The sequence below is a fragment of the Toxorhynchites rutilus genome, chromosome 2 (genome assembly GCF_029784135.1).
Source record: "Toxorhynchites rutilus septentrionalis strain SRP chromosome 2, ASM2978413v1, whole genome shotgun sequence".
NCBI classification, from domain to species: domain Eukaryota; kingdom Metazoa; phylum Arthropoda; class Insecta; order Diptera; family Culicidae; genus Toxorhynchites; species Toxorhynchites rutilus.
The window spans coordinates 2,472,982-2,594,877 of NC_073745.1; the positions used below are offsets into that span (position 1 = coordinate 2,472,982).

The 121,896-nt window shown below is 39.7% G+C and overlaps 11 protein-coding genes across 16 annotated transcripts; 5 read left to right on the forward strand and 6 right to left on the reverse strand.

Annotated features, from left to right (window-relative positions):
- The first annotated feature begins 7,409 nt into the window (after window positions 1–7,409).
- Window positions 7,410–8,569, forward strand: LOC129764751 (haloacid dehalogenase-like hydrolase domain-containing protein 2). Its single transcript, XM_055764205.1, has 3 exons — window positions 7,410–7,621; window positions 7,675–8,194; window positions 8,247–8,569. Exons 1-3 carry the CDS (start codon window positions 7,422–7,424, stop codon window positions 8,415–8,417), a joined length of 891 nt encoding a protein of 296 aa, XP_055620180.1. The 5' UTR covers window positions 7,410–7,421; the 3' UTR covers window positions 8,418–8,569.
- On the reverse strand, window positions 8,447–10,276 carry LOC129764749 (histone acetyltransferase KAT8). Its single transcript, XM_055764202.1, has 2 exons — window positions 9,963–10,276; window positions 8,447–9,901 (listed from the first exon to the last, which is right to left on the reverse strand). The coding sequence occupies exons 1-2, from the start codon at window positions 10,113–10,115 to the stop codon at window positions 8,564–8,566; spliced, it is 1,491 nt and encodes a 496-aa protein (XP_055620177.1). The 5' UTR covers window positions 10,116–10,276; the 3' UTR covers window positions 8,447–8,563.
- A 14,772-nt stretch (window positions 10,277–25,048) lies between these two features.
- LOC129764750 (leucine-rich repeat-containing protein 39) lies at window positions 25,049–28,468 on the reverse strand. Of its 2 annotated transcripts, XR_008741212.1 has the most exons (5): window positions 27,894–28,468; window positions 27,503–27,839; window positions 27,141–27,440; window positions 25,600–27,085; window positions 25,049–25,497 (listed from the first exon to the last, which is right to left on the reverse strand). XR_008741212.1 is itself a non-coding variant. In XM_055764204.1 (4 exons), exons 1-4 carry the CDS (start codon window positions 28,228–28,230, stop codon window positions 26,968–26,970), a joined length of 1,092 nt encoding a protein of 363 aa, XP_055620179.1. In that variant the 5' UTR covers window positions 28,231–28,468; the 3' UTR covers window positions 25,049–26,967. The 2 variants fall into 2 exon arrangements, 1 of the variants encoding a protein (XP_055620179.1); XM_055764204.1 differs by having other exon boundaries at window positions 25,049–27,085.
- Window positions 28,469–28,728: 260 nt separating this feature from the next.
- Window positions 28,729–44,993, reverse strand: LOC129764748 (uncharacterized). The gene is made up of 7 exons (XM_055764201.1): window positions 44,866–44,993; window positions 43,725–44,544; window positions 42,479–42,871; window positions 42,121–42,423; window positions 41,548–42,054; window positions 41,394–41,491; window positions 28,729–30,716 (listed from the first exon to the last, which is right to left on the reverse strand). The coding sequence occupies exons 2-7, from the start codon at window positions 43,816–43,818 to the stop codon at window positions 28,974–28,976; spliced, it is 3,138 nt and encodes a 1,045-aa protein (XP_055620176.1). The 5' UTR covers window positions 43,819–44,544; window positions 44,866–44,993; the 3' UTR covers window positions 28,729–28,973.
- Window positions 44,994–54,689: 9,696 nt separating this feature from the next.
- LOC129769557 (probable prefoldin subunit 6) lies at window positions 54,690–55,467 on the forward strand. The gene is made up of 3 exons (XM_055771900.1): window positions 54,690–54,893; window positions 54,948–55,048; window positions 55,110–55,467. The coding sequence occupies exons 1-3, from the start codon at window positions 54,821–54,823 to the stop codon at window positions 55,317–55,319; spliced, it is 384 nt and encodes a 127-aa protein (XP_055627875.1). The 5' UTR covers window positions 54,690–54,820; the 3' UTR covers window positions 55,320–55,467.
- Window positions 55,468–62,134: 6,667 nt separating this feature from the next.
- Window positions 62,135–64,841, forward strand: LOC129769952 (GATOR complex protein NPRL3). 2 transcript variants are annotated; one of them, XM_055772490.1, is made up of 3 exons: window positions 62,135–62,527; window positions 62,588–63,764; window positions 63,830–64,841. In XM_055772490.1, exons 1-3 carry the CDS (start codon window positions 62,329–62,331, stop codon window positions 64,320–64,322), a joined length of 1,869 nt encoding a protein of 622 aa, XP_055628465.1. In that variant the 5' UTR covers window positions 62,135–62,328; the 3' UTR covers window positions 64,323–64,841. The 2 variants fall into 2 exon arrangements, with proteins under 2 accessions (XP_055628465.1, XP_055628464.1); XM_055772489.1 differs by having other exon boundaries at window positions 62,140–62,527; window positions 63,821–64,841.
- On the reverse strand, window positions 64,334–66,359 carry LOC129769953 (uncharacterized). The gene is made up of 4 exons (XM_055772492.1): window positions 65,836–66,359; window positions 65,469–65,597; window positions 64,875–65,400; window positions 64,334–64,815 (listed from the first exon to the last, which is right to left on the reverse strand). The coding sequence occupies exons 1-4, from the start codon at window positions 65,847–65,849 to the stop codon at window positions 64,450–64,452; spliced, it is 1,035 nt and encodes a 344-aa protein (XP_055628467.1). The 5' UTR covers window positions 65,850–66,359; the 3' UTR covers window positions 64,334–64,449.
- A 9,950-nt stretch (window positions 66,360–76,309) lies between these two features.
- Window positions 76,310–93,811, forward strand: LOC129764886 (uncharacterized). 4 transcript variants are annotated; one of them, XM_055764448.1, is made up of 7 exons: window positions 76,311–76,543; window positions 80,339–80,552; window positions 80,626–82,810; window positions 82,879–83,649; window positions 83,704–90,995; window positions 91,058–91,206; window positions 91,280–93,811. In XM_055764448.1, exons 3-6 carry the CDS (start codon window positions 80,673–80,675, stop codon window positions 91,060–91,062), a joined length of 10,206 nt encoding a protein of 3,401 aa, XP_055620423.1. In that variant the 5' UTR covers window positions 76,311–76,543; window positions 80,339–80,552; window positions 80,626–80,672; the 3' UTR covers window positions 91,063–91,206; window positions 91,280–93,811. The 4 variants fall into 4 exon arrangements, with proteins under 4 accessions (XP_055620426.1, XP_055620423.1, XP_055620425.1 ...); XM_055764450.1 differs by having other exon boundaries at window positions 76,312–76,543; window positions 83,728–90,995; XM_055764449.1 differs by lacking the exon at window positions 76,311–76,543 and adding an exon at window positions 79,459–80,221.
- A 5,829-nt stretch (window positions 93,812–99,640) lies between these two features.
- LOC129771965 (uncharacterized protein K02A2.6-like) lies at window positions 99,641–101,119 on the reverse strand. Its single transcript, XM_055776138.1, has one exon. It carries the CDS (start codon window positions 101,117–101,119, stop codon window positions 99,641–99,643), a length of 1,479 nt encoding a protein of 492 aa, XP_055632113.1.
- A 1,397-nt stretch (window positions 101,120–102,516) lies between these two features.
- LOC129771967 (uncharacterized protein K02A2.6-like) lies at window positions 102,517–104,013 on the reverse strand. The gene has a single exon (XM_055776142.1). The coding sequence runs from the start codon at window positions 104,011–104,013 to the stop codon at window positions 102,517–102,519; it is 1,497 nt and encodes a 498-aa protein (XP_055632117.1).
- Window positions 104,014–108,547: 4,534 nt separating this feature from the next.
- On the forward strand, window positions 108,548–112,558 carry LOC129771968 (uncharacterized protein K02A2.6-like). The gene has a single exon (XM_055776143.1). It carries the CDS (start codon window positions 108,548–108,550, stop codon window positions 112,556–112,558), a length of 4,011 nt encoding a protein of 1,336 aa, XP_055632118.1.
- The last annotated feature ends 9,338 nt before the right edge of the window (window positions 112,559–121,896 follow it).

Consider the following 121,896-nt stretch of genomic DNA (forward strand, 5'->3'; position numbering starts at 1 on the left):
AATGCATGACATAATTGACTAAAGCATCGTCTTCTATGTTTCAAATAAACCGGGCAATCGGTGGAATACAGGAATAAATAATCAGAATCAATTTCATCACGAAATAATAAATTCATGATAAAAACTGTGCTACGGTGGTAAATACGTAAGTACCATTTTTGTTGTCATAATTTTTTTTACATTTTCATTCAAATTTTTTATGTTAAAGTTACCTGCTTAATTCTAAATTCCATAACCCATGCTCATTTCTGCATGATCTCTTGGCCTTGAAGAACAATACGGAAAGGAAAGAAGACGGCAAGTCAATTGTGCCTATACTAATTTCAAAAAAATACACGGCGAAGTCTTCAACGTCTTTTTCGAATGTCCTCATTACAATTTCTCACTTTACTTCGTAACTGCGTAACAAGAGCTTCGACAAAACACATAATCTGATTTGTCGGAATTTTTCCTTCTTCATTCGGGTAAATGTTGCAATAATAAAATTTGTTGCATTCGGGTAAATGTCGCATTCAGGTTTCGCGACGTTTCATGCAATTCTAAGACATTTGGCATTTTTTTCGAAAACCCCGATTTCCTCTAATTTTTCGATTTTCAAAAAACTCAAATTTTGACCGCTTTGCGCCACTCTCCCTGAAGTCCGATTGAGCTGAAATTCATCATAGGGTGTTTTTTCGTGGTGGTTAACATTTTGTATAGGGTAACTTTTTGAAATTTTAGGGTCGATTTTTTCCCATACATTCCATTCTATGTCAAACCGATATATTTTTGCCAAAAGTGGTAATTTTGTTCTTTATCGCAAAACATTAGATCCGTATTTTTTTATATTTTCGCTAGGGTGACCATTTCCATTCTTCCATTATTTGTTTTTGAGAGGCTTTAAACTTTACAATTCATTCGCCTCTAGAGACCTTTCCCATTTTAGGGTGGTCCGAAAAATCAACGTTTTTCCTTTTTTCCCTAATATGACTTTCTTTAAAAATTCGTAATTATTGAACCATTGAACCGATTTAGATGATCGGTATATCGAATTAAAGCCAATGTTTTTATGAAAAAACATTGAACTTGCAAAAGCAATGGATTTCATTTTCGTAATTATTGATTGTAGTCGTTTTTTAATGTTTTCATGGCTATGGACTAGAGGCGCTATATTTTTTTATATTTTTTCTGGAAAGAGGATTTTTTACATAACATATCTCGATTTCTGAAACCGAGATATGTTATGTAAAATGCTATTGCTATTTTTTCGTTTTTGGGATATGATTTTTCAAAGTTAACCGGTGGTTCGAAAGATCATTATTCCCCCTTTATTCAAAAACTAGCTGACCCGGCAAACTTCGTCCCGCCCAAAATTAGTTTTTTGTTATCAATACCTTCAAACATTCACGTTTTCTTACTATGAGCAAGTTCATGGGTCCAATCGCAGAATTGTTCATTGACTGATCTTTTATTCGACCCCGTTGAATTCACCTTTTACTATAAAATTCCTAGTATTTCTAACAAAACTCATCATTATAATATCAGATTATTTTCAGACATAATTCTCGCTCAAGATTTTTCAACCACTTGCAAATAACATGTTTCTCCGTTACATGGAATGTTTTATACAGAAAATATATTCCTTCCTCGAGCTCTGCTCTTATCAACACATCCGACGATCCTATTTTTGGTATAGATAGAAGAAGATATAGGAGTGCGTTTCATCATATTAAAATCCATTTCCAGTTTCGAACAAAGATCAATTTCGCTAGCGCAAACATCAAATGGACTAACAGCACTTGTCACTATGTAATTGTAGAACATATGGGAATTTAATTTTCCGAATTTTCCCTTTTTCCTCCAGTTTTCCGAAAATTTTCAATTGTCATGTTTGGTTGAAATATGTGTAATATTTTTTTGGAAGAGGAAGGAGTATCTAACCGTAAAAACAGTTATTACACCCTAAAACCTCCACATGCCAAACTTGGTTTCATTTGCTTAATTAATTCTCGAGTAATGCAGAAATTTGTGTTTCATTTGAACGGCAATCCCACCTAAGAGAGGGATAGGAGTATCTAACCACCATAGAATCATTTGTTGCACCCTAAAACCTACAATTGCAAAATTTGGTTCCATTTGCATGATTAATTCCCAAGTAATGCAGAAATTTGTGTTTCATTTGTATGGTAGCCCCCCCTTAGAGAGGAGGGTGGAGAGTCTAACTACCATAGAAACATTTATTGCATCCTAAAACCTCAATATGCCTAATTTGGTTCCATTTGCTTGAATAATTCTCGAGTAATGCAGAAATTTGTGTTTCATTTGTATGGCAGCACCCCCTTAGAGAGGGGGGTGGAGAGTCTAACCACCTTAGAAACATTTATTGCACCCTGAAACCTCAATATGCCTGATTTGGTTTCATTTACTTGATTAACTCCCGAGTAATGTGGAAATTTATGTTTCATTTGTATGGCAGCCCCTCCTTAGAGAGGGGGAAGGGGTCTCAAACTATCACGAAAATCTTCCCCGGGCCCAAAAACCCCTACATACCAATTTTCATGTTGATCGGTTCAGTAGTTTCCGAGTCCATAAAAATCAGACAGACAGACAGACAGAAATCCATTTTTATATATATATATATATAGATGACTTTTCGCGAAAACTCATAACATTCGAATATCTGAACCGACTTAAGGTGGAAACAGAATGCCGCGCTATGCGTCGCGTTGCGACAATTGTGCTTTGACACTTCATTTTAAATATGAGTGTTTCAATTTAGTCGAACACAATAATGGGTTGCGTCATTAGCATCGTTGTACTAAACGCTAACTTTTATTCTAAACTGCTTGCGCCGAATTCGCGATGACAGTGGTATGGTGTCGACGTCTGGTGGCAACTTCAAATTAGGGCCATAATTTGGGTCCCGAACTCGTTAGTGTAATCTCTATCAGATTAGAAGACACGAAGCCGGTTTTTAAATTCTAAAATTTGAATGAAAATTTTCACATCATGTTATTTGATTACTTGAAACACGTGTTTCTGACTTTCATTCAACCATATGGCTAAACAATTCCAACATTGTTGCTGAATTTTTTCATCATAATATAGAGTTGTCTTCATAAATAATTTTCATATGAGACTTTTTCAGCACCTGCAAACAAAAATGTTTTTCATTTAAATAGAATACCAGTTTGATATGGAAAAGCTAATTTCATTCATAATTTAATTTTGAAAACATGTTCATTCCGACTGCGAATCAGCTATTCTTTCACGCTCTCCTAAACTAGTAAACGAAGCTCAATATGTCGGATATGTCAATGTGTTGTTTTTAAAAACATTCAACTGATCCCTGGACACAACAAGATTTTCATACGACTTTTATTATTTTTTTTGTTTACATGACAAGTGGTGACGCGAATGCTAGATTGTGACTGCAAATCAACAGACTGCGTCGGGCGAATATTTTAGTACAAAACGCAAGCAATGACAGCTGATGAGAAGCAACGCACAACGCGGCATTCTGTTTCCACCTTTAGATGATCGACATATCAAATTGAAGCCAATAAGCTAACCTTCTTTAAAAAATATTGCACTTGCGGGAAGATTTGATTGTTAAAACATGTTAAATTTGCAAAATATGGCACCTCTGATATCGACATATGTTATGTAAAAAATCCTCAGCTTTCCAGAAAAAATATGCAGCGCTCTCTATCTTTAACCGAGAAAACTATGAAAAACTAACTCAATCTATAATTGTAAAAACGAAAACACAAATATTTTGCAAAGGCGTATTTTTAATGAAAGGCTAGCTCGTTAGCTTCAATTTGATTTGTCGATCATCTGAATCTACTCAGTGGTTTCAAAGTTTTGAAAAAAGTCATTTTTGGGAAAAAGTGGAAAGATAGATTTTTCGGACCACCCTAAAATGGAAATTAGCACCCTAATAAAGAAATAAAAAATACGGGTCTAATGTTTTGGAACAAAACACCACTTTTGAACAAAATTACCACTTTTGACGAAAATCTGACAACCGATATACCGGTTTGGCATGGAATGGCTGTATTTTACTATTATAGATACCGAGCAAGTCATTAGCATCACCCGAGTGATAGCTTTCGATGCAATTTTCAGAATTTTCCGAGTTGAAAAAGTCGCTACAATCGCTATCACTATCACACCGAGCAAAATTTCGTATTTTGTAAATCAAGATAACCTCTTACCGAGCTATAGAGGCGAATGAACTGAAAAGTTTAAAACCTCTATAATTCATCACGTTCGTTCTTACCGAGCTCGAATTTCATGTGTTGCAATTGTATATATTTAAGCGTCTCAGGAATATTTTTCAAAGGATATCAGAGACACAAACCAAAACAACATAATTCTCTGAAGATATGCAACAGGCAAACCGAACAGCTCGAAAAATTCAGACAATTGCACCGATAGTTTTCAATAGATCGATATTGTCGTTTTGCCTGGTGTCTATAATAGTAAAATAACGAGCAAAATTCGGTACTTTCGTATTAGCGTCACCGGAGCAGAAATACAATAGATAGCACTATTATTGTTCGCACTGGCATTCAAATATTATTTGTATTGTTGTTGGCTTGTTGTATGCAGTGTTTTGTCATTTTTTAGTGCTACGAAAATGCGTATTTGGGATTTGGGGTACTTAAGTATAAACGCCACCGGAGCGCAATTTTCATTATGAATTGGTTTTTCTTAATTAAATTTATTCTGAGGTCAACGTAATGGGGACGTAGACCCCATCAATCGAGGATAAGGAAGTGACACAATCCGAGTCGGCCGCCGACCCGCCGTCGGAAGCGGCGGCCTTTTGCAAACAAACCTGTGTTCCATCGGTTGCGTTACTCGTTTATGGGTATTAGACAGCTGTATGGCCCCGCCATTTTTTTGGTGCCAACATCTCAAACGCCAAAAGTATTTGTTTTCTTTAAAACAGCGATCCGCGTTGACGGCATTGAGCTTCGTTTACGAGTTTAGGGGAGCGTCAAAGAATGGCTGATTTTCAGTTGGAATGAACGTTTCCAAAATACAAAATTATGAATGAAAATTGGCTTTTCTATATCAACTTAGTACTCTATTCAAATTAAAAACATTTTTGTTTGCAGGTGGGTAAAAAGTCTCATAAGAAAATTGTTTATGAAGACAACTTTATTTTATAATGAAAACAATCAGTAACAATGTTGGAATTGTATAGCCATATGGTTGAATGAAAGCCAGAAATACGTGTTTCAAGTAATTAAATAAAATGATGCGAAAATTTTCATTCAAATTTCAAAATTTAAAAACCGACTTCGTGTCTTCTAATCTGATAGAGATTACACTAACGAGTTTTGGCCCCAATTTTGGCCCTAGTTTGAAGTCGCCACCAGACGTCGACGCCTTGCCACTGTCTTCGCGAATTACCAATTTACCACCATCTGACATATCGTGATGTCTATGATGAACTTTTTCAGCAGAGTGATAGTGAGATGCGCGGTGACGGTAGATAGAGTGAGATAGCGATAATCGTGCCATACGGCTGGTATTAGAGATAAGAAATTGCGTTACTTAGGGGGGAGGGGGTCCAAAATCTGGATTTTTAGCGTTACGTAATTTGTGCACGACGCCTTATTGAGTTTGCATATTATTGAGTTTGCATATATTGAGTTGCATATATTTAAGTGTTGCTGAAACGTTTCCCGAAAGGAAACATCAGGAACGCAAACCAAAAAAATATAATGCTCTGAAGATATGCAACAAGCAAACCAACCAACTCGAAATATTCTGACAGTTTCTATCGACTTGCTCGGTATCAGGGATGCCAGATGATTTTTCCAAATGTCTTCACATGGTACGAAAAAATGTCTTCAAATGGCTTCACAATCATATCGGAGGATACTAAAATTCATAACTTACTTTTGAACAAAGTTTGATAACGTATTCAATGTTTATTATAATTGGTATTGTTATTTCATAAAATTTACCCTGAGGTTTTGAAGTTTATTTCAATAAATGTGAAGAAAGAATATATTGCGTAACTGCGAACTAAATTTTATGAGTTTAGAAATGATAATTGGCTTGATTGATTGAGTGAATATAGCCCCAGTTCATCTACAAAAATGGAACTGTGAAAACTCAATTTGTTTATTTCAGCTTTAAAGTTTTGGTTGTAACTCAACTCATATCCATAAAACTACTTATTGAAACGGTATGTAACCGGGAAACCTTCGATTTGTAAAGCGATCGTTTGAAAGATTAACCTAGAATCTATTGTATAGTATAGACCGCTTGAAGATCTCCAGAAGTAAAAGCCGCTTTATTGTTGAATTCATTCTATTGCTTTGAAAAAGGAATAACCCCGATTCAAAAGTCTCCGTTGATTACTAAGAATAATAGTAAACAAGTGACACTGATTAAGAAAGCGAGCAAATGTAACTGAGACAAAAGCCCAACTTCTTTTGCCGATATTTTCGGCCAATAGTTAGAATTTCATGGAAATAAGGCGTCATGCACAAATTACGTAACGCTAAAAATCCGGATTTTGGAACCCCTACGTAACGCAATTTACTATCTCTAATACACAGAATGTAACGCAACCTCGCCCCCCCCTTATCGCGTTACGTAATTTGTGCACGGACTCTAATATATCGAAAACCCACGTACGTTATAATACTGAAATATTTTCATATATTTCATAATGTCTTCTAAAGGTCTTCACAGTAAGTCAAATGTCTTCGAACCTGGCATCTCTGCTCGGTATGCATAATAGTTAAAGCTAACGAAATTCTGATCGACTCGATATCTATTATAGGGCCCTAAATTTACATTACGAACAGCTGAAACAATTCCTTTCAACAAGAGGGTTTCATTCTATAATGGACTGATAGCAACTAACTTCGTTGAACAAACTTCGATTTATCATGCCGCTGGTTGCCATTTTTAAATGGCTCATTGTTGTTAGATGAGATTGTAGAAGCAATCCTTGATTTAACAATGGAGCTGGTTGCAATCAAGATGCTATTGTCGATAGCAAGAGAAATTCCGGTACATTGAAAACCTGGAAATGCAATTAGGCGTCGTGCACAAATTACGTAACGCGATAAAGGGGGGTCGATGTTGCGTTACTTTCTGTGTATTAGAGATAGGAAATTGCGTTACGTAGGGGGGGGGGTCCAAAATCCGGATTTTTAACGTTACGTAATTTGTGCACGACGCCTTATCAAATTAAAAAGAAAATAATTTGAATCACTCGTGTGAGACCTAGAATGCATTTTGAATGGTAATATTTTTTCATATCAAATTTCACTTTCTTAACAAACGGGTTTTTCCCCTCATTGTTTATACAAAGCTCTAATAGTAGTCAGTAATAATTAAAGTGAACAGCAAACCCAACATTCCCCTATAATATAACAACTCCTTTGGAGCAATCGGCTGTCAAAATGCTGCGAATATCAGCTGTAAACACATCAGTCTCTATTTTTTTCCAATTATTCAAACACTATCCTCGAAATTCAGTAAAGTGTCGAAAAAATATGACATCGCAGCAGATGGCTCCGATTAAAGTTGCTCTAATTGATCTGAGTGGAACATTACACATAGAGGATCAACCGACGGAAGGGGCTGTGGATGCGCTTAAAAAGTTGCCTTATAATAAATAATTGCCAAATATTCTGTATTTCATAAATATTACAGACTTCGAAACCTAGGAGTAATGGTTAAATTTGTCACCAACACGACGAAGGAGAGTGTGTCCTCGCTACACGCTAGGCTAATAAAAATTGGATTTCAACTGGAACAATCTGAGATCTTCAGCTCACTCACTGCGGCATCTAATTACGTCCAAAGCAAGGAACTGCATCCGTACTACATAGTAACTGACGATGCTCGGAAAGATTTTCCACCGAACGATACATCAGAGCAGCACAACGCTGTGGTTATTGGTTTAGCCCCGGAGAAATTTTCTTATGAATACATCAATGAGGCCTTCAGGATATTACACCAAAGCAAAGGAACAGCATCGCTGATAGCCATTCACGAGGGCAAGTTCTATAAAACCACGGAAGGGATTTCGGTTGGCCCTGGGTGTTTTGTGAAGGGGTTAGAGTACAGTAGCGGCATTAAAAGTATATGTATTGGGAAACCCAACGAGTATTTCTTCAGATCGGCTTTACCACCAAATATAAAGGCTGAGGATTGCATCATGATTGGTGATGTGAGTAGGTTCATTCTTTTCATTTTGAACACTCATTGACTTGTGATTCAAGGATCCAAATGATGACTGCCTAGGAGCAATGGCAATTGGTATGCGAGGTTTCCTCGTCGAAACTGGTAAATATCAACCGGAACTTTACGAAAAAGACAATCTCCCCAAGGTAAGCGGTATATTCAAGAACTTTAGTGCCGTAGTTGATCACATAGCCCATGCACGCAACTAACCGCAATGGAAGTTCTTCCAATTTCTATTAGATTCATAAAATATTGTATATGCTTCAATTATGTATTTACAAATGTAAAATCCGATGATCAGATATAATGTGCCGAAATGGAACAAATAAAAAAAGAAACAATCTTGTGACTAACTTTAAGCCTTTTTCACCTGTTTAACTGGGACTGTCCGTTTTTGTGGGTTCCATTTGAGATACGCTGGATCAATCATCAATTTCGGTTTTTTAAACTGCGGTAATTGTAGGTGCTCTAGAACTGCTTTCGCGGTAACGCAAATTACATGCTGCCCTTTCCAATACTTTACCATTTTCATTGTCTGCAACGTGTAGATAATATCGTCCGGGATGATACCAGAAAGTTCACTTAGTTCCTTTATCGTTGTTGTACGGTAATCCTTCATCAGTTCTAATAGAGTATACGCCCAATAGCTTCTGTAACTGAGCCGTCCGAGATCAGACAAAGGCTTTTCTGGACTTCCAATTACGCCCTCGCGACGAGAAAGCTCATAGCTGAATGCGATTAGTAGCTTCCCGTAGCCTTTACGCTGGTATGGTGGGAGAATCAAAATACACGCTACATTGTTACCTTCGGGCGACTCCTTTTCTTTGGAAAAGTACCCAACGATGTGTTGACCTTCTTTGTCGATTTCACATAGCACGTAGAAAAAGAAAGGGTCAACATCGTAATACAGGGTTTTATGATCCAAGAATAATTTGGCCATAAGACAAAGTGTTTGACAATAGAACCGATGTTCCTTACCATCAATTTCAAAAACGGAAACAGTCCCTTTTCGATAAATTTCATTACCTGGCGGTTGGCGCCTGGTGCAAGTTGCCTTATGGTGGCGGAGTGTTTTTGCCAGGCGCATATATCGTAAACAATACTCGCATACGTATAAAGTGCCAACTTTACCGTATTCTTCAGGATATGGCGAAAAATACCAGGTATCGATTTCATATTTACCGAATCTGAGCTTGTCAATGTACTTAACCTTGGTGATAGCTTCATGTTCTTTTTCCAGAGCAGCAGTTGTTGGATCCATATCGGCGTATGTCTTCTGCACATGATTGATTTCGTCGTGGCGTCTTTTTTGATTGCGCGTAATCTTCCTGTCCGGATCACCATCCACAACCATATCCACATCTCCATTAGGTTTTCCGACTTTAGGGGAATCTTTAGCGGTTCCAGTTGAGCTGACTAGTGGACTCTTGCCATTGTAGTCATGTGCGAGAGGAGTACCGGAACTCTTTTTGTCTGCATCAGTAACTGCAGTTGAAATGCGATCCCTGGCAACCCATTGATCTAATCTTCTATTTAGTCCTTCGTAATGGATGTAGTATTCAAGCTGTTTAGGGTCGAATGGATTCTGTCTGCTTTGAATTATTTGAGCCGGATGCCAAGAACTATCTTGTCGTTGAACCAGGTATTCTGCGCCGACTACAAGTTTGTCATCACCTTCGTCAACTTTACCAGACTGTAAAAATGAATGTTTGCTAGTGAATTGCGACTGTATTCAAGCAATTGCAAAATCTCACCTCGAGTGGCGTTATGATGGACGACTCCTTGTTTACGCTAGATCCTGTCGAGGCTGTTTTTGCTAGATATTTATTTTGCTCATTTTCTGATTCTTTTTCTAGCTGTTCGCCGACTTTAAATTGCTTATGAGTAAGCATTTCGTTGGTTTTCATCGCAGAATAACCTCGAATATTCGGGTGATACCCTTCGTCAACGGAAAATGTTCAGTTTATAGATAAAATATTTTGCGAACAGCTAGAATAATAAACATAAACACCTTTTTGTTGATTGACAGAAATGTTGGCAGAACCGGTAAACTATACGCAACAGCCAGAGCAATTGCGTTGCAGGGATGCCAGAAGATTTTTTCAAATATATCATTACCGCACATGGCTGCACAATCATATATAATTATAATTGCAAAGAATCATAGCTTAATTTTCAAACAATATTGCATCAATCACAACTCGAAAGGAATAGGAAAGATAAAAGCATTGGTTGATTTACTTTCTTTTCATGTTTTTGCTCAAATTCTATGGAAAAAAAGGCGCAAAAGACTTCACGTGCTTTCAAATGGTTCCAAAGAACGTCAAGTGAGAACATATCTTCACACCAGGCATCCCTGTCCCAAGTTTTTATTCAAGCGTAAACTTTATACTGTTATACTATCTTTAAATGTTATACAGTTATATGTTTTTCTATTAAGGTACGCTTACATAAATGGCACTTGAACTATTTTATTGGCGAAATACACGTATCTGAATGCTCGTGCTCCTGAATGCTTGATGACACATCCGGCATACGTCTTCAACTTCTTGATGCTAGACAGACCACCCCTGCGGTTTGCTATTCTGCATGGCTATCACGTCAGCTTCAAACAACCGCGTTGAGGGGCATTGAGCTGCGTATTCGCGTTGACGGCGGAATGGTGTCGACCTAGGTAGTGCGGACTGAATCAAAACGGCTGTCAAAAAAGATCCAATTGAAATGTCAAAAGAGATCCAACGATTTGGAGTGTTATTTTTCTTATGATAATCAACACTACAGAAGAGGTATTGTTATCAAAGGCAAACATAATTAAACTTATAAAATGAACGAACTTCATTTTTCCGTCAATTGTTTAATTGGCCATTGCATCTCTGAAAGAGAATCTCATATTGCAAGGTATCAGGACCTGACCGATCATCAACAAACTACGAATAACACTTAGTTCACTCCAAGATTTCAACGTGGGAGCGAAATTCGACATTGGCGAATTTGATACGTACATACATAGCAAAAGTGAAATGTTTTGGGTACTATTTTTTCTAACGTCGGTGAAAACAGTTTTGCTAGTGAAGCTGGCCGAATGAAATCCGCGTAATTATGATCCGCTAGTACTGGTTATGAATATAACGGTAAAGCAATCTGCGCTTCGTGGTTTCTTTTCCGGTTGAAATGTAACGATGTATCTCTATCAAAATTGTACAGTCACAAGCACACTGAAGAGAGAACAGATGCATGCGATGCAATCCCTCGACGCCAGACCCTAAAGTGCAATCCACAGCTCTCTTGCAAAAAGAAACGAACATGCTCCGCCAACGGATTGGATGATAGTTTTTGCTGTACAAGGACAGCACACCAGTTCGATTAAAGACAGCAGAGTGTACGCAACAGCAGCAAATTTGAAGCAGAATTTAAGAAGAAATTGAAGTGCTTGTATAATTTATAACTCTGTATAATTTCATGTATATTTCTATAGTATTAAGTAAAATACAATGTACATAGTTATAGTTTAGGCGTGTGTTGTGTTTTGTCTCCGATGAAACGAGTCCCTCAATCTGCCACAGTGATGTGAAGTTTCATGCGAATGGAAAATCCCCGCTGCATCACTTCAATGAAGGCAGTCTGCATCGCGCCCACGGGGGGAATTTGGTTTCTCAACGTTTGGCAATCCGCATAAAGGCTGCTTTGGTATCGCGCAGCGGGATTAACTAGCAATTTTTACAGTCCACTGCATTAAGACGCTATAAAAATAATCCTGAAAATGTGTATGAAAGGTTTGCTACAGTTTTGGTTTTCAATAATTCAAACATCGTACTTACTCCACAGATACGCGAATCCTCATTCGGAACTAGTTTGTCGTCTCCGCAAAAATCGACCCAGTGCGTCTGTAAATACGTTTCCGAAAGAATACGATAAAAGCTAACGCGAACATTTTCACTCGTATTCGGGCAGTCTTTCACTGAGCAACGCATTTTTAATGTCCACTTTCCCTGATATAATATTTCTTCGAATGAAATAAAAACAAACGAAGTCACAGTCACCACAGTCATGTTTACTCCTGCGATTTGAAAACATTCGATGAAAAGTGGAACGAAGAGTTGCCAGATGATTTTAAAAAAAAGTCTGTAAAAATATGTGAAAGTCTGTTAAAAATGTGGAAATTTCTGTAAAAGTGTGCGGATCTGTAGAAATATCTTTTAACGTTATTTTTTCCAGATTCATTGATACTTTGTACATCGCGATGCACGTGAGATTGTCTTTTGTATATTATGGTATATTTTGTATATGTACATCTTTTATATATACAGCCATTCCATGCCAAACCGATATAGTAGTTCTCACATTTCGATGAAAAGTGGTAGTTTTGTTCTTTATCGCGAAACATTAGACCCTTTTTTCCACCATTTCCATTTTAGGGTGGTCCGAAAAATAATTTTTCCCCAGTTTTTCCCAAAACTGACTTTTTTCAAAAATTTATAAATTTTGAATCACTGAACCGATTTAGATTATCGACATATCTAATTGAAGCCAATGAGCTAGCTTTTCATTAAAATATAATATATTGAAATTGCAATGAAAAAAAGGATTTTGTTTTCGTAATTATCGATTGTAGTTTTTTTTATTATTTTTATGGTTTTAGACTATTTTTTTATACTTTTCTTGAAAGCTGCGGATGTTATACATTACATATCTAGATTTCAGGGATGCTATTTTTTTTTGTTTTTGAGATATGATTTTTTGAAGTTAACCGGTGGTCCGAAAAATCATTTTTCCCCTTGAGAACCACTTTATTGGCATGAAATGGCTGTATATACAGTAGTTTACAATTAATGCGAAATTTAGCAAATTGGACAGACCTGTAATGCGACACGTTTAATTGGACATTTTTGTAAACATCAAGTTTGGGGCCTAAACTATGGTCAGCTGACCCGGCGAACTTCGTCCCGGGTCAGCTAGTATATGTAGTATATGTCATATCATTATTGTTTTGATATAAATTCTATAGAACGAATTTCAAAACTTTTTCTCATCATAACATTGTTCTGTGGGCAGAATACTCCAAATACAATAAAATGAAGACAGCTCAAAAGGGACCTTTCCTTCATCGGATTTTGGGATAAGCAACACATTTAGCCTTCCATTTTTATTTATATAGATAGATAAAAGATACAGGAATGCGTTGTTTTGCCTGAAAATCCATTTCCACTTTCGAACAAAGATCAACTTCGCTAGCGCAAATATTGAATGGACTAAAAACGCTTATCATGATGTAATTTACGGTCATATGGAAATTCATTTTTACGAATTTTCCGACATTCCTTCTGAGTTTTCCGGAAACTTTCCGATTTTGCTCTCCACTATATTGATCTACGGGAAGAGACGAATACAACAAAATAAAGAAGGCTAAAATCAGATCATCCCTTCCTCGAGGCCCGCTTACGAACAGATTTGGCCTTCCATTTTCATTTATATAGATAGATATAGGCTAACAGTGCGAGATTAAAGGGATGCTCAAGGACTGGGATAAAACGGTCTCCGTTTTCGCTCGGATGTAGTCAATCTTAATATTACTCAAAGATGTTCAATTAACCCTTTCATTACGGCAGTGTGCTCCTCCGAAGTGCTACCCCTGTACGGAGTATTGCGCCGAAAAGTATGCACGTCGCGCTAGTGTGATCGAAGAGCAGTATGAATTTCATGCCGTCTAAAGACGACGCTCGTACACACAGCTCGTCGCGCGGATGTCGTCTATAGACGACGCTCGTAACGAAACGGTTAAGGCTTTGAGAATCAACTCATTGTCGTTTGCTCAAAAGATACCCCTCTAGGAGAGTCATTTTTAAGGAAATTAGCGACGCACATGTTGCACCGTACGTTTGCTAAAAATGATTCGCTTGGCGGCGGCAGCGCTAATTCGGTTTACTTGGTTTGTCATCGGCTGTTCTTGATATTCTCGGGAAATTACAATCTGTTAAGTTGTACCAATCGCATCGATAGTTCTCATAAGTTCTCGACTCTGTTCCCTCACTGTCATGAAATTTTGAAGCATAGTATAAATACATTTAATGCAATTTTTCATTCATCGTGAGGAATCGTATTGTCTGTTTCGTCTGCAATGAGTTCAGGGCAAAAGCACTTATGAAATCATGAAAAACGCTGACGTATACAACTTATTGTTACCAAACCAAACACCAACAGAATGCAAAAGATACTGAAGTACTGTCGTCGGTCACTGAGCGATACTATGCTCACAACATCACTGCAATGCGACCTATTTTGCGCACGTAATCACTGTGGTGACAAGGGCAGTTAGGCGCTAGTTTGCGCACATAACCACTGTGGTTACGCCGGACTAAATAAAAACTAAATATAAACACACGCCATAACTAATATAAAAACTTATGTATTAAAACTATGGAAAAATGTAATACGATCAGTCAAATATCTTTGATGTGATAAATAGAGCCTCTCATTTTTTAAAAACCTGTGAAATATTGTTGTATCCAAAAAGTCTGCAACAAAAATAAAAAGTATTTTACAGATATGTCTGTAAATTCACAAACATATCTGTTAATCTGGCATCTCTGGTGGTCTGAGAATTTATTGCAAGAAACCGCTTGAAAAAATCCATAAATTTGCTTGAAAATGAAGTGGATTGAGTCCGCACCACTTAGGTGTCGACATTTGGATACGACATTAGTTTGTATGAGACCAACTATTCTCTATCAGATTAGTCTGCCATAAGGCAGTTTTAAATTGCTAAAATTTGTATTAATTTTTTTTTCTTGGCATTATTGACCTAGAAGTACGTTGTCCTGACCCTAATTTAAACTATTTTGTATGAATTTTCAGGTATTATCACCAAAACATATCATTATAATATAAAATTATCCTTAGACACAATTTTTGTACGAGATTTTTTTACTACTCTTCTTACTTTTTTACTTCAAAAGTGATTTTCATTTACATAGAGTTCTAATTTGATTTGGGAAAAATAATTTTCATTCATAATTTTTATTTTGAAAGTGTGTTCATTTTCTCTGCAAACCCATATTGTCATGCCTACTCCCCCATTTCGTAATACGAAGCTCAATGCCGTCAACGCGGATTATGCCAGCGCTATACGATGCTACGAACAACCCCGAATGTTGGACGCTCGATGGCTTCGTACAAACTAATGTCGTATCCAAATGTCGACACCATCCCACCGTCAACGCGAATTGAACGACGCGTATGCTACAGATTAGAGGTGGTTTTGTCAGTTTTGGCAACATTTAGAGCCCCTGCTCCTGTGCTCCTGTGCTCCCGTGGCCGAGTGGTTAGCGTCATAACTAACATGCCGGGTGTTCGGGTTCGATTCCCGTTCTGGTCGGGGGAATTTTTCGTCAAATAAATTTCCTCCGACTTGCACTGTGATCACGCGTATTCTAGAGCTTGCCACTCAGAATGCATTCAAGGCGTGTTATTTGGCATAGAAATCTCAACTAAGTACTAATAAAAATGACGCAAGTAATACTACGTTGAGACGGCGAAGTTCCTCTAGGAACGTTAGTGCCATTGAAGAAGAAGAAGTAGAGCCCCCGCAGACTGCAGACTGACTTGTCGGTCGATAGTAGAGATGGGCAAATCAGCTCATCATGGTGAGCGGCTCAGAGCCGTTCAGCGCATACAAGTGAGCTGTTCATTTGGAACAGCTCTTGAGCTCAGTTGAATTTTGCAGTTGTCCACACAATTGCATATGAAACGTAATCACCATGGGACATTGCATAGTGTGCATTTTCTTAATAGACGGAAAGCAAAAAATAAACGAATTTAATTTGTAACTGTACAAAAACTAGAACTGATATGAATTCTAATAATATAATATACAACAAATACTGAATGCTGAAATCCAACATAGAAGATGCTTAGGATATGCTGAACTTAAACAACAGAAAAACCAGCAGTAGCCAAATAAAATGCCTCCAGGAATATTGACCGAGACAAGGTTTTTTGAAAAAACCATCGAGATTTTTTTTTTGCATCCGAGGATATAAAATTAATCCACTAATAGGTGCAACGAGAAATAATTATTCGCGATCACAAAGGTAACAAAAGGACCAGCATCAATCATCAACATTCATGCCGGGTGGTTTTCTGAATTGTTTTGATTCAGCACGCGGAAATAAATGTATGTGTTTCCACAGTAATGTTTAAATAACAATGTAATATATCAAATTTATTTACAAGCATATAATAATGTTTATTATTTTATTTGGCCATATAAGAAAAATTTAATGAAGTAACGAACGATTGAATATCTTCAAAACAAAAACCTTTTTTCCTATCTGGCATCTCTGCTAAAGCTAAAGTACGAAGAGGAATACACGAAAACAAACTGACGTCATGCCATGAAGCGCGGGAGACGAAAAATCCTTTCGCGTCTCGCAATTCACTCTCTGCAGCTATTCGCGTTGACGGCGGAATGGTGTCGACATCTCGATACGACATTAGTTTGTATGAGGCCAACTATTCTCTATCAGATTAGTCGGTCCTGAGGCAGTTTTAAATTGCTAAAATTTGTATGAAATTTTTTTCTTTGCGTTATTTACCTTTGAAAAATTTCTCTATTGAAAGAAAAATTTTAACGCTTTCGCGTGAGTTCTGTTACAATACTAAAAAATTTATTCAAAAGTTTCACAATATATACATGGTTCCTTAAACTAAGATTGACGAGGAACATCTCCTCTCTCTCTCTTGAAAACCGATAACATATCGGTTTCGTTTAGATCATCTACCTTCCTTGTCCCTTCTTCTAGCGTATGGTAACGTGCAGTCTGAGACGGCTGCACTACCCTAAGAAAATACCTTAAGTTTATAGCACCTCGTCGGTGCGCCTATCTTATTCTTGGATTTCCCCTTTCCATCCTTCGCTCTAAATAACATCCTTTTATTTTATTACACCCTGCTGGTGTATCTGGCTGAGCGCAGCTAGGGATGGAAAAGGGTAATAAAAATGCATCCTAAATGATGCATGCATTAAATTGTTTACCGGACGCTATTTAAATATTCGTCCATTCTGAATTTATGACCGGCAATAATTTCGAACTACAAGCGTTTTCTAGCCTAACAAAACACTTGAGCTCTTACATCTTTTAATTGCCTTACATTGGTCCTTTCTAAACGTTTCTATACCTCGCTTGGAGGTCTTTTCTAAATATAATCTCAAATATTGCTTATCTTATGGATCTGTAACTCGATCCGCGATAAGCCTCAGCTGTCCGTAACATTCCGGACTCCGTAAATCTACTACATAGATTTACTCAATTATAGACAACTATCACGGTTTAAAATAATAGGAATATTTCTTGATTCTTCCTGAACTCTATTTAGCCGTATCATGTCTAATAACGAAGGCGGATCATCATTTCTTCTATTATTTTGTCTATTACTTCTTCTCTTTAATTTTATGTATACGTAAATTCCTACTATTATAATCATTGAAATAACAGTTATGGTACCTCCAAATGTATATACGTGTTTCTTTTTTATAAAATCGTCTTCAGGTATTACTGTATCCTTTATATCTACCTTTTCATATGGATTTCTACTCGAGATAGTTGTATTCAAATTTTCATTTATGTTTGGTTTTTCTAGTACATATGGTAGTTTCTGAATAGGTTTAAAAAATATTCTAGCTTCCCCGTTATGTCCAGATATTTGGGCATAACGAATAGTTTTTTCTGTTAGGATCTTACAATCTGGGAACAGTTCTATGATCGCGTTCTTATAAGGCGGTGACATGGCTACATTATTACAATGGATTATTATCTTGCTAGGGTCGCTCGTTGTGTACAATATAGAGTTGATCTTATTCAATTTTGTTAACATGGTGTATGGTTCTTCCATCATCTTTGTTGAGCATTTTTGTTTTATCGTTTCATGAAGTAATGCTCCAGCTATGCAATCTGGAACTCTGGTTAATTCTGGCTGATTTACCACATAATGACTTTCATTAAGCTTTATTAAATTTCCATCTGGGTAAAAAAATTCATGTTTATTATTAATTGCTATTACATGGTGATCTATTTTTATAACACTTCCATTTTCAGGAATAGGGATTACATTGAATACTTCGAAGTTTTCCTTATTAATAATTACATTTTCCATTATTATATTTACTGTTCCATTTTCAATTTTAATGTTGTATTTAACTGCAAGTGGGTCTCTAAGGATTGAGTATCCTTCTGGTAATTGCTTCTTTATATTTTGAATTGCCTTTTGCATTTCATTTTCGGCTAAAGGGTGAGTCTTAATTATCCTGTATTTTCGAGTTATGCCATCAATCAATTGCAAAGCTAACGTTGTGGTCTCAAAACATTTTCTTGCGAATATATTAGTTCTTTCTTCGGAATACTTTCCCTTCAAAGATAACATTCCTTCATTTAGTCTACGAATTCTTACGCTTAATTCATCTCCCATATTTTTGCTTCTTTGATTCAATAGTCTCATGGTTTGTGAGATATCATGAAGTTTTTGCTCTTCGTGAATACGCAAAGACTGTACTTCGTCTTCCACATCATTACTCCCAAATAACAGGTCTTTCAAAAACCCAAGTATTCCACGACTCCTTTTTGATCGTGATAAAAAATTTATTTCTTGTTTTGCATTGTTACATTGTCGTTCTATCGACATTACAAGTTCTGTCAAAGCGCTGTCTTGAGTTACATTCCCCATGAACTTCAAGGTTCTTTCTAAGTTCGAATGAATAGAGTCTAGCATAGAAATATCGTCGTTAGGAATTAAGTTGGATACAATATTTGTCCTCCAAATTCCTCGCTTTACTATACATGACCCAACATGATCAAACATTAAACCCCCTTCCTCAATAGGCTGGATGTTGACGGCATTTGTCAAATTTACCAGTACTAGAATTGCCATTGCGGTTACGATAGCCTTTTGTATCGTGCCGGTATATGGTCTTATTTTACCTATGACTTTCTTTTTTGTTTGTGGCTTCGGTTTCAATTTTGACGCCAGCTCTTTTACATGCTCGATGTTAACCGTTTTTCTTACTCCCCATTTTTTCTTTAGTGCTGGGTTTAATTGTTCATCCCATGTTATTCCACTTTTCCAGAGCTCCTGCATTAGAATTCGAGATTGAATTGTTATATGTGATAATAAACCAAGTGGATCGTAAACACTCATGCTTTGTGAAAGCAGTTTTCGTTTCGTAAACTCCTGTGTAACAGGAATATCCACCTTGTAGCGAATAAAATCCTTTTTTGTATCCCAATACACTCCGAGTACTTTTTCATATGATTCCTCAAATTTTCCTAATAAGTCTTCTTTAACTTCCGTTCTATTTTCTTCCGGGATTTGTCCCAATAGCTCATTACTGTTGGATATAAAATTTCTGATATTGAAGTGCCCATATTTGTGAATGGTAATAACTTCGTTCACAATTTTTGAGGCATTTTCTAAATCGTCGAAACTATCTAGGTAGTCATCCACGTAATGGTTGTTTTGAATGGCCTCTACTGCCTGAAGATGACTTTCTCTGAATTTCTCAGCATTTGTGTTTTTAACAAACTGTGCGCATGCGGGCGAGCAGGTAGCTCCAAAGGTCATCACTTGCATCACATACACGTCGGGATCTTCGTCAAAGTTTTCCCTAAATAAAAACCTTTGGGCATTTTGATCTTCCTTTCTTATTTTAACTTGATGAAACATTTCTTTGATGTCTCCAGTTATCGCAAATTTTCCTTCTCTAAATCGTATTAACACTCCAAATAGCGACGTCGTTGCATCCGGGCCTTGTAATAAATTCGTGTTTAGGGACTCTCCCTTAACCTTAGCAGCGGCATCAAAAACAAGCCGTGGCTTTATGGGCTGTTTATTTAGGTTCACAACTGTAAAGTGCGGTAAGTAAAATATTTTTGGATCACGTTGCTGCTGTTCTGTGGGAGTGAGTTTTCTAGCGTATCCCTTGGTTTCATATTCCTTTATTTTCTCAACATACCATTTACGTAGACATTGATTTTTACGCATTTTTGATTCTTGACCACGTAGTCTGTTCATGGCTGATTGATAGCTATGCGGAAATTGTACATCCTCCTGTTTCCAAAGCAGCCCAATTTCATAACTTCCTTCTTCATATTTCAAAGTGGAATTCATGATATCAATCGATCTTTTTTCATCGTTAGACATCAAGGTTTTTACAGGTACTTTTATCCCGAAATCTTCTAGGCTAAAATAATTTTCCATCATTTTATTGAAATAATCTGATGAATCAATTTCGTCGTTCATCAGCACGTGTCCTTTCAATTTTTTATGTTCGTTAGTTTGCCCGAACAAAACCCATCCGAGTTTAGTGTTCTGTGCGACTGGTTCATTAAATTTACCTGATCGCGTCTCCCTACCGCTTATCAAAAACGAATGCGGTAAACCTAACAGTATTTTTGGCATAGCATTTTCATATCCTTCGAGAGTTATATCTTCTAAGTGATTGTATTCTCGTCGTAATTCATGAATATTCATTGACTGTGAGGGAAGAGATAATTCCGACACAGTCCTCAAATTATGTATGTTATAACGTTGATTATTGCATCCTTGTATACTTAGGGAAATTTCTTCACTATCTAGTTCTTGCTGAGTTTCGCCATTAGTCCAAACCAGCGTTAAGGGGTTGTTACGCCCTTGTGTTCCAAGTTTATTTTTAATATCAGCGTGAATCAAACTTACTGATGACCCAGGGTCTAAAAATGCGAAAGTTTTAATTTCCTTTTTTCCGCAGCCCAATGTAACTGGAAGGATTTGATACAGTATTTTGTTCTCTTTATTTACATGACAATTAACGCTTTCTGTATTATTAAGGTTAGCATCTCTCTGAGTTGCTCTATGCAGTAATGCGTGGTGTCTAAGTTTGCATCCATCGATTCCACAAGGCTTTGCGATCCTGCAATCTTTTGCCATGTGGTTTGTATAATTACAACATGCTAAACATAGCCTGTGTTTAAAAATAAAATCACTCCTTTGTTGAACGTTCATATTTTTAAAAATTGAACATTCTGATGTCTTATGCTCGTTTCGGCATGCGAAACACTTTGGTAGGCGCTTCGGCCTATATTTTTGTTCCTTTACAGCATGTGTATTCAAATATCCGCTCTTATGAGGTTTTTCTTTCCTCTCCGACTGTAGCATCGTGGCCAACTCTTCTTGAGGTTTTAACCAATTATAAAGGTCCTCTAGCGTCGGTATAAATGGATCAATTATATCTCTTGTTTTCTTTGTATCAGCTACAAACTTGATCCATTGATGATGCAAGTCGTTTGGAAGTTTTAAAACTAAATCACGAATCAATCTAGGATCATTGAGATATTCATCGTGTTTTAGTATTTTTATATTTGTCACGAAACAATCAAGCGATGTTACAAAATCAATCATTGTTTGGGGTGATCCAAAATGTGGATTCCTCGCATTTAGCATTTCCTTCAATAAATTCGAATAAATGGTTTCGGGATTTCCGAACCGTAGATTTAGTTTTTCCATTATTTTTGGAACATTAGCTTTATCGATTAAAAGAGCGCTCACTAATTTCAGCGCGTCTCTTTTGAGATATTTCTGTAAACGATTTATATTTTCTAAATCGGAAAAGTTTCCTTGAAGGGTAGTTTCTTCGAACGTTATTTTAAATCTAGGCCATATCTTATATGACCCATCAAAATAGGGGAGGTCTAAGAGAGATTGCCGGTGTAACAGTCTATTTGAATCAGGGGTTTCTTCTCTACCCTCGTTCTTAATTTTAAGAGTTTCTACTAGAGCCCGCATAGATTCTCTATGGATATTCATCATCTCTTCTATTGGTGTTGGTTGTGTTTTTTGAAGTCTTAACAATTCGTTCTCTATGGTCTTGCATTTGGGGCATATCCATCTTTCTGTTTGTTTAGGTTTTTTATTTAGGCCTGCGCATGTCAAATGGAACCATCGGTCACATTCATCGCACGCGACTAAATCGTCCCTAGAATCAGGCTCATTGCACAAGCGGCAATTGCCATTCTTATTCCTAATGAATTGATAAGACATGACTAAACTAAAATGGAAAAATCACACCTTTTTTGTTGATCCGGTCCTATCTCCGTCTTTCCGTGTTGGTGCTTGGGCGATTCTCTCCTTGTCCTGGGAGGCCTTCTGGCTCGGATGTTGTTGTCACCTCTGGTGGTGCTACTGCTGGTGCTGCTGCGTCTACTGCTGCTTAAGGTTTTTGCTGGTTAATTCACTTATATTTGTCTCCGTTTGAAAGGAACACTTTTGGCATCCACTGCCGGTTTCTTAATCAATTCACAATGTTTATTTCGGTTGAAAGAAACACTTTTGGCATCCACTGCCGATTGAAGAGTTCGCAAATTATCTTTGAAAAAGACTTTTTATTCGCGATTAACACTGTTGGCATCCACTGCCGATAAATTTTCGCGAATTATCACTTCTCGCATCCACTGCTGAGAAGAGTTCGCGAGTTAACTTTGAAAAAGACTTTTTATTCGCGATTAACACTGTTGGCATCCACTGCCGATAAATTTTCGCGAATTATCACTTCTCGCATCCACTGCCGAGAAGAGTTTCACTTTTGGCATCCACTGCTATTTGAAGAGTTCGCGAATTAACTTTGAAAAAGACTTTTTATTCGCGATTAACACTGTTGGCATCCACTGCCGATAAATTTTCGCGAATTATCACTTCTCGCATCCACTGCCGAGAAGAGTTTCACTTTTGGCATCCACTGCTATTTGAAGAGTTCGCGAATTAACTTTGAAAAAGACTTTTTATTCGCGATTAACACTGTTGGCATCCACTGCCGATGAATAGTTCGCGAATTAACTTTGAAAAAGACTTTTTATTCGCGATTAACACTGTTGGCATCCACTGCCGATGAATAGTTCGCGAATTAACTTTGAAAAAGACTTTTTATTCGCGATTAACACTGTTGGCATCCACTGCCGATAAATTTTCGCGAATTATCACTTCTCGCATCCACTGTCGAGAAGAGTTCGCGAGTTTCACTTTTTTCCACTTTGGAAATCTTCACTGCTCCTCTCTGGAGCCACCATGAAAAATTTCTCTATTGAAAGAAAAATTTTAACGCTTTCGCGTGAGTTCTGTTACAATACTAAAAAATTTATTCAAAAGTTTCACAATATATACATGGTTCCTTAAACTAAGATTGACGAGGAACATCTCCTCTCTCTCTCTTGAAAACCGATAACATATCGGTTTCGTTTAGATCATCTACCTTCCTTGTCCCTTCTTCTAGCGTATGGTAACGTGCAGTCTGAGACGGCTGCACTACCCTAAGAAAATACCTTAAGTTTATAGCACCTCGTCGGTGCGCCTATCTTATTCTTGGATTTCCCCTTTCCATCCTTCGCTCTAAATAACATCCTTTTATTTTATTACACCCTGCTGGTGTATCTGGCTGAGCGCAGCTAGGGATGGAAAAGGGTAATAAAAATGCATCCTAAATGATGCATGCATTAAATTGTTTACCGGACGCTATTTAAATATTCGTCCATTCTGAATTTATGACCGGCAATAATTTCGAACTACAAGCGTTTTCTAGCCTAACAAAACACTTGAGCTCTTACATCTTTTAATTGCCTTACATTGGTCCTTTCTAAACGTTTCTATACCTCGCTTGGAGGTCTTTTCTAAATATAATCTCAAATATTGCTTATCTTATGGATCTGTAACTCGATCCGCGATAAGCCTCAGCTGTCCGTAACAACCTTCTAGAATCACGTTGTTCTGACCCTAATTTAAACTATTTTCTATGAATTTTCAGATATTCTCTCCAAAACTTACCATTACAACATAAAATTATCTTTAGACACAATTTTTGTATGATATTTTTTCACTACTTGCAAGCAAAAGTGATTTTAATTTACATGGAGTACTAATTTGATTTGTAAAAAATAATTTTCATTCATAATTTTATTTTTAAAAGTGTGTTCATTTCTTCTGCAAACCCATATTGTCATGCCTACTCCCCCATTTCGTAATACAAAGCACAATGCCGTCAACACGGATTGCGCTCCACAGCTATGCAGCTCAACAGCTCAACAGCTCAGCAGCTCAATAGCTCAACAGCTCAACAGCTCAACAGCTCAACTGCTCATCAGCTCAACAGCTCAACAGCTCAACAGCTCAACAGCTCAGCAGCTCATCAGCTCAACAGCTCAACATCTCATCAGCTCCAGCTCCGTAATGAGCTTATGAGCTGCGTTTTTTTGATTGCGAACCGATCCGAAACCGCTCATTATGATGAAGCGATTCGAATGAACAGCTCACGAGCGGATGGCACATCTCTAGTCGATAGTTCGATCGTCTTCTTAATCAGTACGGAGAGGTATGCATGTACCCAAATTACACCGATTCAGTTGGATCGGTTTTTGCATCAGTAAACCGATCCGACCAAACTGTCGACTGAAAAAAAGTCTGTAGTGTGCGAGGGCTCTTAATGTTCTGGCTGTAACTTTTTTGTAACCTAGATATTCGATGTCGATATATCTAGGTAGGTTTATATTAGAGTGCCAATGAAGATGGTCATCTCGAATTTTCAAATGGAACTTTCTTAAAAATGATGATTCCCATGAAAAACTACCATGTGCAAAATATCAGCTCAATCGGACTTCGTTTACTTGTGTCGCACAGCCGTCAAAGTTAGAGTTCTTAGTAAATCGAAAAAAACGTTTTTTGAAAAGTGATTGATTCTTCTTTATACGCCTTTTCGCTTTGCGGCCGAGTTTCGTGGAACGTATCTAGGCCGTAAGGCGAGGTATAGGTGTATCAGGTTTGAGGCGTCTTAGCCTGCATCAGATTTATTTGCCTAAAAAGAATCATATACCACGAATATAGATCACGTACAGAAAAATAATTTCTGTGGGGACTTGAGTGTTCGAAATTATTTAAATGAAAATATCCATTATTGGTGGGACGAAGTTCGCCGGGTCAGCTATTCTATAATAAATCGAAATGGACGTCATCATAGAAAGATTATCAACAAATGATATATGAATTTTGAATGAACTCCGAAAGTCCTCGACTGGAGGCCAAATGAAGCTATTCTCAACGATCTCATTTTGTATTGAACCAACGAAATGTGAAGCGTAATAAATGTGAAACTATCCAAACAACAGTTTTTGCTGCACCGTCAACTGCTTGATCTATATTTATTGTCATTAATATAAACGTACGCGGAATAGTACCATTAAAGCCATTTGCATGAGACCAAATAACGATAAATACAGCTCAATCCTATCCGAAAGTTGGTATGTGAAAATAAAAAAAATTCTTATATAATTATTTGCATTACAATAACAGAATGTTCAACTATAAATTAATATGATCATAAATTACCATGATGAAAAAACTAACGTGAATATTAAAACAAGAACATGTGATATATATATTCTTTACTTTTATATAAGCCTTCATCTGAATTGGATGTGTTGTTTCTGAATCGATTACACTAATAGCGAATTCGTTTTTAAAACTGAGTCAGTGCCACACTGACTCTGTAATAAAAAAACGTTTTCAGTTTCACGAATGCGGTGGTTTGTTGGTGTGCGTTGTATAGTCTGATTTGTTTATATTTGCGACGGCAAATGTACAGTGTCGACGTCTGATGGAGATATTAGTGCTTGGGAGGTAAAGTATTCTCTATAAGATCAGAAGAGCCAAGTGCAGTGTAAAAATATAAAAGTTTGAATGAAAATTTTTACTTCATATTGTTTGATTACCTAACACATGTAGTCCTGACACTCACTTAACCATTTGTCGATGCATTTCCTGTTTGTTCCACAAATAATTACTATTATAATATAAAATCATCATTAGACACAGTTTTCGTTCAATGTTCGGAATATCGGAAAAAACCCTCTTATTTCATCACATAAAATAAATATTCGATACGTTAAAGTAAATTTTCATTCCTAATTTTGATTTTGAGAGCATGTTTATTCCTCCTGAATATCCATAATAATTTTCGCCTCCCAATGAAAGCACACGGAGCTTAATGCCGTCTACACGAATATATTCTTCAAAATCAGAATCCAAATTGGATTACGATTCAAATAATACAAAAGCAAGAGCAGCAGGTTTTCCATTTTCATAGTCTCTATTTTTAGATTTTCCAAAACAATACTCGGAACTTGACAGTTCAGTATATTTGTATTGGTGAACCCGAGTGCCAACCCGTGAAACATCTCAGTGCGAAACTAACAGCTTTCGGGGCGACCCAGCAAACATTAAGTCGTATGAATAGCTATAATTGGAGGCGATATACATACAACCAAGACACATTTGTATGATATATGATGCAGATAACTAGCATATACACACAAAAGTGGAGGCGATATACGTATATGCCATATTTTGTACGCATATAAAGCCGTATATAACGATATGCGATGCTTTTTGGACTGATATGCGATTTGATACGACAACGTTACCACTCAATCCATCGATGACATGGAAAATCGTGTTTTTGCATTTTATGCGATTTTAGATATATATGATCGATATTTTGATTGATATTTTATGCGATTGTGATTTGATACGAAATTATATGTGACTTATCATGTGCAAAGTTATACGATTTAATGTTTGCTGGGGAACTAGTGCGACACTGAGTGCGAAACTGAGTGAATAAAAAAACGTTTTGACAGCAGTTAGTGCGGCACTGGGGTTGAAACTGAACAAAAACGAATTCGCTATAACATTATATCAAACTAATGTCCAACTTAATTCATCGTAGACATCACAATTGTACTGGAACCACCGATCTGCACATAGTTTCGAACAGAAAACAATACTGAACATCATCATGCGTGCGTATTTTCGCCTGGAAAAACGAATATCTTGAAGAAATGTAATTAGTTTGTTTTCGAATTTCATACCTTTTCACTAATCCCAGCACACATTCACTGAAAATGTCTTTCGAACATGGAACACTGCCACATACGCTAATTGGCCCTTCTCGCAATCTCCGGTATAAATCCATGGGTAACCAATGTTCTAAGCAATTAGATTCGCCTAATTTTATGTTATGTCCCATCCTTAAGCACAATTCAACCAACGTATTCGGTAATTGAGTTGTTTTCCGACGATCGAGGATCTTCGATAACTCAATTGGGAAAATCAAGTTATGGGGAGATGCTTCACAGTTCACACGTTGGACATACAACGATTTCGAAACCCTGGGGAAATTCATTCGTTTACTTGTCTAACATCAAACTGAGTACAGTTGCACGAACATTACCTATTGCGCTCAACGATGTTGAATGTTTCGTAATTAGGTTGCATGAATTTCTCCAGCACTATTGGGTAGTGTGTAACGGTGTAATTATTGAACAGCTTCAAGTGTTCCAGAGAATTCACGTTCACTACAAACGGAAGTAGCACTAGGTTGCACCGTTCCGAGGACAAATATATCAATTGAGGCAGCGTGAACACTTTTGTAGGTATACGAGATAAAAGATAATTGTCATCCAGCACTAACTCCTTCAAATTGATGCAACGTGATAACTCGATAGGAATCTCAAAAAGCCTGTTTTTCGAAAGTTCAAGGATTTCTAATTTGTGCAGGAATCCAATTTCTGCAAAACAATCAAATCCATAAAAAAATTGGCGCTGGTTTTAGAGTTACATACCCCTAGGCAAACACAACAGCTTGTTCTCATTGAGCTTTAGACGAGTCAAGTTGCACAACATACCCATTGCATTGGGTAGTTTCTCAATTGCATTCTGAGATAGATCCAAATCTTCTAGCTGAAACATCAGTGAGATTTGCTCTGGAATATCAGTTATGAGATTTCCAGCCAGACAAATGAAACGTAGGTTTTTCATCTCCTCAAAAAACCATCGTGGAATGAAAGGAATGAAATTTTCCTTTAAATACAACTCCACAATCGAGACACAGTACGTTCGCAATTCTTCTGGTATTTGCCGGAAATCACGATAGCTCCAGTGTAACACTCCATAATCCATCTCTAGTCCAATCCTTCCGACAAAATATCACAAACTCACTGAGACCAAACGCCTGCGTATCATATTTTTGGCAAATAGTCATCGTAACGGTTCAAGGGTGTTTGTAGAATGCGCGCGCGGATAAAATTCACACACCCTCGAGTTTGATCAATGTAGGAATATCGATTAAAAAAATAAACACAAGGCAAGCTTAGACTAAGCAACGGCTTCCCTCACATATCTCACAGTAGCTTCTCACACTCACTCTAGATTTGGTTCAATATTTTTAGAAAAGTAGTCAAAAACATCATCGAACAACAATCGCCAAGCCGAACACACAAACGGACGGAGCTATTTTTAAAACAATGTTTTGGAAGAGCGAAGACCGAAGTGAACGAGTGAAATGCGATCTCACATATTCTATAATAATCTATGAAACTAAATTAAAAAACCTCCCGTCACGTGATGACTACGATTTTTGCAATATAATTTTGAATGTCAGTTAAAAGAAAATCGGTCTCAAGGTTAATGCCTTATGCTCTGAAGATACTTTATTTAAAGTAAAACAATAAATTTTTCTTAACATGTCTATTTATTCAGATTCACAAATAAATTCAAATGAATGCCACGTAAACATACAAACAGAAAATTTAAGTACATGACAAATGAGAAGATCGTTAATTCTACATGTATGAGCGATGAAAGTTTTGTTCGGTTGTTTGCGCTTTTTTAAAATGATAATCATGTTTTATTGGCGCACGTCTTTACATAATAATACAACGTTTTTGCTTATGATTAGAATGGTCAACATTCAATCGATGATGACCATTAGCAGTCTGCTTGGCAAGAGGATCTTTCTGGGATTCTGTCTTTGGGTTGCAGTCGTTAAGGCTGATTTGATGCTTCCTCAGTTGAATGTCACTCATATAATCACTGTCGACGTCTTCAGCTTCATCACCGCTACTGCTACTGTAGGAATCTGAGGACAGTAGGAAGGAATCATGTAAGCTCATTAAATTGAACTGATGGATTCGCTGAAGCAAAGTGGGATCTTCTGGAATAATGAACATTTCTTCCAGCTTCTTGCTGTTTAATGTTTCTGAAAGCCATTTTGTAACAGCATCCGTCATGTGCATGCTATTGATTTTATAGGAACTAAATGATAGTTTACGCTCTTTCTCATCGGACGTTGCTGGGATGAACGCAGCAGGACTTTGGAGACCAGAATCGAAATTCTCAGAACATTCCTCTCCTGAAAAATGGTCACATTTCGAATCATTCTCTTCTTCACATATCTCTTCATCGCAATTAGATATCAAGCCAGGCGTTGGATACATGATATTCAAAATAGGCGAGCTGCAATTCCCTTCTGATTCCTCTCCATTCATATCATTGATCATAGTAGATGAGCCCTCAGAATGACCACTCTCCGCCAACTCCAAAGGCACTTCATTTTCGTGGCATTTTTCTGGATCAACCGGTATAGTTTTTATACTGCTCACTTCCACAGCTCTTTGTTGTGGGGAATGCGAATTTATACTTGTACAGTTTACAGCAGCATCCGCCATGGACAAACAAACTTCTTCCGTTTGAACGCTGCAAACCTGTTGGCTTTGGCATTCTGTTCCTAGGACATTCTCTGTATTGCTATCGATATTTTTCACTTCCTGGAAAGAATCAATCGACTTATGCTCAAACTCTGTTTCAGCCTCTGGCTGAACAATTTCAATGGTTTCCTTTTGGTACGAATCTGACTCATCTGTATCAATGGTATTTTCGTTGTTCTCATCTACAGTAGAAGTGATTGAAAATTCAGGCTCGATCAATTCAAAGCCTTTCTGCTGTTGAGAAAAAATGTTCTTTTTCTGTTTTCTCCCCTTCCCTTTGGCAGTCTTTTTTCCCTTCCTACTAGCGATATTCTTTTGGTCAGTGCTTACTTCTTGTTGTGCTTGTGCAACCAATACGTTCTCCTGTTTCGTCGTTTCGTAAGAACGTTCCTCATTGAAACACGATTCGGGAATCTCTTTAATGGAAGCCATCTTTGTCATTGATGTGGTGTCGATGAAGCGCAGTTCACGGTCCTCTTCCGCTATGATTTCCTTTCCATTACGCATGGTTTTCCATGCATTTTCCTCACTTCTTCGCACCTCACACTCTGACTGTCTGCAAGCAGCTTCTTTTGTAAGATCAATGTTTTGCATTGCGAACGCCAACGTTGATTCAATCAAGTTCTTCTTCCGCGATTTCGGCAACGACATTTTTAATTTCATTATTGGCATTTGAGGGGCCTGATTAATTTGAGATCTATCGTCCGGTTTGCGCGCTTCCGGTGATCTTTCCAGTAGAGTTGCAGAACTTTCATTGCTTGGTACGTTTTTCGTCAGTTCATTCGGTGGGATTTCAGAAGTTGTACGAGTTTCAGCATTATACTTTACACCGGCGTCGATAGCGGACACTTCGGCAGATGGAGCCAATTCTGGTTCCAGAATACTGGAGAGGGCCGTGTTCTGGAAAACAAAAGTAATATAGAACGAAAAATTAGTAACGAACATCCTTTGTACGCTGAAAAAAGACTGAAATATTGTGATAAAATCACGTTAAGCCTAATGATGTACCGTTATAATTGAAGTGTATTTCCAAATTTTCAAATACTACTGCATATTGCTTTAGTGTAAAGCAAATACTCAATTTCAAAAGCACTCGACAACTTTATCAACATCGCCGCCGCCAAGGCACCAGAAAGAAAAGTGAAAAAAAAACATCGAAGGACCAATCCTATTAAGACTTGAAACATTCATAATTTGTAATCACAGTTCATTACATAGCAGCGGTTCTAATAGGCGCATCTGAAATCTTTTGACAGGAAATTGTTTGGAAAACCTGTATCTTTAAACGGTAGAAATTTCACGTTGATCCGTTTTGTTTTAAAAAAGGATGAAAACCGGGAGATGAAATTTGATTTTGGACACCCACATTAAAAATCTAAAATCACGAAAAGCTGAAAGTGTCTAAATCGACCATGTATAATGTGTTAAAACGTTTCCGTGAACTTACAACTGTTGTTCAGATAGAGACGCGTCGAAGTTGAACTTACGATCAAAAGCTAAGAATTAAGGTATTAACCCATTAATGACCAAGTTGTAAAAATTATTTTGTTAACAAAAGCCATTGGTGTAATTTTGATTATTGGCGTTACAGAAACCCCAATCTTCAAGATTTTTTTTTTCGTTTTTCCGGAAAATTTCAAAAAATCAAAAACGCGGCAAACCAAAAGATTGGCCGAAATCTACATTTTTGTTCCTGTAGGAGATTCAATCCAATGGTTTTTTTTCCTACATCACAATGTATGATCTTTTATCAAAGTAATATTGAAGAAAAGTTTACATATTTTTAAATTTTGTAAGGTTTGGTTTTTTGTTAGGTAATGTGAGGATACATAACCTTTTTTTTTGTTTTTTTGGGGATAGGGACCGCACAAAAAAAATCGCATAAAAATAAATCGTGCGAAACTTCACCAGTAGCTTTAAAAAATCGTGAATTTGAAAAATTTTACCCCAAATAACTCAAATCCACGCCAAACAAATCAAAGATTTGTTTGATATGCAATACATTACATTCCTATAGTCTGTGTATGGTTTAAATTGAAGAAAATTGGAAGCATACTCATTTCCCCATACATTCGTTCTGTCCTTTTGTGTGCTTTCTCGAACAGAGCTGTCAATAACGGGCAACTTATGAAGCTGCTAGCACAGCAGTGGAACTCCATACAATTCACTAACTAAAAAGTGTCCACATTTTCATCGCTTGTTTACGTGAAGAATATATTTTTTTCAGGCACACTTGATTTGAGAGTGTATGGATTTCTAGCTGTCTTGACGCAAGGTCTTTAATGAAGAATGAGAAGATGGGAAGGTTTACATAAACATGTTTATAGTTACATAAGTTTATTCAAATATTAATATTACTCTTATTTAACTATTCAGTGCATTTTTATCAAAACTTGAAAGAGAAATTAAAAAAGGATTTTTTTTTCAATATTTTTCTGAGATGGTTATTAAAAATCCATGATTAATATTGCTTTATTATTTACCCTCCATTATTTGTTAATTTCTCTTGCTTTTCGTTCTTTGACCTATCATTTTAACAATACAATTTGAGAGGTTTAAAATTGAGACAAGATAAAAATTTGGTGTGAAAGAGCGAATTGTGTAAAATTAAGTCGCAAATTATCTAAGCGTTATAATTAAAGTTTTTCTGTAGTATTTAATTTTTGAGTTTGTGTGAATGACAGATTAAAGTTGATTCATAAAAGAATAAGATTTCATTTGATATGACGATTTTTGAAATCGACTCAATGGTTGTAAAGTTATGACGTTTTGTAAGAAATCTTACTTACTTAATCAGCAAAAGGCCCTAGTGGCATGTGCTGTACACAAAAGTTGTCTCCATTCACATGAATTTTATATTTTTTCCAATTCTTAACTTTCAAACCAACATATCATAACTTTCCGTTATCCGCAAACATGCCAAGCAGTAACTTAAAAAAAAACAAACTCATAAACGACAAAAAGAGTCTTAGATTGCATATTTTTCATATATTTTTCACAGTTTTACAGTACCATTTGCTTATTGGCGTTTTTTAGTTGGAGTGCCTTTTAATTGGCGGTTCACCAGCTGGAGCACGCGCCAATCAAAAAGCAATCATCTGTCATAATTGTATGTCAGTTTTACTCTGTTGTTCCAATGCCATTTTTATTGAAGGGTCTTTGAACGTTAAACTCAAAAAATGAAGGCACAGTATAAAAGTATTTAGTTTTGCAGTTGGTTTGACAAATGTATTCGTTTGAAAACATTTATTAATATATATACATACTAGCTAACCCGGCAAACTTCGTCCCGCCCATTTACTTGATTAATTCTCGAGTAATGCAGAAATTTGTATTTTATTTGTATGGCAGCCACCCCTAAGAGAGGGGGGAGGGGTATCTAACCACCATAGAAACATTCATTGCACCCTAAAGTTTCCATATGCCTAATTTGGTTTAATTTGCTTGATTAATTCTCGGGTAATGCAAAAATTTGTGTTTCATTTGTACGGCAGCCCCCTCTAAGAGAGGGGGAAGGAGTATCTTAACACCATAGAAACATTTATTGCATCCTAAAACCTCCACATGCCAAATTTGGTTTCATTTGCTTGATTAATTCTCGAGTAATGCAGAAATTTGTGTTTCATTTGTATGGCAGCCCCCCCTTTGAGTGGGGGAAGGACTGTCTAACCATCATAGAAACATTTATTGCACCCTAAAACTTTCACATGCCAACTTTGGTTTCGTTTGCTTGGTTAATTTCCGAGTAATGCACAAATTTGTGTTTCATTTGTATGGCAGCCCCCCCTTAGAGAGGGGGGAGGAGTCTCAAAATATCACGAAAACCTTCCCCGGCCCCAAAAACCCCTACATACCAATTTTCATGTCGATCGGTTCAGTAGTTTCCGAGTCTATAAGAATCAGACAGACAGACAGACATCACTCCATTATATATATATATATATATATATATATATATATATATATATATATTATATATATATATATATATATATATAAGTATATATAGTAGATAGATAGATATAAAGTGAATTATATCACATCCACTATTCAAGGAAGTTAATGATATTTTCTAGCATCAATCCAAATGCAGTAATTCTAATTATTATTATGGCCGCACTAAAAGACATGAAAAACGACAAGAAAAACGCGAACTTTGAAATTTGTGAACTATTGCAGTATTACTTCAGCCATTCCATGCCAAACTGATATAGTGGTTTTCAGATTTTTGGAAAATTGGTAGCTTGTTTTCGTTATGGTAAAACATTGAACCTGTATTATTATTTTTTTGGGTGATTCGATTTTTTTCACTTTTCCCAAAATGACTTTTATCAAAAACTCATAACTTTTGAACCACTAAGCCGATTCAGATGATCGATACATCAAATTGAAGTAAATTAGCTAGTCTTTTTGGAAAAATATCAAACTTCCAAGAAATTTGAATTTTGTTTTCGTAATTCTTGATTGTATCCGTTTTTATAGTTTACATGGTTTCGGGACCAACGGCGCTATATTTTTCTATGTTTTTTCTTGAAAACTGAGGATTTTTTTACACATTTATATTTTTTACTCAAAATTAGATATATGCTTTTTTTCTTTTTTGAGTTATAATTTTTTAGAGTTAACCGATAGTTCGGAATATTAATTTCTTCCCCTTTTTCCTATTCTCAAAAATTCATAACATTTGAACTGCTAGAGCGATTCAGATGATCGATATATCAAATTAAAACAAGAATTTTTTGGAAAAAAATTGCACTTGCGTAAAAATTAATTTTGTTTTCGTGATTAATAATTGTATCTGTTTTTCATAAATAAAAAAAAATTTTTGCAAGTGTGAAATTATTGACTTAAATTAACTATGTCGATTATATGAATCGATTCAGTAGATCAAAAGTTATGAATTTTGAAAAAACGTCATTTTTGGAAAAAAGGAGAAAAATGATTTTTTGAACCATCGGTTAATTTTGAAAAATCATAATTTAAAAACGAAGAACTGGATATGTTATCTAAAAAAATATACAAAACATAGCGCCCTTGAATGAAAACTATAAAGAACAATTACGATCAATTATCAAGAAAACAAAATTATTTTTTTTCCAGTAAAGTATTTAAAAAAAACTGGCTAACTGGCCAATTTGATATGTCGATCATCTGAATCGGTTTAGTAGTTCAAAAGATATGAATCTAAAAAAAAATATTTTTGGAAAAAAGGAGAAAACTAGATTTTTCGAACCACCCTAAAATGGAATGGGATCTAATATTTAACGAAAAGGAACAAAACTATCAATTTACACGAAAATCTGAGAACCACTATGTCGGTTTGGCATGGCATATATGATACTAAAAAATGGGTGGGTTATATCTATGATATAACCGCAAGGTTGACGTGGGACTATCTTAGCTTAGTAACCATTTGTATGTATTGATTGCAGTTTGCATGTATTTGCAATGGCGATTTCCCCAGACACCTTGGTTTAGAAGTCTTTATAGGTAATCAGATTTCAGTCGGAACAAAAATACTCCCGACCTGCATGAATTTGCAATCCCAATTTCCCTGGACACCTTGTTTCTGAAGCCTGTGTTGGGGAAACATATTTTAGTCGGAACAAATTGCCCTCGACTTGCATGTATTAGCAATGCCAATTTTCCCTCGCTCCATGGATTTGAAGTCTGTGGTAGGGAAACACATTTCAGTCGGAACAAAAATGCCCCCGAATTGCATGTATTAGCAATGCTAACTTTCCCACGCTCCTTGGACTTGAAGTCTGCATTAGGGAAACGCATTTCGGTGGGAACAAAAGCTGCCCCTACTTTCATGTATTTGCAATGTCGATTTCGCCAATGCTGCTTGGTTTTGAAGTCTGTGTTAGGGAACATATTTCGGAGAGAACAAAAGTCCCCCTACTTTCATGTATTTTCAATTCCGATTTCCCCAACGCTGCTTGGTTTTGAAGTCTGTGTTGGGGAAACCGTAAATCGGGCCAATCAAAACGAGGCAGTTAGGGCGTTTAGATAAGCTTAACATTTTACAGTTATTCAATTATTTATCTAATGAAAAATGACATTTTATTAATTGCGATAGATGCGTAGAAATATTCCCTATCAATTGATGCAAACATCTTTCCGATCCAGTAGAAAATGTTCGAGTTATAAGCATTCGAAATCTTGCATTTTTTCCTGCATGTTCAGTGTTTATGTTTTCATTTTACCCCCCATATATTCCGGTTAGACGTAGTCCCACGTCAAAAAAATGGGAGAGTTATATATATGATATAACCGCAAGGTTGACGTGGGACTACCTTAGCTTAGCAATCGTTCCATTGTATTGATTAAATTCTTGATTGAATGAAACAATTTCCAAATTCGATTTCATTCAATATATTTGCATTGTGAGTAAAAAGATTGAACAAATGCCATGTAAAGTCAATTCATGCATTGTGATAGATTGTTCTTCGTTACAACTAAATTTAATGACCGACCTTTTACGTTTGGTATCATGCCTAGGACAAAATATATGTACGGAAGAATTATCAAATGATTATTTTATCTTACATTTCCCTCTGAAGTTTACGTCTCTCAAGTGCACGTACTTAGTGATTCCCGATTTTTGAAATTAATCGTTCATCAGCTAATCGAATACTTTTCAGCAGTTTGTTATTCGATACGATTAATCGCCCCAAATAATCGATTAATCGATTAATCGTCACACTGAGAGAAATAATTAGTTAGACTAATATTTCTCATTTGCTAGAAAGCCATCTTGAATCAAAAAAGTGTTCATTCCTCCTGGAAAACAATTATTATCTTGTACGTTCCCCTAAAGTCGTACACAAACGTCAATTCGCGTTGACGGCATTGAAATTCGTTTACGAGTTTAGGGGATCGTCGAAAATAATGATTCATTTTCAGGATAAAACTGCAGCGGTCGTATGTTTTTTTCGGATCGATTAATCGACGTAAATTATTCGTTCGCTTCGATTATTGGTTGCGCAGTACTCGTTCGATTAATAATCGATTTCTGTAGGAAGTATTCGATTAATCGATTAATCGAACGATTATCGGGGATCACTACACGTACTTCTCGAACCGCGAATTTGCTTGAAACTGAAAAGTTCATTCGCTTCTAGTGTCTGCACGATTTTCCCAGCTTCCTAAGTTTAGAAGATCGTGTTAGGACAGACATATTCCAGTCTGCACAAAGGCAAGCGAAGACAGAAGTACTCGCAGTTTGTATTTATTTGCAGAACCGATTTTCCCAGAAACCTTGGTTTAGAAGTCTGTGTTAGGGAAACACACTTCAATCGGAACAAAAATACCCCCAACATGTATGAATTCGCAATGCCGATTTCCTCTCGCTCCATGGATTTGAAGACTCTGTTAGGGAAACACATTTCAGTCGGAACAAAAATACCCCCGACTTGCATGAATTTGAAATGCCGATTTGCAATGCTGATTTCTCCATCGCTGCTTGGTTTTGAAGTCTGTGTTAGGGAACATTTTTCGGTGAGAACAAAAGTCCCCACATTTTCATGTGTTTGCAATGCCGATATCCCCAAGGCTGCTTGGTTTTGATGACTATGTTAGGGAAACCGTAAATCAGGCCAATCAAAACGAGGCAGTTAGGGCGTTTAGATAACGCTTAACATTTTACAGTTGCTCAATTGTTTATCTAATGAAAAATAACAGTTTATTGATTGCGATAGAAGCGTAGAAATATTCCCTATCAATTGATGCAAACATCTTTCCGATCCAGTAAGAAATGTTCGAGTTATAAGCATTCGAAATCTTTCATTTTTCCTGCATGTTTTGTGTTTAGGTTTTCATTTTACCCCCCATATATTCCGGTTAGACGTAGTCCCACGTCAATATAGTTTGGTGTTAATTTCCTCTGAAACTAAAAAACTGATTACTAGAAACTAATTGACGTTATCGTTTTATTACCTTGTAAATTCTAGATACAATACCAACAGAGGGTATTTAAAAAAAATAAAAATAGCTTTTTATGGGGTGTGTTCAAAACTGAAAAAAAATCAGAAATCATATTTTTATGTTGTTTTTTAAGCATACCTACATTATTTAGTCGTATAATTATTGTATCATTCAATTTATTCCGATGAGAATGCTTTAAAATATTTCAACTGATGTTCTTACCACATTTCAATTTTTTTATTCAATGTTCAGTTTCTATGGCGAAGCTTCATTCGTAAATTACACATTTGTCATCTTTGGTGGAATACGATCATAAATGTTGTTATGAATAGCACAGCAAGTTATGATTAAAATACATATGAAAAAAAAAATTTGATAATGCATTATACATAAACTGATAAAAATGCATTATAATATCTATCCACTGCGTTTTAGCGTCTATATGTATATTTTATTCAATATCGGTTCGTAATTTCTATCCCATTCGCCGTGTTTATCATGATGATGCTAACATTAATAACATTATATACAAACCTCCCACCTTATATATGATGTCTTCCACCCTTTTAGAGACATCTTAACATTATGTTCAATTTTTAGAGCGTAAACTATCTGTCAATTTTTTCACTGTTTACATTTTCTTGCCACAAATCGTTGCCACTTTTTTCTCTCAAGTTCCACTTTTCTTCTCTGCTGCTAGAATAGAAACAACGAAGGGGGATAGCGAAAAGAGAATATTTGCGAAGTAAACTCCACCCCTGCATAATAAGTAAGCTGTCGCTAGTGTATAAGTATTGCATCTCCTCTGAGGAAAATTCCATTCATTCATCATTCTTCGTGAGGACACCGACTGGACAACACCGTTGCTGGGAGAGCTGAACGGCGAGGGATCGAGTGCCTTTCTCCAGACAATGGGAGGAGAAATATGAGAAAAGAGTAGAGTTTTCCAAGGCCCTTTTTGAAGGCTAGAGACGAATGAACTGAAGAAGTTTAAGGTGAAGGTGGAATCAAGCCATTGTAGTAGTATAGGTAAAACCACGTGTAAAAATGAGGTAATAGTGTTTGTGAGAGAAGATCAAAGCACACGTAAATAGATCGATTCACTTATCAGACTGTGTGCCGCTTCACTGACACGGGTCATACAATACATTTGAAAAAAATTACAATTCAATACTATAATAGAATGTATGAACGATGTATTTCGATGAACAATTGAATATATAAATATATATAGAATGTACATTTGCATATGAAGTAAAATTCTGATCATACGCGAGCGAATTTATAACACATTCGAATTGGGATTCTTTTTGTATTAACAAGTTCTTCCGCATAATTACTCGATGTTGATAATTCATTAATATTTTCCTTCGTTGATCGTATTGTTTTCACATATTTACGTTGAACAGCCTTCACGCTTCTCTTCGTTGGCCGAGGCATTTTGATTGAATGTAATACTTTTCCATTAAATGTTTTTGGAAGCATAGACAGCCGTGACAGTGTTCCGAGCTCTGCAATACAATTTGCTTAACCAAAGTTAAAGTTGCTAAAATTTACATTATAGACCCATTAAACGTAAAATAATAATTGTATTGATATCAACACAATTTTATTTTATTGATTTTCATAACATGAAACGCTGACTCAGGAATAACATTTTATTGAGTGGTTTTTATAGCTGTTACGATGATGTTGTCTGGCATCAGTGTCGAAAAAATAACGATCTTTTCACCAATCCAAACAAAACATTGCGGAAAATTGAAAAATGAAAATTTCACTTTCAGAACACTAGTTCGAATTTTCCGAAGTTTTTCATTATACAAAATTTTATATCTTGTGAGTAATCGATTAGAGTTTGGTTGATATTACTTGATGGGAAGTGCGGGGAAACGATCATTTTCTTCACACTGTTTCGCAAAATTATTGATTTTTGGCGAGAGGTGAAGGAGGGAGATGGAGGAAATGAGCGCCATTGTGGCAGCTATTTGTGGCTAGCTTCCACCTTCAGCTTAAAGTCAGTGCAATGCGTGTATTGATATAAAGAAACAATTTGTGACATATGACCAATTAGTGTATTGTTCACGCAGAGGCAGAAAAGAAACGTTGCTTCTCGAAATGATTCTATAAAACCACGCAAGCCATTAAAGCTTTTCAGTGTCCCCGGAACTTTTTACTATAGAGTTATTTATGAAATTTCGACGTATTCGCAAATAATATCCGAAATGATAAACCAACAAATTAAAAGAAAAGATTGCGTTGTCCTACGTCCTAAGCGGTCGTGTCTCGGATACAACCCCTCCAGGATTTACAGGATTTACAAGGACTGCAAATGCAGTGCTGGTATTAACCCCTTCTCATATTATTTAACACGTCACACATCAAGTGATTACTCCGCTGAGCGTTCTAGCGCCCTATGTTATGCAAGTACACCACGAGTGAGACTCGATGTTATACGGGAAAGGGTTAACAACCCCTAGTGTAACTGTAATGAACTACGTCGGTAACAGGTCGTCAACAGTAATAGAGAAAATACGTTTACTGGGATATACCCATCCGTTGGATGATATAATGCGAATTTGTGAATCTTTTTTTGGCAGTGATTTGGCACAATAGGTGTGTTCCAAAGAAAAAACGACGTATAGTTGAGGATAAAACCAACCAAAATATTGAAGATTCACAAGTAAATGATCGAAGTTGCTATTCGATTTTTCGAATGCTGGTCATAAAACAAAAACAGGTTAAGAGCAATTAATAAAACAGGTTAAGAGCAATTAATACAAACCCGGAACTCTTGGACTACGACATCGCTAAAAAACCCCTCTAGCTAAAGCACCGCCCGAAGAATCAGTATGCGAGAGGGTTATCGTAATGTCCGTGCCCGCAAGCAACCACACAAGACACTGAAGCAAATCCTGGTGGCCAAAAGACTCGCTCGAAAGTTGTTCAACGAGGTTTTGACGAAGTACGAAGGATGTATGCTGATGGATGACAAAACGTGCGTGAAGATGCCAGCCATCATACCTAAAATTTTATAAGGCTACTGCCAGAGAAGATGTCCCCAGCAAATTTTAGTTCGTTTCCGCTGACAAATTTACCAGGAAGTTCTTGATTTGGCAAGAGAATTGCAGCTGTGAACAGAAAACCAAGGTTCTCGTCACAAACAAGACAATGGTCTCAAAAATTTATAGGGAAGAGTACCTGCAGAAACATCTCCTTCCATTTATTAGGGCTCTCAAAGGTCCGGTGAAGTTTTGGCCAGATTTGGCTAGCTCCCACTACAGTCGAACGGTGCTTCAGTGGTACCGTGACAATGGGGTCGATTATATTGAAAAAGATCTCAATTCGGAAATTCGATAAAGTGTGCCAAAGGTAATCGAGATGCTGCAGAAATGAACAGATCGTGGAACAAAATGAGGTTGACCAACTGAGAGTCCAAACTACAAAAATTCATCAAAATTGTAATTCTTTTCTGAAGAAGACAATTTGAGTTCAAGTGACAAGCAAGTCGAAAGGTTAAAAATCACTATAATATAGAAGAAACTTTCATTTTAATATTAACACATTTTTTTGTATCTTCAACCAATTCCGAGATGCCGAGATGGTTTTGTTATTACGGATTCTAAAAGTGACTACAAAGTGACTACATACCTCCTCCCAATTTCTGTATCGCTTCTTTCGTTTTTTAAAACTGTGCGCTCTGGAATCGTAATCCTCATTGATGAAGCCACATTGGTCATAAAACGGAACTAAAACATACAAAGCACTGATTACAGAAGGATTGAAACCTGAAATTCATTCTTACCGTTTTCAAAAACAGTTAGTGGCGCCATAACACAGCTAGGATAATAAAACGTATTATAAAGTTGAGCATAGTCATATCCATTAACGTAAAAGTTCATATCGATTTGTTCCTGTGGCACTTGCTGATCCGAATTATCGGTATTATCTACTTCACTGACTCTCCCTTGTTCGTGTACCGTCCCATTCACAAGCGTTTCGCCATCATCAGATATCCATTCGGCCTGCTGAAAACGAGAAGCACCCTCCGATTCTACACTATCATTGTTCTCCAACGAATTACTATCGCAACAAGCGCTATCACCGATTCCTGTCGCATCCATTGTGTGCGAATTCTTAATAACTTCACTATGAATTGGCTCTACTGAAGGTTCCGCTACAGAACCATTGACAATTAATCCTGCCATCTGATTATCTCCTTCAAATGTTGGCTGGCAGTGATAGTTCGGAGGATATATGTATGTCTGGCCACCGTTCATGTAAGAGAACCCGCTATTATCTACGGCAAAACCTGTAGAGAAGATGCATTTTATGCTATACTTGTTCTGACCATGATTGGGGTATGATTACTACTCACCGTTCATGACAAGAACTCCACTTTGATCAAAGTATCCAAAATAGGGATACGGGGTAGGATAATCAACAAAATGCCCTTCAGTCAGGTAAGTGGCGTCTGACATAATCGATTCAGTGGCTGAAACGCTTCCACTGGCCGTCATGACATCACTCTCATCGACTGTACCGTTGGCGAAGCTGCTCGCTGTTATCATTCCATCCTCACTAATAGTCGTTGTCGCTGAGCCGTTTCTCTTCGGCCTGGATAGATAGCCTTTCTTGAAAAGGACATCTTGACGTGGAGTTGTTATTTTCGTGTATTCATCTACGAATGTGATTAATTGGAGTGTGTAAACTACAAGTGATTGGAAAAAACGTACCTTCGTTTATAACTGTCTCATCGTTTAGTTCGTTCTTGCTATTAAAAATAGGCTTGTCGCATGTGCTGCTTCTATAATTACTTTCATTGTTATTACTATAGTAAGTCCTTTTACCGCTGTGGTTCTGATGATTAAAATTATTGTAATGGTCTCTCGAATACGGAGCATACAGTTTAGGAAGATGAGAATGATCATGCTCTGTACTCGAGTATGATGTTGCACCACTGTCCGATGGTGGCTTACGGGAACGTCCATACGTAAACCAGGGCGATTTTCGATCAGATGTCGCATGGTCGTAGACTTTTGACGCATACCGATTTAAAGGCTCGCCATTATTCTCGGTGACGACAGTTTTATATGTTTTTATCCCTCGGGTTGATGTTGAGGATTTGTCTAGAACGAAAATGAACAGCGAAGGGACGACAATGAATGAAAAATTATAGCAACACACAAAAATAAATTATTAACGTGTCTCTCTCGCTATGAGATAATTTAACTGAATAGTTTTCAATTTAATTTACATTGCCCTATATTATCAGGTTTGATTCGCTATATTTCTGATATTATATTGGTTTTACTGGCTCAATAAAAATTATTATTTATTTGTGTTTTTTAGATCCGCAAAAGTATCCGTTAATCAATTGTTCTGAGTATTGAAATAGTCCTAAAACTAATGACCTTATAACAGACTATAGCCAAAAGGTTGACATAATTTATCACAAATCTTTATTTTCAACTATTTCATTTATTATATAGATAAAGCAAAAAAAAAAGAATCATGGTAAATATGATCTTATTTAGCAGCTAATTTGTTACACTTCATCGTATCAGTGTGGTGAACTACAGCAAATAACTAACATTAGTGTCGATAGCACACATTATGCCCTTATGAATAAATGATTTTCATCATGAAGCCAAAGATAGAGGCGAATGAACTGCAAAGTTTAAAGCCTCTTAAAAACAAAGAAAGAAGAAGAAGAAGCCAAAGAACCTTGCCTTACTTGTAAGAAACAGAATGATTCGAAACAGATAATCAGATAAACCAACAAAAACAGTTTATCATTCTCAACATGTCGTTGTGCTGTGTCATGAAGAACTTGCATCTATTACGTATCTTAGATGTGGAATAGAAAAACTGTCACATCCATAATATGTAATTTAATTTTCTCACATTGCAGTATTGGAAGTGAAAAAATATTTCAACCATAATTACCAAGCACATCGTTCAAACCGGTCATCTACTCACCGCTAAGATTCTGTGTCGCATCAGAATCAGTCGAGCTTGTATTAACTAGCGACAGGGATACCCATTTGGTTTTCTTCCTGGTACCTTTCGCCATCGAATATTTTTTTCCAGAGCTGTCACAGATGGTGCCGTATTTATCTTCTTACACTTCTTTATGTTGGTTGAAATTTTCACCTGCTGATAATTTGAATGATTTCCCACTTGCTCAATAGAAACAGTTCCTCGGAATAGAGAAAAACAATTTCACCAGCAAACATGAACCGGGACACGCTTTCTAGAACCAGCTAATCTTTGCTGCTGTTTTCTCTCACATGCACAAACGATTATTTAAGCTCGATGCCGTCTTCGTTGCTTTCCTTTTTTTAAGAATACTCAACTCCTTTCGTCGTTGCATAATCGTTGTCTTTACAACTACTGCTACAAAAAAACTCACGTGCCTCGTGATGTTTCTGTCGCTTCGTTAATATCTAGTCGTCACTCACGTTGTTGAACACATTGCCAAATAATCTTCATTTTTTGAATCCTGCTTCGGAGAATTCTAGACCTCTCTTGAGAGTTTCACTTATCTGAAAGAAAATGCCTTTTTTGCGATTCGTTGCACGTTGTGCGTTGGTTTCTCGCGTCGAATTGTGCTGAACTGTGTGGATCTTTCCGATGCCGGTATTAGCGTGAACTTGTCGGGAACAATATTTTTGTTGCTCTCCTTCCTTTTCTCAATCAGCTGTTATGTAATCCGGAAAATGCAGTCATGCCTTGCTCCCACTTTCTCGCTTTGACATTATGATTGGAAAAACTTGAGTAAAATAATTTTCAAACACTACTGCAATTATAACAATCGATAATTAGTTGAACAATCTTTCTGCTTCTCATAATTTGTTATTATCGAAGAACTGATTGTTGGCACATTCCTTTTCTCGCTAACATACACCGTACACTATGTTGATGAAGGATGCTGATTAGATCTATGACCTATAGGACACAGCCCAGGGCATATTTTTGGTGCTACAGATTACTACAGCTGTTGCAAAATACAAAACAATTTCGTCTTTTAGAGATAATGATTAAAAGCACGAACACCACCCCGGACTTTCGAGTCCTGCTTCGATGACTAGTTGATTGATACTACTCTAGCAATCGATACCCGTTCAGGAATATTCGGTCATATCCTCTAGGAACACACCATCAGCCGATTATACAACACTTTTCTCAACCTGGTCACGATGAGTTCGTCTCAACGACGGCAACGATGGTATCAACATGCTTCATGTTCGGAACTAAAGTGCTATTTCAGTATTTGAATGGTCTTTGCTGTTGTTTCTCTGCTCTCGCTATCCATATACAAACATGACGTTTTTCCATTCTCTCTCAAATGCATTCCTCCTCTCTTCTTTCTAGCAAAACAGAGAATTTCGTAATTGTGAGATTCATTACTCAGCTATTTCAAGCTTCCGTCTGGAGTAAGTTAGAATTTTATGTATTTAAGAACAGAAGAAACGTATCATTATTCGTATTCGTTTGTAAAAGAACTAAGCTTTTTTTTAAATTCAATAGTCAGAAGTTGGACGACACAATATTCGTTCTGAACCCAAGTGGCTTTTTGAAATTATTTGATCAGTGGGGAAATTGTATTTTTTTGACGTAGAACTACGTCTTTCATTAAGGGTGTCAAATCAGAAAACAGGTCACGTTTTTATGAAATTAAGTTAACGTTAATCACTATTTTTGCCGCGAACGGATTTTGGCGATTAACATACCAAATGAATCGGAATTTCCCTAAGATTTGTTTGATATGCTATACATTACAATCCCATGGTGTGTAAATGGTTAAAATTCATGAAAATTATAAGCGTTTCCATTTTCCCATACATTTGTTCTGTCCATTTGTGTACTATCCCGAACAGAGCTGTCAATAACGAGCAACTTATGGACGAGCAACGAAGGGGAAATCAGAAAACTTAAAGTCTCCGTGAACAAAGGAAACGAAAAAGAACGAAGGGGAATATTTGCCTAGAGTATAAACAATGGATCTCGCTGGCAAACTTTCATTCTTCGTGAGGACACCGACTGAACAACATCATGGACGGTGAGGAGTGGAGGAGTAATACGAGGAAAAAGTAAAGTTTTCCAAGGGCCTTTTTGAAGGTTAGAGACGAATGAACTAAAGAAGTTTAAAGTCTCACGTGTCTTAGTTTCGGATTGAGCTGTGGACGCGACCAAATTACTGACTCGCTGATGCCTCTAGCATTGCAATAATTGCATCAAACTGACGCCATTGCATTAGGGTTCTGAGCTACACAATTGTGTGGGAAATCATCAAGCTAGGCTATCGTCAGCTCATCAGGAAAATAAATGTTCTGGAATTTTGTCTGTGATTTGGTTTCGCATGACGGTAGCAGCAAGGCGCCTAGAAGTATATCCTAAGGTGAGGCCGTTTCGTCACTAAGTTGGTTAGGGGAGCGGTATATGAAAACAGTACGGAAGAAAGCAGAAGGGGAATTATCAGCTTGAAGCGTGAAAGAGACAGACTGATCAGGAGCGAGCTTCGGCACTAGCGTATTGTGTTTTGTTTACAAACAAAACACAGTAGACCACCAAGATGGCTGAAGAGTGCTTTTAGCAAGTTGGCCCACCTTAGGATATACTTCTAGGCGCCTTGGGTAGCAGAACTCTCTCCACGAAGGATGACAGCTAAGCTGATCTAGACCGGCAATATTAACAAAAAGGGCTTCTGTTGAGAAGAGCGCAATACGGAGATAAGTGTGTGCATATGTAATTGCTTCAAGCCATCGATATATGGATATTTTTGTGTGTGTGTGTGTGTGTGTGTGTGTGTACGTGCGTACGTTTTAACGTATTGCGCTGTTGCGGTTGAACATGTTGATCCGAACATGATGAGAAAGAGGGGAGATAGCGGGAGGGAAATATTTGCGCTAGGGTATTAGTAATGAATATCTGCTGAGACAAATATTCAGCCTTTTTCCAAGCAGTTGACATTGTTTGTTTTCCGTCATCATAAAGGCTTCGTTGGTGCCTTTGATATTGTATCAATGCATTGAATTGACGCTATGGTAAAGCAGGTATTAAGGTTGTGCATCAAAAAATTATTTGGGAATACCAAGTTATTCAATAAGTTATAATAAGTTATAAATTTATTTGGGTTCGCGTGCCAGTTACCAAACTCCCTTCAACTAGGATTGCATTTGCGCTAATCTTGATCATAATGAAGCAGTGCTACTCTTTTCGAGCTTGTTGAGAATAACAGGAAGAGTTTATTTAGTTTATTTAGTCACCAGGAAAATAAATGTCGTTCTGGAATGTTGTATGTGATTTGGTTTCCTTGCCAGTAGCAAAACTTTCTCCACTAAGGATGATAACTGTGCTTATCTCGAGCATGTATTGTTCTGAGAAGACAAGAATGAATTATCAAACAATAATCGTCAAATGATTCTACAAGAAAAAAAATATTTCAGAGCGACCAAACTGGTAGATTGGCTATTTTTCTAAAATTTCGTAGCATTATAAAATAATATTCGCAGTTATAAACAAGCGACTTGAATTAAAGTACAGCGTAGTTCTACGTCAACAATGCGGTCGTGTCTTGGACACAACCTCCTATAATTTTTTTTTTCCAAAAAACAATGTTTATCAAACTCCTTTATCGTTGACTCGCCTGCTGCTGAGATTCCATTATTTCACATTTGATAACTTATTGCTAGTTGAGCTCGAGATTAGAATTTATTGATATTTACTTACTAGGTTTACAATTGATATTGCATCATTCAAAACTCAATTATTATTCAAAGTGCATGAGATCATTCATGTTATTCATAGAATCAATTTTGAACAAGAAGTTCAAGAAAAAGTTTACGGAACGAAAATAGTGTCGTTCTGTCTCAAATTGCAAACGCTTCATTTTTAAATGTAAATTTACCAAACTTTATCATTATAAATTATTGAATGTATATAAATATAAAAATATTGAATATTTTTTGGGGTATAGGCTTCATTTTAACATCATTTACAGGTATCGATATAGCCCATAATTTAAGGCATTTGCATAAAAAACTTTCAAAACCATTTGCGTTAGCAATTTCCGTAAAAACAAGCATTTTTTCGAGATTTTTTCTGTTTTTGTTGTTATTTCAACTATTTTGTTTAATGTGTTCATGTTAGCTGCTACAAAAACTACTTTAAATGGATGAACAAATGATCTCTTATGCAGAAATCTTTTTTTTAAATTAGTATTTAAATAGTATTCGGAATTTGACATAAATGTAATTGAACATATTTTTAGTTTTTTTCCATTAATGTGTTTGTAAATCAATTTTAGCGTAGTGAAGTAAAAAAAGACTCTGTTGTATCCAAAAATCATATTCATTTTGCGAAACTGTGCCATTTTGAGTAATGCGATACTGTTCAATTGTCTATAGCTGCTTGAAAATGATGAATCGAAAAGGAAGCTTCACCGACTTAGTCGATACAGTTCAGGAGATTGAGACTATTCGCATTTCACGCGATTCTTCACGCAAAAACACGATGTTTCCGATCGTACAGTTATCGCTTCGGTTAGCGCAGAATATCCTTCGAATTCGTATAGTCCAGAACGACCTTATCAAAGTACTGTGACTCGTGCATATTTTCCGTATCGAACAGGACATTTCCCTATAACTCTCTACGTCTGTTCTGGAAGTGATCAGCTAAGAAATACCACAAGACAAATGGAATGTACTTCCATCAAATGATGCTAGATATATAATAGTGCTCATCATTTGCCTCCTGTATGCATTGATAAAATGGAAAATGGGTCATTTTCAGAGAGCATGCCGTTATGCTCATAATTTTCAAACATTAAAGAGATCAGCAGAAGACAACGACTCACAAATAAATCAGATTCAAAAATGATTTGCATCCATTGCAAATACATGAGGTGATCCAGAGATAAAAAAAAATGTAAGTGTTCCTGAAGTTGAATTATTATGAATTATCTGTTTATCTTTCCTTATAAAACAAATCAACAACTGGTTTTAGAATTCCTTATTATTCCATTCTATGTTGTTATTGAAGTTATTTGAATGTATGTGAAATAAATACAAATGAAAATGCACTTTAAGGTTCATGTTCGTAATGTTTTAGCATCTAGTAAAATTTTACTTCTATTGTTTCGACAGGTTGAATATGATGCGAAACAGGATGATCATTTGATTGCATCGATTTCGAGTACAAATGACGGTGCTGTGACATTCTCATTGATTCAGAAGCTCAGGTCAGCACACTGACAGAGGATAATTTCTGCTTAATGAAGAATAAGGAACAGTACAAGCATAAAATATTCTACATGCAATTTGAATCAGACAGTCCATTCAGAGCGTATGCTTCAGTTGGAAAGATCCATGTAATGGCAAAATTTGGAGCTTATATTTTCATATCGGAAGATAGGCCAGTTCTGATTAATAAATGCATATCCTCAGAAAAACTCGTACTTTATTAGTTAGGTCAACAGAAATGAGGTATAGTGTCCGGATGTTGTGATTAGAAGTCCCAATGAGAGACAATGATAGATTAAGGACAACTTACAAAACAGGAAAGATTGTTATGTCTTCCCTAAATTTAACAATTCACCGGTCAAAATAATATTTGACAAATCGAAACCACTTTGTAGAAACATTTTTACGAATATTCCGCCTGTAGTAAAACATCTTGTTGAACGGAGAACTCGACAGATTGTTCTAGCTGACATTACGCCGATAGCATGAATACATCGTTTTGTTCATCAATGATTATTGTGTCTAATGGTAAAGACGACATACGTTTGGTAATAGACTTGAGGGGACCAAGCCAATACACCTTTCGTTATACCATCCTTAGAAAAATATTGGCTGAGTTAAATGAAGCAACTTGGTTCTCAACGATTAACCTATCGAACACGTTTTTTTTCACATAGAACTCGACGATGAATCTCGACATTTGACAATTTTTTTCACCGAATTTGGAATATTTCGTTTCACTAGATTTCCTTTTGGGTCTTTGTAATGCACCTGATTTGTAAAAAAAAAAGACCAGTTATTTTGGATTATATGGTAAGTGTGAAGAATAATTTAGATGACATTTTCGTTTATGGAAAATTAAGCATTAAAATTTGAAGATGGTGTTGCATAAACTACGAGAGCATGATGTTAAGCTGAATTATTCCAAATGTTTATTTGATAATCAGGTCGTGAAATTTATTGGTTCCTTATTTACTGGGAATGGCTGGATGGTGGAGGAGAAAAAAAACTATGTACTATCATAAATGTCAGAAAGCCGAGCTGCTATTCTGAAGTTTGAAAGCCTGGTTGCGTTGACAGATAAATTCATTATATAACGAGCAGACATATCATAGTATCTTCGAACGTCAATCAAATCGAGTAGGTTTCAATGGACAAATAATGAGGAGATTGAATTCTAATTTCTACTGAATGTATTAGAAAGACAAATAGGTTTGATAATAAATTTATGTATAATGTTATAAATCAGTGTAGAGAAGAAGGGAAATGTAGGGGATTGGAATTGAACACATAAACAATATAAATTAAAAAAATATAAACAAAAAAAAGTATGAATAAAATAAACGGAATGTCACGATTTTGAAATATGTATGTACAGAAAAGTTGTAGAATTAATACAATGAAATTATCATATTTGAGAGCCCCTCGTTCGTATTCGCATGCGAACGAATATCGATGAGAAACATGAATGGAAATGAAACGTTCGAGATTCTCTTGGCTACTTTCTCGGCGAACAGACGTGCAACACGTAGAGTCTTCGGCTACGGTTACGACACTTACCAATACCAGAGGTAACTGAAGCCTACTAGATAGAACTCAGTGGAAGCGAATCATTTCAATCTCAGCAATATGCGTGCTGATTCAGCCGCTCCATACGAATCAGCTACTGCCAACACCTTAGGTAGCTTAGAGCCCACTGACCATGACTCAGAGGCAGCATATCAGCAAGGCATTTGTATGCCTAACCAATAGCAGAACCTTGGGTAGCTGTATAGCTATTAGATAGGGGAACTGTCGAACCGCAAGCCCAGATTGAACGACCGAACACACATATACCGTCTCGTCAACCTGAGTATGAGGTACGATAAAGCGAGCACGTTTGGTATACGTGCAGAGCGTTTACCGTATGGTGAAAGCGTGGCGGAACGGTGTCCTGTCAGCCTGCATGCACGAAATTGCTAAGCTGCGCAAAGCAAAAACTCGGGAACAACATTTTCTCCGCCATTACACAACACAATACAAATATCAGAATAGATATCAAAATAATCGCGGAAGTGAGTAGTAGAGTATTCGATGATTCCCATCTATATGGAAGAAAACGCATTCATACGCCCTTCGATCGTTGAATCATTGATATGTATGTTGCGACTAGATAAGTTTTCGGACGTATCTCAAATGCAGATGTCCCTACTCAATCCGCCAATCACTCAGCGACAAAATCCTTCAAGCGTGAAGAGCAACCCATTCGGAAATTGTCCATGCATAAACCAGTGCGCGCACTTCACCTGTTGTGGTTCCAAAGGAAGGAAGTGAGAATGTCGACTGAAACAACATAGAAGTATGGCTGGAATATGATGCAATTGAACCTGGATTTGAACTTCGTCTTGTGTTTACTGTAAACATCTCTCGACAATGGATTATGAAGCACGTGGCAGTCATCATCCATATTCCGGTACCCGGTCGGATTTGAAATTTCGCAATCCGAACGAGATCGACTTCTGTATACTGAAATCCGGTCGAGGTTCAAACCCAATTGACATATGTAAAAGTGGCAACATGGCGCGAAACAAACATAAAAATGATTTATCCATAGCTATTTACTCTCTATCACATAAGCAGGCACAAATGTAGTTCTAAATTGTTAAAATCTAAATAAGAATTATTACTTGATATTATTTAAATACTGTGAACTCGTAGTTCTAACCCTCACTTAACCATTTTTAAAATTTTGTTAGTATTTCCACTCCAACTTCATCAAAAAAAAATACGGGTGGGTAATGTCGGGGACATAACCGGAGTGACGTAGGACTATAAAAAACACACAGCTTTTGTTAAATATATATTTTAAATATATTGTTTCATTTTCATCTCCTACGTGAATATCTACCTATCTACCTGGAAAATGGATTAGTTCACTGTTTGCTCTTTATGAATATGTTGATGGTACTGAAAAGAACCTTTGGTGTTGTGTTTTTGTTATCACTCGATATTCCCATCTTGTTCGGTTAAACCTTCCTGTTTAGCTATTGCGTTTGCCACTCGCCACAGCTTTCACAGTTGGAAAATTTCTTCCCATCCAGCTTGTGACATGTTGTTCAGTAAATTACATTTGACGCGACGTGCCGGAGAAAGAAGAACACTTAAGAAACACTTAAGAACACTTAAGAAACACTTTGCCACTCACTGAAACTAATTGTTGCCTTGATGAGCGCCGAACCGAAGCTGCTCTGTTCTTGATGCGGGTTTTCTGATTGTCGTGAGCAGCTTTGCAAGCCAACTCGAGCACTCCGACGGCCGAAACTCTATAATCGCTGTTAGGTATACTGGTGCTCCGGCACCAATCCGTTCGGCCTAGTTACCCTTGCGGAGCAATCAGTGAATGCGACCAACAGGGAACTGGAGACCTGCACGGTTCGAGTGAGACTTTGCCTTTCCCTTAACTTGTCCTCCTTTGTTACGGGTTTACGGTTTGAAAGAAAATAAGATATTTTTTTGGGGTCCGCGTGTTTCATACTCTAGCGGTACACACTCACAGGATAGAGACAAATCGGCAGACTCAGCCAGAGGGGCGAGTCCAACGAGACGAACGAATGAGCGTTAAAAGGGAGCGATGGCAAAAAAATATATTCATTACGATTCGTTCGCTCGTTGGATTCACATGCAGGCTAAAAAGGGTCCTTTTCAGGATCACAAAATTATCTTCAATGTAAAGAGTTTATTGTTTTGTTATCACTCGATATCCCCATCCTGTTCGGCTAAACCTTCCTGTTTAGCGATTTGTTGCCACTCGCCACAGCTTTCACAGTTGGAAAATTTCTTCCCATCCAGCTTTGTGACATGTTGTACAGTAAATTACATTCAATGCGACGTGCCGAAGCGCCACTCAGTGTCGCATTGGAGGCGATTTTAACCTGTAATTGAACATTTGCGATGACAGTGGTACAGTGTCGACTTTCAATGTGGGGTCATAATTTGGATCTCTATGTTTACAAAAATGTCCAACTAAATAAGTCGCATTACATGTACGTCCAATTAGCTAAATGTCGAACTAATTGTAGATTACTGTACTTTCAATCTGGAAACAATTTAAGAATTGGTGAAAATTGAATAATCAGGAAAGTCCCTGAGCTTATTGATAGTTAATAAGCTTAGAACAACTGCCAAATTCACATACTCATCAGATCCTGGCAAACAAATTATGAAAAAATCAATTTATGTTTTATTATTATTTTGGATAATGTTTTAGAAAGCATTGAACTGTATTTCCTAAACTCTTTTTTGGAAGGACAAGGCGCTTTTCAGGGCCATTAAGGCCCTGAAAAGCGCCTTGTTTTATGGAATGGTTCCAATTTAGAAAACTTAGTACTCGTGGTTTTGAAAAAAAACCATTTCGAACGCCCTCGATGCCGCCTTGTTCTGGATTTGCCACCAAAGCAGTTTGTATAAAGAACAAACATTTTTCTTCTGCTACCTGATGCCGTTTTGCGATTGTGTTTGCCACTCGCCACTCGCTGCAACTGCCTGTTGTCTTGATGTCCACCGAACCGAATGTGTTCTGTTCCGAATGCCGGTTTTCTTATCGTCGCGAGCAGCTTTGCCAGCTAACTCGATCACTTCGGCGACCGAAACTATATAACGCCGGCTAGGTGGACTGGTGCACTGGCACTAACGCGCTCGGCCTAGCTACCCTTGCGGGGAACTCCAGATCAACACGGTTCGAGCGGGATTTTGCCTTTTCCTTCACTTTTCCTCCTTTACCATGTCCAGACATGGCTGCTTGGGTTGGTTTGTTGATGTGTTGTGATGCGAACCGATGTGGTGTACGGTTTGAATGAGAATGATCGTTACGGCAGCGGAGCGGGGATTTTTAAGCTGACTGGCTGGCTCGAGAATTACGCATGTGTGAGACTGCGACCAATGTTTCGTTCATTTTTTTCTTTTTCCTTTCCAATCGTGCTTCATTCTATTTCGCTGCTGCTCTGGTTGACTGTTTTGGTCGGTACGATTTGAGGAGCACAAAATGGACCAATCAAAAATGGGCACATAGTGCATTTTGACAATGCTTGATATTTCACAATTATTCAATTATTTATCTCAAGAAAAATGAAATGTTATTCGTTATGATAGATGCGTAGATAAATTTCCTATCAATTGATGCAAAAACCTTTGCGATCTATTGAGAAATGCTCGAATTATAAGCGTTCCAAATCTTGCATTTTTTCCTACTTGTTCAGTGCCTAGATTTCCATTTCACCCCCTATATCTTCCGGTTAGACGTAGTCCTACGTCAATAAAAATCATCAAACACAATTTCATTTCGCGTCAAGATACTGTTGCCACTTCTGTCGATTGAGTTTTAATCTAGGACGAATTTTAGAACATATAAGTTGACCTAATTCGGATTTCTAAATGCAAAAATCGATCTCGATCAGGATACAGAACGCAACATCATGCTAATTTCAAATCCGATCGGATTCCGGAATAGGGGTGAGAAGTTTTACTACCAACAAATGTTTCTTGTATTGCTTAAGTTCTACCCAAGGCGTCTCTATATATCTATATACACCTGTTATACATTTATACAAGCGCCTTGGTTCTACCTAACATGATTGCTTAGTATGTCAACACTTTTCTGCTGAGTGTATCTAGAGCTGTGCACACATCGTCTACCTTGTTATGAATACACTATGAGCCTGAATCGGAAGAAGCTGTCATATTCATTTCTGCTCGGCACACACGAGATTCCGAATCGCGGTCATCGCTATAGGAACTCTTTGAAAGTTTTTCTGTTTTAAATCGCTGCTGTGTGAAAATTCCCTTTTTTGGAGCAAAATGGACAAAGAAACAGCCGTCTTACAACGTAAACTGGAATCTGAGTTGAAAAACTATAAAGATGCACAGAAAGGTAAAATTTCTATAATCATCGGCCTTTATATTCTAATAACATATCCTTATACAGAATTCAATAAATTGGTCCAGCAGCAACAACTCCTGGATGGCCAATACAACGAGAACAAAAATGTTTTGGAGGAATTGCAGCTTTTGAAGCCAGCCAACACGGTAAATGAATCATGGTTATAATTATATCCTATATTTGGTTACCATATCTGTGATATCGTAGGTGTATAAATTGTACGGTCCTGTTCTTGTGAAACAAGAATTGGAGGAGAGTAAGCAAAATGTAACCAAACGAATCGATTACATTAATAAGGAGCTGAAGAAATGCACCGATAATATCTCCAACCTTGAACAGAAGCAGGACAAGTACCGGGCAAATCTTCAGAAACTCCAGCGCCAGTACCAAAATCAAATAGCACTAACAAAGCCTTAGAAGCAAAATGTGGACTATATTCTTTGCATTAATTTTTGCACCTTTACTCGCTTCGATAAAAAATGCTGTCCTAGATTTAAGTACTAATCTCCACGTATTGCGGACAATTTCACGAACAACATCTATCAATAATACACGGTAATATTAATTCCTTTTTTTATTTAAGTTATAGGGGGGATAAATATTGATGAAATATATATTCGGAGGGAGAAAAGTAGATTGTAACCCGACACGCCTTCTAGGCGTGTGAGTCCTTCCTAACCGGGACTCTGCGCAGTCAAGCAGTTGGCTTAAGCGCCACTCCCGTAAGGGAGGCCAACCGCCGTGTTTTTAGTTGCCCGGCCAATGAGAATCGAACTCCCAGGGCGGGTTTTTCTTTCTTCCCCCAAACCCGGTTTGTTTCTCAATTTGATCTGCGCTGTAAAGTGAACCCGAACACCGCTTGTCCAGAGGACAAGATTAAAGCCCGAGAGTGCGTGGGCCGATCCCCAGACCACAAATTTCGGCAAATTTTCCTCACTGGACCAATTAGCGAAAATATTGTCCACAACGAAGCTCGCTTCGGAGCGTAGGAGTGAATGTTCAACTAACTGCAACAAAAAGGAGTCTCTTTGCAGACTCAAAACCTTTACAACAACAAAAAATCAGTTGCCGGTACTTAGGCCACACCGCTAGCCAATAAATAACTCAGACTATAAAATATTCAGCGTGACGACAAAAAAACTAATTCAACTCATTTATAACATAACAGAAAAATTTAATCTAACTCCAGAATCGAACATCAAAACATTGGATTTGCAGACATAGCAATTAGCTCGCTACACTAAAGGCACATTTAAATAGATTTGGTAATGGCGGTTGCTATGCTATGGCTTCTCCATTCACTCACATTCAATGGCTATTGTGTGTGTACTTTTGTGTGGTGTTGCTTCTGTTCTTGCGCTCTATAGCGCACCTCTCATTATTAGCGTGTTGAGTATTATTTCCCTACATGCGCATGTTAAAAGGAAAATAAAAATGGGTACTCACTACCGTGGATTTACGTGGTACGGCGGCGAAGAGCGATGAACTTCCGCTGATGACGAGCCGCCGGGAGCGCGAGAATTTTGCTGGGGCCCTCGTGTTGACGGAGAGGGCCAATTCCAACGTAGACGTGGGGTCAGAAGTGGTGCCACCTAGAAACAACACATAAAAAAGCGCACACACAAGCCATTTACCATAAAGCCACATTTTGCAAAAAAAAAGCCAATGCTTACCTCCAATTGAATTTGAACTTTTACGCACTGGAGGAGTAAATTTTAAATTTAAAATTGAGCTAACTGCGCTCACTAAAAAACAAAAGAAAAAGAACAAACAAAGAAAAAAAAACACAAATGAGCTACACTAACTATGGCGTGAAAAGTATCAACTACCTTTTGAACTACTCGCGATTTCACAAACGGAACTACACACTGCTGCCTCTTCCACGGGCCAAGTTGAAATGGAAGAATATTTCTTCGAAGTCCTCAGATCAGCGCAATGATCAAAAGGACCGGAACTACGCAATGATTAACGATATTAATAATACGTAGTCTTACCCTCAACCCCCTTGCCTACATCTGTCCACTTTTCAAACATTTTCGGGCGATTATCTTTAATCTCCCGAGCGCAGCTTAAATCGAGTCGCTCGCCGGATTCCGAATTCAAATACCAAGAAAACCCGCCAAAAACTCTCCCGGTTAAGGAAACGTGAATTTCTTAGAAAAAACTCACACGAGTGTCTAAGACATTTTTCTGAGACGTGTCTTGGCTAAATTGAGCCGTCGAGTTACATCTGGCACTCAATTATAACTAGCAGTGAAATCGGAAAGGGGAAAAGCATTCGCTTTGCAGTTCATCCGAAACATACACATATGAAAAGACACTCAGATTCTACACACGGGAGTTGTGTTGAAACTGACGTTCATACTCATAGAAACGAGGGGCTCAACAATACTAAAATCAGTGCAGCGCTACAAGATGACAACTCAAAAAGCAGTTTTTCTGAGGCAAAAACTATGGTCGCGTAAAGCGAATGTAGCCCGTATTCTAGAGTATAGTTGGAAACTTTTGTCAAATCGTTCGCACACTAAGTACTTGTACTGAGCTCTATGGAAATGGGAAACCAAAACTGCATCGGGCGAAAGTATAAAAAATGTCATTTGCGATTCCACTTTATCCAGAGCGTATTCAACAGCATTTGTTATGGGTAACTATCAGCCGGTTGATAATTGGCCTTTTTGTTATAGTGCTGCTGTGCGAATCGGAAAAGTTTGCAACGTGAGTTCAGCCCTTGCACCGGGCAAAAGTATGAAACTTTTTTTTCCCATCTGTTTATTTTATTTACAGCGCATTTAGTAATACAGTTGTAACAGAGCCGAATTTATTCGTTACATTTTTATCTAAGGGTGGGTTTAGACTAGGTATATATTCATGTGAAGAAATATGATGAGATTTATAGAAATCGCATCAACCGTTTACACTAGCGTGACTTCTATAATGAATATATTCATATCTTCGGTGAATCTATTCACCTGAAGTAGAACTGCATCTAACTTTAGTGATTTCTCACCAGTGAGAAATTCACAAGCGTTTACATATGCTGAACTTATTCAAGTTATATATACCTCGAATAAGTGTATCATATTTATTCTCACCCGTTTACATCTATTTTCACGTGAATAAATCCATCTATAGCTATAGATCTCCCTAATGTAAACCCGCCATAACGATAATTTGTTGTACATTACACAGTAGCCATTTAGGCTTAAGAGTATTCCTGTCCTATTGATACACACAATGGCGTCAACTGGTTGGTGCGGAGAAGGCGGACCGCCCCCGGGCACACGATTTTAGGGGTGCAGAATGAACCGAATTTGTATGAATAAATTGAATAAACATGATTGATTCCTTTTCTGGCGGGGAATAGGCGGTTCAAATCGACTCTTCCGCCCCGGGTGCGAATGCTTCACTCGACGCCACTGGATACACATGTCGCTTTTTCGGTGTAAGAATATCCCTATTGTTTGAACATTCACAGTTGGACCACACACAGCGGGACTGTTGACATGAGTCTTCCATTGTTGTGTTATTAATAGTACCAATCACCGATGCAGCAGATCGTAATGTGAGCGGTAAGGGACTGGGATTACCGTCACATGATGATTGTTGCATGGAAGTGGTAGCTAGAATAACACACAAAGAAGGTCAGTTGAGGGCCCTGAGTTATAAACACATGATCGTTCGCTTAGCAGCGGACACGCAACTAATTGGGATACGAGTATGAGAGTATGGAAGAAGTCATCGGCAGTTTTTATTCTATCATCGCTCTAGCCATCGAGTAATCTTTCTGAGAGTAAATTCAGAACTCCTTGAATCGGCGTTTCACGGCAACGAGAGAGTTGCGATATAACCATGCAAATTAACGGTCCTTTTCAAGACCACCGAATACTCTACTAAAGAGTTAATTATTGAATTTTGTTTCTTTCTGAGATAATAAAGTGATAAAAAGGTTAATTCAATAAAAGAATTTTAATGTTGTTGTGTTAGAGCAGAAATTTCTTATCAACATTCCCAAGCGGCAGACTCAGGTGTTTTTTAAACTAACTCTTTGTGGTCGTATGCCTTCTCTCAGTCACACCTTTTTTACCGTTTCGGTCGGTATGTTTGTATGCTGTACATCTAAAGAACAAGGGTTGTTCTGTAGGTTCAAATGAAAAACGGAAAACTCCAATCTGATCATTTTTACGATATATAAAGTCATAAACCAGTGCAGCATTCTATGGACCAAAAAAATATAAAATATTCGAAAGATATCAAACGAAGAACAATTTTTAAAAATATATAATTTTAACATAAAAACAATGAATACATAATTCAGTAGATAAATATCTAAAGTTCACAAATAAATCTTGTTTATTTTTAATAATCTTACAAATTATGTATCTTCGCAGCCTTACTGGTTGCGTATCTGCTACTAACCGAACGATTATGATCTTCACACTCAGGACCCTCAAACTTAACCATCTTTGCGAGTTAAGTGGGATACACAAACAACGTCCAGTCACCGTGAAGTCAACGTAAAGAAATGAAAATTCAAATATTATCACATGGAAATCGTATGGTATTCACTACATCATCACCGGCAATTTTGATGTCGGCAAAATAAGTCCAAGAGAATAGTTGACGGGACAGTGACGGTGACGTTGTATGTGTATCGCACTTTATTCTACCAGCTACATCCACGCAACATCAACATGAGATGGTGATCCCAGCTTTTTATTTTGATTTGTTGTGCTACGTAAGAACTTCACGACATTCACTAAGACGCGACGCGAGACGAGACAAACACTTATTGTTCTTGCTATTGAAACTGTTTAAAAATTACCTTAAATCTCGACCGGCTTCATACACACTTCGGCAACAAGAAGGTTGAGGCTGCGCACGACTTCGTTCCGTGTCGGCGTAAGCTTTTTAAAGCTTCTATGATGGGTACACTAGGGTAAGTGGCGAGATTGCCCTGCAGTATACATCGGGCAAACTAGTCGAAAAGTTAAGGTACGCATAAGGGAGCATAGAACGGCAGTAGATAATCAAAGCAAATCAAATGACTCAGCAGTAGCGGTACACACCACCAGCCTTGACCACAACATCGATTGGACGAAAGCAAAGCTGATAAAATACGTCCGAAAGTCAACACAACTTAACGCATGGGAATCAATGTTCATCAGCAACTCCCAGAAGCCGCTACTCCCATCACATCATGTTTGTTCAACTTAAGTATTCAGTATTCAGTAACTTAACTTATCAACCTTCAGACGACTTCACAACACGTACGAAGATAACGAGTAATCAGTCGGACATTGTCCCGTAGATGGGCAGATTCGCGCCCGAAACCGGTCGATATTTAAGGTAATTTTTAAACCTTTTAAATGTAAGTACAATAAGTGTTTGTCTTGTCTCGCGTCGCGTCTTGGTGATCCCAGCCTCTCACCGTTCACACACGCCCTGCTGCGCGCAGCAAGCAATATCGGCAATTGGTGCTATTAATAACACAACAATGGAAGCCTCACAACTGTCCCGCTGTGTACAGTCCAACTATTAACATTCGAATTATAGGAATACTCTTACGCCGAAAGGGCGACATTGTGAAATTCGGCTCTGTTACAGCTGAATGTTAAATGAGCCCAAATAAAATAAACAAATGGGATGAAAAAAATATATATCACTGCTCTTTCAACTAAAAATAATTTCGACAATGACGACACACATGTTCAGATTTAATACGACCACAAAGGGTTGAAACTTGGCAATACCCGTGACATTTTGGTTTGTTTCTTTTCGTGTTCAATTTTGTAAGAAAAAAATGGATGGGTTATATCTATGATATAACCGCAAGGTTGACGTGGCACTACCTTAGCTTAGTAATCATTTGTTTGTATTGATTAAATTTTTGATTGAATGAAACAATTTCCAAATTCAATTGAATTCAATATATTTGCTTTTTTGAGTAAAAAGATTGAACAAGTGACATGTAAGGTCAGTTCATGCATTGTGATAGATTATGTTCTTCGATACAAGTAAATTTAATGACTCATCTTTTACGTTTGGTATTATGCCTAGGATTTACAAAATATGTGAACGGAATAGTTATCAAACGATTAATGTATTTTACATTTCCCTCTGAAGTTTGCTTCTATCGAACCGCGAATTTGCATGATTTGATGAGTAAACTCAGTTTCGATATTGACATGTACGTCGAACGCATATTGTTTAATCAATAGGCGTTGTCGCAGTAAATGGTTATCAACATTTTGCCTAGTCATCAAATGGTATGCGACGAAATTCAGTGAGCAGAAGATATGACGGCATATCCTTCAATGCAATCATGAATAAGCGAGCCAAAGCGTTGTGTTCGTACCCGCTTTTGTAATCCGTGTTAGGAAAACACTTTCCGGAGTGCAAAAAAAAAACATGCCGAGCAGAAGTACCTCCGGCTTGCATGAATCAACAACTTCAACTTATATTTTTCATACTATAGAGGCTTTAATCTTGAAAGTTCATTCCTCTCTAGTGTCTGCACCATTACCAGGTAACCAGGTTCCTAAGTTTAGAAGACCGTGTCCGGGAAAAATGTTCCAGCCTGCACAAAAGCAAGCGAGTACAAAAAGTTTTGAGGTCCGTGTTAGAGAACAAATCTCGATGAGAACAAAAGTCCCCTAATTTCAGGTGTTTGCAATGCCGATTTCCCCAAGGCTGCATGGTTTTGAAGTCTGTGTTGGGGAAACCGTAAATCGGGCCAATCGAAACGAGGCAGTTATGGCGTTTAGATAACGCTTAAGATTTTACAGTTATCCAATTGGTTATATAATAAAAAAATAACATTTTGTTAATTGCTATAGATGCGTAGATATATTCCCTATCAATTGATTCAAACATCTTTCCGATCGAGTAAGAAATATTCGAGTTATAAGCATTCGAAATCTTTCATTTTTTCCGGCATGTTCTGTGTTTAGGTTCAAAGAAATTCAATCAACAAAAATAACAAAATTGTTACCAATTCTGAACATTTTATATTGTATATTTTACTTTCAATCATGTGAGTAAGCTGATCTAGCACCCCTTTATGAAACATTTGGCGTCGCATCCCGTTAGCTATCATAGGTAGATTTGTTATCGACTTATAAGAAAACGAAACAAACAGTCATAGAACGAATAATTCTATAATTAAAATTTATGTGATGCATATCGATTACTGTATTCTCGAAAGGAACAATAGGAAGCGAACTTTTTCAAAATTAACTGTCAAAGCGACGCGACGCACAGCGCAGTATTAACACTTATTTCGCAATTTGTCCCACCCCTGTATTTATTTTGTGCTTCATGTCAAATTATGCTTTTGCATTTGATAACATTTAACACGGCTGTAGTGCTTGTATAAGTTATTTAGAAACATATTTGATATATACTTCTAGCTAAATTGGTAACAAAAATGGAAGTAAATCCCCTTAGCATTTTGTTGGTTAAATCAGACAGCAAAGGAGATCGATTGCTGTTCCGTTACCCATACACTGTTCCACAGCAATTCCAAACATGTGTAACTCCAGCGCGGAAAACACCATACTCGATTGTCAACAATACCGACGATATCCTCCAGAATACCCCTTCCATGGCATCAAATATATGTTGCGGTATTTCAACTTTATCATTCCTTTATTTACTCACTCAAGGATGTATTCATCTCTCTCTAGATCAACTATATGGAATATCAGATGATGTTTTTGCCAATCTTTTCGCAGTCAAAACTGAATTGTGCAATCAGAAATTCGAGCTGAAGGTAAACGATGTACGATTTGTATCTCATCCGACGTTGATGAAGATTGAGAGCGAAGATCAGAAAAATTGCTCATACTTTCGAGTTAATATTGTGTTTGCTTTACATGCTCATGCAAGCTATTCGATCGTAAAGTGTTACTATGAGCTGAGTAAACGAATAAGTATTGCATTGCTTTACGAGGAGCGACGCGCATGTTATCTTTCAAACGAAATGAAAATCATGGTTTCATGTATGGATGAGGTAGCTGCAGCAGCCCAAGAACATAATCATGGAAGTACCGGTAACATCAATGTATTCGATATCATCTTGAAAGATTGCACATTGGCTCAGTTTATAAAAACTGTTTATCAGGATCTATGTACAACCGGATTGCTAAACGTTACAATGAATCAATCTGTTACTCTAAGTTTCTGTCTCCCACAAAAAGCACATCAGTTTCATAAGAAAGGTATAGTCGTTGAACCAGAAGCTATTGATCGATGCCTTGATGCACTGAAACCGTATCACGGAATGTTACTACTGGTAGATCCATCAGAGTTATTGGATTGTGTACCTCCTTCCGGGGCGCGAATGCTACTCCAGCTAATCGAAGTTTACAATCCCCTCAAAAGTCTCCAAAATATGGCTTCCGATGCGGATCTAATGATTGATCACGTGTACCAGCTGGTTGGTCATTTAGTGTACTGGGCGAAAGCAACCATCATATATCCTTTATGTGAGACAAATGTGTATGTAATTGCTCCGGACGCTCAGCTTAACATACACTCCAATTTGCCGGATAAATTTTCGACCAAGTTCCCCGGAATGTCTCTGTTCGAAGTAATCAGTGATTTTTCTCTACCTACCTCGATTGGACATTTGACTACACCGCTACAACATCCAGCTCGTCAGGGACGACTTGCTCAAATGGTTCTGTGGATGCTGCAGCATCATTTGCTAATGCAACTCCACACTTACGTTCAGTTCATCGCCTCATACGATGAAGAGAGCGGTGAAGCAGTTTCCGGCGATGGTCCATTCGATGACCGCAAAGAATGCAGCGTCGAACTACAAGAAATCAACAGTAAACAGCAACCTTCAAAACTTAACACGTAAGTTACTAAAACTAGATATAATACTGATGATGTTTTCAAATGAACTACTCTAGCATTTGTAGCTCTCTTCCAAACCCCTCCAGTCAACCACTAGCTGTACCAACGAATCGCAAACATTCCCTCTCGGAAGAACTATATTCTGATAGCCTCACCGCAAATTCGAATACACGACCATCATCCGCTAGTCATCGATCCAATATTAGTCATTCGAGCGTAGGTCAAACTGCTTCCAGTACTGATAACGACGAAAGTATAACATCGATGGAAGACGAGGACAAAACCAAACGTCTTCTGTTGGCGTTTGATGAATGCGATCGCAATTCTATTTTGAAGATTCCTGCCGCGTCCAATCCGGATGATCTTTCGTTGATGGTTCGTCTCTGGCAAGCCGGGTATTTTAAAGGCGAGCATCATCTCGAGGAGATAATGTACTTTGAAAATCTTAGACGCTCACAATTGTTACAACTAGTGGATAAGTTTCGGGATGTGCTAATCATATACGAGACGGAAGATCCTGCTATTGCCAGCCTATATACGGCACCCCAGCAAAGTTGAGAGTAAACAAGTTTGAAGATGCGTTAACGGCAAAAAAAGATTTATTGAAAATATAGTTTTTTAAGTCGCTGCTGTATTCATGATAGAGAAAACCCTTCAAAACACATAATATCAGCTAGACGAATATTCATAGCTTAAAGTCAGGTACACCGTCAAACGTACAGCCAGATCTTTGAATGATTTGTCGTGCGGCCCAAATGCCACACTTGATGCAACTATCGTAACTGTTTCCCTGGACTAACTGAGCCAGGAAACCACCGACAAAAGCGTCGCCGGCTCCATTCGTGTCTACTATTTGCTCCGTGTTTAGTTTCTCAACCTGAAACTCGGTGATATTACCATTCTGGATTAACAACACCGGATCACTTCCTTGGGTGATGATGACAATTCGTCCACGAGCCTCATTCTTCTTTGGTAGGGCTGACATTTTCAAACCGATTTCTTTCAGATCTTCTGTCCCAAGATTACGTTCCTGGGCAAATGTAAGCGTTTCCTTAAAATAAATATTATTAAACATAACACTTTGGTGCAAATGTAGAATTAAACACTCACAGCTTCGTTTCCAAATATTATGTCGATATACGGGTACACCTTTTCGAGATTATCTTTAAAAAATTGGGGAATGAATGGAGCGCTCAAATTCATCATAAAAAGTTGATTTTTATTGAGTGCATGTTCGGCGACCGTAATAATACTTTCAATGCTAACAGTGAGGAAGAATCCAGAAATGTAGAAATATTCTGCATTTTGTAAAAGCTTATCACTGTCGGGTTTCTTCAAGTGATCGACAGTAAACTTGTTGGCTGCCGCTAAATTGGCACATAAACTGCGCTGAGTACCGGTAATCAATACGGCACAGGTACCTGTTGGAGCTTGCTCGCAAAACTGATATTGCACGTTCACTCCATCATCCGTTGCCTTTTTAGAAAGTATTTCAGCGTACTTGTCCTTGCCGACACATCCAAAAAACACAGCTATCCCAGGTTGCTGAAGTATCCACTGTGCTACACGAAATGAATTTTGTACGCTTCCACCAGCAATGTAGTCCGCGCTAAATTTCTCAATAAGTTCGTTGTAGCTGCAAATACGCTAGTTTTATTGGCATTTGTTGAAAAGAAATTGATCATACTTGAAATTGAAAATTACATTGGCATGTGTTTCTCCTCAGCTAGGATAGCATTGTTTGGCAACAGCTCATAGTTGGCAAGAAACTGCTCATCTACTGTCGCCGATATGTCCAGTAAAGGATTTCCACAACCTAGCAGAATTCCATTTCTGAAATGAATAATATTCATAATTTGCCGGAAAGCATGAAAGAGTAACATTCACATTTAATCGCTTCTATCTATATAAAACGAGGCCTTTGACACCTTAATCTTTGCCCTCTTTTAATTTTGCGCCGCGTATCAACGAATTGCTGGGAGTTTGGTCGGGCAACACATGTTTACGCTTAAGCCTATCCACGCAAGGGTTATGATATAAGAACCGGATATAAATGGCACAAATTACAAACCTTAAATTCGTCATCGTCTTGAATGTTCTTACGCCGACTGCCAAGTGACTAGCAACAATATAAATATTAAAAGACGTTAACAGTATGCAGTATCACAAAGAACTAATCCTCTGCTGGAGCGATGAGAAGAGAATGCTCCTGAAGTCGCGCAGCGAATGAAACTTGACAAAGATGATGTTTTGTTATCACTAATGACAATTGGTTGTCATGCTGATGAGATTTTCTTTCTAAACATCCCGTCTACTTTAGACCACTTATGCATTCGACTTATTGCTAGAACCCGCTAATCAGTTCTATACGAAAATTTTTCATCTCATTTTAAAAACATAAATTTTGCTCGTTTGAAAAGAACTAGCCATACTTAATGAACGTGAATATATTTATTACACTTGTATACTAGACAGAGGGAACGCATTTTATATTGTAGAAACAATCTGTTTTTCTTATTACATTTGTTTGTTATTTTTAATGCATCGTCCATTTTTCGAAGCCGAGGGAAAGGAAAGCTTATCGTTATCGTTTGATATTACGTTTTCAAGCAAGGAAATCAGAATTGGTTGATTTTACCGCACAACGAGGGGCCCTATGTATCACACGAATTATTATGACAATTTCATAACTGTTACTTCACGGATCGCTGTAACAAAATGGAGTCGCTTTTCCAAGTTCAATTTTCGGATCATATAATCTAAGGGTGCTCATACACTGTTTGACCGAAGCCAAATATTTGACTCTTTGAGACAGATAAAATTTGGTCAACGTGTACTGATCAAATATATTCTACACAAAACACGACAAGCAAATATTCAATTATTGGATGCCTAAAATATTTTTTCAGTCTGTTCTTCGAACCTGTCGGTACATGGTTAGGTTACCTTGAATATTTCAGTTGATTTTTTCCATGTTCGGTGTTTGATATTGTTTACTACTGTTGAAAATTGAAGAGTGGCAAACAAAATAGTGTTTGTACAAATATCAAATCAAACCTTATCTGTCAAAAAATATCAAATATTTGACCTCCGGGCAAACAGTGTACGGCCACCTTAAGGAATCGAAATTCCCTAGATGCTTGCTATGAAGGCAAGACTTTTCGCTCGTCCTCTCTCGAGCGCTTCGTGATTAATCTAGGGAACTTATTTCCCTAGATGTAGGCAATTGAGGCCTAATAATCACGGGTCCAAATCTTTGCTAAGCCAGGGAACCTATTTCCCTGGACTTGTTTTTTGTCTCTTAAGGGCTAGGCCCGGCGGAAAATATCCCGTAATCACGAATATGTTTCAGAATCAGACGACTCCAGATTGGGTCGTCCGAGTGAAACTCGTAACTACTTTCGGATGGGATATTTCCTGGTTTCTTGGTGTTTTACCTTTTTGGTTGAGCTACTTCCTTGTTAGGAGCTCTGGCCTTGGGTGCGTGGCGCCTGGTTGCCAACGCTGGTGAATGGTTTCGGATTTAAGGAATCACCAATCTGCTATTTTGAAAATGAACTTAACCTTTATTTTTTGGACTTTGGATTAACGAATTGAACTAATTTGAATTGAAAGATGAAAATGAACTATGAACCGTTTGGTTTGATTTTTAGAATTGGACTAGAGATGTGCCATCCGCTCATGAGCTGTTCCGAAGAATCGACTCTTTGAAGTGAGTTGACGCGGAACAGCTCGCAAAAAAAATCAAACAGCTCTTCAGCTCACTTTGATGATGATGAAGGAGAGAAAAGAGCTGTAGAATTGAAGAGAGTGTGTGAGCTGTAAGATTCAAATGAACTGACCGTCTCTCGCTCTTCGTGTTAAGACATCAGTTTAGTTTCATTTGTCCCTCGTCTTTTCAACTGTTATATTCGCGTTGACGGCATTGAGTTTTGTTTACCAGTTTAGGGGGCGCCAAAAATAATAATTGGCTCTCAGGCAGAATGAACACGTTTTTAAAATTCAAATTATTAATGAAAATTAACTTCTGTGCATCAAATGAGTATTCTATTTCAATGAAAAACACTTTGTTTGCAGGCGGTGCAAAAATCTCATAAGATTTTTTTTTTTTTGAAGAAAACTTTCTATTGTAATGTAAAGCCTCAGTAAAAATGTCGGAAATGTTGTACTCGCCGAGTCTGTTGTAAATAATAGTCTGGAATACGTGTTTCAAGTAATTAATAATATGGTGTGAAAAATTTCATTTGAATTTTAACATTTTCAAACTGGCTTCGTGGCTATCGAGTTTGGGACCCAAATTGAAAGTCGGCACTGACAACTGAGCTGAAGAGCTGTTCATAAAGAACAGCTCATTTAGATGAGCTGATATGATCAGAGCTGTTCATCATGATGAGCTGATTTGCACACCTCTAAATTGGACTAACTTACTTCTTCCTCACTTAAACTATATATACATGTTTTTAAGGGAGAGAACAATCTCCCTTTTCTATTCTCACAGATAACAAACCACGTGGTTATCTGCCTCCGAATTTCTCAGCGTGGGATTTTTCCCAGCTGTTTCCTATTCAGATAACCAAAACATATCGGTTATCTGTATTTACCGCATGGAACTTTTCCACTTGTATAATCTAAGGAATCGAAATTCCCTAGATGCTTGCTATGAAGGCAAGACTTTTCGCTCGTCCTCTCTCGAGCGCTTCGTGATTAATCTAGGGAACTTATTTCCCTAGATGTCGGCAATTGAGGCCTAAGAATCACGGGAGTCAAATCTTTGCTAAGCCAGGGAACCTATTTCCCTGGACTTGTTTTTTGTCTCTTACGGGCTAAGCCCCTTCCAAAATTCCCGTAATCACGAATACGTTTCAGAATCAGACGGCTCCAGATTGGTCCGTCCGAGTGAAACTTGTAACTACTTTCGGATGGGAAAATTTGGGTCGTTTTGGTTATACCTTTAATTTTGTGCTCCTTCCTTGTTAGGAGCTCTGGCCTTGGATGCGTGGCGCCTAGTTGCCAACGCTGGTGAAAGGTTTCGGATTTAATGGAATTTGCACTACTGTTTTAAAAAAAAAGATATTTACTTGTATTTAAATTTATTTAAGCAAACTTAACTATGAAGCTTAGAAATTGAACTGAGAAATTGAACTGCTTGAAATCGAATATTGAACTGTCTTTCTGGGCAAGAATCTTAAGTTTATATACCCGAGATTCCTACCCAGCCTAAAATTGTGAGAGAGAAAAAAGATCTCCCTCCCCTGCTCAGACAACCGAGCCGTGGTTTGCCTAACTCCTATTTCTATCCGCTTGTTTTGCGGTCCTTCGCCCTCACTTAGAGGGTTCAATAAAATTCGGCTGCCTGATAATTCTTACCCGCCTGTTCGGAGCGGTTCTAATCTTATCTACCAGCTTGAGAATTTCTGTTTCTCTTCCTCCACTACGCCACCGCGTAGAGTCCCAAACAAACATATGCCCTAATTTGCGTGCGTCATAAATTTACGCCGCTTATCGCTTAAACGCATGCGTTTAGCGTCCTATTTGGTTCGGCTATTCGCTCTCATGCGATAAGGCGCGAGACCATGCGGTTAGCAATTAGACTTTGCCTTCCGCACGGAAACCTAAACAAACATCATCTTGCACGCTCTTTTGGTTTCTTCGTCCTCATGCGATAAGGAACGAACTTGGCTAATTGCCGTCATTAAATATTTATTTTTGTCTGGCTCCCTATCTGGGCTGCACTTGATCAAACTAGCACCTCTTGGGTGGCCCGGTGCTCTCGCTTGGGTCTTATCTAAACTCATAAGGCTCGGATGTAAAAACATCTGGCACGGTCATCTTGTTGGAAGCTAAAGATGGAAAGAGAAACAGTCCCTTTTCGCTGGTATTGATTTTTATTTGCGCCTGTTGCGCTTATCTCATACAGACCCAGGCTAAGTCAAAACATATGCACGCCTGAATCTGTTTACAAATAAATTTGTTCTTTTAATTACGCCAAATGCGCTACTAAATTAAAATTTACATTGCGCCTGGAAGCGCTCCTATCATTCAATTTTACTGGGTCCGTAACAACTTGTTTGCGGTCCTATGCTTCTCCCGTCATTCGCGCTTATCTCTGGTGCGCCGAAGAGGACGGGACCTAAACAAATTAGTGCGCTTTGCGCATGTTTACGCCTATCGTAAAAACACCCCTTGGTGGTCCTTATCGAGTACTCTTGCCTCGTGTTTCATATGTAAAAATTATTGACACCCGAAAGACGGGTTCAAGTAGATAAGATTGCCTTTCATGATCTTTATGGCTTCTCTTGCCTGATCCTATTTTTGTGAGCGTCATAAATTATGCGCTTGCACTTATCTCATACAGACCCAGGCTGAGTCAAAACATATGCTCGCCTGAATCTGTTTACAAATAAATTTGTTCTTTTAATTACGCCAAATGCGCTACTAAATTAAAATTTACATTGCGCCTGGAAGCGCTCATATCATTCAATTTTACTGTGTCCGTAACAGATCACTTTAAATTCCTGTTCATATAAATACACTATCTTATGTTTAGGATAAGTTTTAAACAAATCTTTCATATGTTTTAGTGCTTCTTCCCTATCTTTTATCTTTCATTTATACTTCCGCTAACTGTCTGATCCGGCTTCCGATTGATTGTTTTTCTATTTAATATATCCCAGCAAACATTAAATCGCATAACAAGCGTATATATAACATCATATGTCCTAAAATTTGGTTGGCATATAATGCGCCTAACTGGCATATGCATGCAAAAGTGGAGGCCATATACATACATAGCAAATGCTTACCGAATTTGTTTGGATGAATATGCAACTTTGACCGGCTATAATAGCGACTTTTGCCATACTCATATACGATTGATTACAGGCATAGGAAAAAAACAAATGGCGCAAAATATTTTCAAGAAATTTTTATTATAGCCTCACGAATCGCCATTTTTTTATATTAGTATTTATGTTTGTAGAAATAATAATTGTTTGATTGACTTGTGTTGGGAGTGGAATATGAATGTTTGAAATGGCACAGATTGATGTTTGGTGAAAACTGCTCCGATGTGGGTTCGAACTCCGGTCGTCTGGATTATCATCCACCAGCTATCTCGCGCGGCTATCTGAAATTTAATTCAACAGCGGTTAATACTTTCGAGTGCATCAGCATTTCATTGACATTTCAATATGAAGTAATACGTTCTTTATTAGGATCTAATATGATTCACTGTTTCTTGATTTTCTTCAGCATGCAACACGATTCACTACAGTACTGAATCGATTTAAATTATACGCTTATACGACACACAAACTACATCAGCGTTATATACGCATATGATGCGGCTTAAATATATTTTACGACAATGTGCATAATAAAATTGATGTTTATTATACCGAATTGCGACTTAATTTGATAATGGTGTTTAAAATCGAGTTTTTACATTTAATGCGATTTCAAATATACACGATACATACTTTGATTGATATTATATGCGATTATGATTTATTCGGATTTCTTGTAAGACTTGGCACGTGCAAAATTATACGATTTAATGTTTGCTGGGATGTGCTGAATGTGGCGTTTTAAATTAATTTAAGCAAATTGATTGTTCTTACCACGTACACAATCGTTGTACTAATCAATCCGTACTTTTAGATTAAGTTAGATAAGATCTAGAATAAGTATCTAAAACATAGACTTATTAGGTTAGGTAGAAATAGGCTATATGAGGTAATTAAATACCTTCAATAAGGATTAATTTTAGTACACTTTTATAAATACAGCGATATAAATTCTTCTATTTATCTTCTAACTTGGATGAAACAATCTTTATTCTATTGGCGATCTAACGCAAAACGTAAACGATCGGTGAGACATCTGGATTTTGTTTTTGAACAAAGAAAATGATGCTATTGTAACCTAAAACTCAAAAACAAAACACGTATATTTTACTTCCGGGCTTTCCAAGGTAGTTCTCACATGCAGGAATCGTGCATTTTTCTACTTGTGTTTGATTGTGCTCTCGAATTTCCTTCTTTAATTCAACCATTGTCAACATTTTTATAGTTTTCACTACTGAAAAAGGTAAATAAATAACATGTTATATATAAAATTGCGCAGAATTAAATTTCTTTCAAACTCATCGCAATCAAATAATCTTTTATGATTATAACATTTTAATTTATGGAAAGAACTACAAACCTTCCATAAGCTCACATGGAAAAATTTAAAACCATCATCACTTTCACCGCAGCGCCACCTAGATGTAGATTTGTACGTTAGATCGCCAATAGATTTCTTCTGTTTACTTTCTGAAACTTTTGACATTTGCTTTTGTTTTCTTTTTTCCTTCTTTCACTATCCCTATCACTCTATTTGCATCGACACGTCCCAACCCATCACAGACCGATTTCGCCCGTTGCTATTGTGGGAGCGTTAGACACCGAGAGGTCCGGTGACAATAACAATCATTCACGTTGACGGCATTGATCTTCGGTTGGTAGTTTAGGGCTGTTTAGGGGAGCGTCAGAGAATAATTGAATTGATTTCAGGCGAAATGAACGCGTTTTTAAAATTCAAATTTTGTATGGAAGTTAACTTTTCCGTATCAAATTAATATCCTATTTAAATGAAAAATCATTTTTCTACAGTTGAAATTCCATCCGAAAAGCGTTTTTGAAGGCAACTTTATATTATAATAAAAAGATCTAGTATAGATTCAAGAAATGTAGATACAAATGGTTGAATAAAAGTCAGAGATACGTGTTTCTAGTTTAGTAATTCACATTCAATGCGACATGTCGAGGTACTCAGTGTTGCATTGGAGGCGATTTTGCCTTGTAATTGGACATTGGCAATGATAGTGGTACAGCGTCGACGTCTGGTGGCGACTTTCAATGCGGGGCCATAATTTGGGCCCCGAATTCGATGTTTACAAAAATGTCCAATTAGAGGTAAAAATGTCCAATTAAAGTCCAAAGTCCAATTACAGGTCTGTGCAATTAGCTGAATATCGCATTAAATGTAACTTCCTGTAATTAAATAACATGATGTGAAAAATTTTCATTCAAACATTTGACAACTGGTTTCGTGTCTTCTAATCTGATAGAGATTACGCTGACGAGTTTTGGACCCAAATTTTGGCCCCTAGTTGAAAGTGGGGATATAACCGGAGAGAGGTAGGAATATACACCGGTGTTTTTCTTATCCCATCTATTTATTTATTAAGCTTATTAGCATTTTAGCTGTTACAGAGCCGGGTTTTAATCGTGTACATGTACATATGTTTAGGTTTCTATAAATTGTAAATTACACAGTAGTAGTAGCCATTTAAGCGTAAGGGTATTTTTTCTGTTATTCCATTGTTCAGCAAACCAGACAGCAGAGACAGTTGATATTGATCATTGTTGGGTTATTTATAGAACAGCAGCCCGATGTTTCTAGCAGAGCAGAGCAGTTGTATGGATGAATCGATCTTTGTTCCACCGTGGATCGATCTCCATCACTGATGATGGTTGCGTGGACGTAGTTATTCTATAACAACACAAAGATGGTCAATTGAGGGCCCTGAGTTTGAATTCACGATCGATCGCTTAGTAAGCGAACGCGTAACCAAGTGGCTACGAAGACCCCCTGCACAACAGGGTTGTCAATCTGAATATCTTACCGAATATACAAGTAGTTTTTCAGTATCTCTTAGAAAAATAATATCTCCAACGCTCCCAAAATCGAAGAAGAAATAATCCACAAATAATACTATGTAGCATCTTTCGCAGAACGGCAACAGAATATTCGGAATCGATTGTGTTGGCGACAACTAGAGCAATGTAGTGAAATGAATTTTCACCTTCAGTTTTCAACCGGAGAACACAACTCTCGCTTCTTCCCATCTGGTTTGCAATGAATTGTACTTTGAGGCCACTTCTAACCCGGAAACAATGGATTTCACGGACGGCGCCAGTGGTTGTATGGTTAGCGTAACAGCCTCACAATCCGATCGGCCTGGGTTCAATCCCAGCTGGCGTCGTTGGGATTTTCTGAGGCGAAAAATCTCTGGTTACGTCTTCCTTCGGAGCGGAAGTAAAAGAAGTTGGCCCGGCTCATGAGTTGTTGAGTCTGATAGGTAGGAACAGGTGGAGTCGCCTCCCTGATGTCGGTGATTGGCACTAAAGTGGCGGAAATAGGCCGACGAAAAATAAGCGAAGATAAAAAAAAAAAAAAAAAAAATGGATTTCACGAAAATTGAGTTACCGGTAGGAATGTCACCATATACCAATAAATCCAAAAATACTCTTAAAATCAAACAAGCTCTCCCCCGACAAACAAAAATCAATTTTCTTTAAATATTTCGGATGTAACTTTAGAATGCATCGGATCGTTGAATTGAATTGTATTGAAATATCTTTTTGGTGAAATGTTCTGGTCGGGGGAATTTTTCGTCAAAGAAATTTCCTCCGACTTGCACTGTGATCACGCGTATTCTAGAGCTTGCCACTCAGAATGCATTCAAGCCGTGTTATTTGGCATAGAAATCTCAACTAAGTACTAATAAAAATGACGCAAGTAATACTACGTTGAGACGGCGAAGTTCCTCTAGGAACGTTAGTGCCATTGAAGAAGAAGAAGATGTAATGCATTTCCTCTTCTAGACAAGATGAATACAGCCACAAGCAATTTCACAAACACAAGCCACAAGAAAAAGCCACAAGCAATTTCACATCTGTACCATTACTCTACACTCTGTACAACTTCTATAAGATCGCCCTGATTATATTTAGTTGCAACACAAGCAGTTAGAATATGAACAAGATACATTCATACATTGTTGAATGCTTAGAATAAAGTATATTTAACGTTAATTTCGTTCAAAAGAATTGTTTGTTTATTTATTGTGCTTAAAATGATAATTTCAGCTGTCAAATTGCTATAAGACCTTTTCAAAATTCATATGTGTTATCAATGAAAAATTCAAAACTATTACCTGATTAAATGTCAATAATTGGCAACCTTGCCATTTTGGGCTAAAAACCTGGAAAATTCGTGTTGGCATACTATTTACCATTTTTTTTCTAAACGGATTTCTCGATGTTTTTCCATTTTTCCAAAATTGCGACCTTGAGCCCTTCAATCGTGGTGTATCGCTTTCCTTCAGTGTGGATTCTGATTCAGGATTCAACACCGGAGTGCGAACCAGTCAGTCCATAAAAAATAAGTTTTTCGTCCTCAATCCATTGTTTAGTTTCCTTGCTTGTTTCGGAAGTAGTACAGGTCGGACTCGATTTTATACAGACTCGATTATATATGAATCGGTTATATATGATTCGATTATATACAATTTTGGACTCGATTATATAGTCTGAATTTTTTTTTTACATTTCAATTTTCCTTTCAACGTTGAGGCGAAATTCATGAGGCTATTATAAATACAGTTGGGTAAAAATAGTGATTTTTAAAGATTTTGGTTGAATTGTTTATATCGATATTTCAGCAAAATTAAAGAAAGATAGAAGTTGGGTGTCCAAGAACAAGTTGTAGAGTGGTTATAATGTTTTAATTTAATTGATAGAAACAAAAAAAGTTTAATGTGAATTTTTAGGATAAAACTAGCAATAACACACTGATAATTACTAGCCTTCAAGTTTTCACTTCCAAAATCTTATTTAAATCTACTAATATAGATGTTCCATTATTATATCATGTACAAATTTTTTTCATCTTTCAGATGGAAGCAACAGAATCGTCTTATATACAGTACTTCTTGATGTAGAGCTAGTTTCAACCAAAAGAGTTTGAAACAAAAAAAAAGTTCTATAACTCTGTTATTGTTGATATTTGAATAGGCGTCGAAGGATTTTTTTCATCAACCATGATCGTCTATCATCTCTTGAGAGATTCTGGATATTTTTTTTTGTATGAGAACGGTGTTTTCTGACTTTCAGGGGATGAATCAAAATTAAATTCTTTTATATTTAAAAAATTAAAATGCTTAAAAAAAATTAAAATACAGGATACGTTAAGGTTGAAAGCCAATTTGAATATTTTCAAACTGGTTTTATTAAAAACTACTAGAGAGTTGCGACAAAACCACGGCCCTTTTAATAAAAAAAATAATAACAATTTTATATTTCTATTTTATATTCTATAATCAGATCATTATTGAAGGCGGATACTCGAATTGATAAACTCGCAAATTGATTAGCATAGTTCTGTAGTTTCTCGTTAGCTGTGCTGTTTTTGCGACTTCAAAAATATATTTGACGTTATTAATACTTGTAATAAAATTTAAATCAAAGATTATTCGAAATGTGAATCTGTTATTTTTAGCATGTTATATTGAAACGTCATAAATCATGGATAAATATTTAAATTCACTTATAACTGTCTCAATCGAACTTTCTGTAATCTCTAAAAGAATCTTTATGTTACCTCCGATAAAACCCCTCGTCTCAATGAACCGATTTTACCGCACATTATCTAGCTTGAAAACACTTTTCTACCGGACGTGACGAAAAGCGAAACGAACGACGGAGAAGGCAGCAAAAAAAAAAGAGTAGACGACGACGACTGCGACGAAGAGGGAAAAGTAAATGAAGCCTCAAAGAAGCTCATCGGAAAAAACTCCAAACTTGAATTCGATTTGATTTTCCGGACGTTTTCACCGTGAATTATGTCCGATTAGTGGATACAAGTATTTGAAATACGTTTACCTACGCGAGTACGTTGAAGGAAGTTGTGGATAGACTCTGAAAACGGCGCTCTGGACAAAGTAGGAAAACGTAAGTAAATTCTGTTTTTTTTTCTTCCGGAATTCCGGAATAGTAGGAAGAGTGAAAATTTTTCGTTCTGCCGTTTATCTGATTTCCTGCGCTTGTGTTTTTAAACAGATAAATCAGATTAGCTGAATCGTTTCGTGATCCCAGAAGAAATGTTTTCAATTTTCGAGTATTTTGGGTAAACGCCGCGGAATGATACGCGCGTATTGGTGGTGCGAAAAAACCATTAGCAATTTTTCTACAATTTCTGTGAGGATGAGAGTGTTTGTGTTGTTTCATGGAGGAACTGGAAAAGTGAGAAAAAAAAAAAGATCGATGAAAATAGTAAATTACTGATAGGTTTAATTTTCCGCGAACAGCGATGTTTTTCTAGATTTGTAAGAAGTGAAACAATTTTGAAAAAAGATGATGCAAATAAGAGGAACAAAAAATTTGGAAGTGGCACGGATTTGTCTCGGCTGTGAAAAGTAAAGAATAGTGTTTGTGAGGGTGTGAAGAAGAAGAAGAAGGAGGAAGACAGTGAGGGAAATATCGAAGAATGTGTCACCAAACGATGGATTTTTTCCCTAGTTTAGTATGGAAGCAATCTGACAGATTGGACGGAAGTTTGCTAGGATTGAATAGTATCTGTCCCTTGTGACCCTGAGCACGAAACTAAATAGCGAAATAATGAAGCCTGGCTTTTATTACGCAACGAAAACAAAGGAGGCTCAAAACAATATCGGATGAACCATTTTTTACCATATTTCTTTGGGATTGCTAGTTTTCTGAGTCAACAAATCGGAGCAATTGCGGTTGGAGTTGGCTGTTTCATTGGTTTAGTAGCATCCATTGTGTGACATTGATGCGAATATTTTGATAGGAAAATGAGGAAAAAGAGGCAATAACGCCAGAACAAACGACAGTTTCATATTTTTGAGTACTAACTGTACAAAAGCATTGACGACCGACATTTTATTTTGAAATTAATCAATTGCATTGGTAAAGGAAAGAGGGACAGGCTAAAAAAAATCCGCGGCTCTAATTGCCGTTATCGGATTCTTGTCTCAAACTTCTCTTTCAGACTCGACTCGGAGCTGCTCTGGCTCTCGTCAGTTTTGCTGTGCAATTGAGTATTTGTGTGTGTTTTGCTTTTCATCAGTGCAAGCCGTGTAAACCTGTGAGAAAAAAAAACTCAATTTACTCCCGATGAAACGAAGACAAGTGAAAAGCTTGCAAACTACACGTCGATTGGCTTAAATGATAAAACAGAACTCGGTTGACGGTGCCACTGTATGTGTTATTTTCATATTAAAAACCGAATTGAATTCATTTTCATCTTGTTACATTTTTGCCCCACTCGCAATTTAAAAATAACACATCAGATTTGGGAGAGGCTCGGAATGTCTGGTGTTGATTTTTTAAGTGAGTAAGGTATGAGCAACTAACTATTTCCGGGAAAGCCGTGTCAACTTTACTCATCCGAAAGACGATTGTGGCAAAGGGAACAAACCGAACAAACAGTATGGCGATTGAAGTAAACCTTTTTTATGCGCTATTTTAGCTGCCCCACCACGATGAAAATGTCAAAACAACACAAATGATAGAAAGAATATGGTGAAAGATTATGTTTAGTTTGTATGTAGGTGGCCAATGCAACTCAGAGTAGAATACTCGTAGGGAAACAGTAGCAATTACTAACAATATAGTGTAGGATCAAACGAACACGACAAAATACTAGAATATGTTTGTCGCTAAATTGAACAGAAATTGCATTTTTTTAGCGTATCAATTAAATGTTAGTATGTAGATGTGTTGTTTAGCTAGCATGGCGCGGGTTACACAATACACAAACATATCTGAATCACTGTGGGTTCAATGCAAAGTGCTCCAAGGTTAAAACTTGTTGCTCTGGCATTTTACAAATTTGAGTCATATTACGTTGTTAAATCCATTATGAGAAGAGTGCTGTTAACGGAAATTGATGTTCTCTCTTTTAGTCATAAATCCATGTCTATTTGAAATCACCACAGACCATTCGTGTTTATGGGCAAAGTAAATGCAAACATGCAACTTTTCATGTATTGTTTTCTTTGAACTAATTATAACCATTTTGAAACCGGTCCTACTCAATATGCCTAGTATACTAACTGTGTTGATTGTGTGCGATATCTGTTGTATGCGTGTATTCGCGTTTGCGTTGGAAATTCAGACTAAAGTTATTGACTGAACGAATAGGACCAGCACACTCTTCCACTTTCAATTCTGTAGATGATGTATGTCATCTATCGAACTTCAGTTCATCCCAGTGCTATGCATGAAAGATCCAAGTATGCATGCGTTGCGTCCGCGAAGCGTCGAAGTCCAACGTATATGTGGGACACTATATCAGAGCACTGCAAGACGCGAGGAAATGTAATAACTTCGAGGCAGGGCAGAATGCGCATGTTTATTATTGGTGTTTTTTTTTGCTGGTCGCTATTCATTTCATCTATGCGTTGTACGCCTTTGTGAGATCATTTTTTCCTCGTGGCGTTTAGCTCCAAATGCAAATTTTTTCACCGTGTAGGTTGATATATTATAGCTTCCCTTCCATCCAATATTGTTAGTGTATGAAAAACGATCAATATTGGATGTCTAAACAATTTCCTTCATTTTTTTTCTTTTGATATTTGAGTGTCTCAACATTGTCAAGAGTTTTATAATCATTAGAGTGACTATCATACATTCCTTGTTGTTTGTATCGAAACAAGTACTAAACAAAGAAATGACTTCCATCTTGAGTTTTGCAGATTCAATTTATGTCTTCACACTTGGCGGCGATGTGTATGTATTCGCGAACTCTGTTTCGTTTTATCCAGCATTACAAAAGCAATGCTTGCTCCATCGCCTGTCGCTTTTCGTTCGTGTGTTCGTTTACATCTCAGTTCATTATGCACGTTTATTATTCTTGTTTTTCTGTTTTTGTCAGTTCGCGATTTCTCGCTCATTCGCGTACACTAATGAATGTTTAGAGTGCTGATGTTGAGCAGCGGCATAGGTGTGCAAAAGCCGAGCGAGAAGCGGGATGTGTGAAGTTAGTCGTTTACATTACCTACCTTCACTAGTTTGCGATTTTTCTTTGCTTCCCTGCAGTGGTAAAGCTTTGGCAAAATTTCACTGTTTCGTTTTCGAACAATCTGGGTTCTTTTTTTCACACTTGGAATTGAAATGGGCTCCCTCCACCGAAACATCATTTACTCTTGCACAAAACTTTATTTGCAAAGTGTCGAACATGCTGACATTCGGAGGAACACAGAAGAGCATTTACAACTAGAAATGAGACATTAATGCGCTAAATAGGTTTTGATAAAGCAGATTCAAAAGTACGATTTGAAAACCGGACTGAATGGTACTCGGCAGATTTGTGGATGCAGTTGTATCTCTGTCTCCTATTCGCTTGTTTTTCAATTCACTTCCACCTAACCATCAAATCAGGTATGAAAAGAAGGCATCCATTCGCATTCTCTGCTGCTGGCTTGTTGTAACAACAACTGATTGAGCAATGATGCGAACTCTGCCACAGATACATGCAGATGTTCCCTTATTTTGGAAAGTATGTAAACGCGAAACAAACTTGATTCCGATGGGGGCAAGTTGCAGCCAAGTGAAGCATCCTAGCGCTTTTTCAAGCGGACATTTTATATTTCGATTGCTCAAAAGGTAGATTAGTCTCCCTCACTTTATCAAGGTTGTACTGATGTTTTAGCGTAGCTAAGAAAGCAATGTCTCCCAACTGTAATATGACGGTTTTTCTTTCACGTTGATTTCTTTTTGCAGATCTTCAGGATCACCTGATATGAACTACTTTGTCATGGCCGTCTTGCCATTACTAGCGTGGAATATCAAAGGCCATCCTGACTTTCAAAGCATAGGTGATCCCCCCTTGAGCACAGCGGAGCAGAAAAATTTTGCAGAAATATCTGTTTTATTGTTATCAACATTCGCGCTAGGTAGCACCGCGTAAATCAGCCACAACACAAGTTTAGTGAAGGTAGAGGTAGCACAATATTTGCCATCAGTGATGAGAATTGACAATTTTCTTCTATTTGGTTTCTGTGTTTTAGGTGTTATCGTTTTGAATGAGTATTTGATGTGAACGTTCAAATCGAAGATGTCTGCAACGTCGTCTATTAACTCGTCTGCAGTATCCAGCAGTAACAATGGCAACAATAGCCACCAGAACAATGTTCTCTCGTCAGCGTCCAACATTGTTATATTGGAAAATCAAATTCTTGACAGCAACGATGTCGTAGCGGCAGCCGGTCTCCAACAGCTGTCCAACTCGGGCACTTTGAAGTTAACTAGAGATTGTGCTGTACAGTATTCGAATCTTATTAACAACTACACAGCAAGTAGCATCAACAGCAGCAGCAGCGGTAATAGTAGTAGTAGCAATAATAATAGCAATAGTGGAACGACTATTGTCGGCAACAACGGTTCTCAGATGAGTACAGTAAATATTATACCCGGAGATTCATCGCAAACCAACTCCAGAGTGCAGGTGCTCAGCAATGTGCAACTGGTCTCTAAGGGCGTTGCCCAGTCATCCACATTTAGCTATGTGGATGCGAGTGGTAAGAATTTTAATGTTCTCACCTCCAGTGGTAAAATAAGCACGAATAAGCTGATCAGTGTTCCAATAACGAAAGTGAAAACATTCAATCATATTGCACAACACCAACAACCACAGCAGAACCAAATTGTGCCGTCTCCAATGCAGCATCAGCCACAGGCTAGCAATATACAAAAGATGTCAGTGCCACGGAATATTCAGCTAGTGACAAGAGTACCGAATTCAACAATTTCCGTCAGCAACGGGCGAGTATCACAGATCTCATCTACGATGCCGTCAACCACCTCTCATCAACAGCAACCCACCCAGCAGTTTACAATTCACCAATATACAGAATCAAGTATGAACACTCCGTCAACACTGGATGTTACATCAACCACGCTTGGATCAATGATCAATAGCATTAATTCTGGTGGCACAATAAACAAAAGTGTTTCCACTAAAAACAAGACCGCGTCCTCATTGAAAATGATGCAAAACCAACAACTAAATCAACACACTATAAAGCCCGTTGGAAAAGGAGTGAATGTCAATTTAAAAAATGTGCGATCTAATTCGAAGACGGCGATAGCCGGAGTTAATTCCCAGTACTACATTAAAAGCTCAACAAACGGTGGATCCACGCATCAGCCCGGGTCGTCCACCACATCTATTTACACGACGTCCCCTGCTCAGGCCGTTTACCATAATCCAACGCCACATCCGCCGCAGCAAACGATGCAGACACCAGTTGGATTGACCGCAGCTAGCAAAATGAAGAGTGTCTACAGAACATCAAAAAATCAGCTGATTCAGTTACAGCAGCAGCAGCAGCCCAATCAGTCTCCACAAAGATCAACGACACCGTCGACGAGTTTTGTAAGCACTGTGCCAACCAGTTCAGCGTTGGTTCAAGGTAACACCAGCATACCAACGTCTATAACATCCAATCGTTATCAGTACAACCAGTCAAATCCAATCTCAGTCTCTCAACCCCAGATGTGCACCACGGCAAGCAGTAATTATAAACCATTTAATCAAATATACGCTGGTGGTTCAACAACTACGACACATGATTCGTCAATTATATCTGCTGCGTCGTCCTCTTCTACGGTGATAAATAGTAGCGATCATACTATTCCGTCCGTCACCGTTACCGGGTACAGCTCCACTGGGAAAGGCAAAAAGTTCTCCACATTAGGAAACAACGAAAGTAACGCTGTGTTTTCGACTACCTCAGTTAAAGTGAAAAATGTGAGCCGAGGACGGAATAACAGTGTATCAAATAACAATTTGCTGGAGACAACTTATCAACGGTTTTCGGCGTCACCGTCTAGATCACAGACACAATTTCAACAGTCATCTGCTCTTGCCAATTCCGCACAGCAGCAACATGCTATAATAAGTATACAACATGCCAGTCGGGATGATCAAACGTCCAACAACGCTCAGCAAATGCCTGATGAAACATCTGCTCGTATCATCCAGAATTTTGGACAAAAGACGTCTGATGGTAACAAATTGCAAAGTCACAAACATCAGCAGCCGTTTGCCTATTATGGTTCGGACAATTTACTTCAATCACCCTGTAGTTCGTCTACTACTGGCAGAGGTACAAATTTTGAAAGTGGTGCTGCAATGAACGATTCCAGTGATCCTCGACTACACGAGGAAAGGTTCGATGGTCGAAAAAATAGGTGAGTTTGTAATTATAACGTATACATCTCATGTTTTCATACCTGAATTTGTTTTCTGTCACACATAGCACCTCGGAGGTTGTCACCTACGCGGATAACATTCCTCTTCGAGAAGGGTTCCCTTCGTCGTACAACTATAATCATCGCGACGACGATGATCAGATCGGAGTGGAAGTTAGGCCTGCTCCTGTGGACATTTCGAACGGGCGGTATCATATCTTGCAGGCGGTGCTCCAAGATCATACTTACTTTGCAGCCCTGCCCGAGCTAAACTTAACTGAATCACAACCGGCGGCGGCTCCTACTCCTCCTCAGCAACATACGTTATCATCTCCTTCGAATGTGAACACAACACATCCAGCCATGCTTTACCAACAGCAACAAACGCATCAGTTCCATGCACAACAACAGCAATTCATTGGTCAAAAGTTCGTCTCCTCTGCTGTTCCTAATGTTGCGTCACCATCACCAGTGAGCTCAGTTCCTTCGAATGTCACAATTGCGACATCTGCTGTCCCAACGCAAAATACCCAAGTGCGCATGAATGCACTGATCTCAACGCATAACTGCAGTGATGCTGTTACCACAACCGTCGCCGAAGGAAACCTGAAATCGACCATTCCCAGTGCTACCACGTTGGACTATATCTATCAACGACAACCGCAGGACGACGATGCAAACTCGGTGATAAGTACCGGTTCACGCAACAACATGGACAACGATTTGGGCGAGGAGACCGAAACTGCGCCGGAAGGCGAAGGTGATGATGACTCCGTCACAAGGTGCATTTGTGATCTGACGCACGACGATGGCTACATGATATGCTGCGACAAATGCTCGTAAGTAGTTAATATAGTTTTGTGTGTTTTTAATACATTTCAATTATCTAACAGTCGCATTCTCCATATCCATAACAGTGCATGGCAACATGTGGATTGTATGGGCATTGATCGCTTGAACATCCCGGACGAGTACAATTGCGAGATTTGTCAGCCCCGACCAGTCGACAAGAACCGAGCCCGGATGTTGCAGATGGAGAAACGAAAGGAGCAATCTCTTTTTCTTGCGAATAACAATTTGCAAGTGCAAGTAGCTGATCCTTCCATTAGCAGCACCAACTTGATCGGCGCATCGGGTGGAAATGCGGTTTTGGCCAGTGGAAAGGGCGCTAACCAGTATACAACGGGCAAAGCTTTGGCGGGTTCAAAGAAAAGCAAATCCAGCGGGGGTAGTGCTAAAAAGAAGGCGGCAGATAGTGCGACTTCGGCAACAAAAAAGAGCGGCAAAAAAGTGCTAGAGAGCGCGATTAGCCGAGTCAATGGAAAACGGAAGGAACTGAAAAAAGCCGTAAAAAAGAAGGTTAAAACATCAGAGCAAAGTGCGGAGAAAATGACAAGTATGATCCGAACTTGGATCGACAATTATGAGCGTGCCATTACAAATCATTATTCGCCAGAGTTGCGAGCCCGATTACAAGCGTTTGGGAAGATGCAGTCACAAAATCCATTGTTGCATTCCGATCGCCTAATATCGGCTGCTTCAGTAACGAATTTGGTGCAAAAGTGTACCACCGTTCCCCACGCTGGAGGTAAAATATTAATCAGCACAGGGGATATCGAACCACAGACGCCAATCATTGAGATACGAGGGAAATATATGCTCTCTTCTCAGCACAAACAGCTTCAATCGTTGTTTAATATGGCGGCGAATGGTAAATTGAGCAATAATAAGAACGCTGGACCGTTCTTGTTCCTGTATCAGATAACGAATGGAGCTATGGAGCTTTGTGTAGATACTCGTACGTACGGTAACGATGCGAGGTTCGTACGGAGATCATGTAGACCGAATGCTGAAATTTTACACAACGTCGAAAAAGGCTCCGTGCATTTATACATCGTTTCAACGTCCAACATCAAGGCAAACACGGAAATAACTATTAAACATGATGAGCAATTGATCCAAAAAGTTGGAGGGATTGTTATATTGACACACACCACCGTTACAAATCTGTGTGCCTGTGGGCTGATTAAAGAATGTCTATACTCTGCTCAGTTGAGTGAAGGATTGCAATCCACAGGAACGAATGCAATTGCTGCTCCCAGCGTTTCGTCTAACACAAATCCTATGCAAAGCGGACAGAATGCCCATCTAAGCAAACATTCAAAGAGTAAGACCAATAATGGTGTTTTTGGAGATACAGATAAGAGACCTGCTAAAAAACGTAACAGCCGATCGACAAGCTCAAATGCGGACAGTCGATTGAGGTCCATTTCTTCTAGTGGTGACAGCACTTGCGAGACGATTATGTACACGCAGCAACAACAACCGCAGCATCAGATGTTATCACCCTTGCAGCAACAGATAGTTGGACAGTCACCACTGTCACCGGTTCCACAAATTCCATTTCAACAAATACCCGCGCAGCTGATCTCTCAGCAATTCCATCAAAGTGCTTTGCATTATATGCATAACCAACAACAAGATCGACAACAGCAGCTACGGCAGGAGCAAGAACAGCAATTAAAACCAGAACAACAACAACAGTTGCAGCTAGAACAAGAAGAACAACAGCAACAACAGTTACAAGAAGAGCAGCAACATCAGCAGTACTTGCAGGAAGAGCAACAAAAACAGCTCTTTAAAGAAGAGCGCCAACAACAGCAACTGTTACAAGTGCAACAACAACAACAGTCGTTGCAACAAGAGCAACAACAGCAACAATTATCACTAGAGCAACAACAGCAACAATTATCACTAGAGCAACAACACCAGCATTTGCATCTAGAGCAACATCAACGACAACTGCAACAAGAGCAACAACAACAACAACAACAACGACAACTGCAACAAGAGCAACAACAACAACAACAACAACAACAACAACAACAACAACAACAGGAGCATCAACAACAACAACAACAACAGGAGCATCAACAACAATTACATCAAGAACGATTGAAAGTGAGAAGAGAACAACGACACCAACGATTGCTTCAGGAGCAACAGCAGCAGCAGCTGGAACAAGAACAAAACCACCAGCAACTCTCACAAACTACTGTTGTTCAATCACACCCTGTCTATATGTTCCGTTCATCGCCAACTCACCAATCGCAGATAATTGTTTCTCAACAGCAGACTTCGCATCCACCAGCGCTTCATCCGACGAGTCCTGTGATGAATATGAACAGTCGAACTACGTTTTACAAAGAAATAAAATCACCACTCAACTCGCCTCCTCTCAATCTGAGTGGTCAAGCTCCATTGGTTATTCCAGCAATGTTGTCACCCGGAAAATCGATTGCTCAATTTACACCACCATTGCTAGCATCGATGACATCGCAAGAGCAACCTGTAAATGCCATGATGCCCACCGTTACTCATAAATCCCCGGTTCACAAATCTATGGTGGAACAACAATCTCATTTGGAAGTTATACAGCAGCAGCAACATATGCATCAACAGCAACTTATGAACGATATTTTGAAAATCAAGGTGAAGTCGCCAATAACGAGTCCAGTCAAGCGACAACCTTCTCCATCATCATCAAATTGTATGCTTTCTCCTCCACCTCCACCTCCTGTTCCCATCATACAACGGGCTCTGAGCGCGGAAATTTTGAAAAATGAGCTGTTCCATTCTCACTATCAGCAGCAACAGCAACAGCTATCATTGCTACAAACTATTGCTCCTTCAACGTTACAAAATTCACCTCATCAACAAAAACAACAGCAGCAAGCTCAAACCGTAGTTCAGCCGGCGACTCAGTCATCGATTAAGTTAGAATATCCCAAAGTTGAGGTAAAACACGAGACTCTGGAACTACTTTCACCACCACACTCTGTTGCATTTGATTGTTCAACAAACGCTGCATCGCAAATAAAACTTGAACATGAGGTCAAAACAGAGTTAACACCAACACATCCTTCGGTCGTGGATGAAATACCACCAATTAAGCAGGAGGAATTATTAGAACCAAAGTCACCACTCAAAGAGGAAGTTCTGACATTGATCATGGAGAATAACAAGGATGAACCCTTGTCATCAACTGGCATCAGCAATCTCAATACGAGCATGTCTAACAGTGATTCGAATTCTCCCATTAAATCGTGTCTACAGTCACAAGCAGCAGCAGCAGTATCTACGGTGGTCGGAACTAGCAGTGGCCATAGCACAAACACCTCCCCCCATTCAGTGCACCACCAGATGGGTGCCGGTGCTAAAAAGAAGAATTGCACACTATCTAAAGACACCGTCGACGTAGAGAAGGAGAAAGAGGAAAAGAAGCCCTCGCGAAAGTTAACCCGCGAGGAGCGTAAAATGGAAGCAATCGTCAAAGCTTTCGAGAAGATGGAACAATCGCAGCAACGAAAGCAGGAACTGAAGGAGCAACGGAAGGAAGGCAAGCGCAGGAGTGTATCTTCCTCAACGCCAGATGAGGCTGCACCGTCGGGGTGCAGTTCGGCCAAGAAAAAGTCGCTCAGCATTCAAAAGCGTAAGAAAAAGAAAAGTAAATCGCTCAGTCAGCACTTTGGTTCGCCAAATCCAAACCGAAAGAGGAAAGTGTCGAAATCGTCATCAAAGTCGTCGAAAAAGGTTTCGAGCACAAGGGGAGCGGCGTCACCCGAACAGGTGAATATCATAACTGAAATTCAACCATACGAGGACCATGCAGCAGATCTTTTGTTGACATTTTCGCAATCAACCGAACAGCAATCGCCTCAAGAATCGTGTATTGGGAATGAGATCAAAACCAGTTCCTCAGATACTGAGCCAGCGCCCAACGAAAACAACAATACTGAATCGATGCAGTCGATTATGTCCAATCTGCCGTTGCTAAGCTCGGCTTGCATGCTGGTAGAAGCCGCTGTTGCTCCCCTGGAGCAGGTGTCCAATGCTGGGACAGTGCTACATGAACAGGATTTTAAGTTCCCACAAAAAGCAAAGACAAAAAAGAGCATGAGTCGAGAGTGGTTAAGTGGTCAGACGGTGGATACTGCTGTACCATGTCGGACAATCACGTCGGATAAGGAGTCGTGTTTCGTTGGTGAAGAAAAATGTCAAAACGACAGTGAAGAATTTACACGTAGAACTACGATAGCTTTCGAAGAAGTGGCTGCTTCGGCAGTGGGCCCCATTGGTGTGGATGTAAGTGAACCGAACATTTGCATAGTGGCAAAGAAAGTAGAGGAATTTATAGCACAGAATTCACCCCAGCCGGAAGAGATCAGTGGACACAAATGGGAAGAGAAATCTTCCAGTAGTTCGAGTTCTTCAATGGGAGCAACGCAAGAACAAAGTCACACACCAACGAGTTGTGGGGGAACCATGTCTGAAAGTGCTGCCGCAAAGAAGCGCTGGCTGAGGCAAGCTATTTCGGAAGAAACAGATGAGCTTACGCAAGCATCTTCTTCGCCGCCTCCTCCGAATGGGTTCACAACACCACTTAAAAAAAGACGTGTAATTTGTCAGTCGGAAGAAACAGCACAGCCTCAATCTCAACAGCATTTGTCAACTTTTGTGACGGGATCGCAACAAGTGATGATTAACACATCGCCAAAATATTCAGAGAGTAGTTTATACTGGTCCAACATTGGACCGCCGTCTCTAGCGTATCCTCTACATTCTCGCTCGATCGTGGACGAAAAACAGGCTATGGACCTGTCGAGAACAGCTCCTCATTTGAGAGCATCCTTGCCACCTCGAATACAACCATACAAAATTGTTCCGATTGCTCAAGCGCTGACACCCCTGCACTTCACTGATCCAGACCCCATTCCGATGCCTTTACCAACGCCATCAGCGACGACCAATTCTACATCCGTGGTACAGGCCCATCAACACCTAGTTTCACAGGAATCGCGAGGAATACCACTACAAGTGCCTGTTCAATTATCGCCGACTTCCGTGGTGACAATATACGACGAGCCATCACCAACACCTCCACCATCGGCAGTAGCAGCTATGGTTCCAGCATCTCTTATGCCGCCAGATCCACCGATTCATCATTTAACAACCACTCAAGCAGACCAGCCGTTTGTACCACAGGACCGATATCAGGAGGGAGTTGATGTGACTACTTACCCTGAGTCGCATGAAGAGGTTGCTCCAATACTTGCTCGGTGCATCACCCGAAGTAAGGGCAGTAAAAAATACATCGAAAGTCCGGCAAAATTTGAATCCACTCCGCCTTCAGAATCTCCCGTTTCAGCAGCAGTAGAAAAAGCCGAACAACATTCGGTAACTAGCAGTAGCTGCAGTGGTAGTATTGCCAATTCTGACATTGACGAAGACGTGAATGAAAAACCACTATTAGACGAGCAGCAGGAGCAGATTTCAGAATCACCTGATGATGAATCTGACCAACAACAGCAGCAGCTCTTGGAAGAACCCGCTCAGGGAACTGAGCTAGAAATTGTAAATAGTAAAAATGTAGATCGTGTTAGCGATGACTCAACAATTACTCAAATTGCAGCGGGGGGTGAGGCTGAGAAAAAGGAAGCTGTGGAACAATCGGTGATTATTTCCGCGGCGACATGTGAGCCCACAGAGGTAGAAGAGATTGTTATTGAAAATGACGATGTAGCAGTGCTAAACGAGGAGGAAGATGTGCTGGAAAAAGAGGATGAAGCACAAAATCTTGAACCGATGTCGATGGTGGTGGACGAATGTGATGTTGTGGAAAATAAACCTGAAATTGAGTTAGTTGGCGAAATATGTGGTGCTACCGAGTCGGTAGAATTGGCCACAATACCATCTGCTCCAATCGAAATTGATAGGAACATCGTTTCGGAAAAAGCGACACCGGATGAATATCATGGGTTGAATGGACGTGGGAAAATGCGTCTGATTTCACAGGAAGAAGATCACGAGAAAAATGAATTGGAAGATCTGCAAAAAGTGATAGCTTCCTTCCATTCAGAGAATATAATGAATTTGATTTCACGAAATAAGAAATCCAAGAAAAGCATGAGTCGCGAGGATAGTGGCGAATCTCGCGGATGTTCGGCGAAAAAGGCTAGAAGCAGACACAACAGTAAGGAATGTAGCACAGATACACAGTCCCCACAGAATTCAGTAGTGTCCGCGGATGCAATTGAATTTCAAGAAGCAGTTGAGCCACCTACGACCGTAACGGAGTCTGTAGACGAATCAACAGTATCTCTCGAGACATCTAAACCGTTAGTCGAAGAAACTCATATATCAACACTAGGAAGAAGTTTTTCTCATCCATGCTGGCATTCATCTGAAAGTTATCGGGAATCAACGGAAGTTCGAAGCCTGTCAACGCTCCGTCCAGATATTCCTCAAATAAGTTACAATTCACCTACCACATACCAGTCGACCGCTGCTCGCAATCTTCTCTCGTCTCTTTCGACTGGTTCAGAGCCACTCTCCACTCTAGGGAGCTACCGGTCGAGTACTTCTTCCCTGCTGGACTATCCGAAATCATCGATCGGAAGCACTGCTGGAATGGGAAACAGTGGTGGCATTTACCAATATCGTCCATCAACAGAAATCAGCAGCCTTCTAGAGAAAGGGTTTTCCAGTTCGCGGTCAACCAGTTTCTCTACGCTTTCCTCATCTATCACAACGGAACGAAATACCGATCGAAGCAGTGGAAGTTCCTATCTTCTTTCCTCCTCGAAGGTCACTGATAATCTATCCACTTTGGGGACCGCTGGGAATTCCTATCCAAAAATTTTCACCAAAACTGCTAGTTCCGATCCCAGATTGAATCCAGCGTTGAGTATACCAGAGCCAACGACTCCGATTACTCCGAAACGGAAGCTCTCTATTAATGAGTATCGCCAGCGCAAGATGCAATCCTGTACCTCTTCGACTGTGTCATCTTCGGAGACAGCTGCCGATTGTTCAAGAACTACCGCTTCCTTTGGTGTGAGTAACAACAGCAATGCTAATCTCTACGAGAATGGTACCGGAAGCACATTGATCAGTAGTAGTCTCAATAATAACGACGTTAGTAGCTCTATTTGCAAAGAACTCAGTCTTGAGCTGCAGATGGAATTAGGCAAGACCGAAGAAGAGGACAGCGGTAAACAAGAAATTGGCGTGGTGGAAGATGTGCCATCGGCAGTGACGACGACGTCAGCATCCATACCAAGCTCTACTATAAATACCTCAGCTATCGCGGGAGCTAGCCAGACAAGCTCAGCAGATGAAGCGAGTAAGTGGTTTTCATTGTACGAATGTGATCAAACATGGATTCTAAATGTTCTTTTTTTACAGTCTAAAATTTCGTTTACCCAACTTTGAGTTATCCAGGAACGAAATGTTCTGGAAATTTCCCAACAAACACTATTTGCCCGGCGTATGTTTTCTCTTATGAAAAACGTATCTCGGACACAGTGAACTGCATTCTGCAGCGAACGCCAGAAGTAAGTACTTGTGAAATTGTGCAACGCACAAAGCTCGATTTAACTGTTCGTGTTTTATTTTCACGTTTTTTAGCAATGCAGTATGTGATGCCCCCGATGAAAGAAAATAATATTCTACGAGGCTAACATCCAGGGACTGCAAAGCATGACAATTATATACATAACACGACATACTTGACATACCAAATCGTTACATCATCATAACGAATCACAAAAGCATTGAGATGTGATGAGGATGAAAAAAAACACCACCAAATGAGATTAACATGTGGTAGCAGACAAGCAATCCAATTCATTAGTCCGCCTACACCAAGCAGAGTAGGAGATGGTAGTGGCACTTGATTTTCATGAATGTTATTTGTTTTGGGAAATGCAGGATATTTCGGGGGGAAAACAATAGGGAAGTAACTGAAACCTCAACGTTTCGTAATCGTTGAAATAAGGTAAATCGAGCAGAGAAACAGATAATCTTATTGTGAAAGTGCAGGCGAAGTAATTATTATTATTTCATCTGATAAAATGTAAAATAACTGTAAAATCTTAGTAACAAGAATAGGAATCACTAGGAATAGATGGACACACACAAACATGTTTAGCGCAAACTGTTTTCATTTGGAACTATTATGTAAATACTTATAATGCAATTGAATGTATACCCTACCGGTAGATTTCGTGAAAAAAAAATGAAAAAAACGAAAGCACATTTTAAAGGTCGAGAACGGCAGTTATTTGTATTTCAGAAAATAGCTTAAAAACAGCAGAAGGCATATAAACCGGTAGATTTCGTGAAAGGAAAAAAAAGCAAGGAAGCACATCGGAAAGTCGAGAACGGCAGATATAAGTATCTCAGAAAATAGATTAAGAGACTATATGATTATAAGATTTATTCATAGAGACATTTTTCAGTTTATCCGCAACACTTGTATTGACAAAACAAATCCATATGCATACCTAGTAGTAGTTTAATAATTATGATGATTGAGTAAAAATTATATTATCCATAATTGCCTGTTCTCGGCAAATTGAGAAGCCTTTCGTTGCAAAATCCTTTTACTAATTAACACCACAATTTCTTCACCACAGCGAAGGGAACGGAGGCACTACTTTGTTTAAAAAGATAAACACAAGAACATTGTACATAGGTTTGAACGCAAACAAAAGCTCTGAATCGCGAAGACTGAAACGGAAGTTGTGAAGATGTATATTTTGTATATGAATTAAAAGTCGGCCAACAGTAGTAGAGCGTTAGGAGCAAACTGGAGTGATTTTTTTTCCCATCACGAAAGCTTGTAAGAACCGAACCATCGGCGAAAAATAATTTCCTCCAAGCCGTAAAACTTCTGTGTGTCTCTCTCATCGTGAGAAAAAAGCTCATATTGAGAAACATTTCTCGGTTTTATCCACTCGCTTGCTAATACCAGTGATTCGCGTATCGCTATCTTAATCCTTCTAGAAATTCCCACCTCAAAATTATGTCCCTTTTGTAAAAATGTACATAATGGATTCGTGAATTTTCTCAACTAGCGCAGCGACTAGTAGTGCATATGTTTGGAAACTATTTCTACTTTAACAATGCTACTTATGTGTGAATATGGTACAGAGAACGATATCGACACACTGTAGAAAAAGATCAACGCTGTATATAACGATAAAACATGGTGTAAAATAGTACAAATAGTTTGTATATAAAACTAAGGTGAACAAAGTAATGAGACAACGTTGAAACAACCAGTAAAAAAAAAAAAACACTTAAAGTGATATAAAAGGATTGGTACTGCAAACTAAATAAACGAATAAAATCTTGATACAAAAAATAGCTCATACTTCTAGATCGACGATAGCAAACGTAAATAAAAGCATGGCTAAACAAAGAGTAGTGTGAGAAAAAATAATTTATCAAAATCAAAAATTTACGAGGGAAAATTGTAGCACACTAGAATCCACGGACAGAAATGCATTGCACCAGGATCCTGGGCAAATAGTCGTCTTCATCTTGTATTAAAGATAAACTAATTTAAGCAAATTCAAACTTAATAGAACGCAGGAATAAATTATTGAAATTGATAAGTTAAGTCATGTTGAGAAAAATCGCAAAATAAACAAAAAGAAAAAAAATAACTGAAAGATAAGGTAAAATTTAGATGCGATATTTTTCTGTTGAAGCTTGTACCGATTTTATTTATATTAATATATAATAATAAAAGCCTACTTTTTTACGAAAGTCAAATGTAACTTTTAAATTGAAACCTAGCAGAAATCTTAATGCAGTGCGTTACAGAGATCTAATAATGTAAAAAATACAAGTAAGATAGCAATAAGTCCAGTAGTTAAGAGAGTTTCCCTTCTTTTCACGTCTGTCGTTTATGCAGGACGCGTAGCAAAAATATTTTGTGTTTAACAAGAAAAAGAGGAGAAATAACGGTGACAGATGGGGGATAAGTAACTGTGGAAGATACAAAACATATTATGTTTAAATGTTCTTTTTTGTATATTTATATTATTTTTAACAAGCTAAGATTATTAAAAAAAGATGTGAAAATGAAGAAAATGTGAACAAACACATGTAATATACCGACAAAATCGATCATGGTTTAAAGAAAGAAATATAAGCTATTGAAAAAATATTCTCTTTGGCAGATTCGTCCCAATTTCTGATGACCACCATCGTTTTATCCACAGAATTATTGCTTTTTGCCTGTCACACCCTGGACATACTGGATGGGTTGTTATTTGTTGAAGCATCAAGGCAACCTGGGCATATGCAACATCGTTCCGTTGCTATATATTTAACATAGCGACTACTGTAGAATAATAAAGATTTTTCATTAGTAGTTCAACCGTCAACTCGACTAGACGTTATTTCCTCTGGAAGAATCTTTCCCTGCACATAAATCTCGAACAGGTTAAGGGCCCAGTCCGGAAGCTACTGAAGTCGGAAAATTGAAGCGTGAATAGATGCTGTTTTTTCTCGAAGTGATGGAGTGGGCGAAGATTGTCAGGTTGACCAATTCAAACTACCAAGCATGGTCGTTTTCCGTGAAGGCGTTGTTGCGGAGGGAGCAGCTCTGGAGGCATGTGGATCCAGGTACTCCTCCGGTACCGGTTACGGCAGCTTGGACGGAAGGCGACGAAAAGACGTTGGCCACGATTCAGCTAATGCTGGACGAAAGCCAATTCGGACTGATTCGTGACAAGAAGACGGCGAAGGACACGTGGGCGGCGCTAAAGGCGCACCACGAGAATACCACGCTGGGACAGCGGGTGACCCTTCTCCGGCAGATCACGAACCAGAATTTCAAAATTGGGGACAACATGGAGACCTACTTGGCAGATATCGAGAAGCAGTATGGTCGTCTGGAGAGTTCCGGATTTGAAATGAAGGAGTGCCTCAAAGTTGCGCTAATACTTCGGGGCCTTCCGGAGTCGTTCAATCCTCTCACAACGGCTCTGGAAGTGAGGAACGAGGATGAGCTTACGCTAGTGCTCGTCAAGATCAAACTGTTGGACGAAGCGGATAAACATCGGAGGTGTTCCGGGTTCGACGAGCAAGCGCTGCGGATGTACGGATCCGGCGCGTCGCACAAAGCAAGCCGGGGAATCGGAAGCGGAATTGCAAGGCGTTCCTGGCGGAAAGCGGTAAGGCAGAGCAGAAAAAGGAAAAGGCCAAGGCCAAAACAGTGCGCGAAAACGACGCAAAGTCGTTCACGTTCATGGTGCGGTCCGATAAGTATGTTTCTGACTCTAATGCGTGGGTGATCGACTCGGGCGCGACTTCGCATTTGGCGAAAAATCGCAGTGACTTTGTGCGTCTCGATGAGAGTATTCGTCCGGATATTTCGACCGCCGACGGAAAAGTTCTTCGTACGGCGGGCGTTGGTGATTGTAAAATCGAGTGTGTGGACAGTCGCAATGAAAAAGTGTCCGTTACGTTGACTGGTGTAATTTTTGCTCCGGGACTAGAAGGCAACTTAATTTCAGTGATGAAACTCGCAGAAAAAGGTGTACGTGCGGAATTCGATGCGAATCAGTGTTCGTTGGTGTATGACGGGTTGGTGATTGCGACGGCAGATCGCGCGGGTGGCCTGTACCGACTGAACATGATTGAAAAATCGTTGCTGGTGAGTGGTAAGAGCCACAACCCTGACTGTCTGCACGTGTGGCACCGAAGACTCGGACACAGAGATCCGGATGTGATTGGCGAGGTCGAGCGGCGTGGTTTGGCGTCGGGAATGAAAATCAAGAGTTGCGGAGTTCGGCAGACGTGCGAGTGTTGCGTCGAAGGGAAGATGGCACGACCGTCATTTCCCCAGGAAGCTGAGAAGAAATCGAGAGCAGTGTTGGATATCGTGCACAGCGACGTGTGCGGTCCCATGACGACATCGCCGGGTGGGTGCAGATACTACATGACGATGATAGATGACCATAGCCGCTATACGGTCGTCTATTTCCTCAAGGAAAAGTCCGAAGTCGCCGACAGGATCCGTGAGTATATCAGGTTCACCGAAACGCAGTTTGGACGGAAACCGAAAGTCATCCGTTCAGACCGGGGCGGCGAGTATACCAGCAACGTCCTACGCAAATTCTACGCTGAGGAGGGAATCAAGGCTGAATTCACCGCTGGGTACGCACCAACACGGCAGAACGGCGTTGCTGAAAGAAGGAACAGAACGTTAAACGAGATGGGACTGTGCATGCTGTTGGATGCTGGCTTGCCTCACCACTATTGGGCGGAAGCTGTGAACAGCGCGGCGTACATCCAGAACCGGCTGCCGTCGTCAGCGATTGGATCGACGCCGTACGAGATTTGGTTCGGCAGCAAACCCGATTTGCAGCACTTCAAGATTTTCGGCTGCAGTGCATACGTGTGGCAACCGGTGCAAAAGAAAATCAATCAAGATGACCTTCATCGGATATGCGTCGGACAGCAAGGCCTTTCGTTTGCTGAATACGTCAACTGGTCAGATAGTCATCAGTCGTGACGTGCGTTTCTTGGAACTCGACGAGGAGAACAAGAACGCGAAAGATGGAACCATCCGTGAAGCACCAGGTGAGTCAACCGTTGCAGATGTGGACGTATCGGTGCCATTGTTCGACGCCAAGCGAAGCGAAGAGTCCGAAGAAGAATTTTTCGGGTTCGATGAGGATAGCGACGACGAACCCAAAGATAATCCGGACGAGGCGGTGCCGGTACAGGAGGAGCAAACCGCAGTAGTTCCGGCAGCACGTGATGGCGTGAGACGGTCGCAGAGAGCAAACATTGGAGTTCCACCGGAGCGGTTCGCCACATGCACGATTGGCCTGACCGTGAACACGAGCGCAGAGCCAAAAACGTACAGCGAAGCGATTGCGAGTCCGGACAGTGAAAAGTGGAAAGCGGCCATGAACGAGGAAATGGTCTCTCACCGGGACAACGGAACGTGGATTCTCACCAAGCTACCCCAACGGCGCAACGTGGTAGGCTGTAAGTGGGTGTTCAAGTGTAAGGCGAATGAGTCCGGGGAGATCGTGCGATACAAGGCCAGGTTGGTCGCACAGGGATTCTCCCAAAAGTACGGAACTGATTACGATCAGGTTTTTGCACCGGTGGTGAAGCAAATCACGTTCCGTACTGTGCTGACAGTAGCGAGCAAGCGGCGATTGTTGGTCAAACACATCGATATAAAGACAGCGTATCTGTATGGCGCCCTGCAGGAGGAGATTTTTATGAAGCAGCCCCCGGGGTACTCTAACGGTGATCCTGATACGGTGTGCTCTTCAAAGCGAAGTCTCTACGGTCTGAAGCAAGCGGCGCGAGTGTGGAACCAGCGAATAGATGCGGTACTGAAGGAAATGGGGTTCTACTCATCAGCAGCTGATTCGTGTCTCTACCTGCGGAATTCGGACGGTGTGTTTACTTTTATCCTGATTTACGTGGACGATATCGTGGTTGTGTGCCAGACGGAGCAGGACTATCGGTTACTGGTCGGAGCGTTGAAGAAGAGTTTCAAGATTACGGAGCTGGGCGATCTGACGTTCTTTCTTGGAATCCGCGTTCGACAGCATGCGGGCCGATACGTCTTGAACCAGAAATCATACGTGGCGAAGATTCTGGCGCGGTTCAACATGGGGAACTGCAAAACCTCCCGGGTTCCGATGGTGACAGGATTCGTGCAACAAACGGAGGAGAACAGTGACTCGTTGGCAGATGCACAACAGTACCAGAGTCTAATTGGTGCTTTGGTGTACATTTCTGTCAATACGCGCCCGGACATAGGGATCTCCACATCCATTCTCGGGCGGCGGGTCACCAAACCAACCACGGCAGATTGGAACGAGGCCAAGCGGGTGCTTCGTTACCTCAAAGGTACGGCGGACCACGAGCTGCATCTAGGTGGCGGTAGCAACCTTCAAATGGAGTGCTTCGTAGACGCGGACTGGGCTGGTGAAGTCCACAACAGGAAGTCGAACACTGGCTACATCTTCAAGTTCGGTGGCGGACTAGTTGGCTGAGGAAGCAGGAAGCAAACGTGTGTGTCCCTATCCAGCACTGAAGCGGAGTACATCGCGCTAGCCGAATGTTTGCAAGAACTGCAGTGGCTGCGTCGATTGGTTGAAGACTTGGGCGAGCGTCTGGAGTTACCCATCGTAGTCAACGAAGACAACCAGAGCTGTATCGCACTGGCGGCGGCGGACAGGACCTCGCGAAAATCGAAACACATCGACACCAAGTACTGTTTTATTAAGGATCTGGCAGCAAGTGGCATCGTGTCCATTCGGTACTGTCCCACCGAGCAGATGCAAGCGGATCTTCTCACCAAGCCCTTGGGTGCAATGAAGTTGCGGCAATTACGGGAAGCCATTGGGATTGTACCATACGATGTTGAGGAGGAGTGTTGAAGCATCAAGGCAACCTGGGCATATGCAACATCGTTCCGTTGCTATATATTTAACATAGTAACTACTGTAGAATAATAAAGATTTTTCATTAGTAGTTCAACCGTCAACTCGACTAGACGTTATTTCCTCTGGAAGAATCTTTCCCTGCACATAAATCTCGAACATTATTCACGCAAAAGAATAAATTAACATTCAGACCTAGTTATAGCGAAAAATCATCTTATTTTGCGAACAGTGTTCAACCGATTAATCAAAGTATTGAATTGGTCAGTGAGCCTTACGAAATAATACAGCCGAAAAATAACATTTGCAATTAGAATGTTTTCTATCCATCACATTTGCGTAAATCGGAAATTTCAAAGTGATACGAGATTGCTTTCATATTATTGGTCACGAACTGTTGTACTTGATAAATAAATGATTGCAAACTGGGCACGAGCCCAAAGTTTGGAAGAAATTTGGAAGTGATTACTGTTCCCAATGTTGATTGAATAGATAAAGCCGATTCCTCTCTGCCAGTCTGTCTGATTCTTATGGAATCGGAAATTACTGAACCGATCGACATGAAAATTGGTATGTAGGGGTTTTTGGGGCCGGAGAACTTTCTTATGATAGTTCGAGACCCCTCCCCCCTCTCTTAGGAAGGGGGCGGGGGTCCTAAAAATTCATATTGAACTTGATTGTTTCTATCAATAATAAATAATCAATTTTTTTGACACCCAGCTTTTATCTATCTTAATTTCGCTGCAATATCGATATAATTCCTATATAATATGTAATATAATTCCAATTCCTGGTGAAAATTCAAGCAAAATCTTCAAAAATCACGATTTTGACCCCACTGTACATATAACAGCCACTTGAAATTCACCTTAACGTTGATTGATAATATTGTTTCGCGAAATAGGCCATATTTGAAACATAATTTTTTTACGTAAAACTACGTCTTTCAGGAATGGTGCCAAACCAGAAAACAGGTCACGTTTTTATGAAAAAAAAGTTAACGTTAATAAATATTTCCACTGTGAACGAATTCTCATGATTTGCATACCAATCGAATCAGAAATTCTCTAAGATTTGTTTGATATGCTATACATTACAATTCGCTAATCTCTAAACGGTTAAATCATGAAAACTGGAAGAACTTCCTTTTTTCCCACACATTTGTTCTGCCGATTTGTGTGCTAACCCTACCCGTATTTCGAATGCTTATAACTCGAACATTTATTAATAGATCGGAAAGATGTTTGCATCAATTGATAGTGTTACGTCACGTTGTGGGAGGTGGCCGTGATATAATCACATCGAGAGGAAATAATAAAACGTGATCGTAAACGTACTAACTCTTTACTTAAAACACGCGTTATACATATCTTACAATAGGCACCTATCTGCATAGCCGATCACTACTGACTCGGCTTCCGGTTCAGCTTCTGACGTCTATCGTTTGGCAGCATGTAGCTGTCACCGATGAGCCCAGCAAGAAAGTGATAGGGCTGCACGCAGTGCTCCCAGCACTTCTGTTCCATTGCCGCAACATCTCCCCTTTTAGGTTTGATTATAGGTTAAATCTCACTGGCGGTCTTCGCTGTCTGGAAGAACGACGTGGTATGATGTGTTGTATGGTCGGTGTGCTAGCAGCAGCCGACTCGAAACTGGAAGATGTTGTGCTTGAAGACGAGGATGACAGATCGGCGTTCTTGCCCGAACCAGCAGGTGATGATAACGAGGGAGTCCGGACCACGTCGCTTGCATTCGCAGTTGTAGCTGTTACTTCGCTGCTTGAATCACTGATTGGCGAAATATTCCAAGCATCGAGGAGCACATTCAAGGGAAGTTGCTTCTGTCTTGGCGATGTACTTACTTCAGGAACATGATCAAAAACAGATGATGCTCGGCTTTTCAGTTGGTTCAGATGTGAACGAACTGAGCGACGATTTTCGGTGAGAACGTTGAACATGACTCGTCCTACTTTTTCGATTATCTTGCCGGGAACCCAATTCCAGACGTTCTTGGTATAAATTTTGACGTAGACAGGGTCACTGACATTAAAGAATCTTATGTTGAACTTCTTCTGGTTGACAGGTTGCGTTACTGATGGTAGACGTTCAGTTGGCGGACGTAGAAGTTCGAGACAGGTGCGTATTCGCCGTCCGAACATTATTTCCGATGGTGATAGACCCTCAGGTGCTGACCGATTTGGTGTGCTTCGGTAAGCCAACAGGAACGTTTCCAATGCTTCAATGGTTGACTCTCTCCCTTCTTCGAGTTTCTTCATCGCCCGCTTGAATGTATCGACGAACCGTTCCACCTGGCCATTGGATTGTGGGTGAAACGGTGCAATGGTTACATGGTCGATTCCGTTTGTTGAACAGAATTGGGCGAACTCCAAACTCGTGAATTGGGTGCCGTTGTCTGACACAACCGTTTCCGGCATACCTAGACGTGCAAAAATATTGCGTAGGATGTCGATAGTTGCGGATGCCGTGATGCGACGTGTACGGATAACCTCCGGCCATTTTGAGAAAGCATCCACGGCGAGTAAATAATAATCACCGTCAATGGGGCCGGCATAGTCTATATGGACGCGTTGCCAAGGGCGAACTGGCTTGGGCCATGGCACAGGTGTGGCTGCGGCGGGTGACTTCCTTGTTGTAGCACATGGTGAGCACGTCTTTACGTAATCAGCGATCTCGTTGTCCAGCGACGGCCAATAAACGTAGCTTCGCGAAAGAGCCTTCATCCGCTGGATCCCTGGGTGTCCTCTGTGGAGCTCCACAAGGCATCGCTTACGTAGCGGAGACGGAATCACAAGTCTCTCGCCGAACATGATGCAGCCCAGCACCGTAGAAAGCGATTCACGGCGATTGTAAAAACGAAGAAGTTCTCGGTCAGTATTACTGGCTAGGGAATTCGGCCAGCCATCCTGGATGTACCGATAAACTTTCTTGAGCACCGGATCCGATTTGGTAGCTTGTTGTACTGCTTTAAAACTCAAGGGAAACACGTTAAAAGTATTATATACAACTGACCTCATATCACTCTCCAGCGTAACGGAAGCGATTACGAAATCTTCATCGGGTCTCGCATGTCGACTAATGACTCGGGAAAGGATGTCTGCATTACCGAACTTTTCTGTTGCCACGTATTAGTGGTGAAATCGTAGGATAGTAGCGTAAGGGCCCAGCGTTGCAAACGATTAGCGGTGTAGACCGGGATGCCCTTTTTGCTACCGAAAATGCGCAGTAAAGGCTGATGATCAGTTTGAAGCAGGAACTTGCGACCAAAAACCATGCGGTGAAATTTTGTTACCGCATATATGATGGCTAATCCTTCCCGATCGGTCTGACTGTAGTTGCGCTCGGCAGCTGCCAAGGCTCTCGAAGCGTGTTGAACCACTTTAATTGATCCATCAGGGAAGCGATGGCTGATGGTTGCTCCCAATCCGACAGATGAAGCATCGGCTGAAATGATGATTTCCATTTTGGGATTATAATGGGTCAAGAGCAGGTCCGACGAAAGGGTGGTTTTGAATTCGTCGAATGCTCGCTGACATTGTGGCGTCCAGACAAATTTGGCTCCCGCTTTCAGCGGATCATCCATAGGGCTACGCAGGGCACGCATATTCGGCACAAATTTCCCGTAAAAGTTTACGGCTCCGAGAAACGACCGAACTTCCGACACATCCTTGGGTGCCGGCATTGACTTGATTGCCTCTATCTTCTCTGAATCGGGACGAATTCCGTGTTGGTCAATCATATGTGCAAGGTATTTTATCTGCTTGCGACCAAACGAACACTTTTCCATACGGACCGTGAACCCGAACTCTTTCAGTCGTTGGAAGAGTGCGTTTAAGTTCTGCCAATGTTCTCCCTCAGTTTCTCCACCCACGATTACATCATCAATATAACCGCAAGTGTTCTCCAGTCCTGCCAACATGGTGTCGACGAGTTGTTGAAACGCTCCCGGTGCAGCTTTTACTCCAGGTGCCAGACGATTCACTTTATAGAGGCCCCGGTGGGTGTTGATAGCGAGTAACATACTCGTTGATTCGTTGACGCTGACTTGGAGGTATGACTCCGACATGTCGACTATACTGAACACCTTGCAGTTGGCGAGTTTGACAAAAATGTCTTGGGGTAACGGCAACGGATATTGATGCGGCTGAAGGGCATCATTCAAACCTGTCGAATAATCACCGCAAATCCTTATTGCGCCGCTTGCCTTCCGTACGACCACAATCGGTGCAGCCCAGTCGGAGTAGTCGATGGGAGAAATGATCTTTTAACGCTCCAGACGATCCAGTTCTTCATCGACAGTTTGATACATGGCGTAAGCAACAGGGCGTTTGGGACGAAAAACTGGTCGTTGTCCTGGCTTGAGGTCTAGCTGTACTGTTGCTCTGGTGCACAGAACAAGAGTGCTACTGAAAACTTATGGGTAAGCGGCTTTGAGTCGCTCAACCATGGACGAAGAGAAGTTGTTTACTTGGCGGCAGAAAACGTTCATGGGAATGGCGTCTAGCTGGAACTTCTCTACCAAATCTAATCCCAGAATGTGCAAATCCTGCGCAACAACGTAGATAGTACCTTCATGTGTTTTATCGTTGACGGTGATCGAGCAGTCAAACTCCGATTGTAGGTCAAGAGGATCACCTGATGCTGTTTTGGCATGAACGGACGGTGGTCTGGTTGGTGGCTGTCCCAGGTGTTTCCAGGTTGCACTGGATACCACGGTAATATCCGACGCCGAGTCGAACTGTAGTCGAACCGCGACACCGTTGAGAAAAACTGGAACGAATCGTCTTCTTCCGCGCACATTGTTTACTGACACTTGTACAGTTTTCGCTTCCACAGTTAGATTTCTCAATCGTCTCTTCAACCTCTTCTTAGGGGATTTCTTGTCACTGTCACAATAACCTTCTTTGTGTCCGCTTTGGTTACACCTTGAACACTTGTGGTCTTTATATTTACAGTCACGCACATAGTGCATTGCTCCACATTTCCAACAAGGACTAGGCGGTACTTTTTTGTTATTCTCGTTGGGTGATGACGATGACGATGATGATGACGACGGACTGGTGGTCTGTTTCCACGCTCGGGGTTGCTTCTTGTATTGGAACCGATGTTTGATGGCATTTACAGAGCTACTTGTGTCCTCAATCATGGCAGTGTCATGCCGCAAATTCAGCAAGCGTTGGCATTCGGCGGAAAGCAGCTCGAGTGTAATGTCACTCTTCTCCTCAATTCGTGCTAGCAACCGAGTCCGGATTTCAGCATCCGTTTCCGACGTCAAACCGCAGACGAAAATGAGCACTTTAAACTGTTCCTCTGAAAGGTTTCCTAACTCGAATTCAACGCAAGCTTTGTTGATCCGACAGGTGTATGTAATGAAATCCTCGGTAGAGCTTTTAGCAATCTGGAGGCAGCGATAGCGTTTGCTAATCAGCGATTCAGCTGCTCCAAACAGCCCTTTTAACTTAGCGACAGTTTCATCGAAGGTAAAGTCCTTCGAGGTTTTCGGTAGAATATAACTACAGTAACGCTCGTGTTCTGTGATACCGAGTTTTCGCATCAGCAACCTAACCTTTGCTGGGTCATCAAGTCGTGCAGCATCGTTAGCAAACAGCTCTTCGTACCGCGACAACCATGACGAAAAAGTTACATTGTTCCCGGCGTCATACCGGAACTCTTTCACGTTCGATGCCAACGAGTCAAGAATCGCCTCGGGATTTGCCGGAACCTGGACCTGGATATTCCGGAGGGTGTTCTCCTGTTGCTGGATGAACACGCGCTGTTGTTCGTTGGATTGCTGCTGGCTGCGGAGGAGCTCGTTCGTAACAAGCTGCTGCTGTTGAAGCTGTCTCAGCACTTGGAGGATGAGCGTGTCAGTGGACATTGACGACGGCTGCTGAATGTTCTCATTCGACATCTCGGAATCGTTTTCAGAAGGTGATGGAAGCTTGCGCTTCTTTCGCGTGGGAGGCGCGATTTTTTCGGTTATCACTTATTATTTCGCGAAAACGACATAAAATTCGCGTACCCGAGTCGCCACTGTTACGTCACGTTGTGGGAGGTGGCCGTGATATAATCACATCGAGAGGAAATAATAAAACGTGATCGTAAACGTACTAACTCTTTACTTAAAACACGCGTTATACATATCTTACAATAGGCATCTATCTGCATAGCCGATCACTACTGACTCGGCTTCCGGTTCAGCTTCTGACGTCTATCGTTTGGCAGCATGTAGCTGTCACCGATGAGCCCAGCAAGAAAGTGATAGGGCTGCACGCAGTGCTCCCAGCACTTCTGTTCCATTGCCGCAACAGATAGGAAATATTTCAACACGTCTATCACAATTAAAAAAATGTAATTTTTCATGAGATGAACAATTGAATAACTGTAAAATGTCAAGCGTAAAATGTCTAAACGCCCTAACTGCCAAGTTTTGATTGGCCCGATTTACGGTTTCCCCAACACAGACTTCAAAATCGATGTGTCTGTGAAAATCCGCTCTGCAAATATACATGCAAGTTGGGGGTACTTTTGTTCCCACCGAGCTGTGTTTCCCTAACATGGAATTCAAAATCAATGTGCCTGGGGAAATCCGCTTTGCGAATACATGCAAGTCGGGGGTATTTTTTGGTGTTGAGTACTTTTGTACTCACTTTGTGTGGACACCGACTGGACAACATCGTTGCTGGACGAGCTGGACGGCGAGGGATCGAGTGCCTTTCTCAAGGCAATGAGGGTGGAGGTGTAGGACCTGATCGCGAACGTCACTTCACGGTGAAAAGGAAGTGAATTGTATACAACGTTATTACGGCTGTCACCGTGTGTGTAGAATCCGGAAGAGTTCATCCGTCGTGACAACTTTGATGAACTCGGTGTTATTACGAATACCACGATACTGTCACGTCACGGGGAAAAACAAGTATATTTGTCACTTGTGTTTTAGATGGTGGAAGCTAGTCACGCGGAATGGAGTAAGTTTAATTTTGGATTTATTTAGCTTTTTTGCTAACATTTTGAATCTTGTCTTGCTTTTAGAGAAAGAAAAGATAAACAAACAGCAATTTACCCACTTGGTGGCATTTTTAGAACGAAATCCTGACGTATCCAGAGAACGTGAATTTGTTTATTTGGATTCGATAAATGCGCTATGGGATATAATTGAGGACTCAAAATGTAGCTCCCGTAGACCGATTGAAACATGGCGAAAGGTCTAATTTCGATTGCCTTAAATGAATAGAAATTTTTTGTTTCTATTTTAAGGATTAGACTAACAGAGAGTTGCAACCCCATAAAATGGCAATGGAGGCCACTGGTCCGAAACGATAATTATGATTGATTATGGGCCCTATTATAGAAATCGAATCGAGGATTCGATACAATCACTATCACTATCACACCGAGTAAAATCTGGAATTATAGAAATCGAGGAAAACTGCTCGATTCGTTAGCAAGCTCGAATGTGATGAAATATTTTGAAACAAGTTCGAAATGTTTCACGAAGCACTATAGAAAGGATGCCAAATCTTTCTTTGAGGCATCTGCTATGAAAATGTACTTCCAAAAGTGTTAATATGGTTATGTTTTGGCGAAAACAGAAATTCCCTCAACGAATGAAGCTTAATATGCGTAAAGCACGCATGCATGTGTAATAAAAACGACAGCGTGGAACAATTTGCTTTACAAAAAATATAATTATCAGAAAATGAACTTATTCATGTATTTTCATGACTGCAATCTATGGAGTTCCGAAAAGAGTCACGCACGAATTTCACTTTTTTTTAGCAAAACAATTTTTGTTATCCATGTAATGCAACATGTAATTCTCTTTTAGCGTCGATTTCTTGTTGTAGCGGTGTCAATAGCTTTATTGTATTGGGGTCACCACCTGTTGCTCTAAATTCTCGCTTGTTGTGTGCTAGTGTTTTCTTTACGTTTCCCCTCATGTCAATCCAAACCTGTAATTTAGATAAAATCATTATTGTTTTGCAGGATAGCTTTAGCATATAGTATAGAAAGTTTGGAATCTTCTATAGGAGCATTGCGACCACTGCGACCATTAGTTTGATCTATTGTAGTGAAAGTGGTGTAGTTTGGCATAGTATAGCAATAAAAAAGAAAATTGCTGCCAAAAATAACGTACTAATGTATGTGTTATGTTTATTATCGAATTACAGTGTAATAGCAGTGACGGATCCCTTGCATAGAAGAAAGGAGGGGAAGAAAGAAAATGGGTGGGTTATATCTATGATATAACCGCAAGGTTCACGTGGGACTACCTTATCGTACAAATCATTTGTTTGTATTGATTGAATTTTTGATTGAATGAAACAATTCTCGAATTCAATTGAATTCAATATATTTACTTTATGAGTAAAAAGATTGTGTAATTCCATGTAAGTAGTGATCCCCGATTTTTAAAATTAATCGTTCATCAGTTAATCGAATACTTTTCAACAGTTTGTTATTCGATACGATTAATCGCCCCAATTAATCGATTAATCGATTAATCGTCACACTGAGAAGAATAATTAGTTAGATTAGTATTTCTTATTTGCTAGAAAGCCATCTTGAATCAAAAAAGTGTTCATTCCGCCTGAAAATCAATAATGATCTTGTACGCTCCACTAAACTCGTAAACGAAGCTCAATTCGCGTGTCGGCATTGAGTTTCGTTTACGAGTTTAGGGGATCGTCAAAGATAATGATTGATATTCAGGATAAAACTGCAGCGACCGTATGTTTTTTTTTGGATCGATTAATCGACGTAAATTATTTGTTCGCTTCGATTATTGGTTGCGCAGTATTCGTTCGATTAATAATCGATTTCTGTAGGAAGTATTCGATTAATCGATTAATCGAACGATTATCGGGGATCACTACATGTAAGGTCAATTCATCCATTGTGATAGATTATGTTCTTCGTTACAAGTAAATTTAATGACAGTCCTTCTACGTGTGGTATGATGCCTAGGACAAAATATGCGAACGGAAGAATTATCAAACGATTATTTCATTTTACTTTTCCTTCTGAAGTTTGCATCTCTCAAGTGTACGTACTTCTTGAACCGCGAATTTGCTTGATTTGATGAACTTCAGGCACTCAGTTTCGATTTTGACATTATACGTCGAACGCATATTGTTTAATCAATAGGCGTCATCGCAGCAATTGGTTATCAACATCTTGCCTAATCATCAAATAGTATGCGTAGGAATTCAGTGAGCAGAAGATATGAAGGCATGTCCTTCATTGCAATCTCGAATAGCCGAGCCAAAGCGTGGTGTTCGTACCCGCTTTTGTAAGCCGTGTTAGGAAAACACTTTTCGGAGTACAAAAAAAAACATGCGAGTGCAGAAGTAACTTCGGAAGACCGTGTTAAGGAAAATATTCTAGTTTACACAAAGGCATGCTAGTACAAAAGTACTCGCAATTTGCATTTATTTGCAGAGCCGATTTCCCCAGACATCTTGTTAGGCAAACACATTTCAGTCGGAACAAAAATGCCCCAGACTTGCATGAATTTGCAATGTCAATTTCCTCACCTTAGTTCTAAAGTCTGTGTTGGGGAAACATATTTCAGTCGGAACAAAAAACCCCCGATTTACATGTATTTGGAATGCCAGTTTCCCCACACTCCATGTATTTGAAGTCTGTGTTAGGGAAACACATTTCAGTCGGAGCAAAAATACCCCCGACTTTCATGTATTTGCAATGCCGATCTCTCCAACGCTGCTTGGTTTTGAATTCTGTGTTAGGGAACACATTTCGTTGAGAACAAAAATCCCCACACTTTCATGTATTTGCAATGCCGATTTCCCCAAAGCTGCTTGGTTTTATATGGCTGTGTTAGGGAAACCGTAGATCGGGCCAATCAAAATGATTCAGTTAGGGCGTTTAGATCACGCTTAACATTTTACAGTTATTCAATTGTTCATCTAATGAAAAATAACATTTTATTAATTGCGATAGAAGCGTAGAAACATTCCCTATCAATTGATGCAAACATCTCTCCGATCCAGTAAGAAATGTTCAAGTTATAAGCATTCGGAATCTTTCATTTTTTCCTGCTTGTTCTGTGTTTAGGTTTTCATTTTACCCCCCATATACTCCGGTTAGACGTAGTCCCACGTCAAAAGACAGGATCGGGAAAAACGCATTATATACGAGAGAAGCGAAATAAACGGAAGCTATTTTATAGTCGATATTATATTCGGTATTTCATTTAAAGTAACATTGGCGACGAGGAACGGATTTCGCGAATGCGAAAGCGTTTGTTCGTGGATTAAATTCGTGGTCGAAAATCGAAGCTTAACGGTGCGCGGTTGTTAGGAAGAACGAAGAAGTTTTTGAGAAAATACTACAAGCAGTGAAGACGCCATTTTGTTCTTGTACTTTAGTACGCACTGTATCGTACAGTACTGGTGATAAGTTGAAGTCGGAAAGAATTAATGATGAATCCTGGAGCAGGAGTACCACCGTTTGATCCGGACGACACGACCAACGTTAGTTCGAGGTGGAAAAAGTGGAAGCGAGCATTTGAAATATTTTTAGACGTGAATAATGTGGCGCTTGCCTCAAGAAAAAAGGCATATCTCCTGCATTATGCTGGTGAAGGTGTGCAGGACATTTACGACAGTTTGGTGGGAAACGAAGAGCAGGAAGTACCGGTTGGATCAGACGCGTACAAGGAGGCTGTTAATGTGTTGGATAAGCACTTTTTGCCCATGAAGTGCTTGCCTCAGGAACGTCACATATTCCGGAATTTGCAGCAAGAATCTGATGAAAAGATTTCGAAATTCGTACTGCGTTTAAGGGAGCAAGGTAAGCTATGCGAATATGGAGATTGGCTCGATGAGAATATAAAAGAACAAATTTTCGAAAAAGGATCATCGGATGAACTTCGTGCAAAAATATTAACGAAACCAGGAATAACGTTGGAGGAGATCATCAAAGAAGGGCGTTCTCTAGAGACGATTGAGAAAGTTAGACGACAGTTGCAGCAATCAGCAGATATTAACAAACTTACAACTTACAAAAACGAGTGTTTCCGTTGTGGACGAATAGGACATTTTGCCAACGATGATTGTTGTCCTGCAAAAGATAAAAAGTATGAGAAGTGTGGTCTGATTGGGCATTTCCGGCGATGCTGTAAGACGAAGGAACGTGAGGCAGTGAATGATCGTAACAAGAGAAAACATTGGCGTGTTCGTCAGGTTGGAGAAGAAGCTTCAGGTGGAAGTGAGAGCATTTGTGATTCGGATGATAGTGGCAGTGGAATTGTAGACCCGCAAGATGATGTTAAATATGTTTTTGCTGCTAGTACGGATGACACGCAAGATGATAAAGTAGTTTGCAGTGTGGGGGGGGGGGGGGGTGTAAAAATCAAATGGATCGTTGATTCTGGAGCCGGAGTGAATGTGATTGATAGCAACACTTGGTCTTATTTGAAGAAACTCAAAATAAACGTTCTTTCTCAATCCAAAGTCTCCACGCGAACCCTGAAGGCGTACGGAAACATCAACTTGCAAGTCATCGGTGAATTTACGGCTAACATCGCAACCAAGTATAACAATGTGGTTGCTGAAGTATTCGTTGTGAAGAACAAAGGGGCAAGTCTGCTGAGTCGTGATACAGCCACCCAATTGCAGATTCTCAAAATCGATACAAACGTGTGGATTGTGAATGAGAATAACAAAATAGGAAAAGTAGCAGGCTTTGAAGTTTCGCTTCAAATTGACGATAAAGTGAAGCCAGTTCAACATACGAAATGTCATGTTCCAATTCCGTTGCAGGAAAAAGTACAAAGTGAGATAGATCATCTGCTCGAACAGGATATAATCGAAACAGCTCCGAGAGATTCCCCATGGATATCTCGCCTAGTTATTAGTCCAAAGGCTGGTGATCCAGTGAGTGTTTGGTTGTGCGTGGACATGAGAGCCGCTAATAAAGCTATCGTTCCACAGCACTACCCACTTCCTACCTTCGATGACATAGTACCTCATTTGCATAATTGCAAATGGTTTTCTAAAATAGATTTAACCAAGGCCTTCCATCATGTAGTTTTGGCGGAGGAATGCAGATTCATCACTACGTTTGCTACTCACCAGGGATACTATCGTTACAAAAGGTTGACCTTCGGGATGAATTGCGCATCTGAAGTATTTCAAAGTATTATCGAGCGTGTTTTGAAAGGAATAAAGTGCGTTCGAGTGTTCATCGACGATATAGTCGTGTTTGGCCCTACGAAACAACAACATGACGACACTCTGCGTGACGTAATGAATCGTTTGAAGGAGTTTGGACTTACTATCAATCACAAGAAATGCGAGCTAGGAAGATCAGAGGTAGTTTTTATGGGACATATTCTTTCGGCGGACGGAATCAGGCCAACGTGGAACAAGGTGGACGCGATAAGGAGACTTCGAGAACCCACTACTGTCGAGGAAGTGCGAAGCTTTCTGGGTACTATAACATATCTTGGGAGGTTCATACCCGACTTGTCAACGTTAACGACGCCACTTCGTGATCTTCTTCGAAAAACTTCGAAGTTTCATTGGGGAGTCCAGCAAAGGGAAGCGTTCCAAAAAATTAAAGACGTATTGATGAATCCGAAGGCGCTAGGATATTATTCTCCACATGATCAGACGATTTTGATTGCAGACGCCAGTCCCACTGGTTTAGGAGGTGTACTACTGCAGGAGAAAGACGGCTTGAAACGAGTCATCTGCTACATTAGCAAAGGACTTTCGGATGCTGAGAAGTCATACGCGCAAAACGAGAAGGAAGCTTTGGCGTTAGTTTGGGCCACGGAACGATTGCAAATCTATTTGAGAGGGATGGAGTTTTTACTGTTGACATACCATAAGCCACTCAAAGTGATTTTTGGACCAGGGCACGTTTCTTGTCCACGAATCGAAAGGTGGGCCATGCGGCTACAGTCTTTCCGTTTCAAAATAATACATATTCCGGGAAAAATAAACATTGCGGATTCACTATCGCGATTGCCAAGATTCAAGCACTGCACTACTTACGATCGCTTTGGAGAAGCATCACTTTTGGCAATTATGGAGAGTGCGAAACCTAATGCATTGACCATCGAAGAAATGTCGAAGCATACCGTCAGCGACCCAATCCTCGCGGAAGTAAAAGAGGCTCTGCAGACAGGTCGTTGGAATGATGCAATTAAAAAGTTTACTCCTTTTAAAGACGAGTTGTACTGTTGCCGTGAACTGCTACTGAGAGGAGAGCGTTTGATAGTACCAAATAGTTTACAAAAACGGGTGCTTCGCCTGGCCCACATCGGCCATCCAGGAATTGAACGGTCAAATCAACGTTTGCGGTCCAAAGTTTGGTGGCCAACAATGGATAGAGACGTAGAGAAAGCGGTACGTACCTGTTTGGACTGCCAAGAAGTTGGGAAAGCGGCCCCCCCGGAACCCCCGGAACCAATGGCGATTAGAGAACTACCACAAAAGCCATGGGAAGATTTGCATCTGGATATTCTTGGACCTCTGCCTTCAGGAGAATCGCTGTTGGTGATCATCGACCCTTACAGCCGTTATAAAGTCATCGAAGTGATGCGACAAACCACAACATCGGACATTATTGCCAGATTGCGTCCTCTGTTTATGAGACTAGGAGTTCCTAAAATACTGTTGACAGATAATGCAAGGAATTTTACCAGCAAAGAAATGGAAGACTTTTGTGGGGAGTTTGGATTAACGCTGCGTCACACCACGCCATATTGGCCACAAGCCAATGGTGAGGTCGAGCGTCAGAATCGGAGCATTCTCAAAATTCTACGGATAGCGGAACTCAACCAATCAGACTGGAAGAAAGACTTGGAAGAATACAACTACGTGTATGCATTGACACCTCATCCGGCGACAGGGTATTCTCCAGCCGAGATTCTATTTGGACGAAAATTCCGCGACTGGATCCCACAACTCTCTCAATCAAGTCAAGGCTTAAATGACGAAGTAAGAGATAATGACAGAAGGTACAAATTCAAGTCCAAAGTGCACTATGATGCGGTGAAAAGAACAAAGGAGTCAAATTTACGTATTGATGATCGTGTGCTTATGAAGAACCTGAACCCTGCCAATAAGTTGACGCCAACTTTTCATTCAGAGCCAACACGTGTGGTACACAAGCAGGGATGGAATTTCCCTGTTGTCGAGACACCTGCAGGGCAGAGATACCGACGTAATTCGTCTCACCTGAAGAAGCTGCAAACTCAGGAATGCACCGAAACTGATCATGCGGAGGAAGACGATGTTGAAGAAACTTTAGAGTGGAGTACACCTTTGAACCAGCAGCGAGAATCGCCTGGATCGGAAAGTGGCAAACGTACACCATCGGTTCCAGAGCCTGATCTGTCCTCAACGAAGATGAAACGGCAGATCAGAAAGCCACTTCGGTTCGACGACTATGTGCTGGATGAGATTCATAATACGGAGTGAAGGATCTATTTGTAGAAAGGGGAAAGTGTTATGTTTATTATCGAATTACAGTGTAACAGCAGTGACGGATCCCTTGCATAGAAGAAAAGAGGGGAAGAAAGAGAGGATCGGGAAAAACGCATTGTATACGAGAGAAGCGAAATAAACGGAAGCTATTTTATAGTCGAGATTAAATTCGGTATTTCATTTAAAGTAACACGCACCATCCAACGACTAATCACCATCCTTCTGTTATGATCACTCGATTGTGATGTGTGAGCATCGGAGTGAATCCACTGACCATTCCCTCGCGCGGGCAAATATGTCACTCTGACGTTTGTAACGGAAATGGAAAAAAAAGTCATAATCAGTGAGTTATAGATATCGTTTGGAAGCGCAATCGGATTGTTTAAATAAAAAATCGGAGTATTTTGCTAGCGTAGATAAGGTTTATTGCCGTTTTTGAACTATGAAAGAAAATCTAAGACGAGATTAGTAAGTAACAAACAATATTCATCTGAAGTTGGTAGAAATTTCAATTTCTATATCTTTGCATTTAGACCTCGTTGTACTTTTGTTGCATCCCAGAAGTAGGGTTAGAATCGAGTTAGTCGAGAAGAGAAGCTGAAATACTGAAAATGTAAGAAATTTATTATTTGATTCCATCAGATGTATGTAACATGCCTTAATAAATTACAGCTTTAAAGCTGCTGGATCAGCACGCTAAAAACACCGTGTTTTGGATCTTCGTCGATAACAGAATCATTATCAAAGAGTTTAACGGTGTAATTTTTTAAACATATCCAAAATCTAGATAGTGTAACGAAATCCTACGTCAACTATGTGGCTGTGTCGCGGACACAACCCTCCTGTTAATTTTTTTTTCAAGGTGTTAATTTAACCCATTTTACACTTCACCTAAAAACACAATGTTCTGTATTCCATCAAAATTCGAGTTCTACTAAATAAGTGGTGAACAGATTCTGAAGAATGGTTTATGAAGAATTAAAGAGAGGTTCTGTAACAATTTGATGTCAATAAAATATGGAATGTCTTGAAAATGTGCGGAAATTCTTAGGGTGTCGATGTTACCATAATTCCTCTATTTTTTATTCGATTGTTTAATCACACTTCGTTTACATAAAATGTAATCAAAAATGCCTCCTTTTAGGCGCCATCTTCCATATATGACCATCAAAACCATCTAGTGACAAATAGCCGCGAATACTTTTTAAATGACCCTATATTCCCCCGAACGGTTGGTCCCAGAATCGAGTTTTACTTTGGGCCCTATTCCAGAAAACGAGACGAGCAGACGAACGCTGGTCTCGTTTGTTTTCATATTCCAGAAGCCGAGCTCGACTAAAAACAGACGAGTAGCTCGTCTGGCTCGTGTTTGTTCACCTTGTTGATTCAAAGCATCAGTATTCCTTTATTCTGCCTTTATCTTCAAAAATTGTTTCACGGCTAAACTAGTATTACATAAGCAATGTATGTTTTCAACTGCAACCATCAAATTCAGTTCAGTAATTACTAATTTTACAGATTTTCAAATGGGCCTCTTCCAAACAACACAACCAAATGTAAACATTGAACTCATATCCAGGGATGCTAGATGACTGTTATATATTAGGCTGTCAAAAAAGTCCTGCGGTATTTCTGCGAGGTGTCGTTGTAAGCGCGTAGTTCTAGTTGTATTCATTGTATCGAGTCATACTATAGCTTGTTGGAAAGGTATTGCGGGCTATAATATAGTCCTCGACAGTGTTTTGTTTGGTTAAGTCGTTCGTGAGTTATAGTGTCGCAAATATGGAGCAAAATAAAGAGAAAATCCGACATATTTTACAGTACTACTATGACAAAGGCAAAAATCCATCTCAAGCTGCCAATAAAATTTGTGCAGTTTATGGACCCGATACAGTTTCCATTTCCACCGCACAACGATGGTTTCAACGTTTTCGTTCTGGTGTAGAGGTCGTCGAAGATGCGCCACGCTCCGGAAGGCCTGTCGTCGAAAATCGCTGAATTAGCCGAGAAAGACCGACATAGTAGCAGCCGTAGCATCGGCCAAGAGCTGGGGATAAGTCATCAAACCGTTGTTAACCATTTGAAGAAGTTTGGATTCACAAAGAAGCTCGATGTATGGGTGCCACACACGTTGACGCAAAAAAAAAATGGGTGGGTTATATCTATGATATAACCGCAAGGTTGACGTGGGACTATCTTAGCGTAGCAATCATTTGTTTGTATTGATTAAATTTTTGATTGAATAGAACAATTCCCGAATTCAATTGAATTCAATATATTTGCCATGTGAGTAAAAAGATTGTATTATTCCATATAAGATCTATTCATGCATTCGTTACAAGTAAATTTAATGACAGTCCTTTTACGTTTGGTATGACGCCTAGGACAAAACATGTGAACGGAAGAATTATCAAACGATTATTTTATTTCACGTTTCCTTCTGAAGTTTGCATCACTCAAGTGTACGTATTTCTCGAACCGCGAATTTGCTTGATTTGATGAACTTCAGGCACTCAGTTTCGATTTTGACATGTACGTCGAACGCATATTGTTTAATCAACAGGCGTCATCGCAGCAATAGATTATCAACATCTTGCCCAATCATCAAATGGTATGCGTAGGAATTCAGTGAGCAGAGGATATGAAGGCATATCCTTCAATGCAATCTTGAATAGCCGAGCCAAAGCGTAGTGTTCGTACCCACTTTTGTAATCCGTGTTAGGAAAACACTTTTAGGAGTGCAAAAAACCATGCAAGTGTAGAAGTACCCCCGGAAGACCGTATTAAAGGAAACATATTCTAGTTTGCACAAAGGCAAGCGAGTACAAAAGTACCCGCAGTTTGCATTTATTTGCTGAGCCGATTTCCCCAGACATCTTGGTTTTGAAGTCTGTGTTATGTAAACACATTTCAGTCGGTACAAAAATGCCCCCGACTTTCTCAGACACCTTGGTTCTAAAGTCGGTGTTGGGGAAATACATTTCAGTTGGAACAAAAATACCCCCGACATTCATGTATTTGCAATGCCGATTTCCCCACGCTCCATGGATTGGTAGTTTGTGTTAGGGAAACACATTTCAGTCGGAACAAAAATGTCCCCGACTTACATGTATTTGGAATGCCAATTTCCCCACGCTCCTTGGATTTGAAGTCTGTGTTAGGGAAATACATTTCAGTCGGAACAAAAATACCCCCGACTTTCATGTATTTGCAATGCCGATCTCTCCAACGCTGCTTGGTTTTGAAGTCTGTGTTAGGGAACATACTTTCATGTATTTGCGATGCCGATTTTCCCAAGGCTGCTTGGTTTTGATGGCTGTGTTAGGGAAACCGTAGATCGGGCCAATCAAAATGAGGCAGTTAGGGCGTTTAGATAACGTTTAACATTTTACAGTTATTCAATTGTTCAACTAATGAAAAATAACATTTTCTTAAGTACGATAGAAGCGTAGAAATATTCCCTATCAATTGATGCCAACATCTTTCTGATCCGGTAAGAAATGTTCGCATTATAAGCATTCGGAATCTTTCATTTTATCCTGCATGTTCAGTGTTTAGGTTTTCATTTTACCCCCCATATACTCCGGTTAGACGTAGTCCCACGTCAAAACATCTTTGACCGTATCGACGCATATGAATCGCTGCTGAATCGCAACAAAATCGACCCGTTTCTGAAGCGGATGGTGACTGGCGATGAAAAGTGGGTCACTTACGACAACGTGAAGCGCAAACGGTCGTGGTCGAAGCCCGCTGAAGCGGCTCAGACGGTGGCCAAGCCCTCATTAACGGCCAGGAAGGTTCTGCTGTGTGTTTGGTGGGATTGTCAAGGAATAATCTATTATGAGCTGCTTCCCTATGGCCAAACGCTCAATTTGGACCTGTACTGCCAACAACTGGACCGCTTGAAGGTAGCACTCATGAAGAAGAGGCCATGTTTGATAAACAAAGGACGCATTGTCTTCCATCAGCACAACGCTAGGCCACACACTTCTTTGGTGACGCGCCAGAAGCTCCGGGAGCTCGGATGGGAGGTTCTTTTGCATCCGCCGTATAGTCCGGACCTTGCACCAAGTGACTACCACCTGTTTTTGTCCATGGCGAACGAGCTAGGTAGTCAGAAGTTAGCCACAAAAGAGGTCTGTGAAAATTGGCTATCCGAGTTTTTTGCCAATAAGGAAGCGAGCTTCTATAACAGGGGTATTATGCCACAGCCATTGTTATATCGCAAGCGAGTAGACATAGATTTTTCTCCCGCTGCGAATAATCGTTGTTTATGTTTATTTTGTCTAACATTATATATAATTGTACGTGTAAATTTCACGGGGCACCACGCAGGCCGTGGAAGTGAGTTTTACCGTCGTTAGTTTGTGTCCGTATCGCCTGTTTATCCGCCGCGAATATCGTGTGTACCAGTAGTATTGTGAACAATTGTTTACGTTTGTTGAGTAGCTAGCGCTGGTGCGGTTACAGCGCCGTACACAAGTTTTTGGACATATCGTTTGTGTTCTCCTGTTTGGTGTACAATTTGTAACACTTTTTAATTGTACAAAACAAATAATTTTCGTGCTGTTTGTGGACATAGAAGCCGTACCGGTTGTCGGGTAAGGGTCGGGCCTCCCCCGTAGTGCGTGATAACAAAAAAACATTTTAGTGGTGTTTGGCAGTGATTGAGTATTCGCTGGGCCGCCGCTATGGCGGATGTCCCCGGCCCCGCACCCACGGTGTGGGGCCATAAAGGCGGTGGGAACTACCGCAATATTCAAGGCAGTTATTCGGGAGCAACGTTACCAGAACATATGGATCCGGATGGTGAACACGGTGAGCTTATTGTACTGCGCATTACTGGTGTTGGCGATGACGGTAAAGATAAGGACCTCCCCCCCGCACCTTTTCTCATTCGTAAATCTATTGAGAGCTGTGTTAAGAAAATCGAGGGCGCCTTCCCAGAGAGCAATGGTACGGCTTACGCTCTTAAAGTTCGTAATAAAAAAAAAAGCGGATGCTCTACTACAGCTGACACAATTATCTGATGGTACAAACGTCAAGGTCACCTACCACAAACACTTGAACAGCACCAAGTGTGTTGTCAGTTGCGCACAAACAATTAATATGTCGGAGGAGGACATTGTGGACTGCCTCAAAGACCAAAAAGTGACAGCGGCTAGAAGACTCAAACGACGGACCGGTCCAGACGCAGTAGAAAACACTCCTGCGTTAATCCTGACAGTGAATGGTACATGTACACCTGAATTCATCTACTTTGGCTATCTGCGAGTAAGAACGAGGCCGTATTACCCATCGCCCATGCAATGCTTTAAATGCTGGGCATTCGGTCACACAAAAACCAAGTGTAGACAAAATACGCCAACCTGTGGGAATTGTTCCGTTAACCATGCGATTCCGGCGGAAGGTCCCAAATGCCAGCAGCCCTCGTTCTGCAGCAGATGCAATTCCGCAGGTCACAATCTTGCTTCCCGTTCTTGTCCGGAATACCGGAAGGAGAATACAATACAAAAGCTTAAAGTGGACAGGGACGTCGATTACAAAATGGCAAGATTAATCTTTGAGGCAGAAAATGGTCGGTCGGTAAGCTATGCCCAAGCTGTCAGAGGAGACAGAGTACCCGACCACATACCAAATAAGTAGGCAGCCCCGGATCGAAAAATAAATGACCTGGTGAAAAAAATAGAAGAAAAAGATCTTACTATCGCGAACATGGCCGCTTCAATGGAGTTACAACGTATCGAGGCGTTAAAAAACACGGAGATGATCAAGTCTCTGGTGGATAAAATCGATCAGATGACCAATACACTAGCGGCCATGGAGCAACGATTGACCCAGAAGGACAAAATCATCACTCTGTAACAGAAGGAGATATCGAAAGCCAGGTCATTATTGCCCCAAACAAAAAGTGTCAAAACATCCGAGGTAATAAAAGTCACCCATTCCAGCCATCCCTCCTTGTTAAACACCCCTACATCCTCCCGACCGGCCGAATCCACAAGCATATTACCACAAAACTCCAGCTTGGTCAATTCCTCTGACTCCGACATAGAATCCAACGAACTAGATGACACGCTTACGAAAACACCATCTCCGTCTACACCAGTACTTCTTACCGCCCAGTCTGGAGATCGAACTACAAATGCAACGCCTTCGAATAAAAGAAAACCTGAATCCCCGCTTACACAACCACCGAAGGACATCCATCAGAGATCGTCAACAGTAGGCAAGCAACCCGCCTTGCCTCCATATAACCCTCGATCTAATCAGCGATCAGACTCTCCATACCCACCGCTGACTAGCGGTAAGGACCGTCAGCCCAAATAGTGTTTCGTCCAACTCTTACCTCACCTGTCGCCAACCACTACTCCACCAATCAGCTCTCCGGTAGGGATAGTCGGGGCCCCGTAGATGCGGACGTTACACCCCCACCGGAACTGCTGGACAACCTCTGCAGCCTGTGGACGAAGAAACAAACCAACGTCGATGAAGAACGAAACCCAGCGATATTCCCTGGTAGTCGAGGCCCCGTCAGTGCGGACGTTATACCCCCTGGAGTTTCTTCTGCCGACATTGTGCAACTTCCGCTACCCTGTGCCATTATCACCGAAGTATCCACCGCCAAATCACAAAGTAGCGCAGAGGATTGCAGTGACGCCGAACCGTTTTTTCCCGTCGTCGGGTCAAGTGAACGAACGCTGGTTGAGAGTTCTACTCCCAGTCGCCGCGCACCGCTGTCTTGTTCGACAACACCGCGTATCGTTGCCACTGCGATCCTTCCAGCTGCCGACACAACACCATCCACAGTTAATATCCCAATCCGCCGAAGATCCGCTCGTCTCGCCGCCAGGGCTAAGCCGGCCGCCACAACCACTCCACTGGAAGCTCATGACAGGCCTGTTTCGCCTATACCAGCCGAAGCGAGGTCCGATGCCAATATCTATGATGCATGGAGACGTAGCCGAGGAGATCTCACGCAAGCTATGGCCGGGAGTTCCAGCTCCCCAACGAACCTCACCACCTTTCCTCGGCTGCTTCCGAGTGGAATGGCTGCCCAACCTGTTATCGTCGATGGAGTTCCACCGGGAATCGTCACATTCAGTACCACTACACCTCTGATACCCCACCACACCGCCCATCACCAGGAAAGTATGTCCACCAACACATCCACCAACCTCGCTCTGCAATGGAACATCAATGGACTGTACAACAACTTGGGAGAACTGGAGATCCTTGACCGAGAGCTATGTCCGTCCGTCATCGCACTCCAAGAGATAAATCGAATTTCCACAACGAACATACAGAAAATTGTCGGGGGTAGATTCCACTGGTACACTAAGCGGGGCTCTGTTTTGCAACACTCCGTTGCTTTGGGTGTCCGGAGAAACATTCCCCATTTGCGAAAACAAATATCCACTGACCTGCCAATAATAGCAGTCCGAATCGAGGCCCCGATTCCGGTGACCATCATTTGTATATACCTGCCGTGTGGCGTAATCCCGGAACTACGACGGAAGCTGCTTGAAGCGGTAGCAGGCTTGGAGGACCCAAAAATCATCTTGGGGGACTTCAATGCTCATCACTGCAACTGGGGAATGCAAACACCAGACGTCAGAGGGAATATCATCGCCGACCTCTTGGAGGTGATGGAGCTCTCGGTCTTAAATGACGGCACTGACACTTTCCGTAGAGGAACGAGCCACACAGCCATTGATATTTCAGCAGCTAGCCTCAACTTGGTGGATAGGTTAGGGTGGAACAAAGCCGACGACCTTCATGGCAGCGATCATCACCCGATAACCATCAGCTTTAACGGCCCGCCGCCGCTCACTACTCGCAGACCAAGATGGATCTTCGAAAGAGCTGACTGGACAGCCTTTCAAACATCCTCCGACTTCTTGATATCTAGAGACAACCCAACCACCATTGCCACTTTCAACAAAACCATTATGGAGGCGGCCGAAGCCTCCATCCCAAGAACGAAAACCACTCCGGGGAAAAAAGCGCTGCATTGGTGGTCCGAGGACATCATGTGGGAGGTCAAGAAGCGGAGAAAGTTTCTGCGTACGGCCAAACGACTACCAGTAGGAGACCCAATGAAGGAAGCTGCTATGAACAGGTATCGAGCGCAACACATCAGAGTACGGCGGTTAATCCGGAAGGCGAAGTTAGACAGTTGGACTGGTTTTCTGGAGTCTATCAACGAAAAGCAGTCCTCTGCGGATCTTTGGCGCAGAGTAAATGCACTAAATGGGAAGAGAAGGCCATACAATCCCATTCTTCAAGTGGATGGTATAACCTTCAGCGATCCGGTAGATACTTCGAACACGCTCGGCGAATATTTCGCGGGATTGTCCTCGATCTCCGAATATGAGCCCGATTTCATCCGTCGACAGGGAGCGGGTATCACTTCGGTCAGCAACTTTGTGGTCCCTATGAGTCGTCCTAATAATCCTCTCAACCGGAACTTCACCATCGAGGAACTTTCTGTTGCCCTACGTTCCGCAAAAGGTGAGTCAACTGGCCCTGACGGTAACGGCTATAAGATGCTTAAACAGTTGTCTCAGCTCGGACAGTCCACCCTTCTCAGCATCTTTAACGACCTGTGGAATACACACGAATTTCCCGAGGGTTGGAGACACAGCCTAGTAATACCCATACCTAAGGTCGGTCAAAGCAGCAACAACGTGAAAGGCTACCGTCCAATTTCCTTAACCTCCTGTTCATCCAAGATCCTGGAAAGAATGGCGAATAGACGCCTGGTCACCTTTCTAACCGAAAATAGGAAATTGGACTATCGACAGTTCGCCTTCCGACCGGGTATGGGCACCAACAATTACTTCGCGACCCTCGGAGACGTGATAGCCGAAGCCAACAGGAACCGTCAGCACATGGAGATGGTAGCACTGGACCTAGAAAAGGCATACAACAGAACATGGATCCCGTTAGTGCTGAAAACTCTGGCAGATTGGGGCGTTGACGGGAAATTACTGCACTTCATCAAGAACTTCGCCACACGCCGAACCTTTGAGGTCAAAATTGGTAACATCAGTTCCCGAGCTTTCCACGAGGAAACAGGAGTACCTCAAGGTTCTGTTCTTGCCGTCACCCTCTTTCTCGTCGCCATGAATAGCCTGTTCCAGGTCCTGTCTGGGGGAGTCTTCGTGTTTGTCTACGCGGACGACATTCTTCTGATGGCAGTGGGTGACACCCATAGGATTCCACGCATCAGGATACAGGCAGCTACCAATGCCATCGGCCGGTGGGCGGCCGAGAGAGGATTTAGACTTTCAGCGCAGAAGAGCGGCCATATGGTGATTTGCAGCGAT

Excerpts from the sequence above, each read along its gene's own strand:
- LOC129764751 (XM_055764205.1), top strand. The coding sequence starts at position 7,422 with ATGCTGCGAATATCAGCTGTAAACACATCAGTCTCTATTTTTTTCCAA. Across the intron at positions 7,622-7,674 it reads GCTGTGGATGCGCTTAAAAA|ACTTCGAAACCTAGGAGTAA; the intron begins GTTGCCTTATAA and ends TAAATATTACAG. Across the intron at positions 8,195-8,246 it reads ATTGCATCATGATTGGTGAT|GATCCAAATGATGACTGCCT; the intron begins GTGAGTAGGTTC and ends TTGTGATTCAAG.
- LOC129769952 (XM_055772489.1), top strand. The coding sequence starts at position 62,329 with ATGGAAGTAAATCCCCTTAGCATTTTGTTGGTTAAATCAGACAGCAAA. Across the intron at positions 62,528-62,587 it reads GGCATCAAATATATGTTGCG|ATCAACTATATGGAATATCA; the intron begins GTATTTCAACTT and ends ATCTCTCTCTAG. Across the intron at positions 63,765-63,820 it reads CAACCTTCAAAACTTAACAC|CATTTGTAGCTCTCTTCCAA; the intron begins GTAAGTTACTAA and ends GAACTACTCTAG.
- LOC129764750 (XM_055764204.1), bottom strand. The coding sequence starts at position 28,230 with ATGGATTATGGAGTGTTACACTGGAGCTATCGTGATTTCCGGCAAATA. Across the intron at positions 27,840-27,893 it reads GCTGTTGTGTTTGCCTAGGG|AAATTGGATTCCTGCACAAA; the intron begins GTATGTAACTCT and ends ATTGTTTTGCAG. Across the intron at positions 27,441-27,502 it reads AACATCGTTGAGCGCAATAG|GGTTTCGAAATCGTTGTATG; the intron begins GTAATGTTCGTG and ends GAATTTCCCCAG.
- LOC129771967 (XM_055776142.1), bottom strand. The coding sequence starts at position 104,013 with ATGTCGAATGAGAACATTCAGCAGCCGTCGTCAATGTCCACTGACACG.
- LOC129771968 (XM_055776143.1), top strand. The coding sequence starts at position 108,548 with ATGAATCCTGGAGCAGGAGTACCACCGTTTGATCCGGACGACACGACC.
- LOC129764748 (XM_055764201.1), bottom strand. The coding sequence starts at position 43,818 with ATGGCGAAAGGTACCAGGAAGAAAACCAAATGGGTATCCCTGTCGCTA. Across the intron at positions 42,424-42,478 it reads TGAGACAGTTATAAACGAAG|ATGAATACACGAAAATAACA; the intron begins GTACGTTTTTTC and ends TCACATTCGTAG. Across the intron at positions 41,492-41,547 it reads ACTAACTGTTTTTGAAAACG|TTCCGTTTTATGACCAATGT; the intron begins GTAAGAATGAAT and ends TGTATGTTTTAG.
- LOC129769953 (XM_055772492.1), bottom strand. Across the intron at positions 65,401-65,468 it reads GAGGAGAAACACATGCCAAT|CTACAACGAACTTATTGAGA; the intron begins GTAATTTTCAAT and ends GCGTATTTGCAG. Across the intron at positions 64,816-64,874 it reads TAATATTTGGAAACGAAGCT|GAAACGCTTACATTTGCCCA; the intron begins GTGAGTGTTTAA and ends ATTTATTTTAAG.
- LOC129764886 (XM_055764448.1), top strand. The coding sequence starts at position 80,673 with ATGTCTGCAACGTCGTCTATTAACTCGTCTGCAGTATCCAGCAGTAAC. Across the intron at positions 82,811-82,878 it reads TTCGATGGTCGAAAAAATAG|CACCTCGGAGGTTGTCACCT; the intron begins GTGAGTTTGTAA and ends TGTCACACATAG. Across the intron at positions 83,650-83,703 it reads ATATGCTGCGACAAATGCTC|TCGCATTCTCCATATCCATA; the intron begins GTAAGTAGTTAA and ends ATTATCTAACAG.
- LOC129764749 (XM_055764202.1), bottom strand. The coding sequence starts at position 10,115 with ATGAAAACCAACGAAATGCTTACTCATAAGCAATTTAAAGTCGGCGAA. Across the intron at positions 9,902-9,962 it reads CCATCATAACGCCACTCGAG|TCTGGTAAAGTTGACGAAGG; the intron begins GTGAGATTTTGC and ends TCATTTTTACAG.
- LOC129771965 (XM_055776138.1), bottom strand. The coding sequence starts at position 101,119 with ATGAGGTCAGTTGTATATAATACTTTTAACGTGTTTCCCTTGAGTTTT.
- LOC129769557 (XM_055771900.1), top strand. The coding sequence starts at position 54,821 with ATGGACAAAGAAACAGCCGTCTTACAACGTAAACTGGAATCTGAGTTG. Across the intron at positions 54,894-54,947 it reads CTATAAAGATGCACAGAAAG|AATTCAATAAATTGGTCCAG; the intron begins GTAAAATTTCTA and ends ATCCTTATACAG. Across the intron at positions 55,049-55,109 it reads TTTTGAAGCCAGCCAACACG|GTGTATAAATTGTACGGTCC; the intron begins GTAAATGAATCA and ends GTGATATCGTAG.